The following is a 119,331-nucleotide window of genomic DNA, read 5'->3' as shown; positions in this document are numbered from 1 at the left end:
AGCATCTCCCAAGTCCGCAACGGCTTGGAACTAGTCGCAGTTAAACTTTTTTTTGTCAAGTTGCATAATACATTTCGACGTATATTCGAATTGCGCGCGCAACTACGACACCGTAGCCAGAAATATAGAAGCACCTACTTTAGGTACTTTCTGCTGCATAATACCGTTGCTTCCGTTGCAAATTGTTTTTTTTTTTTCCTACTTCAACTTCCATCAGTTGCGACAAGGTTCATACATAGTGTATCTACATGGAACAGACTAAAAAAGTAGTTACAGCAGGAAATACGGAAGAAGGCTGTGCGCTAGTCGACGGAGGAACATTGGGAGGCAAGGGTCGTTAGCGCAGAACAGAATTATAGATCCATCAGGTATGAGTCACACACTCTCAAGCGAACGTATTTTGTTCTTTCCTAACTGAACATGCGTTTCACCCGTTAAGCTTGCCCTAGAAGTCGCTTGCTATCAAAATTGTTAGTGGTTAGCAAGTGACCGTCAGACCTAACTAGCCGCACACGGGTACTCTTGGCTCCAGAAACATACCCACGCGTACGCCTAACAAGTTATAACGCTAATGCCCCCCCTGCGCCCCTCCCCGTTTTTTGCCAAAGTTGCGAAGTTGCGAAGTTGCTACTAAGGGATTGTTGCCTGAAAAATTACTAAAGTCTCACCTCTCCCACCGAAATTCAGGCACGAATCTTTTTTGTTTTGTCCCCTCTTCTTATTCTACATCCCCCTCCATACAATTACAGAACCATATCATAAGCAGACATCAAGGCATTCATCAACATGCGCTAAGCAAACCAGACCTCGTGTCTTTTCTCTTTCTCATGTGCTCCCCGTAGGCAACAGTCAAGATTCCGTCTCCAAAGAATAACAATTATCTCCCCACTCAACCCTTCTTCTCAGCTCTCCCTTTCCAGGAAGAACTGAACTCAAACGAAGCTATTCACAGCTCTCCGAGTTCGCTCGCCACCGCCAACATTCCCCAGCAAGACTCTTTAGTCTTCACCACGGCTTCTCAACAGCAAACATGGCCTCCCTCCAGTTCCCCGAGCCTGCCGGCACATTCCGCGCAATCCAACTTCCCACCACCGCAACAGGATTTCGTCTTGTTCGATCAACCCCCGCCTCAGAGACAGAACGTTAACCGCTCTGTATCCTTGCCTGCCTCAGTAGCAGTATCAGCCTTCGGATCTCGTAACGTCAACCCTGGCCGCTCTCCGCATATCACAAACGGTTCTTCACCTTCAGTACAGAATTCGATACAGAACCAGCGGGTGGCTCAGATTATCCGGGCAACAGGACATCAGACTTCTTCCTCTACGGCATTTACCAATCAGTTTAATTTTCCTGTGCAAAATCAGACCCTACAACAGTATTGCGCATCAATTTCTGCTTTACCCCCTACCGCTGCGGCGAACCAAAATCGTGCTGCTCGCCCGCCTGTACCTCTTTTCACGCAGGGCGGTGGTAATCAGCAGGCGGCCAGGATGGATCTTCAAGGTAATTACTCAACCTCTTTCTCTAATTGCATTCCTATCTTACACAACCCAGACGCTCTTAGCTTTGAAGACCTCGCGGTCTTCCAGGGGCCAACAGCTGCCTACTCTTCCCCTGGAATTCCCGGGTACGACGTGGGTGTGAGCTCGGCCTCTAGCACCATGGGGACCATTTCACCCCAAGACTTATTCCTCGACCCCACCACGTCCGCCCCGAACTCCACCGCGATCACGAACTTAACGTCACCTTCCATGTATGAGGGGTCTCCTGAGTTTCAAGATCATGATTTTGAACTGTCCCCGGATTTCGACCATAGCTTTGGTAGGCCATGGACTTCTTTGTTTCCCGAGGATAAGACAGTTGTCAATGCTGCCTCTACCGCTGACGAATCGTCACCGGCACAGCAGTCCGAAGAGCTGGAGGCGGCGGAACCCGTTTCTAAGCCTCGACGCAAATCTGGTAACTCCCCGTCGTCCGGGAATCATGCCAAGCACTCTTCAGTGTCTGGTGTGAACCCTCGTCGACGAGACAAACCACTTCCTCCTATCATAGTTGATGATCCGAGCGATTTGAATGCCATGAAGCGAGCGCGAAACACACTGGCAGCTCGTAAGTCTCGTGAGCGTAAAGCGATTCGATTTGAGGAACTTGAAGCGAAGATCGCTGATCTTGAGAAAGAGCGTGATTTTTGGAAGAGGAGATGCGAAGCACTAGAATCTCAAACTGGTTGATATTGGTAAAATTATGGGATGTGTGTTGCACGAATCGAACTGGAGGGTAGCCCAATAATGGCGACCCATGCACTTTCAGCGTTCCGCGAGGCAGCAGTATCAAGTTTATACTATCGGTGCAATCAGATAAGACGCCATCTGCCGTGGTTATATATTATAGTGAGTTCTTACGTGTCATTTCCAAGCATATTTTTGGGGTTCCCTCAGTTGAGGCACGAGTTAAAACAGGTGGCCGGTATTTCCTAGTGTCTGTTTTCAATAGTCAGATAGTCTCCGCCACTTCCCATTGGGTTTTTTTGAGCCAGATAATCAATACAGCCAGTTCAGCATATAAGGTATTCATTACGTCCTTTCAAGTGAAGTTAACCAGTACATCCCGTACCATAGTGATTCGTTCTACGTCGTATTGATCTATGTATCGATCGGTCTCAGATGATAGGTAACGTTTCCTTAACTTCGGTTGCTTATTTTATACTTGTATGCCCAGGCGCGTAGTGTTTGCTTACTAGGTACGTATGCCCTCCGAACAAGTTGTAGTATAGTCTTCTTGCGGAAACAGAAGCAAAATAAGTATATAAGGTGTATATTCATTCGCTTTGGTGAGCAGTGTGTGACTAGTAATCGTCCAAATAGGTTATTTGCTTTTTTTTGCTCTATTCTGTGGTCATGCTGCCGGTTTGTGGTTGGGTTTGCTAAGATGAGATGGACCGAAATATACTACAAGTAGGTACAGATACAGGGTGTTAAAAAGACGTGAAAGACATTATATCGATAGCTTTGGCCCACCTAAACAGATAATTGGCCATATACAAGTTTAAATAACAAGGTCACGAAAGATGATCATGGGTAAGTACTCTTTCTGAGGCCATCTCCTAGCCTACCTAGGTAGCCAGGTAGTAAGGTGGACAGAGGTTAAGTTATAGTATGACAGTTATACTATAGCTATAACGTTAGTTGAGATTGCAGTTTCCTTCAAGTCTCGCGCCAATGATGTTAACATCAGAGGAATTTCCTAGCTATGGTTCTATGATTCCAGATATGACCCAGGAGTGTCATATCCGCATTAACCACCCCCTAGAACGCTTGACTCTTATATAATATGATACCCACATTGGTCTTTATACAGTATGACTACCCCATGTCGATATTATCAGTGAGAAGGATGTCCAGAGTTTTTAAGAAGTCAAGTGCCTGGAGAAGATGGGCGTTGCGGCTACATTATTGTCTGGATCAGACTGACCCCTTCAGATGACGCAGAATCAGTTAAACAAGGAACTGGAGTTTCCCATCTAAAAACAGTAAACAAGAACCATCGTATTATTCATTATGTACGGTTTCAGAAAAGCCAGAAAGTAAGCCGTAAAATAGACAAGATATTGATTTCATTCTATTTATTTCTTTTCCGGAAGCGGACACACTGGGATTCGAACGCGACTGAAAAAAAAAGATAACTAAAAAAGAAAATTAAAAAAACAATAAAACAACAAAAAAGACAAAAAAAGCAGGCTCCAAGGAATCAAGCCCAGCGCATTTGCATTGCAAGAAGGCCTATCTTGCCGCCCTGCGCCATGCTCGAACCCCAGACGCCATCGAAAAACCCGGCGAGCGGATTTTATCTACAACCGTCATGCCATTTGTCCACTAAGCCACGGCCTTGTTGGATAGCGTATCTGAATGGTCGGGAAGTGATTGAGGGGTCTGTTAATTAGCTATTTAAGGTTGCTGCGGGTTTGTGTGTGTGTCGGTACGTACTGGTTGGTGCAGGTGGTTGGTTGGTTGGTTGGTTGCCTGGAGACGGCGAGGTTGGTGACGGGTGTTGCTCAGGTGTGTGCAGGTGATTGTTGACTGCTGCGCTAGAGCTTGGGATGTGGTTAGGCTTGCTATGCTGAGGTAGAGGTAGAAACGTGACAAGAGGAATATATTGTTGCTAATACCTACGACGCTCCTATCTCTCTATATGCCAAATACTTCTAAGCTTCACCCCTTCGTAGTCTAGATATTGTATACTCAAGTAAACGGATAACCCTATTTATTTCTGTACTTTAATATGTTTCTACTTACCTTATTTCGGTATCTTAGACTGGGTGATGCATACATAGGTACCCTCGCGTCTGAATCATAATACCTTTATGATTGGGAAGGGCGTTCCTAGCAGGTATATCACAAGCAATACTACGGGAAGGATGAAAAAGGAAACCGGTCTGTACTCCTCGTTTAATAATGATCTGGAATCTCCTATTATTGCTCTAAGAACTTATACAAGACTATCTCCTAAATGTCGTCGGAGGTGGGCTAGCTAACGGAGATCTTAATAGTACCTAAGGTATATATGTTTTTGTAAGTTGACTGCTTCTTCCTGGATATAAAGGTAGGTAAGCATACTTACCATCTCCTATACACCTAAGTTATAAAAGACCACATATACCTATAAATGGACAGACGACTACACCATCTTCATCCCGGAATCGCCAACACCATAAGAAATACCGATAGTCAAGCATACAATGATATTTCAACATCTTAATCATATCTCATTCACATATACCTAGGTACCTATCTACCTAACCTATACCCCTTACATACCCCCCCATCCTATTCAACAACCCCCTAATGCGCCTTAACCACACCAGCCGCATCCGCCTGCGCCGCAATCCTCTTCTTATACGCCTGGACATCTCCAGGGAACTTCCAAACCGTCCCGTTCTCACAAACCCACAAGCTCGTACACACCGTCTGCAACATGGTCACGTCGTGGGAAACCATCAGCACGCCTCCTTGGAACTCGCGCAGCGCCTCGGACAAGGCGTCCATGGCCTCGATATCAAGATGGTTAGACGGTTCGTCGAGAACGAGAATGTGCGGCTGCGTGAGGGCCAGACACGCGAACGCAACCCTCGACTTCTGACCTCCGGAGAGAACTGCCATCTTCTGCAGGCCGGTTGTGCCCGTAATGCCAAACGCGCCGAGCGTCCGGCGGTACTCCTCGTCCGTACGACCGGGGTACTCCTTAGCCATGAAGCTGACGGCGCTCATGGTCAGGTCGAGCGCGTCGACGTGGTGCTGCGCGAAGAAACCGATGCGCAGGCGCGAGTTCTGCTGGATGAGACCCTTGGTTGCCGATAACTTGCCAATGAGCAATTTTAAGATTGTAGTTTTACCCGCACCGTTGGGTCCCACGATACCGATTCGTGAATCTAGTTGTACGTCCAAATCGACGTTTCGTAGTAGGATCTTGTCTTCGCTGTATCCGAACGTAACCCCTGACATTTGCACGATTGGCGGCGAAAGCTTCTCCACCTCTGGGAACCGGAACTTGACACTGTATTCTGTCTCTGGCGGTTCGAGAATAGGCATGCGCTCCAGCTTCTTGATACGCGACTGTGCTTCGGCAGCCTTGCCAGCGTTATATCGGAACTTGTCGATGAAGGCCTGCAGATGGGCGCGCTGCGCCACGTTGTTTTCGTACTCTCGCTTTGCGGTCTTCTTACGCTCCTCTCGGGTGGCGTAGAAAGATTCGAAGTTGGCTCCCCTGTAGTAATCGAGCCTCATCGAGTGCTGGTGTATGATATCTGTCGCGACTTCGTTTAGGAAAGCCCTGTCGTGACTAACTACTAAGACGGTGCTCGGGTATGTGAGTAGGTAGTTGGAAAGGAAAGTAATCGAGGGGACGTCCAACATGTTGGACGGTTCGTCGAGAAGTAGTAGATCAGGCTCGCAGAAAAGGGCTCTAGCAAGGGCCAGACGCATACGCCAACCACCGGAGAACGTCTTGGTTGCGAACTGCTGCCGTTCAGGGGAGAAGCCCAGACCGGCTAGGATACTAGCAGCTCTGGATTCTGCCTTGTCTGACTCCATCTCGGCCAACTTGGACTGGATATCTCCCAACTTCTGGTCAAGCGCTTCTCTGTCATTGTCTAGCTTCGTAGCATCTGCGGCAGTATCTGCCATAGACGATCGTTGTGACTCGATTTCGGCAAGACGAGCTGTTATCTCCTAGAAACAAAAATATTAGTAACCGCTACTAGAGTCATGGAAGGGACAACGTACTGTTTGCTCTTTGAGCAACACCTTTCGCCAAACATCGGCATCTAAGACGGCCTGTAAGGCGGATGTGTCATCACCGGTGATCTAGCGTGTATTAGCATATAGGACGTGTTAGTCGGCTGAGATGAGTGACATACCTCTTGTTCGACGTGAAGAATAGAAATGTGCGTAGGCACTGGTAACTCTCGTCTTGAGAGCGCTCTGAGCAGCGTGGATTTACCAACACCGTTGTGACCAACCAAACCGTAACGGTGTCCATATGCCAATGTTAAGTCCGTATCCGCCAAGATACGGGTACCACCAATGCCGACATCAATATTTTCGATTTTGATATCCTTCGTTTTGCCAGCGCCGCTGCCAGAACCAAGCTGTAAGGGGTTGACAGCCATGTAAAACTCCTCATAGCTCTGAGCATCCTCGGCTTGGTTAATCAGTTTAGACGCTTCATACTCAACCGTCTTGAACTGCTTCTTGCTCTGCTTGGCGGCGATTTTGCGCTCTGCCTTCTCAAGCTTCTTCCGGTCAACCTTGGATTCCACCTTACGAGCGTTGGCGGATTCAAGGTCAACACTCCCGGTAGCGACAGCTAGAGTCGAGGACATGTTTCGCTGAGCACCGACCTGGATGGCCTGGTCTAGCCGCTTCACGGCGGACGGTCCCCGTCTCTCACCATTGCTGCTGTTGACTTCCTCATACTTGTCAACCCACTTAGAGACTATGGATCGAATCTTGTCCTGGTTGGACCCAGCCGAATCACCGGAAGCGGACAGAAGGAGCTCAGTGATAGCAGCAGCGGCCTCGGCTAGCGGAGACAGACCAGATGATTCCTCGTCGCCGACCCACGCGGTGGATGCATGTCTAAGATAGCCTACCGAATATTCGGAGACAACGGGATCGATATCCGGAATAGCGGCTCTGATATCGGCCTCCATTTTACAAGACGGGATGGAACGGGAAATTAGCGTGGAGGAATTATCGAGGAATTATCGATCCCAGCAAATGGTAGTCCTTGGTACTTGTCGAAACGGGACTCAATTTGCGAAGACCTCAGCCTCAGCCTGGTTCGTTGGCTCCCCCCTGGGATCTGGAATTAGAGGAAACACGGGCTTCTAACAACGTTGGATCCCTGGTTGGTAAGATTTAATTTCCAAGGTACGGAATGTCCGATCCAGTTCCTTTTGCTGCCCCGAGCGGCGGTCACGGATTGAAAGCTTGGACTATGACGATCTGTATGAATAGGTCGACACAATTATCACAAAATGAAGTCTGAATATGGATTAAGAAAAAATGGGACTGAATACAGCGACACAGTAAGCAAGTAGTCATCTAAATATTAATAACACTGTACTAAGTATATCGTTTACATACATAAATAATCCATGCATCTTATGTAATTTAAGTTAGGTAATTTTAACTAATCGGTTCATCCTCGGCCTATTGATGTTTGTATTAATATACAACATAGTACACAGGTACATCTCATGCCGACTTTCATGTAAGTGTCCGTGATGTGAAGTATGGATTCAATTTTACCCGATCGTTTGAATAATAAAAAGTCGATCAATGATAATATTCGGCCAAATCATGTTTGAATCAACCGGCGCTACAGCATTGACCTTTGAGATCACCACGCTTCAGCCATATGTATCCAGCTCGTTCAGGGGTATCCCTTACCATACATACAGTCGACGGCTAGGTCCGATTGATATATCTATGCTGGGATATCATGATATGATAGGCTACCGACGTGAAGGGATAGGACCCGGGCATATCTCAAAGAGTGCTTAACCACGAAATCCTAGCCAATAATAAATCAACATCGGCAGCAAGGAGATGGAGAAGCGCAAGGCTAGCCCTAAAGGCTTAGGAACAAAACAAACCAGAAAAGTCCTACATACACTACATACCTACACTATGAAGCCTCGGAGTTTACTATTGTGCCGTCAGCGCCACAGTGATCGGCGAGGTTAGTACTGCTGCGTCAGCGTCGCAACTGGAAAGGCTTGTCGGGATCGATCTCGTCCTAATACCTATACTATGTATTGTACGTACGCCAATAGGATATTCTGCCTGTCCTGTCCCGGTTGCCGTGCGGAAGGAAGCGAAGCGCGTAGGATGACGCGACGCACCAACCAACCGCGGACGCGCTTTGGGATCGGGGAAATCGCAAATCCTACCTAGGTACCTACCTATGTACCTACATACATACCTAGAAGCTTGAAACGCAGCGCCATTCCGTCGCGCCCAACATGCCGGTTTTGATTGGTCGTTCTACGCACCTAGCTATCGCAAGCCACTGTGGGATTTCTTTAGTCTTCAGCCAGCGTCGTGCCCTATCATTTCCGCTGTGGGCAGTTGTGATGTTTTGGTGGGCTTATTCGAGTTATGGTAATGCTGGGATGCGACTGTTATGCTGGTCCCTATTAGGTTGGATGTCCGGAGTAGGACGAAGCTGGAACTATTACATATAATAGTATCTTCAATGGATGCAACGTAAGTATGTATCTCATTACCTACACGCTTTTCGTAGGTTTACCTAGTTAGGTATACTACGATAACTTCATTTTCTTCCATTGAGTCGTAACGAAATATGCGGTGTCGGTAATAGTAATGGTAATGGGTCCCCGTTTCTCGCTGAGAGGAATATCGCAATCAACAGGAGTAAGATCGTTGTACGATTTTCTTACCACGCCATAGGTGGTTGTGCTTTTTAATCTGTCCCCGAACACGTCTACTCGTGTGGGGGTTACATTTCGCCTCTCGAGGGGGATTCAACGTCATATAATCAAGTAATAATCGATTTGAGACATAGCCGTAAGTCAAGCGTTAAGCACCCGGCCTGTCTTGTCTTGCTCAAGCATGTGAGGCTTGTTTAGGGTGTTTGCTGCAGCGGCCGAGTACGAGCTGTGGCGGCTCATAGCCGGTGTTGGCAAGTAGGCATTCCGGGTTAGCAAACTGCTATGTTAGGTCATGTTGCAGTCATCATAAATCCGTCGTAGCAGCATGATAAAGGGGGAACTCACCGTCTCCTTGCTTTTGTCCGACCTGACACCAGCTTGTTAGTAGCATGATCTCCGGTCCGCGCTTAGATGACGGGCTTCAACACGGCATGACGCCGCCGCACTTGGGAGGATCTATGTAGTTTTCACTTCTGTTCTGTTAGGTGGTTCGCAGGTGACGTGATGCCGCGGAGAACTTTTGATTAATCGGCGTCGGTATGCCGCCCGGTTGCATCGCTAGGAAGAATAAAAGTAGCTGGGCTCGGCCGTAGGTCGCCGAGTGAGCCATCTACTGGCATAAGCTGAGAACCCGTAGTAGTATACCTATCTTAACCCGATACCGTGCACACGTTAATTTAACTCGATATTTCTACAACGAGGAAATGTGAGGTCATAATCAGGCTTTGGCGTTTAGTTGACGAATTTTGATCCAAGGATCTCCCGTCTAGTTCTAGTAAGAGGCATCTCGATATGCTCGTAGATAATTTCCGAGAGAGAACCACTAGCCACTTAGCACTCTACTAACTACCGCAAGCCGTCTATTCTCCACAGCGATCTCGAGAAATCGGAGGATTTCTACCGAGTGTTAGACTGGGCAATTATATTGATGGACTGATGTATACAGTTCTTTTTCGACATAGTGTTGTAGTAGAGGGCGGACACTGGCGTTTATATAGACCAATTATAAGGAACACCCCCAGTTGTCTCTTAGACCTGGTGTACATAGATAACTTCCAAGATAGTCCATTGTTATTGTTATTGTTATTGTTGTTGTTGCTAGTGTTAGTGTTCTTGATTTTGGCCCCCCGCTTGTGGAGTATGTGGCTCGACTGACTGGCTCCTGTTGGTAGATCCAAGTTCGTGGTGTTTTTGTCAAATTGGCCCACATAATGCGGCACTTTGCGATTATGTACGAGTCGGCGGTCCCATCAGAGGCGTAAGTGATATATCATGCTACACTTGCTCTCCTCCTTTTACCAAGTTTTCGGTCTCGAATCACATTCTTGGAAAATGGGATCGAGCAAGTTTCACTTATAAGCCACACTACGTCAAAATCTCCTCAGCATACCAGGTACACGACGCCTTCAGAGCTCCATTGATCAATGGCATTGATAGGAATGAGGGGTGCTGAGGGGTAACACGAAGGAAAGGCTGGGTACTGTCTGACTGGTAGCTATTTTAAGGAGGAATAGATCTCCACATCTCCAGCTTTCATTGTACATAACACGGCTGATGTAAGTATCGGTGTATGTATGGTACCTTTTATTTACAAATCGAGCTGAGATATGGGATTGTTATGCTGGATAGTGCTATTCACTAAGTTAGTCTGTACCGAACAACCTCGATCCTCGCTCGTTGATAGGTCATTCTATGCGCTCACTATTTTACTAGCTACCTACCTAGGTACTAACATTTTCTTGGAAGAGGCAGAGAGGTCAAGTGCCCAAAGGAAAAGGCGAGCTACATTGTAAATAAATGTGATTCGGGTGTCAAATGTTTGCATCCGTTCCGTTGTGGTCTGAACAATTTAAAGGGATTCAAAAGCTTCCACCATCACTCTTGCACCGCCGAGTAGAAAGGCGAGCTCTGGAGTTTTTGTATGGTTAAATAGACCGAGGTAAAGGAATAAGCGACACTACATAGGCCACTACATGGTCATATCAAGACGGCTGTGATTCGTGATAGGAGCCGTCGGATCGTGACGGCACGGCAAGACGCCTTATCCATGACAATATCCATGACAATCAAGCAGGGCCTTGTCTCGTGTTTCAACCTCGATTGGCTCCAATGCTCATGGGCTATTATTTTACAATACACAACTGGGATGCGCCGCAATCTACTTAGGTAACACTCGTATGCGTGTCTCGCCACCCAGCAGCTTTTCGGTCGTTGCCATCTCCATATCTTTTGAAATAACTCATAATTCTAAATAGGATTAGGTATTGTGATACGCGGATAAAAGAAGCTTTCCACGTTTGTCTTCATTTGCAGACTCCAGTACCTACCTAAGCCTTTCCCGAGGCAGGAATACATACTAATAAACCGGAGAATTTAGGTACGAATAAGGCGAGCCACGAGCAGAGTTTTTCCTAGGCGGATGGATACACAAAAGGCGATGGCAATTAGATCAGTATGTAAGTGTAAATGTGATGTGTAATTATGGGATGACGGGATGTGCCAGACGCTGTTGATAATTGGTGGTACGACCTGCTCGTTCCCCATGGGTACAGCTTGCTCATGTCGTGATTCGTGGCAGCAGGCGACGGTAGACGACTAGCTACTGGTTGCAATGGTATATGGTTGGGCACGGGGTTTCCCAGAGGGGAGCACAAGCATTTGCACCGAAGCGGCAAGCTTCACTATGTTAGTACGGCATCGACGGCGAATATTGCGAATTGAAAAAAGTATGACGGCGAGGCCTAATTGCTGAGATTGTTTGCGTTTGGTGGTTATCAACTACCTACCTCATAAGCGTGTTAGAGTAAGAAATGCGGGATATCTCGCAAGCTCTTCTGCTCTTCTGCTTCCGGATTTAATGTATGTCGGACGTACGAAGCCGGGCGAGGTCGAGTATTTAAGGAGATATCCTTATTATATTATGACAAGTACGATAAGCTTGCCTTGTTCGTAAGACTTGGAATAAGCACTTGCGCAACAACAGTGCAGTTTTTGGGAATTAATATATATTATGGGGTTAGATCTTCCTCACTTACATATGCATTATACGTATAGATAGGTATCTGTATAGTTTTTTCTTTTTCTTTTAGAATCTAGTTAACTAACAGGTAACTAATACTTTTATAAGTTAGATGCTGGAACTATAGCAGAATATGTATGCCAGTGAGATAAGAACATATTGCGTGTGTAATGTAACTCAAACCATTAGAGGTAGCGGAGGTAGCTCGAAGCACACGATGTATCCGGCTATTGTAGCAACTGTAGCATAAATCAAGAAAGTGTCGTAAACTTGCAGGAGTCTGCACAACTAGCGGCGCCTAGGAGGACTTGTTATACAGACTTGTTGCTATACACGAACCGAACATCTGGAACTACCGTACCCAGACACAAGGATGATATAGGTAACTAATGCATCACCATTTAGGGCTGTAATTTCCAACCGCGGAGTGCTCACATACATAGTCTAGACATAGTCTAGACATAGTCTAGAGAGGGGAGGGATGGATATAAGAGGTTTGATTAAGAGGCTTTTCAAGAATCAACGCCGATCAACACCGACCAACACCGAAGCCTGCTTAGGATCCGACTAGGGCTGGCATGTAAGCTTAGCTTGAAAGCCGTTCAGTGCCGTAGTACGTTTCGTCGTTTAGGAATCGGTACTCTTATTAGCTAAAGCCAATGAGGGACGACTACAGGTCTCGGATAGTGAAATGGCGCTAGTAAGTTGCATCGGTCCCATCCAAGACTGCTAACAACAAGGGCGACAATAATAAATAATAATAACATCATCATCAGCAAGCAGCAAGCAGCATGCGGAGTGCGTGTCCGAAAAAAAAAGTGGACAAGACAAAAGTCCATACGACTGGGTAGATCGAATGCAAGATTATGCTCTTTGCTCTTTGGGTATGATTTTGATACAAGAGAACAAATATATTGTATGATATTGTGTATGATTTCGAATAAATATACGACATACAGCAATGCCGAGAAAAAGAAGCCGAGGAGAATTAAGTTAAGCATAAATCAATCTAAGTCAAGGTCATCTTACGTAACATGGGATATATACATAGATAGGTAGGTACCTAGATAGGTGCATTAGGTATGTACTCTTTTGATGCTTTTACATCAATAGTATTGTCAACATTGAATCTTCTTATGTAAGTCTTTCGATATGGGAGTAATTATCTTAGGTAAACTATTAAACATCTCAAACAAAACATGGCCTTGTTCTTATGCTTCTAGCTTCGAATATCCTAAAACCTAAAACAATTCGTTATGCACTGTTGACTGTTGGCCGGACCAGGTACTGTACATACTGTGCGTGTTAGGGAACCGGCATTTGCATATTGCAGGACAGACACTTACAGGGTCTTGCCCTTGGCACACGGTGTCGCCGTCTGTTTTGCTTGGTTTTGTTGGGCGTCTCAGACGATTATGAATACTGTTTCGCACTGTATGCACTGTACGAGCGTGTCGTGTAACCGGTACATGATTACATGATGCGCGCTCTTTCGAAAAATAGCACCCGCATTTATGGCCTGGAGAAGCCTGGCTTCCGTGGTTGTTACTCGCTCGAGTATCGAGTATACATAGGGATTACAGATAACCTAATTAGGTAATATACATGGGAGGATACTTGAAGATGGGCATCTGGGGATACCTTATGTAAGGTATATGACAGGGTTAGCGTATGTACCTACTTTTAGACTTTCTCATTTTACTGGGGAATCTGTGGCTTTAATCTTAGATCGTCGAGTGTACTTGCAGTAGGTAAGTAAGTGAATGTACAATACAATACAGTACTTGCAGCTGCCAGCCGGGGCCGCTTCTAGTATCCAGCTCCGTAGTGTAAACATCCCAGGGACTTTATTTTTTTCGGTAATCAAAAGAACCCAATCCTCGCTCACCAATGTCTTCTTTTTCTTCGTTCCAAGCAAGATTCAGGTTTAGTCCCGTAATAATTACAACAGTACCTTGCTATACAATACCTTGTATGTTTCCGTTGCTGCAGCTTACTCTCCTAACTACCGGGATTGAGAGGGTTTCTATGCTCTCTTTTTTCTTATTATTATTCTTGTTGTAGTTGGAGAGAGGTCTCTTCTTCCTTCTGTTTTGCATAGCATAGGGAGAGAGAGAGAGAGAAAGACAGAGACAGAGATATGCTATTAGGAGTTGTAGCAATAACGACGACTACGACTACGACTAATTCCGAAGCAGCAGCAGCAACAACAACAGTAGCAGCATCTTAACTGCCTTAATTTTATTCTATTCAACGCATTTACTTTCACTTCGAGGGGAGAGGCTGCAGTCCTTTACCTTATATCAGAACTATAGAATTTGGAGTCGACCGATTTGTCCAATCGCTCTTCACTGGGCCATCCGTAGGGGCACCCAAAGTAAATATTGGCCCATCCCATCCGCACAACGGCCAAATCGTCGCGCCAGGCCACCAGACCTTCGACCTTCGACCAGCTATTTTCAGTGCACACGCATTCGGTACAGAAGTTTTATATAAAAAAAAAACTAGATTTTTTTGTATCCCCGGATCTCCTGAACACGAAATATCCATGTCTCGATGAACAATGGTCACGAGAGCGTCACTAAGAGTCGACTTTTCTTCCTTTCGCCTCTCGATAGAAGGCAGCTCTCCTCTGTTCTCCTAACGCCTGTATTTCAAGATGCAGACCGTTCCGAGTGTAAGTTTAATCTGTTTGCCCGCCTGCACGTAATTTGCCCGCTACATTCCACCCGTTGTAAAGGACCAGTGTATTGCAGATAACTCCTTAGTCACTCGTTGCTATGCGAGAACGACTCTCGACTTGTCGTCCCTCGACTCTCCTTAGCGTTGCCCAGGCGCCCCTCTGGTTTGCTGGTTTCCTACCTCTTGTCAGGCTTATAATTGGGACCGTTACTGACGTGAATTAGCTCATTGGAGCCGGCACTGCGGTTGCCACCGCGGCAACGGGTCTGGCACTTGGTGAACTGACGGACGAGCAGTCTCAGCGCCCAAATACGAGCAAGAGAAGGTCGATGATAACCGACAGAGACTTTCTAAGCGTGTTTTCGTCTCGACCTGGAACAACGAGCTCCGCTATCCCTGCTACCTCTAATAATGACTTTATGCAAGACTCGACTCAACAATCCTCATTATTAAGTACGACGAACCGATCGCGAAATCCTCGACAATCTTCACACACCCAAATAATACATACCAAGTCTTCGTTCGCGAGACACTCGTCTACTAGACAGGGCGAGTTTGCGCCTGCGACACCTATCGTCGAAGATTCGCGAGATTCCTTGTCCTCGAACGGTTCTTGGATACGAAGATTATCTATACGACCGCTCTCCCACCACGGAAGCTCTAGGTCGAGCGTCGGCCCCGACTCGCCGTCCATAACCTTTTCCCACGGCTCTGCGGCCCCGATTCTGTCGCCTGTGGGACATCCACCTCCTCAACCACCTCGGAATAAACTGGTCAAGCGTGCATCGGCTGTCAACGGTGGGAATACGGGTCCTTTAGTGCGGCGAGGGTCAAAACCGCAGATGACGCTGCGCAGACCGGCTACGAGTCACCAGCGATCCGCTACATTACATCAACAGATCAACAGCGAACCGTCACAGCCGTTACCAGATATAACCCTTGACCAGTGTAATCGTCCTAGGGCCCAGACACTGACCAGCTCGGTTGAGCCTGATTTCGGTGCCAACAATAAGCCGTCGAGGTGGAGGTCATTTTGGCATTCTCGAATATTTCGAAGTCCGGCCAAATTATCGCCGCTTAGAGGCAACGACAGCGCTAGTGCGCCCGGTATAAAGCGAATCTGCGTAGAGCAGCAAAGTCGTCGACGAGCCTACTTAGTAACACCAGACTCTCTCGCCACAGGCTCATCCACTTTGGAGGTTCCAACCGGCGATCTTCCCGTATCAGAGAACCGGTCTAACACCGACAGCAGTCAGCAGTCCTCGACCGGGTCCTCGGAGTCCCCCGAAGGCACGCCCGCTAAACAACCTCGGCGCTCTATTTCGATGCACTTTAATCCAACTTCGAGCTGGATACCGAAAACTGGGAGTATACGACGACGTAAGCGCGGTGAGACTGTGGGTGAAACTAAACGGCACGTATCTGCCCCAGCCGCAACAGGTGCGGGCTCCTCAACTTTCTCCGATATGGCTGGTCATGGAGAGCTTTCGAAGGATATCGAAGAACTGGGTCACTCCGGGACAGAGTTATCTGTTGCACTTCAGCCAGCAACTCGCAAGCGAAATCTTTCGTCTCCTCTGCCGCCCATAACAAGACTGTCGAGCTTTCATATCGATTTGAATAAGTTCGGCTCATTGTCACCAGGCTTGCAGACCCAATTTAACGAATCAGCAACTAATACAGCGATAACGCCAAGAACTGTCTCTAATACATCACAGGCTCGGACGTTGGAACGGGCCTCTACAACCGGTAGCTCTGAATACTATCGCGGGTTTACATCCGGTGATGACGATACAGATTTCAAGACGGATACGCCGTTTGACTCGATACGGACGGCAGCATCAGGATGCCAAAGAGGCCTCGATAGCCCATTAGAGTCAATGTTTGACGAGTCGCCCCCAAGTACTAATGGCCATAACAGCAAGCCAAAACGATTGTCGATCCAGGATATTCTAGGTCCGTCTTTCGGTGGTGGGAATAAAATTATGGAGGAGGACGAGAGTATTTCCACGCCTGTTCGGGGGGTATATAGTGCAGCCGAATCGCGACTTCTTACCGCGGATATTGAAAACCAAGAGGGGTTTGGCTCAATGCCAACTTCTCCCAATTTCACTACGCGCGGAGAGATTTCTCGATTTTCACTAGACGACGACGACGATCTCGAGTGGGACAAGGAAGACGACGATGGAATATATAATCACCTATCTCCTCCTGGTTCTATGAATTCGCGAAAGGGTAGTCCGAATACCCGAACTGCATTGTCTAATATCAACGGCAATGCAAGGCCCAAGGCACGGATCGGCTCCACGAGCGAGCGACCTAGGAGCACCGTTTTTGACTGGACTGAATCTGTGGCCCATGAGAAGCACGATGGTAATCATATGAGACCGAAAACCGTTCATGGCAAGCAGGAAATCGATATTAGAGGCGGGCGTACTGCGAGTCGTAGGGGTCCCACTCCCGCTCATGTGAGAAGTCAAAGTGTTCCCCTCGTTCCAGAATTGTTCGAGACCGCGACCTCGACTCCTAAGTTTGGAACCTGGGGGCTAGGCCAGAAGAATGCGAGCGAGGATTGGGATGATGACTTTGAGTTCGAGGAAGAAGATATCGATGGGTTGCTTGTCGGGAAAAACGAAGAATCAAAGGTCTCAATGGTTGTGCCTGCGTCGATTCAGGCTACGCAGCCTACGATCAAGGCTCACTCTGGACAGATCAGGGAGCTTTCGCTTTTAGTTAACGATCTAAAGCGATTGTGTCGACTTGGTCGTGATATGGACATGCTTGGTGGATCGTCTGTCAAGCTCTGGCGAGAGGCTGAGGGCATCATTGCCCTGGCGTCGCCCGACGAAGATCCGACCGAGGTTACCGACTTTAAACCCGATTCTTCTGGCACGCCTACGCGATTCATCGACCAGGACTTCGAAGGAGCTGTGCATGATTCAAATGGACCTGCTAAGGTGACAGAGAGCCAACGAAATGCGGTTGTTCGTGATCGTCCTGCTGGTCGCCGTCGATCTGTCTTCTCACCAGAAGATGATATCTTCGGCACTTGGGATCATGCCGATGAGCCGGCCCCTGATCGACCGAAGACCCCAGAAAACCAAGTCGTCAATCCCGAATTCGGATCGACCAGTGTTGCTAGATCTGTTATGGAATCTATGCAGCCTCGGCATTCGAAGACGAACCCAGGTCGCGAGTCATCAGGAAAATTGAATTTTGATACGAACAGTCTGAAAGAGCTGGTCAAGCGTGCGAGCGATTTGAGAGATGGTTTATCTGACATGGTTCGCAAAGCAGACCACCTTACTCAGAGCCCTGCACGAACTCCAAAGCACACGAGGTCAGACGGTAGCCCTGCATTTACGCGAGTTTTTGACGACCCGACGTCTAGCCCTACAAGGCGAATACCCCATAGCCAAAGCAGCACCTCGATTCTTAGCAGCGGCTCAGTTGGAACATCTCCATCTAATGGAATAAACCAGCGTATGCAGATGATGACGGTTAGCTAAAGAGCCACACTAAGAGTTCGCGCGTCCGACAAACTCCCCGATCCTCCCCATTCTCGAGCCCTCGTGGTCTAATTACAATGGGAACTCTGTATATGTGAAGACGCATGTATGATTTGCATAGCGTATGGTCGGTTACGAGTTTTTCTTTTATTGCAAGATTACATACAAAGGAGACCTTGCATTTCCGCTTAATTACGTCGAGGAAACGCCAAACGAGATGTCCGTTGGCCTGATGTCGATTGTCGACCCGAGTACGAACTTGGGTTCTTCTATTTGATTCATGTTCCCTAGGTTTGAACCTAGATACACCTCGATGCGGATTCCTCGAAGGATTATTAATATTGGCCGATATTTTTCTACCACGACTCCGAATGCATTGGCGTTGGTATGTCTGCGAATGACGATATATTGCACCTATAGACTCACGGAGTATTATGAATACGAATTACGACTGCTGCATGCCCGAACCATGCTCGCACAATTCGACGGTTTAATCAGCCATAGTGCACGAGATGGATATTTCAAGGGCTCTTAATTCTATACATAGATGGGGACTGTGGGCAGACGCCTAATCCCAATAACGCAGCCAACAACTTGGACGGGATTTGACAAGTCGCCTCCCCCTCGCATTATGCATCGCCTTTCCCCGGGTAGATGAAAAAGGGGGTACCGAAACCGAAATAACCTCCAATGATATATGCGTTCTCGTTTGTCCAGGACATGCCATGAGTTTTTGGACGCCTCAACCTTGCGATGTTGATGGTGCCGGAGGACAGCTCTGTGTGACGAATCACTTTGTATTTGATTTCAGCATGGATGAAAGAAAAACGAATTGATTAGTTCTTTTTTGTTTCTTTTTTTTCCCGTAGTTTTTAAAAGGTACGGCATTGGCATGGCACTAGGGTCTGGCACAGGCATATGGCATCAGGAGTGCATTCATTGTACAGGTAGACAGGTCGGCTTGGGTTATGGCAGGCTGGCTGGACAAAAACAAGTAGAAAATAGGAAATACCGGGCGATCGATTTTGGTCGACCTTGTTAGGAATTCCGCTGCAGTCTTTCTGGGTCTTTTATGTTCGAGATATGTCCCGCTTATGTATCACTCCAGATTGTTTTTGATATGATATGATATGATAGGATCGTGTTGTCACTATGGGGTTTAACCCACTCATCGTAGGAACAGCCACGTCTTATATAGGTGTCTACACCGCCAAATATCGTGGCAAGGGTGTTGAAGTTGAAAATGGATTACCTACTAGACCTATCTCACGTACGAATTCATCAGGTGTTAATTAATAATCGAGGCGAATCTAGGCAACAGAATAGACAATCGGGTTATTATCGTATTATCGTTGCCTCCGCGATGCTTATGTCTATGGTAGGTATGTACTTGTTAAATAACAGGTAGCCTTGCGTACAAATATAAATCCGAGCTGATGTTATGTTACGTAAAAACCATAGGCAGCAGGATAACCAACTGGCTGTATCACGTATGCCCCCGTATTGATGCTATCGCGTTGGTTGAAGTGGTGTTATTGTTGTTGTTGTTGTTATTGTTAAAATGATGATAAGGAGATGCAGGCCTAGAAAGATGGTTGCCAAGCGCCCGCAGCTACGGTACTCAATACATGATAAGTTTGGTAAATTAGAAGCAATTAGACTAACTAGCGTGTATGTACCTTGTACTTTCTCCGCCTCTGTACCGAGATTATGGTCTGTGCGCTAGTGTATGTTCCCCTTAAAGCAAGTGCAGCAAGGAGCAGCAAGCGCAGTGGGAAAGCAGTTAGGTAGCAGGGGCAGCATTGAGAAAAAGAGGGGCAACCCCCTTGTCAGGCTGTCAGGTTATTGGAGCGATTGGAACGATTGGAGCGACCCTTTCCGTTTTGGAAATCTACAAGCAAAAAAAAGCTGCCCTCAACTTTCTTCCACCCAAAACCGCAAGGCACAACACAACTCTCTCTCTCTCAAACCACACACACCGCTCCTCAGTTTTCCTCCCTTAAACTTCTACGACTACTATTCTCAGGAACGCATCCTTTTCTTACTTCTTTCTTGCTTGCCAGCTTTCCTTCAGTCGTGTTCGATACCATCATAATCAACTACCGTCAAAATGCGTGAGATTGTAAGTCATGTCAAATTCTTGTTTACCCCTAACCGAAGCCCAGTATACCATCCATCACTAGAGAGAAACCCCTGAACGCGTTCGAAAAAAATAAAACTCCAAAACCCCCTTAGTTCTACCCCTCATATACACAACGCTACCACATTTACATTTCATATTGCAACTACATCAAATCGTATAGCAGCGTGTCGGAAAAATTAAAGCTAACCGTGTTTTGTCAATAGGTTCATCTTCAGACTGGCCAATGTGTAAGTAAAAGCGATCATCGAAAAACCATGGATATAAAATACAGCGGGGCTCATATGAAGATGATAGGGTAACCAAATTGGTGCCGCTTTCTGGCAAACCATCTCCAGCGAGCACGGTCTCGACAGCAATGGCGTGTATGTATTCGAGTTGCCCATTCTTGTCGCCAAGAATATCAACTAATCATCAATCAACAGTTACAACGGTACTTCCGAGCTCCAGCTCGAGCGCATGAGCGTCTACTTCAACGAGGTACGAATTTATAGGAGCCACTAGGGATAAATAAATGGAGAGAATTGCTAATTGCCTCTACGCCTGCAGGCTTCCGGCAACAAGTATGTTCCTCGTGCCGTCCTCGTCGATCTCGAGCCCGGTACCATGGACGCCGTCCGTGCTGGTCCCTTCGGTCAGCTCTTCCGACCCGACAACTTCGTCTTCGGTCAATCCGGTGCCGGAAACAACTGGGCCAAGGGTCATTACACTGAGGGTGCCGAGTTGGTTGACCAAGTTCTCGATGTCGTTCGTCGTGAGGCTGAAGGCTGTGACTGCCTTCAGGGTTTCCAGATCACTCACTCCCTCGGTGGTGGCACTGGTGCCGGTATGGGTACCCTATTGATCTCCAAGATCCGCGAGGAGTTCCCTGACCGCATGATGGCCACCTTCTCCGTCATGCCCTCCCCTAAGGTTTCTGACACCGTTGTCGAACCTTACAACGCCACCCTCTCCGTCCACCAGCTGGTCGAGAACTCCGATGAGACCTTCTGTATCGACAACGAGGCTCTGTACGACATCTGCATGCGCACGCTGAAGCTGTCCAACCCCTCGTACGGTGACCTGAACCACCTGGTCTCTGCTGTCATGTCCGGCGTTACTACTTGCTTGCGTTTCCCTGGCCAGCTGAACTCTGACCTGCGCAAGCTTGCCGTAAACATGGTTCCTTTCCCTCGTCTCCACTTCTTCATGGTCGGCTTCGCTCCCCTGACCAGCCGTGGTGCTCACTCTTTCCGTGCCGTCACCGTCCCTGAGTTGACTCAGCAGATGTTCGACCCCAAGAACATGATGGCTGCTTCCGATTTCCGTAACGGTCGCTACCTGACGTGCTCAGCCATCTTGTATGATATCCCCTTCAAATTTTTATGTATTGCTTGTTTGCTAACTTGCATCCTCTAGCCGTGGCAAGGTCTCGATGAAGGAAGTTGAAGACCAGATGCGCAATGTTCAGAACAAGAACTCGTCCTACTTCGTTGAGTGGATCCCCAACAACGTCCAGACTGCTCTCTGCTCGATTCCTCCTCGTGGCCTCAAGATGTCTTCTACCTTCGTCGGTAACTCGACCGCTATCCAGGAGCTGTTCAAGCGTGTCGGCGAGCAGTTCACTGCTATGTTCCGACGAAAGGCTTTCTTGCATTGGTACACTGGTGAGGGTATGGACGAGATGGAGTTCACCGAGGCCGAGTCCAATATGAACGACTTGGTTAGCGAGTACCAGCAGTACCAGGATGCCGGTGTCGACGAGGAGGAAGAGGAGTTCGAGGAGGAGGCTCCGTTGGAGGAGGAGTAAGCGTTCCGTCATATACCCCATATCCATAAGCGGCAACCTACGGAATGGTGGCACGGCACGGCACGGATGGGTGACTAAGGCATGTCACGGTTTTGTGGTTCCCGCTTCCCTATACTATTCTCACGCCCCCCTTCGTTACCCAGACGTTCAATGGATATAGTAGTACCTTAATAAGAAATTGATCAACCGTGGTCAATTGAACTGTCTGCAGGGCTTGTTAGATATACCTCTTTGGTGTGTGTCTGGAGAGAGAAAAAAGGAAAAAATTATTCATTAGTAACAAGAACAATAATTGATCGTCTTGTACTAATTACTTGCTATTTCTTGACCTAAGTCTTAGTAGGGCTTGTAATACAGTTCTATTCAGACTTGTGAAGAGTGATGCGTGTCGTCTACATTGCTGACTTGAAGGTTCAGTCTAATCTTGAGCACATAGGTAACTACTTCCTAGATAATTTTAATAATAAGCTGCCTATTAGACCAGTGATGGGTTCTTACGTTCTTCAACTTAATTCCTCTCATATGGCTACCTCATATAGAGAACAACCGTCCGGTTAGTTACAAGTGCGTAAATAATATAGCTTGAATTCTCCCGATTTATTATTAATCACAAGTCTACTACAAACACCGATATCAGTAAACACCGAAATTTCAATCCAATATCCTTAGTCATAAACTCTCGGAAGCATTCGTGTCCTACTTTCTTCTGTGTTAATCGACTATAAAATAAACTCCGTGTCGTGATGGCTCGTCGGAGTGCCTTATTCCCGATTACTGTGCTGAATAATAGAGACGTGGAAGACGAAGCGGGATGGGATATTGTGTTGACTTGAGGGAGGTGCTTGTGAGGGAGGGAGTCATGATTGCTGCTTTACTGTATGGGGGTATATATATAGATAGATATATAGATAGATATATAGATATTTAGCAAGTATATAATTGGGATAATGCCTACGTGGGTAAACAATATGGGATTTACACCAATTACTCAGATTTAGTTAAAGTACTATAAACCGAACTGCTAGGAAGAATATATATATAAAGCTTATACAGCCATGACTACCTCCACCACCAACGACAACTCCCAACCCAACCCGTCACACTTCCCCTTGGCCGGGGGTGCCAACGACGGCTGGTCGACCGAGGACGAAGCTACGGCGACGTGCTACTGCGGCGCCGTGCAGCTGTCTTTCGTAAGTCCCACCTTGGCCCATGTATTTCAACGTCGTCTTAACTATACCTAGACTATGGTGCATCTTATGTATCTCGTCTAACTAACACCGCTACTATACTAAAAGCCAACCCACGGCCCGGGGCTAGTCGACGTGTTCGTGTGCAACTGCTTCGACTGCCGGAAGATCACGGCGTCCATGTTCACGACGGGCTTCGTCGTCGAGGATGCGCAGTTGAAGTATCTGCGGGGGCGGGAAAATCTGAAGACGTACGGGCAGGATAGGACTATTGCTTCGGGACATATGTACGCACGTCTTTTTATACTTGTTTATTTATTTATTTTATTCTACACGCTATACCTTGCCGGATACTTGAGCTAACTGACAACTCGCCAACAGCACAACCAACTACTTCTGCAACACCTGCGGCTCCCTCATGTACCGCGTCAGCGCGGGGCTTCCGGGCCACAGCGCGCTGCGGCTCGGCACCGTGGACGACTTCGCGCTGCACGAGACGAAGCTGAAGCCGCGCGTGGAGCAGTACGTTAAGGATCGGGTTGGGTGGCTGCGCGGGGCGGAGGGGGTGAGACAGGTGCTGGGGAGCGCTTATTAGCGTATGAATAAGTATGAATATATGTGAGGGGGAGGAGGGGGATGTAAGGGATGGATGAGTATAATATAAGAAGGTAGGGAGTTGGGAGATGAAAAAAAAAAGAAAAAGAAATTGCAGATCTGTAAATATCGATATTTGGATGTAGGTACTTATTCATTTATAAGTCTTGATCTAATGCGAGAACCCGATAATTCAAGACATCTCCGAATCATTCACCTTCACAAAAAGCCTCACGATCAACTAACTAACTAATGGCGATATTGATAATAATATAGTGATGAGCAGCCTAAACACCGAACGTAGTCCGTAAATAGGCCGATACCTACCTACACCATATATAAGACGAAAAGACAGCAAAAATAAAATACCTTAGGGTACCCAGGTCCTAGGTATGTATAACGAACCAACGTCGCCGGAGATGCAGAACTCCTCGGGCGAAGCAAGTCAACGGTGGTGAATAATACTAACGAATTCAAGCGCCGCCATCTTTTCTCCGCGGCCATCGGGGCCCGTTTAATTGGTCAATTGCGTTACCTTATCGAAAGGTCTCCCCCCCTTTATTATTATTATTATTATTATTATCAAGTCGTCGATCCACCTTCTCCCCCTTGGCTCGGCTCTAGGGTTAATACATATTTATATGGCGTATGTAATGTACTAACATACCTAAGGTATATTATATATACGACGATTAGGTGTGTAGTAGCGTGCTGCCGGATTATGGTGATATCTTCGATGGGGGCACGGCGTGTCTACAATTACATATGTCATACATAGAGTAGCCGGACGAGAATAGCGGGCCGTATTCTTGAAATCCAGGATCCAGGATGATTCTACCCATGATGGTTAAGCTCCCGTACGATAGATATAATTGGAATATCCAATGGGATTCCAGGGGATCTTGGCTGTAGTCAGCTTTTTCTTACCTACATACAAGTGATAGGTTCGGAGATGCGCATATCTCGCTGAGCAGCGTGTATACTATGGATGTGATCACATCGTCTATTTTGTCGGTGGACGACCCGCCTGCTTTACTCTATTCTGCTCCGTAACTTTGTGGGTTCTCTCTACTGTCTTATATACTCTCCTTCGTCGTGTAATACCCCCCTCCCCCCCTTTATATTTTTAAGCATCGTTGATCGTATGAGCGACGCCCCTTTTACATATCGTAACACGGCATATGTAAGCAGAATTGGGGTCTGTGACGTAGTGGTCGACGAATCCATCTTCTCTACTTCTACTTCCACTTCCACTTCGACATGGCCGTCGATAAGAGGAAAACCCTGGTTGTTGTCGGCCTGGGAATGGTCGGCATCGCATTCATGTGAGCGACTGCTTGTCTTGAGAACTCAGGATTGTGCCAAGTTTCTAATCAGCATAACTACCTATAGAGAAAAACTCCTGAAGCTCGATGCTAGGACTCGCGAATATGATATTATTGTCATCGGCGAAGAACCCCACCTCGCCTATAATCGAGTTGGTCTCACGAGCTTCTTTAGCCACCGGAAAGTCGACAACTTATATCTTAACCCCAAGGAATGGGTGAGTCGTCTGCTTTGAGACGGATCCTATGCCTACCTAAGATATACGTTACTTATAAAAGTTCAGTATGCGCTGCAAGCTCCGGACAACAAATTAAGTTATCACCTGAACACCTTGGTCACCAGCATCGATTCTACGAATAAGACGGTATCTTGTGCCAACGGCGACGTGGTCTCATACGATATCCTGGTTCTAGCAACCGGTTCCGATGCCGTTCTTCCAAGGCATACTCCCGGCCATGACGCCAATGGAGTCTTCGTCTACCGGACCGTCGAAGACCTAGAAAAGCTCATCACCTTCGGAGAGTCTCATAAAGGGACAGTCGGAGCCGTCGTCGGCGGTGGCTTGCTCGGCCTCGAAGCGGCGAATGCCATGATGGACTTGCACTGCTACGACAAGGTGAAACTAATCGAGAGGAATCGATGGGTTCTGAGTCGGCAGCTGGACGCCGACGCTGGTAACTTGGTTGTCGAAAAGGTTACAGCCTTGGGACTTGATATATTGCTAAGTAAGAGAGTAGGAAAGATCAACACAGACGAGGAAAACAATGTCACGGGAGTTATATTCGAAGATGGCGAGCAAATGGAGTGTTCTACCATTTGCTTCGCCATCGGTGTACGACCGCGAGATAGCTTAGCGAGAAGCGCCGGTATCAAGTGTGCCGATCGGGGTGGTGGGATCCTCGTCAACGACGACTTAAGCACGAGCGTTCCAGATATCTACGCCATCGGCGAGTGCGCGAGCTGGAAGAACCAGACGTTCGGTCTAATCGCCCCTGGTGTCGAGATGGCCGACGTGCTATCTTTTAACCTCACGCAAGCCAAGCTTCACCAGCCGAGGACTTTTAAGCGACCCGACCTGAGCACAAAATTGAAGCTCCTTGGAGTCGACGTCGCCAGTTTCGGTGACTTTTTCGCCGACAGAGATGGCCCTAGTGCCTTACCAGCGAAGGCAGCTAGGAAAAAGACGGACGACCAGAGCGCCGTCAAGATAGTCGTCAGTGGGCCTCCTCCGCCGCCGGTCAAGGCTCTTATATACAAAGATCCGTTCGCCCAGGTATATAAGAAATACCTATTCACTACCGACGGAAAATACTTGCTCGGCGGGATGATGATTGGAGACACTAGTGATTATATAAAATTAGTACCTATGGTCAGGAACCAGAAAGAACTCACCATTCCCCCAGCCGAGCTCATTCTCGGCGCGAAGAAAGAGGGTGACGACGGCGCCGACGACCTTGATGACGATACTCAAGTTTGTTCTTGCCACAATGTCACGAAAGGGGACATAGTCCAGAGCGTCAAGGACGGCACGTGTAAAACGATAGGGGATGTTAAAGCTTGTACCAAAGCTGGTACGGGTTGCGGTGGTTGCATGCCTCTCGTCACCAGTATTTTCACCAAGACTATGACCGACATGGGCGCCGAGGTAACGAACTACCTATGTGCGCACTTCAACTACTCTCGTGCCGATTTATATAACATCATCATGGTTAAGAGACTAAAGACTCTTCCCGATGTGATGCGAGAAGCAGGAAACGACAAGAACTCGGACGGATGCGAAGCCTGCAAGCCCGCCGTAGCAAGCATCTTTGCGTCGTTATGGAACAAGCACGTCATGGACAAGACCACACACGGTCTGCAGGACACCAACGACAGATTCTTGGGTAACATCCAGCGGAACGGCACATTCTCGGTGGTCCCTCGTGTTTCTGCTGGCGAGATCACACCGGAGAAGCTGATCATCATCGGCGAGGTTGCGAAGAAGTATAACCTATATACCAAGATCACCGGTGGGCAGCGGATCGATATGTTCGGTGCTAAGAAGCAGGATCTGCTTGACATATGGACTAGACTGATAGAGGGCGGTATGGAAAGTGGACACGCCTATGCTAAATCGTTACGTACCGTTAAGAGCTGCGTTGGAACTACGTGGTGTAGGTTTGGCATGGGAGATAGTGTGGGCATGGCGGTACGTATAGAAGAGCGGTATAAAAGTATACGAAGTCCGCATAAGATAAAAGGGGGCGTCAGCGGTTGCGTGCGCGAGTGCGCCGAGGCTCAAAACAAGGAGTTAAGCATCTCACCTAATATCGCGGCTCAGACAGATTGCCATGCTAACGACTCGACAGCTTCGGACTTATAGCCACAGAAAAAGGCTTCAACATCTTCGTCGCGGGTAATGGCGGCGCGAAGCCCAAACACTCTGAACTCCTCGTCAAGGATGTCCCGCCGTCAGAAGTCATCCCGATTTTGGATAGATACTTGATGTTTTACATCCGCACAGCAGATAAGCTACAACGTACGGCGCGATGGCTCGAGAATCTACCAGGCGGCCTACGTTACCTAAAGGAAGTTGTGCTAGAGGACAAGCTTGGCATATGCGCCTCTCTTGAAGCCCAGATGCAAGAGCTGGTAGACTCTTTTTTCGACGAGTGGGCCGAGGCGGTGCGGAACCCGATAATCGCCTCCAAGTTCAAGCAGTTCGCAAATACAAACGATACAGTCGAAACCGTAGAGACGGAGAAGGATCGCGGGCAGACACGTCCTGTGTACTGGCCCAAGGATGCGGCAGCCGAGGACTTTGCCGGCCTGAAGGACCGCTGGTCATCTACCGCCTGGCAGCCCGTCATCAAGGCTAGCTACTTTGCTGGTGCCGATGCCACGCCCAACGGCATTAGTGCGAATATCAAGCGCGGCGACACCCAGCTTGCGCTTTGGCGTGTTAAGGGGAAGTATTACGCAACGCAGCAAATGTGTCCGCATAAGCGATCCTTTGCGTTGTCGGACGGGCTCATCGGGCAGGACATCTCCCCGCCATCGCCTCCGCCTTCACCGCCATCGTCTCCCTCATCCGATCCCACCACTACTAAAAAAGAGCCGTGCAACGACCCCAAAGCACCGTGGGTCTCATGTCCATTCCACAAGCGCAACTTCGACCTGGACTCCGGAGCATGCCGCAACGACTCTTCCATGTCTATCGCTACGTTCGCCGTGGAAGAGCGCTCCGACGGTATGGTGTACCTAAAGCTGCCCCCAGTTGAGGAGCTGGATGCGGCGTTGGGAACTACAAAGTGGATGGTGCGGAAAGAAGACGGAGGGTCGGGTCAGTTCGGGGAGCTCGATCGCCGGATTGGGTTCAAGGGACGCCGGGGGAAGAGGCCGGCAGCGACGGGCGACGCAGAATTGTCGATGAGGAAAGCAGTGGAAGTGCTGCCGAGCGGTGGGGGTTGTGGTACTGCGCCGGAATGGTAGTCGTGTCATCTATCTCATGTTTGTATATACATATTTTGTCTGTACATGTGTAGCATATGGAGCATCTTTGGATACATATACGGGCCAAGACGACATTGTCTGAAGTTTATGGCACGTTTTTCAGCTGCTTGAAAACGCAATCTCGCGTTATGATGTTAAGTTGGTTGTATGACTTGTATGACCAACATTCGACCGTAGGTGAGCTTCAGCCGTAAGATGGGGCTGAAACAGGGCTACACTAGCACACGAAGGATGGCAGTAATCTCTAGTTAGGTATTCTCTCGCTCGAGATTACTTTTTACAGTGTCGGGTGCGGCGTAGTAACGATGATAATGACCTGTCGGCTGTCTATTTTGGTCACGAGATTAAATTACCTGTATGTATGTAGGGTAGAAGCTTGGACCTGACTACCGTAAAGTTCATCGCGATGGGAATGGCGCTCCTTTGTTTCTAGAACACGAGACGGACTGCGTCCGCGCAGGATTTGGTTTCAGAAATCGCGTGCACGAAGCTATGGAGCGCTATGGAGCGGCGCACTGGTCTTCTTTCATCCTTCTAGAATGAATCCCCACGATCCTACTTGAACATTTTGGTTCGACTTTGCGTCATCCATGGGGGGACAGTTATGGAGGCTCTGAGACTGTGAGACCGAGTATCAGAATGATACTGAATCGGGAGAGTAGATGACGGCACGTGCTATATATAGCGTTGCCGACCTTTACTTTGGACTCCGTGGTACGGCGTGGCCGACAGAGTGGCAATCCGAAGGACTTACACGTGGCGGCTGATTTTTGACGTCTTGCCCGCCCTGCCGCCACGAGGCAACTAAAGCCGAAGAACCGTGCAATCCATGGCGCATGAGCACGAGCATGAGCACGAGCACGAGCACGGAGCACGACGTTCAACAGTTGCTTAATCCAGTGCCACGGTAATGCCAGAATGCCAGAATGCTCAAAGAGCATTCGAAGCATTCGAAGCATTCGAAACATTCGAAACATTCGAAACCGTCACTTATCACCTTGACAAGCCGGGTTATCGTTGACAACTTCCAAGCTTCTCAACTGCCCAGCTGCCCAGTTAAATTTGCCGTTGATCATTTACGGCCGATCGGAGCTAGCCCGTTTCTGCCTGTCTGCACGTTGGGTTCCAGTGACGTGCGTGGATACGGGGTTTGGAGATGACATTCTGGAATAGTTCCATGTCTTGGTACAGACTGGTCTTGGTAGCTTTGCGACTGTTTCAGATAGATTCCGCCTCGCGATACCTACTATGTAATCGTGGGTATGTATAGGTAGAGCGCGCAGTTGTTTGTATTCCGAGTGGTATACCTACGTTAAGTTCGCAGCGGTGGGATTTGAATGGTAGGTAGGTAAGAATTAAGAAATTCTGACAATGAGAGACGAAAATAATATATATTATTTTCTTGGAGTATGTAATCTTCTGAGGCTTACGGGATGAAGTTCAAATAAGTTAGTGAATGGTTAAACATACAGTATTATGTGATCTTGGCTTCTGATGGTGAGAATCGTAGATGCGAAAATAAGAGATGGGATAGGGGGGAACAGGGGAAAGATGGACTACTATGTACCTGTAGCCACGCAGGAAGCCACAAGGAGTAGATACTTCATATGGATACCTCCAATGTCGCGTGTGTACCCCACATGTATATAGATACTATGTATGTAGTTTGGGCAACTCCTTTACTCTCTTCTTTCCACAACGTCATTATCAGACCGTAACAAGGTGCTCATATTCAGATAAGGAAGTTAAGATCCACGATGACCAATTTCACTAGTACTCTAGCCAACGGACTTTCAGGCGCTCCCCATAGCGTCATGAAGCCGAATTCTACAGTCTGAGATCTTTGACCTGGATGCATGGCCGCGCGATGCCTAACCGGGAAGTGCAACAGCACTTTTTCAACTAGTTAGTTACAAAATCATAATCTTTGTAAAATATGGTATTGCCCATAATAATGGTTAAAATGAGAAATATCATAATCTACGCAAGGAACCATTCTAAGTCACCGTATATTGCCGCTATGGTAGGTACCTTAGGTATGCTGCGATACGACACAGTGCCGTACTAGTACTTGTGAGACGCTATCCCGTTTTGCCCGGTGCCGTAGTGTACCAATTGCCAATCGCCGACGGTACATACTTACATGGAGTACCTACATACATAGTACATGCAAGGAAGTTACATGCAAGGAAGTAAGGTCATTGGATTCGAACCAAACCAATTTGGTGCTTTCTTCTTTCTTTGCTCTTAGTTCAATCTTCTCCCTCCTCCCTCTCTCCCTATTATTACAATTATTACATACATAACATTGAAACCTTTATTGTTGTTCATTGTCAATTACTTTCACTCCCCCCCTCCATCTGGGTTCTAGCGCTGCTTATTATTGCTTCTTCTATTAGACTGGTTGTTTCTCTACTAGTTATATTACTTTACATACCTACCTCCCAAACACAGCTAATAATAACAATAACTTGCCCAGTTTAGCCAGGTTGAGGATACATTCAGACATTCATAACCTAGTAGGGATCTAAGAGTGGATCTTTCTGACCTCCTGACATCTCGTTCTCCCTATCATTATTTTTATCTCCTTGCGCTTAATAACTGGTTTATCTTTCTTGGTTTTTTCCAATCATCTATTGTTTAAATCTTTAAATCGTCATCTGTTCACCGTCTCCCCGCGGCTGAACAACGAGTAGAGTTGCGGAAACCGGGTGTTGATACCCCCAAGTTTCCCTATGGGCAACAGCCAAGGCAAGCCCGTTGATCTCAACGGCGAAGGTATGTTTTTTTCTTTCTTCTTGTTCTAATATTTAAAAGGGGTCCAGACTCTACCCGTTGTCTCAGAAGTACCGTTTGCCGTGTCGATGTCAATAGCTAACCGAGTACCATCTTTTATTGCTTATTAGTGAACCTAAACCATTTCCGATTATTACGAGTTGTCGGTCGCGGTGCCTTTGGTAAAGTGCGAATAGTCGAACGAAAAGATACCAACCTATCGTTTGCCCTAAAGTACATTCGTAAAGATGAGGGTGCGTCGACTTCTAAAAGGCCAATCCTTATATCTATCTAAACGATGAGAGAGAGTCAACGGATATTGATATTACTTTGCCTCCGTAGTCGTACGGTCTGAAAGCGTCCGAAATATTATACGAGAACGACGCATGCTCGAGCATGTGAACCATCCTTTTATCTGTAACTTGCGCTATAGTTTCCAAGATATCGAGTATATGTACGCATCAACCATTACATGATTGCCCTCAACATCCAAACGGCCTATCTAATTCGATTTATATTTATACAATAATAGGTACCTTGTGGTTGACTTAATGAGCGGAGGCGACCTACGTTTTCACATCTCGAGAAAGGCTTTCACCGAAGAGGCAGTGCGTTTCTGGATAGCTGAATTGGGATGTGCGCTCAGATACATACACGGGCAAGGCATAATACATCGAGATGTGAAGCCGGACAACGTGCTACTAGATGCTGACGGCCATGTTCACTTGACTGATTTCGTGAGTTGCCTTGCCCCTTGCCTTTACCCCGCCATTCGCAATAGCTAACGTGTCGTTATCTAGAACGTTGCCTCAGACGTTATACCCGGAAAGGTTCTCACGAGCAAATCAGGAACTCTTGCGTACCTCGCCCCCGAAGTATATGCAGGTAAAGGGTACGACGTGAGGGCCGATTGGTGGTCGCTGGGGGTACTGTTTTACGAATGTATCTACAACAAGGTACGAATAACTAACCCGTCTTTTCGAAACTTGACGATCCAGTCATGTGCTTACTACGATTATAGCGGCCATTTGAGGGTAATTCGGAATCTACCTTGACGAATGTCATCCTTGCAGCAAACCCGAAATTCCCCGTCACTCAACCTCCGGTCTCACTACCGTGCCTGTACGCCATCGGTTCTGCTTTGAATCCGAACCCCGACAAGAGGCTCGGTCATACCTGGCAAAGCTTCATAAACGAGTCCTTCTTTCAGTGTATTGACTTTGAGGCTTTAGAAAGAAAAGAACTGGAGCCTGTGTTTATCCCATCGTCAGAGAAGACCAACTTCGATGCTACCTACGACCTCGAAGAATTGTTATTAGAGGAAGCGCCGCTTGAGGCCAGGGCGCGGAGGCAAAAACCCAGAGAGAGGTTAAAGGATGATGCCACTGAGAAGGAGATCCGGGAAGAAGAGTTATACCGTACCATCGAGCGGGAATTTCAGCCGTTTGATTACACTGTGGCAGCTTATAAGAAGTGAGTGTCTTTTACTACCCAGTTGCCCTATTCGCTAACCATTGGATCAGAATTACGGCACAGCAGGCGGCGGATGGAACCGGAGATAATAGTCCTGCTCTGAGCCCAGCCAATGAAGAGCCTCGAGCCATTAGTACCGACGAGGCCAAACCAGCTCCAACCAACAATAGAGCTCCGCAACAATTATACCAACCGTCACCTGTACAAAATAAACCGCCATCGGATAAGAGTATTACGACAAGCGGTAGCCGCGCAGCCAAAAGCGCGCCTCGGCCCCCAGCGCCGCTTCCATCATATCACCGCACATACGGCAAGAGCGTTTCTCAGTCTTCAGGTCTACAAGTCAAATCCTCCAGCGGCGGCATATCGGTCACGTTGGAAGATACGGGCAGCTGGTCGGATCTAGCGCGTAGGGATGCGACGTTACCGGCCGATGCTAATGTCGCGGCTGAGGATAAGTCGTCTGGGGGTGGTGGCGTCTTTGGGCTTTTCGGCCGAAAGAAGAGGGGCCATAGTCCAAAGCCAAAAGAGAGGGGAGTCTTGGGTAAAGAAGGGGCACGACAGATAATTGGTTGATACCACATGCGCACTGGATATTATTGGGCGCATCGGCGTCTTCTGGGTATTGGAAATGGACCACCAGGACTGCCGTGGGCTTATTGCAACACAATTCCCTCCGCTTATCGTAGGGAGAAATCCTTCACGATGGTCGACCTGTCAGCTAAGCTGAGTGGCATTTTCGAGTCATTTCGATATCACTGGCGAACCACATCAGACTCGTCGATTTGACGGATTATAATATTTCTAGCGGCTCCAAGTTTTGCGAATACTATGTGCCGCAAACGAAAACGAGTAAACAGCCTCGTTGAAGCGAAAGCTGTGTCAAACTCTTTTGGAGCGAGTTGATACAGACTTAACCGACCCCTTTCAATACCCGCTCCACGAGCCCCTTTAAGTGAGCTCACCTTAGGCCATATTATAATACGGAACTATCGTCCGATGGCCATATTCTCCTTAGGAGTTGATTCGAATTTCAGGCGGTTCTATCCGCAAGATTAATCGAAGTCAACACGACACATGCATTATACCCTCGGTTGGAAGCCCTCAAAATAGAGGTTTTACAACATTCTTGAATGATATAGTTTACAGCACCCGCCGCTGAGAGTAACCTACGAGGGATACGAGGTGGCAACGTCCATATATGGGGGTAGCGGCGAGTGCAGTGCACAAACAACTACAATCGGTGTTCTATAATGGTGAAGAATGGGATATCCAACCCCTACGCTTGATATGTAGAGAACATGAAATATACATAATTGTAAATGATTTATTTTGATATATTACAAGCTGTCTTTGATTTTGTGTCATGATTGGTGTAACTGTCGACACATATATCTAAGCAAATGGCAGTTATGAGCTTACTTCGATCAGAGGAGTCAGGCATATCAGTAATCAATACACAGTATTCGTTAGAGAATGTGTTTGATGTGAGTCTTCGCAAGCGTTAGGATCATGGCCGAGCCAATGAAACCCCCGGCTTTCTATGCATGTCCGAGGCGTATAGTCCTAGGATGTGTCGACATTAAGTTATACTTATAAGCATCTGCTTATAAGTGAGTGAGTAAGTCAGGCTCATAGCTTCATGTAACAACTACCTATTCAGTTAACATAACTCTATTATACCACTGACTAGAATGAAGTATGAGTATACACCACTCGACCCAACGTCGCAAGACATTCGCTTAGTCACTATACTCCCTGGGAAATTCGACGACCCCATCCAGATCAACATCACTCACGCCCCGCTCATCCCGCCTACTCGGGATGATAAGCCAAAGCGGATGTCGCTGGCCTCCCTACGGGGAACCATTCCTCAGAGCTGGAACGCCCGCGAGACCTTAGAAGGCCGTATCGTTTTTCGAAATTACGACGGCATGTATTCTTCCTGGGACCATCCGGATCCTAATTTCCCGCGCGACAGGTATGAACTTCCCCAAGACGGGAAGTCGAGCGTCAAGTTCGAGGCGCTGTCTTATACTTGGGGATCACCGAAGGTCAGGGAGAAGGCGGCGGTGGTTCAGGGCGAGGGGGAGGAAGTTAGAGGGTTAAAAGCGTTGAGGACGCAGCGTCTGCCTATTCAGGGGAACCTCCAGGAAGCGATACGTCACCTTCGGTATGAGGATAAGGGCCGGGTTGTGTGGATCGATGCTCTTTGCATCAACCAAGATGACCTCGACGAGCGGAGCGAGCAGGTTAAGCGTATGGGCCTGATCTACACGCTCGCTCATAGGGTTATAGCATGGTTAGGTCCCGGCACCCCAAGTAGCGATCTTGCGTTTGCCAAGCTGGCGTATCTCGGCCGACAAATCGAGCACACCAAAGACGGTACCATGCTCTCCGCGCCCGGCTGCACGGAAGACAAATGGTTCTCGAGCAAGACCGCTCTGCCCTGGGACACGGCCACATGGGACGCCATCTCCGAGACGTGTTCGCGGGACTGGTTCGCGCGGCTCTGGATCGTGCAGGAAATCCATCTCGGCAACGCCAACTCGGTGCTGAAATGCGGGCACAGCGAGATCTCCTGGGCCTTGTTCCGCAGAGCCATCATCTGCATCCACGCCAAGGACGTCGGCGTCCCCGAGACCCTCTGGCACAAGACGCAGCAGATCAAGTTCCTGTGCGAGCACCTCGCCGACATGCCGTTTGCGGAAACGCTCAAGAACCACCACATGCGCCCGTGTCTCGACGCGCGCGATAAGATCTACGGCCTGCTGAGCCTGGCGCCGCCGGAAATCGCTAGGTATGTTACCCCGGACTATAACATGTCCCCGCTCGAGGTGTTCAGGAGCGTCTTTTTGGCGTTTGTAAAGCATGAGAGGCGCGTTTCGCTGCTGCCGTATGCGGGGAGGAGGTACGCGACTGCTACTACGATTCCGGCGGAGTGGCCGACTTGGTTGCCGGATTGGTCGCGTTACTTGCGCGTCACGGCGCCTCACCACGTCGGGTTCTGCGCCAGCGGGATCTCAGCCTCGCGCGCGAAATACGTCGACCCCGGACGTCTCGAGGTCTCGGGGGTATACTTCGCCAGCGTGTCGTGCGTCGGCGCTCAGATCGCCACGGATAATTTCGCCGACTTCCGCGGGACGTGTCGGCGTATGGGCCTCGATCGGTTAAAGGGGGCGGCGGCCCCGTACCCGTCCCGCGGGACGTACCGCGACGCGTGGCTGGAGACGCTGGCGCTGGGGAGAGTCGAGGATCGGTCTTATGGTATTGGGTACCCTAGCCTGGATAGTCTGGCGGCGATGATAGCTGCGCCGGAGGGAGGAAGAGAGGCTGAGAGGGAGGAGAAGGAGAAGGGGTTGTCGGATGGGTGGAAGATATGGACTACTGGGCGGATTAATGGGTGTTATCTGTTTAGTACGCAGAATGGGTATGTGGGTATGATAAATGGAGAGCCGCGGCAGGGTGAGTCTTGGAGAGCTGGCTGTTTTGCTGGTGTCGTCGTCGTCGTCGTTGTTGTTGAATGGAAAGCTGACTTGAAAGGAGGTGTTTAGGTGATGAGATCTTTGTGGTTCTTGGGTGTAATATGCCTATGCTTTTGAGACCGACAGCAAGTGGAGAGCACGAGGTCATTGGTGATTGTTACGGTGAGTACCTATATATTCCAAGACTTTGCTGGGAATAAGCTTAGGTTAAGGTCCTCGAGCTATATAATCCCCTTTCTCTTTCCCCGCCTTTATGGGAAATTCTCGCTAACTATGATGATTGCAGTACATGGTATTAGTGAGTAATCTTCGAGTTATCCCCTCCAGCCCCTATCCTTCAGGACGCGGACAGAAACTCCCCTCATCAAGCTAGCTGCTTATATGGCGTCTATATACCAAATCCCGGACACAGACACCCAAAAAATACTACTCGCAAGGATTACATAGGTACTGACCTCCCCCAGTGGACGGCGAAGCCCTCTTCGGCTCGATCCCCCCGCCCTGGACAGCGCAGATAGGCGCCGACGAAGACAACCGCGTGCGAGTGATGTACTACAACGAGGAAACCGGGGTCATGTACAGAGACCACCAGCGGCTGCAGGAGGTCCCGGTGCCGATGGGGTGGGAGGAGATCACCGCGTGGGACAAGTCCCGGGCCGACCCCTTGTATTGTAAGAAGTTCTACAATAAGGAGACGGGCGAGGTGATTAACTCGGACCCGAGACTCTTTCCGGAAGCGTTTAGGGAACGTGGGGTTCCTGTTGAGACTATTACGCTTGTTTGACGCTGTCTTTGGTGGCGGTGTTGTATACCCAATGTAAGTTAGATGTAAGTTAGACAAGGCATGGTCCGGTATGGTCCGGTATTAGTCAATGTCTCCTGGCTGGATGTTTTCAAAAGGTGTTCTACTCAACTTAGTAGTTAGTCTATGGTTTCGGATGCTACGGCTTTATAGAGCTATCGCATAAAGTATCGACTTCGAGAACAAGCCAAGTCCGCCATCGTAGACTAGGCATCTCATAGGAAAAGACGGACTAAAGCTAGTCGACATACGGTTTAAGCAAGGCAAGGGTACGGATATGTTGGTAGGATATATACTCCGCGGACGACTTATAGCTCTGCCGTGGAGTAAATAATTAATAATACTCCTTACCAATCTCGCCGCCGAGGCCACTATTTACCTTGGCTATCACCGAAAAGCAACTAGGTAGCTTAGTAATTATTATAATTCGCGGCTCTCTATTTTATGTACTGCTAGTGTTCTATATATAAAGACAGACAAGTAGACATTATCTCCATCTGAAAATATGTTCACGTCGGGTCTCTTGTCTCTACACTAGGAAGATCTACTTAGACCACTCTTAAATCGACGTAAGTGGTATTGACATGGACGAGAAAAACAAGTAAGCAGGCACGGCATACACAATACACATCATCCCCGAAGCGTCAAAGTCATCGATATCGTCATCGTCATTCCCTCCTTTTCTCGTGAGAATACCTTTTGCATTCCCTTTACTTATCTGCTACCTAGGTAATATTCCTAGTACTTGTACTTAGCCTTGACCACCGCCGTGGTATAGTCATAGGCAGCCATACTCGTTACCATACATAAATATGTCATGTCGTCCCCGCCACGTATTATCCTCCCGTATCAGCGGACAAGGGGCACGTACGGTCCAAGGAAATAGGAAAATAAGGAAAAAGAAAAAAGGATGAAAGGAGAACTCTGTATTTCAGTGATTTTCCCGCCTTTCTCTGTCGCAAATGCATGCAACAAACTCCGGTTCCCGATGTATAATGACATGGCGTGAGATTTAGATATGTGGTTTGTCCAGATATCTCGAGAGGTAGTGAATGACTTCGCACTCTCTTTCTCTGTCTTTCTCTTGCCCTAACCCAGGGGTATTTGGTTTACATTGCCCCGCTTTCGCCGTAATCCCCGTCGCGCCGCCTGATGATAAAACTCCTTTCCGCCGTTACCCAATGATCGGTCATGGTGGTGGCACAAGAGTAGGGAGATCTGTTTGTTTTTGTATGAGAGCCCCCTAGCCTCCCATGTTCGTAGACACGGGAGAATTCTAGCACTGGGACGCGGAACTACGCGGTACACTTCCCGGCGTCGGCACCGAGATATTTGGTCATGACTGCCTTGAAATCATGCTCATCGACCACAGCGCCAGAGCCACCACACTTGGCCTTCTTCTGCAGGTCAGAGCATAATCCATCGAGGTCGAGGTCACCCGATTGTACCCTAGGACAGGCTTGTAATTTCTCCCTATTATGCCATGTTAGTATATATATATATCTTTATTGATTTATTTATCTGGCGAGATGAAAAGCCGAGACAACTGGGCTAACGTACCAGATGTTATTACATGTAAGCAGCTTGCCATTGGATAGGATGGTGTCCTCCGACTCCTTCCTGGCATCGATCTCGGCAATCAGGTCTTTCTTGTGAGCGTTATTGTTGTTGTTATTAGACGCCGACGGTACGTTGTACGGCGTAGTAAAGTCAACATCGAAGGCATCGTTGAAGAAGCTGTCGTCAAAAGTAGCACTAGCCAAGATATTGTCCTGCGGCTCCCGGTAGTCGCCGAAGAGCTGCGGGTCGAACTGGCCTCCGTTCTGTTGCGATAGCCAATCTAGGCTTGAGAAATCCATATTGCTCAAGTTGTTGAAATCTACTGCTAAGGTTAGCTTATAAGCCCTGGAAATCTTGGTAGTATACATTCTAATATATTGGTAATACATACGAGACATGGAGTCACTTGTCAGCGATGGTTGCTCCTCGCCGATTGTTGTCAAAGTATCTACCGGCTTGAATCCTAGCGGTGATTGGGTCAGCGGCTCAGGAGAGGTTCCGCACGAGGAACTGGGTCCCATATTAGAGTTCGCCGTTGATGAGCAAGGCGAGCCGGTATTAGCCCCATTCACACTATAATGGCATGAATCCAGACTGGTTCTCGATGCGCTGGCACCGAATGTGCTATTATAGGGAGACCCGGAAGACTTGGACGATGTGTCTTTAGATGAAGCGTCCGAGTTCTCCCGGCTCTTCGTGGAGTTGGGGGTAGCCTGGTCCTTGGACTTGTCCGGCGAGTTGGCCTGGTTATTAGGGCTGTTGCTAGGCGCTGACGAATAATACAAAGAATTGGGGCCATTCTTTGGGGGGTTCTGAGGACCAGGAAGAACGCCAAACTTGGGAAACTCGAATTGGAAGTTGACATCATTGAGATTTTGTATGGCAGCTTGACCGAATACTGAGCTTCGTTTGGGGTTAGAGGCTGGATGAGAAGTGGTCAATAGCGTCAGCTTCTTTTTATACTCGTTAAGCTCCATTGTCAACTTCTCGATCTGGGAACGCAGTTGAGAGTTCTCGTTGTTTGTCGCCGCCTCCGCCTTTTCAAGTTCCTCCACCTTCGTCTCGAGATCTTTTAGGTGCTTCTCCTTGCGCTCCCGGAACGCGCGCTGGGCAGCGCGGTTTTGGGCCTTCCTCTTCTATTATATAAAACGTTAGACATTGCACAATCCTTGGGGCTGCCGGGTTAACGCTTGCGACTTACCGAGCTGGGCTCGTTCGTAAGTGGCTTGCGGCCGGGTTTCTTGGGTATTTTTCCTTCGCTCTCTCTTCGCTTGCCACCTCCCTCTTCCATGTCGTCTTCCTCGTCATCATCCGGATGACTTCTCTTATCGGGATTATCGTTGTCAGGAGAGCTGGCTTTGGAATTCTCCTTTGGCGAGGTACCTGGGAGATCTCCAATCATCTTTGCCTGACCATCGTGCGTAAAATCGAAGTCGAAACTAGTATCGGGTCCCAAGTCGTAGTCATAATCCAAGTAGGGGCTCTCTTGGATGCCATTGGAGATGCCGTTCTGGACATCGATATTTGGGGTACCTTTCTGATTCTGGACCGGTGACTTTGTTGAAGACTCGGGTGAGAGAGACAGCGCATTGTTTGGGCTGCTGCTACCTCCTGGCTGATTTGAAGTAAGAGCGCGGAAGAGTAGGTTCTGCTGCTGGGGGGTGAGGATGAAGTTTTGGAGAGCTTGGGAATGAGCTGAAGCCATTGCGACGGACTTTTGTATTTATAAGAATAAATTAAGAGAAATATAAAATATGATCACGATTATGAACGGCGACAAGGTATGAGACAAGGTAGATATGAATTGAATATGTTGACGTCTCTTCTTAACGGAGAAAAAGACGTTAATTAGCTCGAGTCGAGTCGACGCTCCTAACGACGCTGGGTTGGAAGCGAAGCTGGACGTAGGATGGCTTGAAGCGCAACGCAGCAATTGCTGCGCTTAATGATTGACGTAACTCTTCGAAAGATCAGATAAGATAAATTTCAGGAGATTGATAGTCCTGAAGGTCTCGGGTATCCACGACCAGTCTCACACAATGTTTGTAAGTGATGTTAGATGCCTGAAAGAAAAGGACAAATATTCGCCTCCTGGGGTCTTGAGGCTGAAGATGGAGGGATAGGATAGGAAAGGAACAAAACAGCCGTCTTTTTTTTTTTTCGTATATTGTTTCAGAGAGACTTGACGTAGTGACCACCACTTGCTTACGCACACCCCCCTTCTCCTTAGACAGGATGGGAACAGCGTGTCAAGGTGAGAGGCGTGTAATAGGTATGTGTATGCAAAGAACGGACGTGTGACGAGCGTATGTAGATTGAGTGTTGGTACGTTTTCACGATGGAAGGAATTCGAGAGAGGGGGGTAGAAGACAGGCAATTTTCCGATTTGTAAGCGCTGTATGGTCCAATACATATAAGAATATGTCAAAGACTGTCATCGTGGCGGGGAACATTTCCTCGCTTTTTGTTCGGACTTTAGCGGAGCTTACCTTGTGGCTGATCGCGCCCTTTGCGTACGCTTTATGTTACGTCCACACCGTAGTGTAGGTATCTTCGTCTGTTCTGTTCTTTACATAGACAGGCGGACAAGTTTCTCCTTGTTCCTTGTTCCCTGGCACTGTCTCCACCTGAGGACGTCTCGAGTCTCGAAGCGTTCCTTCGCCCAGGAACTAGCCTGCTAGCCTACAGTAGCTTGCATTGTATATACGATACTACCGATAGGAACAAGGTAGGCCTGGTGTCAAAGCCAGTGGAGAATACTCGAGAATACTTCGATATGCCATATGGGATGTTGAGAACAGCAGGCAAGCAAGCTTTTCGAGTTGGGTTGAGTGAAAGGTGGGAGTTGTATATTGTATGTACATGCAATGTATGTACGTACATTACCTACCTAAGGTTAGGATGTAGTCGTAAGGCCATCTTGGCGTGAGATTTCTCCAATGAGAAAATGGTACAGTCGTACCGTTTGGGGACATGGGGGCCATTGTGGAACAGAAACGGCTTAACTTAGCAGCCACGGGCTGTTTAATGGAACCGAGTCGGGCACGTTCCAAATCGCCTTCTTTACTTCTGCATATTCCGTACAGTACGGTACCTAGTAGGCGAATAGGTACTATATATGCCTGGTATGCATGAATTTAGCCTTTAAAGTACTTAGTGGAGAGGCCAAGTTGATTTAGTTTCGCCATTCTTCACTGTGTAACTGACACCCACCCGTCGGACATCGGATTCGGGAATCCAATGGATCTTGGTGTCTGGTGGCTGGATGATGACTCGTTTCCAACCTGGTGCCTGATGATCAGCATAATACCTTCCTAAGATGAGGCACGATATGTAGCAATATGTAGTGATATGTAACCACCGGCCAGCCCAGGCCCAAAGCAGTGGGCAGATCTGGATAGAGAAGTTCGTAGTCTATGTACACTAGAACAAAATAAATCGTAGTGTATATCGATCAATGCTGGGATGCGCTGGGATGCCATGCATACAGTACTGGCCAACGGACGTTAATACCGAGCTGACAGCCTCATAACGCGCGCAAGTACTGCATAGTACTGTCATAATATTGTATACATAGGTATGTAGCTGGTAACAACCCGGCCGATCTGGTGTATAGCAAGTTCTCTGCAAATAGTTTTCGTTGGGGTAAGAATAAGAATTCTAGAACGAATACCGCCATTTTGTATCGTAGCATAAGCATAAGCCCTAAACTGAGTTGCGTTTAGGAGTTCTTGGAGATGCATGAATTTCGATATTGGGTCTTGTAATGGTTTGTTCTGGAAGGGTTTCGGGGGGTGGACATGTAAGTTGTCCACTATGAATAGACAGAAGCAACAACTCCGATATCGAGCTGACCGCTGGAATACTATGTAGTACTGGAGGCTACTGCATCTAAATGACGAAATAGCAAATGCTGCTTTATAGAAATGAGAACCACCTAATGTAGGATATACATTAGTTAGGTAGTGACAGAGTTCAAACCCCGAAGCAATACGGATGTAAAGGATGTAGGTTAAACTTAAATCCACACATATTGTGCAGTGTTAGGTGTGTACCTATATAAACTTAAAGTGTGAACAGAGTAATAGTCTGTAGGTATAATACCCTAGGCAAGGGCCGGTTCGGGATTAAGCCCACGTGATACATGATATCCTTTCATTTGTAGTCTGACTGGCAGGAGGTTGCCCAGATGGCAGGAGAGACGGTACACTACAAAACTCCAAGCGCGGTAGCGATTTCCAATATCTTGATATTAAAGGTTCTCCGTACGACCATCCACACATACATACGTTAGGTGCATGCAATGTGCCTGCCATCCATTGGCAGCGTAGTACCTAGGTACATGTTTTCAGTTAGGTATTCTGAATAATCGCGGTGAAGAATGCCCGCCATTCCCCGCATTTGTTAAAGCTACCATGCCTACCTAATCCGACGAACACGAGCTAAACTATAAGGGGTAAGCATTCTCAAGGTAGGAAAGTATCTCGTGTGCCAAATGTGCGGGACAGGTACAGAACGATGATTCGCAAAGGGGGGAAAGACCGCGTAGCCTTTCGATACGTCAATCGTCAATCGTCAATCGTCAATCGGCAGATTGGAAACGGTCAGCCTTGTCACTTGTCACCCAATCCTAGAATATCCAGAAACACCGATACCGACCTTCATCATTCGATAGCAACGGCAGTACATTTCCTCAGCCATAACAGCCATAACCAGCATCCCTTGTGATTTACGTAGCACCCCTCCATCTCTATTGTGGAAGAGGGGTCTTACGGGATTACTTGTCCGTTAGTCATTCGGTTTTATAGAATATTATACCCCTAATACCACGCCACCATGGATTTCGCATACGACCACATAGTCGAAGAAGGCCTTCCGAAGGATAGCAAAGAGAATAACAACACTAGCAACCAGGCTGCGGAGTCTTCCCAACAGAAACCCGAGCATACTCTCAATGAAGACCTTCAGGAAGCGTACCGTGCATTCTCTAGCAGCTCTTGGGGCACATGGCTTGGTGGAACAGTCGGTAACGTTATCAAACAGGTATGTCGGCCGTTGGATTTAATAAGACCTATTAAATAACCTATTATTTATTCTAGGGCGGGTCTGTATACAGAGAGGCACAACAAGAGGTCACATCGCTTGGCGTAGATGCTACTCGAAGCTTGGCAAACCTCCGCGCGAGGGCTCTTTCGTTAACCACAACACCCCCCGTTACAGATAGGGCGCCGCCGTCTGGTGATAAAGAGAAAGATCCGGAGAGAACCCCGACAACAGACAAGGCATCTGGTTCTGATGAGACGGCTAAGGACTCTGAAACGGTCATATCACGACTAAAGGCCGAAGCCGCAAAACGCTTGAAGGATATCCAACGTGCCGAGGACGCTGCCGACGAGGCGCTCTTAAAGTTTGGCGGAAACATCCGAGACTTCTTCCGTGAAGCTATCATTGTAAAGCCTGCTTCGGAATCAGACGACTCCAAGGGAACTGCCCGCCGGTTCGAGAGTAAGGATGAGTCCGGAAAGCGAGTAATTCACACTTCGAGATACGATGCACAACTTCATGTCCTACATACGACCGAGAAGAGTTTTACAGAAGATCCCACTGGTGCCGAATATGCCGCGTGGTCCAAGAACTTCGATGTAGAAAGCAAGACGGAAGTTATCAGTGCTGCCCTAGCCAAGTATCCGGAACTACGAGCGAACATGGAAAAGCTTGTTCCCGACAAGGTTCCCTACGCCGACTTCTGGAGGCGATACTGTTTCCTCCGACATAGTATCGAGACAGCCGAAGCACGTCGCCGAGATCTATTAAAGGGTTCGTCCTGGTTCATATTTTATCTACGTTTATTTGGATCTAACTAACATACTGGCATTTAGCCGCCTCCGCCGAAGAAGAGATTGGATGGGGTGAGGAATCCGACGAGGAGGAATCAGAAGAAGAGGAGTCTGAGGAAGAGTCCGACGACGATACGGCGCCAGCTAAGCCGGCACAAAAGCCAACCGCAAAGCCCGCGCGGCCAGCTTCTATCGAGTCCTCTACGACAATTCATCCGCCGGCGGTTACCACTTCGGATAAGAACCGTTTGAAGCCGTCCGAACCTCGTAAGTCTAATGATGAGAAATCTCAACCTGACAGCGATACGAGCTACGATGTTGTAGGCGCGGCGTCCGGAAATCCGAGCCAGGCCCCGAACAGTCCCAAGGAGGCCCGGAAAGCAGATAATAGCGACGACAGCGATGATGATGAATGGGAGTAATGCTACTGCTTAATCCTTGGCATATTGCCGCTCTCCCTTTGGTATGGGCTGTTCGGATTTGGTGCTCTCATAGGCGTTGCTGGTTTTTTTATTGGATTGGCCCCGAACGCATGATATATTTGTCCGCCTTGCCTGCTCTGTTTATATCATTTCAAGCATACTTCGTCTCGAACTTGCAGTGCCATTACTTGCAAACCTACTCCCCTAGAGTCTGCAGTTCAAAACTTGATATGGTATGATCGTGCTCAGCGCTTCTTTCGCGTAACTTTTGTAAACCCGTCCTCGTCTACCTCCGGAGGCGGCTTCTCCTTGGGCGCTGCAACTAGAGCAGGCGCTTCATCCATTTCAACATCGTCATCTTCATCGTCCTCGTCGTCCTCGCTCTCCCAGTCGGTCTCCTGATCTCCTGCATCCACCTCCTGAACCTTAACTGTTTTGCCCTTTGTAGCTAGCCATCTGCGCCTTAGTTCCTCGATGAATTCGAAATCTCCGGCGGCGCATTGAGTGCGGACCTTGACGATGCGCTCTGCCACCTCAACCTCGGAGTCATCGTCGACATTCGTTTCAAACTCGTCCCACATTACCTGCAGCAGGGTGGCTTCAACATCCTCCGCGTCGGGTTCGGTGGGGGGTTTCTGACTGGGCTTGCGCGGCTTAGCGAGGTCGACGAAGCTAGGGAACATTTCGACGACCGCACCGGCGAACCAGTCGCGCTTGTCCTCGGAGTCGGAACCGCCTAGTCCATTTTGCACCGCGACTGTCAAGGAGAGCCATAGGTGTAGCGAGATAGCTACGCCCTGCTCAAACTGGAGCTGTCGGGTTTCTACAAAATTTGGACCGGTTAGTAATTAGCAAAATAATAAGGAAAAGGCGACAAATTAAACACATTGGGGAATATAAAACATACCAGGCGACGGTCCTGCTTCTGTCGACTCCATCTTATGAGAACTTTTATTGTGATGATATTAGTTCTCTCCGAACCCTGAGCGTCGCATTTACATACGATGGAGGGGCATTCGCAACTTTAGCCCCGTTGTTGATAACAATTTTCTTCAATTTTTCTTTTTTAATCGGTTCAACCGAGCTTGACCCGCATTTGTGTTACGCAAAGCAGAGATTCGATATCAGATCCACGCTAACCTTTTTCATCAAGCCTGCAAGTGCGTTCCCGTTTCAGGGCAGATTCTCCTTTTAGAGAAGCAGCTAACCTTGCTAAGCTGCTAAGGAACGGAAAGGTCAAATAGTGCAGTACACTATCCCGTCTGAAACAAGTAGCACAATGACATCACCAAAAAATGACCGGCCTGTGAAATTAAGATGCGTATTCGGGCAACTGCCAAGTAAACGAGTGTGGTTAAGCCAGGAGGTGGTAGCTATCCACTTATTACATACAGGAATTACGGAATACAGGAAACAGAGGTCGAGATACATGAACAAATAGAACTTAATCTCTTTGTTACCCGCGCATAACCCACCCTTAATCTCACCATTGCTTTAGTCGTCCAATGCCTTGCTTCAACCACACGAGTCATCATAGCTTGTAGAAAGCTGCTTTTCTGCTTTTCTGCTTCTTTGCTTCTTTACAAGCTACACCTGTAATCCAAGCTAAGCTCGGACCCTCGGTAGACACGCGACCATGAATACGGCTACCGTATCTATGGCGGTTACGCCAACGGTCCTGTCGACCTTTATGTCTCACGTAGGTGCCCAATGGAATACCTTCCTGTCCTATTTTCCCCTGTTCGGAGTTGCCTATTGTCCTCATGAGAAGGAAGAGTTTGTGCTAAGACGGTGATAATGCTGTAGTACCTCAATCGCAAACCGTTGCGCGAACGGCCAACTGCCCACCTTTCGTACGACGAGGGATTACACCTTATACGATCTTTCCTTGCGTACGCGTCACATCATCCTGTCGAAGACATCCAAGCCTTCACCTCGCAATGGGTACCGCACCCGCAATGGGTTAAAGTCGATCAAGTAGACATCCCCGAGGCCAAGCTTGTAGAAGCTGCGGGCGCTTTGCAAGAGCAGTTAGGACCGGATGGTATTAGGAAGGTCGGCGGCCGGAATTGGTGGCAATGGCGAAAGCCTGGCAGCCCCCTCAAGGCGGAATGGATCGAGATGAAGGCTGACTATCATGAGCGTAAGAAGAACGGCGACCCAGGAAAGAGAGTCATGCTCTATGTCCACGGCGGTGCTTATTACTTTGGGAGTGTTGACGAGCATCGGTACCAGATGCAGCGACATGCGCGGAAACTGAAAGCTAGGGTCTTCGCGCCCAAATATCGATTATCTCCCCAGTTTCCCTTTCCATGTGGCCTACAGGATTGCCTAGCAGCGTATTTACACCTGCTTACGACTCAGGACCCAACTACAATTATCCTTGCCGGAGACTCAGCTGGCGGCGGGATGGTCTTAAGCATGCTAATTACTATGAGGGACAGAGGCATCCCTTTGCCTGCTGGTGCTATTCTTATTAGTCCTTGGGTGGACTTGACACACTCCTTCCCTAGTGTTTCTCAGGATTGCCCTCTAGATTATATTCCTCAATGTGGTTTTCATCATAAACCATCCAAGGCATGGCCTCCTCTAAATGCAGATGAGTACAAGGAATTGGTTGAGCAGGTAAATAAGAATAATAAGACGGGCCAAAGCAAACTGAAACCAGCCTCGGTGGAAATGAAGCCTCTCCCTCAAGATCTCGCGCAGCTTAATGCGACAGAGGCAACAGATAGGGACTCTCCAGCCGCTACTCTTGCTGAAACCTCATATATATCGATTAATCTCGATGGTAAAGAAGTTAAGCTCAAAGATCAGCTTCAGGTATGTGATACAAAGCAAGGACTAGCAAATATATACTCACATTCTCTTAGCTGTATACGACCAATGAGCTCTTATCGCATCCTTTGGTTAGTCCTGTCATGCAGCCTACCCTTGGTGGGCTACCACCTCTACTTATCATGACGGGTGGTGGGGAAATTCTTCGAGATGAACAGATATATCTAGCACATAAGTGTGCCAATCCATCACAGTACCTACCTCCAGAGTCTGCGATGCACGAGTCAGCATACGAACAACTGAAGCGTTTCAAACCAACCGATGTTCAGCTTCAAGTTTGGGATGATCTGTGCCATGTCGCCCCAACTTTAAGTTTCACTAGACCGGCCAAGTTTATGTACCGCTCAATAGCCCAGTTTGGTGCGTGGGCTTTGGCGAGAGCCCAGAAGACAGGAATTGAGATACTGGACGATGATGATATCTCTGTCATATCGAACTCCAGTTCGAGTTCAGATAATGGAGCCACTGCCACAGTGACTAAGGAGGAAAGCAAAACAGAAAGTGAAGTTAAAGTTGAGGAGGTAGGGAAGGCTGGCGACCCCTTGCCACCATTCAAAAATCATATGATCCGCCAGCGTGTCAGCCGTCATGGAGTTGTTAGACACCTAGAGCCTGCTTCCGAGTTGGTTGGTTGCACTATGGATCGGAACAGCATAGGCGTTGTCAAGGAGACCCCAGTACGAAGGTGGCTTGAAACGCGAGCTCAGTGGAATAAACGCTATGGTAGCATCCGTACAAAGATACACAAGAAGCGCGTCAAGGAGATGGCCGCAGGTTACGTAGGGTTTGACGGAGAGACACCGCCTCCAGCTGCTCTTGCTAGCAGGCGTAGGGGAGCCGAGGAGGTCGCAGAAAAGAAGAAGGCGAAGAGTATAGGTCTTGCTCTCTGGTCGCTCTGGGGCTCTAAACACGACGAAGCTACGGTGACCAGAGAAGACGAAGCAGATAGAGCCCCAGAAGTCAAAGTTGCTACTACCGAGGAAGGAGAGGGAGCCCGCTCACCAGATGATCTTCAAAGGCAAGGGAAGGAAGTAGCCAAGCGAGAACTTGGGCATAACCGAAGCCGATCAAGGACGAAGATAGTCAGGGACGAACAGCAGACCGTCGACGACGAAGTTAACGAATATACGTCTATCGATATGCTTATGGCTCAGCGCGAAGAGAAATCGAGACAAGCCGAGTCATTGCCGTCTCCTAGAGGCAGTATTCTCACGCCAGATTACTTTTCGCATGACACAGGTGTCGCGGGCAAGCGACCTACTGTGGGTGGCATCGCTGTACCTTTCAGCCTCAATAAGGAGGCCGAGACGGCCAGCATGATCACCTTGACTTCAGCCTTGGGCCAACCAGATCGGGTTGCGAGTCCTAGGCCATTGAGTTCAGAGGTTGATGCTATGGCGACGACCAGTGCCGCAGTTGTCGCTACCGTCACCGAAAAGGCGAGGGATGAAGTAGTTGACCCCAATTTGCTAAAACAGCAAGGAACTGGTTCTTGTGAAATTGTCAACCCTAACACCGCCGACATAGCGGATGGCCCTAGGACCCCTATGGCTGCTTACCCTACGCCAGGTAGCGAGACCATCAGCACGCCAGTAACGCCGCTGATCAATGTGGATGGGGTCAGTACAGGGCTACAAAGGCCACCACTGGAGACATTCGTTACCGCGCAGGAGGATCTACCTACCAGGAAATGACCCTTTTAAACGGAGGTGTTGGTGAGAAGGAAAACAACTATATACCCGGTATACTATCTCATTCGTCCGGTCTTGGATAATGTATCATGCCATTTCATTTCGTATTTTTATATACCCTCGTTAGTAGTAATATAGTTTGTAATAGAATTCGAAATTGGACTTGACCTTGAACTTTCAACTTGAAGTAATGGCGATGTATGTTTTATAGATATGTACCTAAGGTGTATGCGATTTATATGGTACATATTTTACACGTAACTTCGGCCTAATATCATCACGGTTTTTGTACGGTATAAGTCGAAGAGCACGAGGACCTGTCCAACCACCACCATATCTATATCCATAATTGGCGATTTGGGGTTCGCTCAGTCTTAGCCGTATGTCGTAAGCACGTCTCTACCGTCCAGACCCTTAATAATCAGCCTGTAGTAGTAACCGTTGTATTTTATTTTATTTTAGATTTTTGTTCCTTTCAAGCGATAGACCCCTCAGTCCAATCCGTTCTCCGCCTTCCACCGCTCCAGATACAGCTCCGGGCTCTTAGGGCCCATCTTGTAGCCTTCGTATCGACCTCTCGTCGGGCGTATCCTGTTCGTGACGAACGGGGTTAACTGTTATAGTACGTTAGCCTGGTATCCCTTGGCCACCATTTTGTTCATCCTCTCTGGTTATCACTGCCGACTGATATATAGGTATGTAGGTAGGTAGGTAGGTAGGTAGATAGGTAGGTTATATATATGAGCATACCTTGAAAGCCTCAAGCCCCGTGGGCACGACGTACGTGCGCACTTTGTTCCAGTCGATAACGTAGCCTCCGAACTTGGTGTGCTGACCCATGCTGCCTGTTCGCGTGCCCTTGTAGAAGCCCTTCTTGATATCTTTGGTCGTTAGAGGGAGCTTGCGGAAGCGCTTTAGGAGCGCTTGGGTGGGCTGCATCGTGGCTGGTGGTCTCTTTGACGGGATATATAGAGGAAATAAGGGCCGGATAAGTTTTATATATGTATTCGTGGCGATGCGCCCAATTGATGGGGGTGGGGGTGGGTATAAGCGTCGCACGGGTTGGAAGCCGTTTTGTGAAGTTCGCGATCTTGAAAATCGTCGAAATGAGTGGGTTGCATAGGTACTTAGGTACTTACTAGACTTGAGTTTGTTGGTTGCAGTTTAAACTGGACCCTGCAAGTCAGAGCTCCCCCACCATCGCGGCAGAAAAAAGTCTAGACACCGCTTTTATTTTGTAAGAATTCGCATTATCGATTAGAACCAATATCCTTGAAAGTTCAGGTATTCTAGGAACTGAGCATAGCTTTGTCTACCTACCTTACACTCAATTTTCGTGAGGGAATTCTAGTATAGCGCGCGATCTACTAAAACTTAGAAACACCTTTAAAATCTATGAAATCTTAGGCAAATTCGCACTTTTCAACATGCCAGGCCGGCAAGCCCACGGACGACCCGTCGGCGGCGGTGCGACTACCAACGGCAAAAGTAAGAAGAGGTCAAAGTCGAAAGCTACTAAGAAGGCCCTGAACGCTTTCGCCATCGCATCCGAGGAATATGCCGATCGCCAAAAGCGCACGCCCCGTAACCGCGAACTTGATGTACCGTTAAGTGGGAGCAAGCATGCCAGAGACGACGATGACGAGGAGGATGAAGATGAAGATGAGGACGAGGGACCGCCTAGGAAGATGCGCCGTGGTGCTGAACGTGACGAAGATGTAGAGTACGGAAGCGACAGCAGCGGGAACGAGTGGCGAGTTGGTGTCGATGAAGATGACGACTCGGAGATAGAAAGTGACGATGCTTTTGGGGAAAGCGACCAGGAGCGCTTTGATGACTACGCTTTCCGTGGGAGCAAAAAGCCGAATAAAAAGGTAATAAAAAATAGCTTAGGTCTCTCGATAGTTAGAACTAACACGACCTGTAGGACGATGATGAGGACGACGACGACAGCGACAGCGACGAGGACATTGGCGATGCTGACGGCGCTTCTCTCGGGTCCGATGCCATCGATCTTGCTGCAGTTCTAGATATGTCCATGTCGGAGGATGACGGGGAGCCTGGGGCTGACGACGAGTCTGGTTCTGATGAAGAGGAATCCGATGAAGACGATGCAGCATCTGGCAACGAGTCTTCCGACATTGAAGACGACGAGAATGATGACGTATCAGACTCTGGAATCAATGCATGGGTTTCCAAGTTCTCCGGGGTGAAAGATACAGACGATCAAGACGTCGTACCAACTAAGAAACCTAAGATCGGATTAAAGGACTTAGGTTTATTAGGAATCAAAGATCCCCAGCTAAAGAAGTCTCTCAAACTTATGACTAAAGAGGAGAAATCGAGCAAGCCTCAAAAATTAGAGGTGCCCCTCGCAAGACGCCAGCAGGCAAAGCTGGATCGCACCGTCGCATACGAGAAAACGAACGAATCTTTGGACCGCTGGACCGAAACCGTGAAGCACAACAGAAGAGCGGACCATCTGGTCTTTCCGCTCCCCCAAACGGAGACCGGTCTCGCCAGGCATAATAACACCGAAATCCAACCCCTGAATCGTAAAGCGCCGGGAACAGAGCTAGAAAAGACTATCCTCGCAATTATGGAAGAGAGTGGACTTGGACCAAGTACCAAGAAAGAGGCCAAGAATATGGAAGATCTAGAATCCGCAGACGCCGAAGGCTTGTCGGGAAACAACCTCAAGGCCCTATGGCAGGAGAAGCGGCGCGAGAGGGAACTCAAGTCCCGAGAGGATGCAAGATCAAAGCGTATTAAGAAGATTAAGAGTAAGGCCTACCATCGTGTGCACCGAAAACAAAGGGAGAGAGACGAAATGAAGGAGCACGAAGCTATGGTTGCCGCCGGGGAGGTCGATTCGGAAGATGACCGTGAGACTCAGGACCGTCAGCGAGCTATGGAGAGGATGGGCGCCCGACACCGAGAAAGCAAGTGGGCTAAAACGTCCAACAAGAATAGGCGTGCCGCATGGGATGATGATGTTCGAGTGGGTATAGCTGATATGGCCCGGCGAGACGAGGAGTTGCGCCGCCGTATCGAGGGGAAACCAGCAAAGACAAACGGCGACTCGGATGAGGACTCGGATTACTCGGGCGGTTCGGACGATGTTGATGAGCGCAAGAGACTACTCCAGCAGCTTGACAACGTTTCTGACGATGACGATGCGCCAAAGTCGAAACTAATGAACATGGAATTCATGAAGAAAGCAGAAGCAGCTAAGAGAAAAGCCAACGACGAACTAATAGCCGAAATACGGCGGGACCTAGCCTCAGATGACGAGGCTGCTGCAGAATCGGACGACGAAGGTGCGGATATCGGTCGGCGAAAGTTTGGCCAGCCATCGGGAAGCAAGTTAGAGAAGTCTAGCGAGAAGCTTGTTAAAGCTAGCAAGAAGGACAAGGCGGAGGCTACAGACCTTCAAGCAGCCAGGGACAACATCGCAACCACAAAATCCAGTCGGTCGAAGGGCCTCTCAGCCCCAGTGCCACAAGATGTAAACCCAAGTTCCATAGCGGGTGCTTGGAGTCAGCCTACAGTAGCTGGTCCGGCAAGGAAACAAAAAGGCAAGAAGACGGGGTCTGGCGTAGAAGTGCTAGAGCTTGGTATCGACTCGGTGGCTGTTGCAGCCTCTGCGGCACCGGCCAAGAAATCCAAGCCAGGCAAGAAACAAGCGATCGCCAACGGCGAAGACTCCTCAGACGACGAGACGAGTCACCTGCCCATCCAATTCCGCGAGCAAGATCTCATCGAGAAAGCCTTCGGCGGCTTAGACGTAGTGGCCGAATTCGAGCAAGAAAAAGCAGCAATCGAAGAGGAAGATGACGACAAGATTATTGACAACACCCTTCCCGGCTGGGGCAGCTGGGTCGGCGACGGCGTTAGCAATCGCGAAAAGAAGCGGCATCAAGGGCGGTTCTTAACCAAGCAGGAGGGCGTCAAGAAGAAGGATCGCAAGGATGCAGGGATGCAGAATGTTATTGTCAACGAGAAGAGGATCAAGAAGGTATGATATATCTATCTATCACTTATCCTATGCGAAATGAAAGCTAACCGTCGATAACTACAGAACGACAAGTTCATGGCCTCGCAGCTGCCGCATCCGTACGAGTCTAGGCTCCAGTATGAGCGCGCGCTGAGACTTCCCGTGGGCCCCGAGTGGATGACCAAGGAGACGTTCCAGGAGGCGACGAAGCCGAGGATTTTGATGAAGCAGGGTATTATCGCGCCTATTATGAAGCCTACGCATTAAGTATGTAAGACGGTTGTGGTGTGTAGTAAGTAAGTTAGGTAGCGTTTGTACGGCCCGGGTTAGGATGTTGTGTGTCTGTCTATACATACATATCCATTGGCAATTGCCAGGAATGGAATATCATGACGGTGGCTTCAAAAATAGAATCGTAGAGCTTGTTAGTCTCTACCTATGCAAATATAGTATCAATTTATTCGTAAATCTGTAACGAGAGAGCCCTAACTATAGAATCCATAAACTAAAGCCGCAACGATGGCGTGAAAAGCGAGCGAATATAACTCGGAAAGCCATTTTTATCATCTATATAGTCTTCCCTTAAGGTACGTATTGTAGTGTTGTAATATGATAAACATTATCGGGCACTCCTAGAGCTTTGCGGTGAATATTCTTCACCTTCGTATCGTATAGAATCGTTCTCCGCGGGGTATAACAGGTAATTACCTTATAACTAGGTACCAACTATTTCCATCATACATATCTCTCATACCTAGGATTCGTCCTTTAGGCAGGCAGTCTAGTCTAGTCTAATCCTCCTCGTCGCTACTATCCCCAAATATAGCCCTTAGCACATCGTCCTGCGCCCGCTTGCCCTCTACCGCGTCGTTAACTTCGGCGTTTACCACCGCTTCTTCTATCTTCGGCGGCGGCGGCGGCGGCTCTATTACTTTTGGTGCTGGTGCTGGTGATTCGGCATTGCTACTACTAGCCTGCGTCTGCGCCGACTGCAATAGCTCATCTAACGTCATCGCACCCGTTGTAAACCCAGGAATACCCGCACTAGCGCTATACGAGCTCTTCGACGCTGCTGCTGTTGCTCCTGCTCCCCTATCCGACTCCGACTGCTGGTCCGGCTGCACGTGCGCAGGGGGCTTCACATTAAACCTCTTGCACAGCAACCTCGTCGGGTAGAAGTCGCACACGGACCTCGTCATAGAGCCGTACATGCCCAGACGTGCAGCTTGCTCCGCGGGGTCGACCGGTTTCTGCGGCGGCACGGACAATAAATCGCGATCCGAGGAGGGGGCAGTGCTGGAGGAGCCGGTAGCTGATTTTGAGGTAGACGAAGAAGAAGAAGAAGTAGTGAACCGCGAGGCCATGGCGCCTGTCATGGGCTTGAAAATCAGCGCGCAGCTGCGGAATTCGTGCAGCTCGCGCAGCCAATCTTCCACGCTGACGCTGGGGAGTCGGGAGGGCGGGTTCGTGCTAAACCCTGCGGCCCATTCGAGATACGCCCTGTACCGCGCGCGCTTCGCCTCGTCGTCTGCGTACGGTGCCGCACCACCGCTCGCGCCGCGAGCTATTGCGGCCGCGGCAGTCATCTTATCGAGCTCGGGGATCTGGCGCAAGAGCTCCTGCCGCTTTTCTTCCTCGCTTAGAGCGTATCCCTCGGGGATCTCGCCCAGGCCGGGAGGAAGATTAGTCTTTCCGGTTGCGGTGGCGAGGCGGTCGCGCGCGGAGGAAGATAGGAAGTCGAAGACGGATTTACCCGGGAGTTGGGCCTCGCCTAGGAGGGCGGCGCGGGATCTAGGGTCTAGTTTGGATGCCTTGGCTGCGTCGGCGGCGGATACGTAGCCTGCTGCTGGCGTGTCGGATTCGCGCTGCTTGCTGGATTTCCAGCCTGGTGGTATTTCGGGGGGCGGGTACTTGTTGACTTGGGTGTTGATGGTAGATGATAGGTCGTCCGTCTCGACGCCAAAGACGAAGCCGTCAAGGGGCAAGCGGCCGTCGTGGCATTTTCGCAGGTTCTTGCCTGCTTGTGCGAGGGCGTTCTTCCGGGATATGAAAACGGGTGCGGAGCGCAACGCCGGGTTGGCTGATGTTGTTATATTCGTTGCTTTCTTCTTCTTTTTGTCTCCTCCTATAACTCTATTATATGATATTCGTGGTCCGATCTCGTATGGATCTTCGTCGTCGGATCCCGTGTCGTTTAATACGCCAATACCGATTCCACCTTTCCCAAATTTACTCGGTTTCTTTTTCTTAAGCGCGCCCGGACGTATTAAGGGTCCGTTGTGCGAGTCTTCGTCGGAGCTTGAGCCAGCTTCTATTCTTGTGTCCGCCTTCATCGGTGTTAACCTAGCCTCTCCCTCGTAGCCTAATCCTTTGCGGTCTAGCTTCCTCGTGAAAGAAATCAAAGCCACATCATCTGGCGCAAAGAGATACGTCTCTCCTCCTTCCTGAGTAGAGCTGCCAGTTTTGCTGCTAACGTCGAGTCGAGCTTTTCGGCGGACTTTAGGGCCGATTCCTTGGCCGTCCTTCCAACCCATCCTTCGTAGAAGCTTGACGCCCATCGTGTCCCCTTGAACTCGGAATAGATCGGCAAGCCCACCGCCTCGTCGCATCAAGCCATCCTCATCCGTAGCTCCTAGGCCGGCAAACCCTTGTGCCGTCTGTAGTTTTTGCGCCTCTTCCGCATCAGCTAGATCCTCCTCGTCCATGAAGTCCTCGGGCCGCTGCTGCTTAGGGGCCGCGTCATCCTTGCGGCGATTCGTGCGCGAGGAGACAAAGGTCGAGGGTGTCCATCCTTCCTTTGACCCAACGGTGTTGAAGTACCCAGCGCTCCAGCCGCCTGTGAAGGCGCCGTGGAGACGCTTTCGACCGCGCTCATCCCGCACTTCCTGCTTCCATACCGGGACGTAGGAACCGTCGTCGCGGACTTCGGGATCGAGAGGTGGCAGGGGGGTGCCGAAAAGGACGTAGGGCGATTGCTGAGCTTGGAGGTCGGCTTCGAAGGTGGCACGGGATCGCTTGAATGACATGAGGCTAATAATTAGCTGAAGGGGAGAGTAGAATGCATTCGCGCAATTTGTGGACTTGTTGCTAATTCAGTAACGTGGGCAATCAAGAAGTATAAAGGTAGGGAACAAGGTTATCAAATCGATGTCCAAGTGTAAGAAGAGGTACATTTCTACAAGGTACGTACACGAACATGTTAGTTGAAGTACATGCGCGTTTGTAGATCTATGTCTCTTATCGATAAAGGATAGCCGATAAGATTATGAGGTAGTTAACCTAGATATATTCTAAGTTATCAGACTATTTAACTTCAACTTGCATATTAACCTCTTTAAAATATCACAATGCTATAATCTCAAGTGTTCATCCATATATAATAACTCGTTCCTCGTCGATTGGAATCCATCTTCTCCCTACTTACTCAAAGAGTTTAAATATGATAAACTTGGAAAAGGGGGAATGGGATTATGGGTTCTTTAAAAGGGTGAACTCGGTGGATGCTCTTATGAAGTGTTATTAAATTATAACAAACTATTAACCCGCAAGTCAAGCTAAAGAACGGGTATCTAGACAATACCGGGCGAAAGACCGATAGCTTCGGCAGTAATTTAAACGAGGATTGTAGCCGCTCCACATAGCAACAGATAGTAAGTAAAGCCATCTCTCATGTCAAATTATCAATAAGCTCGTACCTCTACTACATGTATCGATCTGGAATCACAGTGCAGGATAATCTTAGGCCTACGAGATATTTCTCAGGAAACGGCTACTAGAATATGCAAACGTGCAAACGTGATGAGAAACGCATGTCAGATCTCATATCGGGCCATCCCTGTACGCGCCGCTGCAGCTTACTCTGTAGTACAAGATCAAAGCAGTATGTAGCTATCCTGGTCAGCTTCCATATTCGATCTTGCGTACCGCTCTAAGGTCCAAGGTTATCCTAGCTCATCTCCTAGCTCATCATCGAATGAGGAGATAATGTAAGGAGCCATACTGAGAATATATTAATAGAAGACACTATCCCTTTCCTCCCGACTTTAGATGAGAATCATGTATTCCAACCGCTAATCGTCGATGAAAACATTATCCGTATAATGATAGCTATCTATCATGACCGGAAACTCCCGTACCTAATATAAACTCGGGCGGAGAGGTTCAAGAAATAGAAAGGAGTTATGTCTAATTTGGCTGAGCCCAGCTTAATAGTATCGTAGATTAGCAACTCGAAGTTGCTCACATTGAGTACATGTAAGTGGCTGTTGGTCTTAGTCTTATTCTTGATATACAGTTTGAGACGTATTGAGTTGAAGTGATCACTTATACAACGTTCAGCAATAACTTCCTAAGCTTGTATGTACAATATAGAAATAGTGGTATGTTCATCATAAGACTACCTAATTAATAAATATATCTTTGAACAGTTACCGAGAAAATGATGATACGTAGGACGTCCTGTTGCAGTTCGACAGAGTGGTGCTTTTTTTACGATTACTTCCTTCGGATCCAACTCGCTACACTGTCCAATCAAGCTCTCGCTATTCAATAAGTCAACAGAAACAGCATGGTCGCTAATACTTAACCTATCATCGTCCTTGACCGACCGAACGAAGATAAGATTATTTTCCTGATCTGTTTTCTAATACAACCTTGTCGACCAGTGGGCGGAAGCACTTAGGTGTTGTCGTCATACCCTCCAATCATCACATTGATATGTGCAAATCAACTCGATCAACTCTCGCTATGATAAACAGGGGTAAAAAGTGGTTTTAGGATAGAGGTTCCCGAACGATAGGGGTCGCTTAATGATTATGCCGTTTTTGAAGTTGTTGAAACTGTTCAACTTGCGAATAAGAATGTTTATATAAAAAAAACACGGCATAGTCAATCTTTTAGTTCCAGGGGTCAAGTTTTATTTCGTCATACCTCCATTCTGCTTAAGGCTAAGCCACACCATCCACCATCCACTAACAAGCTCCTTAAGGTCCGCACTAAAGACATGTACGTGGTAGCGAGATGCGGCTAGGGAAAGCTCGATGCACTATGTGGAAAGAATGCATTAGTGAAGCTTCGGTCAAACCGTCAAGCCCAGCTTTTGTTCACCCAAGTCTTTCCAAACGAATTATTGAGTTAGCTATCTGTATATTTTAACGGAGACGACGGGGTCAAATTTATGGGTGTGGCACTCATCCTATCTTAATAAGGTGTTTCTTAGTTTCTTTTTTTCTTCGTTCTCCATTATATAATATCCCACGTAGTGTACCGACGTATCTCGAATATACACACACTATCACCTACATCTCAGTTTCGCCTTACGGACTTTCCGTACCAGTTGCGGGGTGGGAATCAATTGTGATCTTCTCTTTCCTTGCCACTGTATCATCAGACGTTGATTGGTCTCGTGCTGGATGCAGGGCACGTAAATCCAGGTACTACATACCTCACACGTATTTGTACTTGGTTTCTGATAGGTAGTGTACCTCTTGAACGGTCGCCGGTACTAAATTCGCCGGTACTAAATTCGCCGGTGGAGGTTGTCCCTTATTTGGCGTTTCTTATTACTACACGTAGGCAGGGTAAGTACACCTGATACAAGCCAACCTGCCAGCGAGCCCACCCGCTTTAGGAGCTACATGTAATTGTAAGGTACATACAATACATGCGACACCGATTACCTAAATCTACCGTAGTACACCTACAGTGTCAAGTAATTTCGGTCAATACCTGTGTAAGCTGGTAGACCTAAGGCCTGTAAGGTGGTGTATTAGTGTATGAGACGCTAAACGCATTACGCATCCACGTAGCCAATTAGCAACTCTTTAAAGGGTTAAAGGGGGGAAGGAAGGTAGGGTAGATACCTAGCACCTACAGAAGCAGGGAAGGTGGGAAGGTGGGAAGGTAGGAAAAAAAGAAGAGAGCAATCGAGGAGAGGAACTACGAATTGATGCGAGGCTCCCACCCGTCAAACCGTCAACCGTACCACGTCGCTCCAGCGGTTCAGCAGTTCAGCAGTTTACCTAAACAACCTTGCAATAATTGCGGCGTACCCCAAGCAAGAACCAGAACCAGAACCAGAACCAAAACCAAAACCAAAACCAGGAAACTAGGGGTTCTCGCCCGCTTTTGCCTGCCCCAGGCTTATTTGCCATTTGCCATTTGCCCTTTGCAGGCCATTTGCAGGCCCGGTTCCTCCCACTGTCCACTGTCCGCCGTCCGCTGCCCAAATCTCTGGAAATAGCCCAGCAAAGAACCAATTCTACCCAGGTAGTTATACCTTTTTATGGAGAAGAAGCATCGGCCCTTGAATAAGGCGCTGTCACATCAGCTTGGTCCCCCTTGTACTAGTTATTCAACAATTATACTGTACAATATTGTTGTAGCCGTAGCAATAATAGTACCAAGCGATGTCCACTTCGGCAACTGAACAACAACACCAACACCAACACCAATACCAATACCAACACCAGCATCGTCATCACCACCACCGTCATTCCTCCTCCTCCTCATCATCCCCGAGGTCACACCAGACCCAGCCACAGCCACCTGTGCGCGCCCACTCGGTTCGTTCACGCCCGACAAGCTCTACTGCTGCTTCGACCTCCCAGCACAATTCCGGTCAACCTTTAACTCGTTCTGCCTCGGCCTCCCATCATCACCGCCATCATAGCCGTGAGACCTCGTCTTCCGGTCGTCCTCTCCAAGACATCCTACCGCAGAAAGACTATGAGACTTCTGACGTAGCTGCTACCCATAATCATCAGTCAAAACGAAATTCTAGCAAAGATCGCCCCCCTCTAGTCTCGCGTGGTCACGATTCTAAAGGAGTTCGCCGTCGAAGCAGCAGCACTCGGTCAACCCACGCTCAGAGCGATATGGCAGGCCCAACTGCTGTCGCAAATAATGCCGGCCCTTCTGCTATCCCGCCCGTTATGCAAGCGGCAGTAGATGCCCGGGCTACGAAGCAAAGAACTTCGAGAACATCTATCCCTACCCAGTCTGGAAAATGGATTCTAGGCAAGACCATCGGTGCTGGTAGTATGGGTAAGGTCAAGCTAGCTCGTAAAGAAGATGGGACAGAACAGGTTGGCATCCCTATTTTTCTTTTAATCTTTTAAGCTTTCCAAATCCATTCATCTAACTATGATTACGTAGGTCGCTTGTAAAATTATTCCTCGAGGCTCTACCGAAGATAACCACCACAGTCGAGCTGATAAGGAGAGGGCTGATCAATCGAAAGAAATACGAACCGCGCGTGAAGCAGCCATTGTGACTCTTCTACAGCACCCTCACATCTGCGGTATGCGTGATGTGGTTCGAACCAACTACCATTGGTATATGCTCTTCGAATACGTGAATGGCGGACAGATGCTAGATTATATCATCTCTCACGGAAAGTTAAAGGAGAAGCAAGCAAGGAAGTTCAGCAGGCAAATCGCCAGTGCGCTCGACTACTGCCATCGAAATAGCATAGTACACCGCGACTTGAAGATTGAGAATATCCTTATTAGTAAGACTGGCGACATCAAAATCATTGACTTTGGTCTCAGCAACCTCTTTGCCCCCCGTGGTCACCTTAAAACCTTCTGTGGCAGTCTATACTTCGCCGCTCCCGAACTCCTTCAGGCACGGGCTTACACTGGACCCGAGGTTGACGTCTGGAGCTTTGGTATTGTTTTATACGTGTTGGTGTGTGGTAAAGTCCCCTTCGACGATCAGAGCATGCCAGCTCTCCACGCGAAGATTAAGAAGGGGCTTGTGGATTATCCTAGCTGGCTATCTAATGGCAAGTGATTTAATTTCGGTTAGTTTGTCTTACCTTCTAACATAGATCCAGAATGCCGGCATCTCCTTTCTCGTATGCTTGTCACCGACCCGAGACAACGAGCCACTATGTACGAAGTCATGAACCATCCTTGGATGATCAAAGGTTATGGCGGTCCTCCCGAAAACTACCTCCCCGCTCGGGAGCCCCTGACACTCCCTCTCGAACCAGAAGTCATCAACGCTATGACCGGCTTTAACTTTGGCCCCCCGGACCTGATTAAAGCTCAGCTCACTAAAGTTATTGAATCCGAAGATTATAAACGTGCCGTGACGCTTCTACAGAAGGAAAAGGAAGTGTTACCTGCGCCCAAGGACGTAGAGAAGAAGCGGGGATTCGGATTCGACTTCTACAAGCGACACAACTCCGGGAGCAGCCGCGACAATTTGACGACTCCAAGCTCGGATGCGCTTCAGATCGGCGCCGATCCGCTTAATGCATTCAGCCCTCTAATATCTATATACTACCTAGTAAAAGAGAAACAAGACCGAGACAAAGTAGATGCCGTACCGAAGTCTCATGCGCCAAAGAATGTGGCAGACTCGCCAATGCCAGAAATCATCCCACCTCCTGAGGCTCACACAAATACGGCGACGTATGAAATGGCTGGAGAGAAGACTACTGGGGGAAGATCGAGACCTCGTGCCAGAACTCACGGAGAAGATGATGCTCCGGAAGAACTTAAGAAGGCACCACAGGGCACACTTGCACCTCCAGAGATTCCCACAGATCCGCCGCCGAAGAAGGAGAGCACTGCTGCTGGCATCCTTAGACGGTTCAGCACTAGGCGTCGTAAAGAACCAGAGAGGCTCGATAAAGATCGCTCGCATCCGCCTGTGGTCCAGGTTCATTCGCCAGCCGATGCGCTGGAATCACCACGGAAGAGTTTTAGCATACGTAGGTCCAGACGCGATCGGGACGAGAATAAGCCGACAAGGTTACGGTCTGGGAGCAGCCAGCCACAGCATCGAGATCTGCTCAGCCCGCCTCTTTCTGCTGGCGCTGACTTGTCCGGGAGCAACAAGGGTTTGGGAAGATCGACGAGCGTGAGCTCGGCAGAGTTTAGAAGACGACCATTCGGATCTGCGAACAAAATTAATAAAGAGCCGCCACCAACTAGCGGGTCCGATCAGTCGGCAGCTACCGATAAAGTTCCACCGGAGCCGAAGAGTGCCTTGAACTCCCGAGCTACATCTATGAGGGCAAAGCCGTTAAGCCATGCTCGTCGCGAGAGCATACAAGCGAGGAGATTGCGTAGGGAAGGTGCTCGTGCCGCTGATGTGCCCGAAGAGACGGACCAGGAGCTTGGTGAAGCAAGCGGAAATTCAGCGGAGCGTCTGGACGATTCGGAGCTAGCAAAGCCGGTTTTCCTAAAGGGTCTCTTCAGCGTTTCCACAACATCGACTAAATCAGTGCCCGCTATCCGTACAGACGTTAAGAGGGTGTTAAAACAACTTGGAGTCGACTATACGGAGATTCGTGGTGGCTTTTCTTGTCGCCACGCACCTAGTATCGATCTCAAGAAGGCATCAGACGCACCGGGTAGCCCGGCCCCGACGCCTAATCACCGCCGTAGGTTTAGCTTTGGTATCAGGACGGATAAAGAGCGCGATGAGCTCCGAGAAATGGATCGTGTTCCTCCTACGCCACGGACGCCAGGGAAGGGACCGGCCGATCGAAGCGACTCTACTTCGGAACTCTCCGACCCCGAAAGTATCAACCGGGATGCAACCACCTCGTCAAGGAGAGTACCGGGCGAAACGACGACCCACGTGCACAGCGACCTAGGTGGAAATATGGTTTTAGAATTTGAAATCTTCATTGTGAAGGTTCCCTTGCTTTCGTTGCATGGGATCCAGTTCAAGCGCATGGCAGGAAATACGTGGCAGTTCAAGAACATGGCAGACCATATTCTAAAGGAGTTGCGCCTATGATTCGAAGACGTACCGCAAGTACCTTGCTGAATCGATAATTCTTTGGATTCGCTGGGGGTGGCCGCTGGTGGAAGGTGACGGAAAGAGTCGGATCCCATGAATTCCTCTTATTATAATGCGAGTGTCTTCTATACGCGTCGGTCCCCTGTGAAGCAAGGGCCGTATATTAGTGTTGGAATACATGTTGATTCTCGATTCGTTCCTCGTAAAGAGTGGGTTGGGTTGCTATCGATAGGGGTTCTTCGAGAAGATGTGCTTTGCCTAGAGCTCGTTGTAAGGATATGATGGAATTGGCAGGCTTTGGCGAACGGACTTCACGATGATTGATGTTTTCCTAATAACAAATACAAGTAGTAATGTAGACAGTACATCTTCGGCGACGGGTAGATAAATGGATAGCAGCGGCAGCCGTTTGGGCTGACGTGCGGTGTTTCATCACGTTATTATTATTCGCGATGGACGTAATGTAGTAATATTTCCCTAATCAGTAATTCTCTATGGTATTAAAATCAGGGATAGTCATCTTGTTTTCCCCTCCAACTTGTCCGTTCGTCTTGTACAATGAATTTGTGTATTGTTTGCTTATACTAATAGGTACTTGAGCAAGCCTGACTCCATGGTGTTTTTGTTTCTCTATTAGATTAGGTAGATATCTTACACATATCTTTCAAAGTGCGAAGAGATACTCTCTATCTAAATCTAATTAGCTGTGTTGAGTTTACACTATGTTAGGAGACGTTGTTTGCATGTTGACATCTGAATACCTTCCAGGTATGTAGACATAGTGTAGAATCTTTAGGTGGGGAGTACCGAAAACAACGTTAATAGGTGGGATGATTTGAGGGGAATAGGGGGGAACCTTGACGTCTACACAGTACGTACAGGTGCATTAATCCTTGTGAATCACATATTATGCATCAATACGGTATAGATAGGTATAGATATGATTGAATGCATCAATATCTGCAGTCCGTGTACAAACCCCGCTGCGGCGCAACCCATTGAAGCCAGGGCTGAGAAGGTACGTACCTATGTATATGGTCAATGCTTCTTTATAGATCCCCATTCCGTTCGGCAAATTAAGACGCGGTGCTTCGTCGCTGGGAACAGCGAAGCCCTGCAACTACATACTTCAACTTTCTTCAACTTTGATCGATCCGATAGTTATCCAGATCTGAACCTGCCACTTTTCCCTTACCATACCACCATATCGTCTCTTCGTAGTGCGACACACGCACCCCCCTCACGTCCGGCACTAACCTGCTTGATCTTTTTTTTTTCCCGTGCGGGTACCTAAACCTTGGTCTACTTATCCAAGAAGAGGCTACCTATCAACGCTTGCCCAAGCGTTAGGTACCTAAAAGTCGGGGTTTCCGCAAACTGTAATTCTAAATCTATGTAAGTTCTATACTTGACTTAACAACAACCCAATCAGTTAACCTCATTACGTATACAGCAGTTAAGACGAACTAGGATCTCTACCTCTTAAACACGGGACAAGCGCGATCAACCAATACCAACCCTGGATCCGGCCAAGAGTGCAGATAGCCTGACGAAGCAAGAGTTAAGCAAGGAAGTAATACTCGAGAATTAGCTACGCTATACCCAAAACAATTCGAGCGATCGCAATCATCAATCGCCATCATGATGCCAAACCCGAACCTCTACAGTCACCACCAATACAACCCACACGCCGACCAGTCATGGATGCACCAACAGCAGAACCACCAGCACCAGGCCCAACAGGCTGCAGCCGCCGCCGCCGCAGCTCAGCAGCAGCATTATAATCGATTAGCAGGTGCTCATAATAATGTGTCCACGAATATCGGCGCATCAGTTGGCGGTCATGTCCAGGATAACGGCTTAGAAAACGTATCCGAGGACAATCGCCGTACGTTGAACTTCGTCGCCGACCTGCTTAACGAAAATACGCGCGAGGCAGCTCTCCTCGAACTAAGCAAGAAGCGAGAACAAGTGCCTGAGCTCGCCCTCATATTGTGGCATTCGTTTGGTTCGTAGCTCCCTGTATTAAAACCCGTTCAAGGGCTACCTAATTCTAATACGAATTTACAGGTGTCATGACTTCTCTTATGCAAGAGATTATCTCGGTCTACAACTTACTTAACCCATCGCAACTGACCGCTGCTGCTTCCAACCGGGTATGTAATGCGCTTGCGCTCCTGCAATGTGTAGCATCGCATAATGATACCAGGACCTTGTTCTTGAATGGTACGTTGATCTTCAGGCAAGATAATTATAACACGCTAACAAGATGGAATATAGCCCATATCCCTCTTTTCCTATACCCTTTCCTGAACACTACATCCAAGTCCCGTCCTTTTGAGTATCTCCGTCTAACGTCACTGGGTGTGATTGGAGCCTTAGTTAAGAATGACTCCAGTGAGGTGATTAACTTTCTCCTCACGACCGAGATCATCCCTCTTTGCCTTAGAATCATGGAGACTGGATCTGAACTTAGTAAGACAGTTGCCATTTTCATCGTACAAAAGATCCTACTAGATGATAATGGTCTGAACTATATCTGTGCCACGTATGAGCGTTTCTACGCCGTCGGAACGGTGTTGAGCAACATGGTTGCTCAGCTCGTCGAACAGCAGACCGCTCGCCTCCTTAAGCACGTTGTGCGCTGCTTCCTCCGCCTGAGCGACAACGCCCGCGCTCGCGAGGCTCTCCGTCAGTGCCTCCCGGAACCGCTTCGCGATGCCACCTTCAGCTCAGTCCTCCGTGACGATGCGGCGACCAAACGTTGCCTCGCCCAGCTATTGATTAACCTCTCCGATAATGTCGTGGAGACCAATAGCAGCCATGCGCTATGAAGCGCATTTAGCCTTACCGCAGAGTTGCATTGTTTAACAGATACCCCCTCGCGACAGCCACTTCCAAGTCTTTGAAAGCTTGGGTCTCCTATTATCTATTCATGATTAACGAGAGTATGAGAATCACGTGGAATTATGTTCTTCCTGACGACACGGTACCCGTCCGGAATCTTTCAGAACGATCACGAAATTCTAGTTGGGGTTTATCACTGCTATTCAATATCGGCATCTCGACTTAGGACTATCATTGGAGTTTGCGTGGAGTCAGCCGTCCCACATAGCAGATCAATCCTCTGGAAGCCTACTATACGATATTATCCCGATCTCAAACCATCCACATAGTCTCGAGGGGGTATTACAACCCTTTTCTGACTCTACTATAGCAGTAATATATCCGGCTGTTATTTTGGGACAATTTTGATTTCCATGAACCTGGTCCAGTCTGATTTGAAAGATTTATCTCAGCACACGACTCGGAACCTTTCATTCTCATTACTCATCGGCAGATGTCTAATAATCTGTCGCCAACCATGCGCAGACCGCCGAAAATTGTATTATGCGCCTCCCAGCCCACAATACTATCCCTGGGTAGGCATTCTCTTTCTAGTAACAGATATCCTCTCGCAATGAAGGCTATCGTTTCCACTTCTACTTCTACTTTGGCAATGTACTCATTAAGGGTCAGGGGGTATTCAGAGTTCCATATCGGCTTTCGGCAAGAGTTCTACGTATACACAACACGGAAATCCACGCTATCCCGTCAGGACCCTTTCCGGAAAGCAGCACAACTCACACCGATGACTCGGTTTCTATGTATATGTTTACGCAAGACCGAACAAGCAAAACAACTCTCGGTTCAGTGCGATACGAGTCTTCTTTCGGGTATGACTTGCAAAAAGGCGGGCGCGGCGGTGTTATACGGCGAATAGGGCAATGAAAAGGACTTGGGGGCTTCTTATTGATAGATTCTGTAGAGCTCACGTCTTAGTAGCTAATGAAGTTTGTTAAAAAGTATTGCTTCTTGTACTTTGTACTTGCACTTGTAATTTTAAGCTCCTGGGCTATCTTTCCATTTTCTGAATCTTTGTATCGGAATATTGTTAGTGTCTAATTAGGAGTTCGTCGTCTCTTAGGGGATTGTACATACGTTGTGATATGAAGTTAAGTTTGTGTTGGGAGTTTAAGACTATATTCCTGGTGGAAATATATTAGATTTTCCTGTTGAATCATACTGTTGAAACGGTAAAATATCGACAACGTGTATATAGTGATGATGTTTTAGCTAGTGACACAAGAAGAGAAGTCTTGCCGTAAGTACAGTCTAGAATAAGCGTTAAGTACTTTCTTCTTAGTGATTTTAGACAATAACTACTAGGAGATCGAATAACTTACTTCTTAGAGTTAATTTCTAAATGTAAAAATCATATGTCTACCTCTTATCGTTTAATCTCTTTGTCTTATTAGTAGATATTGATGCTAGGTATCTATCGACTTTCGCACCTAAAAGTTACTACGCTTTAATTAAGGAAACGGGTAAAACTGAGAATAGCGTACCAGATTTTAAAGACCTATAAAAGGTTATAAAAGTTCAAAAATATCTAGAAATAATAAGGGAGAAGCCCTCATGCTTGGAAACACCTTGGATTATTTCTTAATTAAAGCGCGGCACCCTCTGCTCGCGAGGAGGCGAAAGCCAGCATTGATGCTATCTTGGTATTATAAGCTATGATACCTCTCTGGGATCTAACCGCTTTCTAGAATATCTCTGTGCTGTGATAGAGTGGTGCTACAAAAGGGGGGTGATTCAAACATGTACCTCCCAAAGTACCTAGGATATGTAGGTGGCCGGCCGTCATGTTGTTGTTGTACTAGTTGCGGATGGCTAATCAATGCCATTCTGCCAGATTTTTAATACTTTGATATGTTGTAGTGGCGTTTGCGTCTTTTTTTTTTTTTTTGTCAAGAACAATCCATCCCATCGTCACCATATACGTAGAATTCTCCATCATCATCATCATCATCGTCGTTGTTGTCGTCGTCGTCAGTATCAGCAGTACGATGTTCGAAACACCTACTAGGATAATTTTGACGGACCTACCAGAAGCTTTTCGATATCTTTTGGGATTAGACACAGGTGTAAGTATATCACGACCGCTTAAGCTTACCTACCTTCTATCCTAATCGGATATATAGCAAGCTAGCCGAGACAGCCTACACCCGACCGATCTAGAAGTATTTCTACGAGATCATTATCTAACTTCTTTCCCGACATCCCCACCGCCATGTTATAAGTGCGGCAAACTGGCTACTAGGTCTATTACGCGCTGGCATAGGAATGGAAATGCTGGCCGTCCATACTTCGAATGTCTGGGTTGTAAAAAGTTCCTCGTCTTTGCTGATATCTACGGCAACTCCCCTACGAACCTGATCTGCGGTTGCGGGTGGACTACCAAGCAGACGGCAGCAGGGGTTGACTCGAGAATTCCTGGCAGGGTATTCTACAGGTGTAGATACGGTACGTGTGATTATTTCAAATGGTGTATGGATGAGACAGGCAGATACGTTGTAATCGACAAGAGTCTTAAAAGCGTGCTGAGAGACTTGGCCATAATCTGACGATTGCCTGGCGAGCTTACGATTGGCTTCGGATTCAAGGGGACGCTCAGATGAGATGGGTAGAGGGATGGTGCTTGATATGTTCAGCAAATTCTTCTCTTATATGAAGGAAGAACTGGCACGGATTGTTTTTAGTTATGGGAACTTCACACGCTAGCAACACCTCCCTCAGCAGGTACCGAGGCGCCAGCTTGTTATCTTGGTTATAGAAACGCTCATTAGAGATATATCGATATTGTCGGTGGGTAAAGGGAGAGCAAGGAAGAGGGCTAAATTGTCCCAGACTACCTACCTAAGGTAGCTTGAAAATCGAATATTGTCATTGGAATAGTATGTCTTACTGAGTTATATTCTTACCATGTTGTACTATTTATTACCTTTCTTATACCAAGTCAACAAAGGTCATACTATTAAAAAGAGAACATTTTAATATACGACTTAAGTAAAACGTAAAGTTAGGTGTCTAATAGAAATTCTAACAGAATAAGAGATACGTCTTAAATTTTAAGCAGTTGTGTAAATAAACTGCCCCCTTTTTTGCCCCTTGCCGTCTTCTAAAGGGGAGGGGACGAAAAAAATGAAGTATAATACGTACGAACTTGGAAATAACTAACTGCTGGAAATTTAACATATATTACTTTACTAAGTACCTAGGTTATTACTGGCTTATGATTGTATTAAAAGTCTCTTAGCGAACTTGAGCTTTCTTCTCGAAGTCTTTATTATAAGTAGCTGTCAGGATTAACGCCCGTTGAGGTTAATCATATCTCGTCGTTACCTCTCTCGTCATAACCTCATTTTATACTAATAATAACTAGAGGTTACCCCCCGGGCAACACAAAAGCCTAAGGTTTACACCGCACCGTGTTTCTATACTATTTTTATTGCATATTTTCATTTTATATTAGCGACCTACCCCCTATTAAACTGGAGGGCACCCCTACAATAACCCGAATTTATTGCTTTTATACGGCTGGACAATACTCTCAATAGATACCCTCGAGACCTGAGTAATATAGAAGCTTTACATATATGCATATGCAAACCTACTCCTTTTATCTTTTATTGCTTTCTATGAGGCAGGAAAATTATCTGTAAGGTAGCAAGGCATGTATCCCAAATAGGAAATCTTTACTCGCATTCAACACAACATCCTAAGGTAAACCTTAGGCATAATAAAGTATACTTCCTTATAGCCTCATCGCCAACCTCGCTGCTGTCGTTGCTACTGCTACCTCGTCGTAGCCTCTTATCCCATTTTATAGCGTTAATAATAATAAGGTACGTTTACAGCTATCTTGTCGTATTGCGGCCTTGATCTTCCCTACGGCAACCACACAGCTCTCTGGAACGACTGGGGAAGTCCTGCGACTTCCTAAACGTACGTAATCAAGATAACTAATGAGGTCTTATAAGGCCTCGTGAGTCGTAATCGAGATAACTAATAAGGTCCTAGAACGTAACTAAAACGACTAATAAGGCCCTAAAGCCTCGTCGTTACAGCCGCTACCTTACTCGTACGGGCCTGCCTCGCCCTAAACCTTACTCGCTAAATTCGTATCTCTAACGAGGGCGCTTCGCGCCTCTTATAGACTTTTCTAGTCGTAGACAGACCCCTGTAGCCACCCTGACCCACCACACCCTGACAGTAGCCTTTGTTTCTAACCTTGCCACGTTTTATCTCAGGACCTTTTTTTCCTAGAACCAAATCGAATTCTAGGACATTGCCGTAAAGTGTAAAGGGGCTTCGAAGTACCCAAGGGATACGGATGGCAGGCCAATCAGATTGCTTTGTTAGCCGCGGACAGCCACCTGGGGGTAACCAATTAATTTATTATATTAATCTATGCTATGGCCTTAGTTTGTAACTGCTTGATCAAGATAAATCTATCCCAATATTACCAAATTCACGTAGTATCGTTCAGACATATCGGCAAATATGCGTTTAAAGACGCCGGAAGACGTTATGAGATTCCTTTGTAAAGAAGATCCATATGTGAGTGTATATCTTAACCATATAATAGCTTATGATGGCCCCGGTTTGCCCACTTCATGTTCTAATCGGGTGTTGTCCCATCTAGGGCATCATCTTAGACGCCTGTAAGGACGAGTCGATAGACTGGTCTGACCTGCAATGGGTCCAACAAAACTGCAGACCTTCGGCTTCCTACCCGAAGTCGCCAATGCCATGTCGTCACTGCGGCGTAACTGCTTCGACGGCCACGACATCGTATTCAAATACAAACGGCAACGCAGGACGCCCGTATTTCAAATGTCCAACCATGGGCAAGTTCTTAGTGTTCGCCGACGCCCGCGGCAACGACCCGACAAACCCACTCTGCAGATGCGGAGTGTCAAGCAAGCGGACAATGTCAGGATTCTATAATGCCAGAACTCCAGGAAAGCTGTTCTACGTCTGTAGAATCGGCATGTGCGAATTCAATAAGGAATGTCGGGATGCACGAGGAGGACAGGTCGTAGTCGACCCGGAGATTGTAGACTACCTCATATTGCTTGAGATAATCTGATGGCTCTACTTTGGACTGATGATGGCGTTCGGATTTGAGAAGAAGCTGAAACCGGAGGGAAAGGCACATAGAGGGACGGCGTTGGGTATGTTCAGCAAAAAGGTTCTTGCTTTCAGGGGTAGATTGGTATTTCTCTCACGAGTAACGAATTACGAAATGGCGTAGACTGTTTATCATGAAGCAGGAATTTTGCATTGATATCCTTTTCTTTTGGTTATTGATGTTCATAGACTATTATCCTATTGGAGGTTAACCCTTGATATGAGAATCCCATATCGATCATTCAACTATATTATTACTGATAACTACCTACCTAATTAATTCAGCTTTATCGTATATTTGACTCGCCGACAAGCTTTAGTGGCTACCCCTTTCAGCTCTTTGCTATTTTTAGGGAGACAAAGAAAGATAGTATAGTGGAATTGGAAGGCATGGTTCTCCTCAGAGTTGACCTTTATCATAGAGTAGTTCTTGATTTACGAGATGTAAACGGGTGATTGAATAACAGGAAGAAAAAGGGGGTGTGAGGAGATAACTGACTGGTCGGGTGGCTATATTAGCTGTAGATGGCTAACCAACGGGATTAGTTTATCAATACTGTTGTAAGACTCTCGATATTCAAATACGCCATAACGGCGTCGTGTGACACCCACCTGACCAAAAGAATTTTCGTGACTTCCATCGTAAATTACAGAGTCCCCGGGATAACGAAGCTGGTTTCATGCTCCTTGCTCTACCTCATGAGAGTCTTGTCTCGTTCTTGCCATACGCCGATAACCCCATATCGAGAACGTCATCCAGTATGGACACCAAGTATATACGTGTAACTACTGTGGATCAAGCTCGTGAATTATTTCCGGGTATAGATAGACAGGTGAGTGAGTATGGGATAACGGCCTGGCCTACTCTGCCCTAATCAGGTATATACAGGGAACCACGGATTTCCCGGTATCTGCGCCGCTATGCCCTCACTGTGACGAGCTAACTACTCGGGGGGTTACCAAAATCGACAATCGTAATGGAAATGCTGGACGCCCATACTACAAATGTCGAAATTGGAGCGAGTACTTCGTATTCGCTGATGCTCGTGGAAATGACCCTACAAACCGAAGCTGCGATTGTGGAACTCCGAGCAAGCGGTTATTAGTAGGACATGGGAATAAACATTCTAAATATTCACGGGTTGGGCAGGTATTCTACCGCTGCAGATATGGGAAATGTGATTTCTATGAAGATCATCAGACTGAGGAGGGGGAACTCGTCGTAATTGACGATGAGAAACTTATAGTCGAGCTAGCAAGGCTGAATATAGTTTAACAGTTCTCTGATGAGGCGAGAGATGGAGTTCAAAGAAAAGCTGAGCTTAGAGGGAATGGACGGATGAAGGAGTGGTGTTGAATATGTCTATCGAAGGCTTTTACTTCCAAGGATCGTGTGGGTTTCTCTTATGAGGAACTAAGCGGTACAGATTGTCTATTGAGATGTTGGAACTACCCACCAAAGTTATTCGCTTTAGCAGTTGGCAAGTTACTACTTTGTTATATTGTACAGGAAACTGCTTGTTAGGTACACGATGATGGTCTTAATAAAGAGGATATAAGGGAGCCAGTGAAACTGTCCCTCATTAGGCATCGAAAGATCATGCTGTATACTTATCAATCTACATCAAAGCCCCTCCCCACGACAAAACCTTCCTCACATCGTCCTTGGCAGCATCGCGGTATGTACTTCAGAACCCGTTTCCACCCGTACGATGTCTACCACCGGAACCATGAAACCCATCCCACAGCCATACATACATACATACAGACGAGCGTAGTATATATAAAGTAATAGCCCATTTTAGGCAATGCGGCACATGCTCACATCCCCAATACCACCATGCGTTGGTACATACATAGTCGCCGTAAGGCTCTGGGCATTGTATCACGATACGCGGCTCCACGAACCTCTCGTTTCAGAAAAGTCCGGGGTTCACTTCACTGCAGAGCCAACAGCAGATCCGGATCCGCTTCCGGGCTGGACTACGTGCGTGCTGCCGTACTCCATTACGTTAGGTAGTAATGCTAGATTTCGGAGATATGACTCTTTACCAGGTAGGTAAGTTAGGTTGGTGGTTGATTTCTTTTGGCCTTTAGAGAATAATATTGGGAAGAATTGGAGGAAGAGAGAAGAGAGAAGAGAAAATAGAGGTTGGGTTTGACTTGTTTTTGGTATTCTTCGTATGCTATGGTATCGTAGCTATGTAGATGGCGCACTATAATTACAGAGTAGCCTCCATATTCGCTCTAGTAATACATTTTTCGCTCCAATGAGAATCGTTAACCTGTCCCGCGCGCTCCTCATAACTTGATAATTAATCCTCCGACTCGGTCTCGTCTTCGCCGTCGTCTCTGGATTTCTTTTTGGCAGCATTTTCCCGTCTCCTCGGTTCCATGTCCCGTGGACGACGGGTCGTTCTGCCTAGGTAAATTTGAAAACAGCCTTCTTACCGCGCTTTATTTCGCTCTCCTATGCTCAGTCCAACCAAAACGCTGCGTATGTAGATGATGCTAATACTGGTGCATGCGGTAAGGACTGTGTTTAAGGACTGCGTTGTAAAATTACTCTCCATGTACGGAAACACCTCGTGAGAATTTGACAAGGGAGAGGCCCTTCATACAACAACTTCCGACGTCCTAGTTTCCTGCCGTACCCCATCACCCTATTATTATTTCCTACCCTCTCGATGACTCACTTTATGCCATTCCGTTCAAGTAGCGCAGCTTAAGTAGTATAATAATACTACTATTACTACCATGGTATCGTGGCTTCATGTTTTCGTTTCCCCGGGTCTTCTCGCGGCCCTCGTGGTTGCTCTCTAAGCGAAGGCACCGACAATAGACATGCCGATAGCTATTTCAAGTTAGCTAAGAATAACCGGAGCGGGCTGTATGACAACTTACCTCCTAAGATGACGAACATGAAAGCAATCTTCTTGTCCTTCATCGTCAACACCTTGCTGGATTCCTCGGAGAGGAAGTCTTCAGCGAGCAGGTCAACCAGAGCAGCGTAGATCAAAAGACCAGAAGAGCTGCAGTATGTTAGCGTTAAAATCTTGGTAGACTGGAATAAAAGGCTAGATACGTACATAGAGTTGAAGACACCGACGATAATTAAGCCGAAGGCGCTGTTAGGGTCGTAGGTGTTACGCGCGGCCAAACCTATGGCCTGTCCGATGGGGGCGGTCGTTCCGAAAGCGAACACTAATAGCCAGGGTCGGATACTACCCTTTGGGTACGGAACGGCGGCGATACGCGAACCGAGACCAAGACCTTCGAACATTTGGTGGAAAAGGATAGCAATCAGGAGAACGACGAAGCCCTCGATGGTGATAGAAACAGTCATTCCGACGAAGACGGAGTGGAAAAGGATACCGCCCTCGAGTAGTGTAATGTTCATGGACATCCTCTTGTAGACCATGGGATCAATCGGCTGGCCCTCCTCGTCAAACATGCTCTTCTCGCTGACTACTACTTCCTGCTTGGGCTCCGACTGTACAGGCATGTTTCCACCAGATGCCTTGATCATGTTGACGAGCTCGAGACGCTGGCGGACATATTGCTCGTAGAAAACGACGAACCACGGAGGCATCTCGGATCGGGGAAGGTCCAGGTCGTTCTCAGGGTATGAGTATTGGTTTTGGTCGTACATCTCCTTGGCCATCCTCTTCTCGTATTCCATGTCTTCGGACTCAAAGCCCACCATAGTCGCATCCGATGGCTGCGCACGGTGTTGAGGCTGAGGAACAACAACTGGGGCGGGTGCGTGGTGCTCGAAGCCCGCGGCGCCGCCGTGGGAATGTCCGCCCATCTTGTTGTTCATCCACATCTCAATAACAAACAGAATAAAGAGAGAAGCCATCATGATAACACCAGGAAGCGGGGGGTACTGATCGGTAAAGAGATCCGGAAGGCATGGGTCTGAAAGACTGAACCAGGCTGTAGGGAGAAGCTGAGATACAGGTTAGATGGAAATACAAAGGAGATATCCCCCCGGGCACGACATACATGGACAAAAGCAGTTGCTATTAGGACACCCGTTCCGAAATGTTTGCAGGCGAAGAACACCTTTTCCGGTACCTTCAACCAGCTGATCTTCTTCGCGGCTACGGGAAAGCCAGCCCCTAAAAATTACTCGTCAATATTGCGCCATGGGTTATGAACATTTGAAGTATTGCATACCGAAGACTGATGCAGCCAGGACAAGAACTAAGAAACTGTTAGCTTGATTATGATTTGGATTACTTCGGTTTCAGCACTTACAGAGTCCAACCGTGTGTAGAGCAAGATCGTACTCTCCGGACTCCTTACCACCGCCACAAGCGGGCTTTGCGTTTCCCATATCTTGCGACATGATGTTCAAATACCCAAATTACCTACTTAACCAAAAAGAGTACACAAAAAGCGAAAGGCTGAAGTCGAAAATCCGGCGACTGGAAACCCCCGTTCAAGAGAAAGTACAAAAAAAGGATGATATGAAGCCGTCCGGCGACTCCTGGGTTGTAGAATAGAAACAACAGACGAGAGGCTTCAATCCTCACGCCAAGAGAAGAGAATGTAAATAGAAGAAAAAAAGAGAATGTGAAAGAGAACGAAGACCCCTAACACTCGACCAGGACACAGACACAGAAGAATATGAATATGAATATGGACTAAAAGTCTTGGAAGATCCGGCTGGGGCCTTTTCCTTTAATATGCATTACTATGACAAGACTTCGCCTGGCGATCTCGGCTAAGGGCGAGACGAAGATCCATGGTCCTCGATGCTGAAATTGCATGTATCTGCACAGTCATGGATTCAGGATAGAAACTCTCGACTATTCTTGTCGTTTGTCTTCCCGCTCGTACACACGTACATAGTACGACAACAGTCAACTCCTTGAATCCCTTCCTCGAGAGCAGCAAACCTTGTCTTAGTCCAGTTCATTATCTGCATCGGATAAGAGATCGGCTTGGTCAATGCTGCCAGGGCTGTTTCACAGCAGTTTTTTGCATCGTGCAGAAGCCCCCATAATAGTGCAATCTTTACCGTAGCGGGTATCTAGACGTTGAAGATCATGCCTGTGCTCGTGAGAGCTTGGCATGAGCCTCACCCCGGAGCTCCACCTATAACTTCAGTGAAGTTCCATCTCATTACTTGATAAATTACATACTGCTACGCTCTTATGGCGACTATATACGTCGCTCTATTACTGTTAGCCTCATCTGGATACACAAAAAAAAAAAAAACAATCAAGCTTTACGATTAAGGCCAAGATGACGCCGAAAATAATGTGAACAATGGAGGTTGTGGGATTGAAACGAGGCCCACTACTTACCCTAGGAGATTTACTTTGATATATCAGTAGGTTACGTTCATAGTAAGCTTCCTGGCCACATACATACATACATACGAGAGCCAGCCTTCCCGATCAACTCCACAGTATGCGGAAGAGGCGCGGCTGTTATGACTTCGACGAGTCGGGGGGTTTTGTTTGATAGTCGACGTTACCATGTTAGGAATACATAAGGCTCTTGGAGTCGTAGATGTATGGGGGAAACAATTAAGGCTCTTGGCAGTATCAATAATTGTGGGTTTACTTTAATGCGGCCTGCGTAGTTATCGTGTTATCATGTTAAGCTGGAAGGTTGAATGCTGCCTAAAACAGTATTGTATGCGGCTTGGCAGACGAGAGTCCGGGGTAAGATGGCTGATCTCCCGGCTATGTTGTTTGGTGGACGAGGAGCTTTTGCCATCTAAGCTGTGACAGATAGGACGTGATAGTCACGGCAATGATTAAGTCCGCCTGAATCGAAACAAAATTGGGCCAATGGGGCATTCCGCATTTGATAGGGATCGGCTCTCTACCGATGCGAGCAAACCCTTGCCAAGAGCGTTGTTGTTTGAGACGGAGACAAATTGCGGTCTAAGCGGAGCGGTTGACAACCCGGAGCCGGCATATCGAATCCCTGTTTAGCCTTTTTCTTTCGCTTTCTGCGTGGGGGATTTCTGAGGAGAGACCAGCAAAGCTTTCTTGGCGGACGCATTGACCGGGGAGTGCGTTGTGATGCGTTGTATTCCGTCAAGGTGTCGGTGGAGTGCAATGCAACCTATGACGACGGCCGGCTCCCTCACATTTGCATGCGAGCCAGGTTGGATATAATTATGAGCCGTCTTGCAGCGATCGCCCACTCCCACTATCATTCGGAAACATCTCCTGTATTGTAACCCGAAGCCTTTTCAGAGCACGAATCTCAAGATGGCGAATCAGGAACCAGGAAACACCGCTCAGCCATCAGGTCAGTCGTTTCCTACTGCTATTCTCGTCTGATTTTTGTTATGAGGCTCCATGGAACATTCCACATCCGAACGCGCAAGCGTTTTGAATCCTTTTATCCCCAATCAGGAATGCGGTGTAAACACTTGAGACAAGCACACCAACTGACTTCGAGGTCAAGACAACACTGCTCCAGCAAGCGCCGGTCCCGTTGTTTTTACGCCTGCAGCTGCTGCGCCCAAGGAGGCAAGTGAATCCAAGAAGGACGACGGCTTGCCTTTAACATCAGTCGAGGGGTCGTCAGCCACGCAGGCGGGCGGGGCGGCAACGTCTTCCGCAGCCGAAGCCAACCCAACGGATCCCTTGAATTTTGGTCGCCATCGACGTGAAAATGTCAGCAAGCGCCAGATGAAAATCGACCATCCTAATGGGAACAAGAAAGAGCTCAAGAAGTTCTACACCCGACAGAATGAGCTTATTGATCAATTCTTGGGTGCCGACGATGAGGAACGGTTGCAAGTGGAGGAGGATGCCCGGGTGGCTCCAAAGATCAAGTTCGCCGTCAATGCCTCCTTTACGGTGAACTTTTGCCTTTTCGTAATTCAGCTATACGCTGCCGTCTCGACTGGGTCGCTATCGGTAAATGACCCTGGGTGCGAATTGTCCTTTCGTGTGAACTTGGTTGACAATCTGAATAGCTCTTCGCCACTGCTGCTGATGCTTTTGTTCGTAATCCTCTTAAATTGCTGATGAAGTGCTGCCAGTTGACCATAGAGATAGATGGACCTCGTCTCGTCTTTTGTAATGCTGATAACTTCCCGTATGGCCGCTAGAGCTAGCATATATAAATATCCAGTAGTGAGTACCCATCGACAGCATGGCCCATCAAGGTTCTAAGCTCATAGCCACGTAGGGCCGCACAAGGATTGAGACCATTGGAATTATCCTCTTTTGTGCCCTAATGACTACCGTTGCGATCCAACTGCTCGTGAGTTTGCTACCCCATGGCGTTTCAGCCCGTCGGCCCGGGATCAGTGCTTCTAATTCTTGGCCTATAGGTCGAGTCGGCACGTACCCTCGGCGGAGGGCCATCCGAATCTAATGACCTCCAAATCATCCCCATCGTATTCGTGGGTATTGCCAGTAAGGGAATCCATCCCGATGCTTGTATCTTGTGGTTAACGAGGATTTAGTCTTTGCAAAGGGCAGTCTGATGCTTTACTGCCTCGCGTACCGCAGATATCCATCAGTACATGTCTTCTTCGTATGTAGCCCCTTAATGATTATTAAGGCCATGTTACTGATTAGGTGTAGATCGATCATCGCAACGATATCGTTGTCAACATATTCGGTCTGGTCATGTCAATAGTCGGAGACCGGTTTATCTGGTATCTAGATCCTATTGGTGCTATATGCATCGCACTCCTAATCCTTTTCTCCTGGATTTCCAATGCCTTCGAGCAAGTATGGCTACTCGTGGGCAAGTCGGCTCCAAAGGAGTTTGTTTCTAAGCTCATCTACATAAGCATGACCCACGATCCCCTGGTTCAGAAGGTGGACACGGTAAGGCAATGCCAGCCTGAACCCAGTGGGGATAATACTAATAAGAGTTTTAGTGCCGGGCATACCATGCTGGACAAAAATATTATGTCGAAGTTGATATTGTTATGGATCAGGATATCCCGCTGAAGATCTCACACGATGTGAGCCAATCTTTGCAGAGGAAGCTTGAAGGTATGTATTCGGAGCCGGGCAAATATATGCAGTATACTAAGAGTTTCCTAGGCTTAGGTGATGTCGAACGGGCATTTGTCCATGTTGACTACAACGACGACCACGACATCCACGAAGAGCACAAACCCCTTTATGAAGAGAAGAAGCAGGGTCGAACCTTGAAAGATATACTGCTCTTCCGAAAGAAAGAAGGTGAAGAGGAACTTAGAAGACAGGAGGTATCGGGATAAAGGACCCCTGCCAACCTTTAACACTTTGAATCTCGGGAAAGGGGTAACCGAGGGGGTATGAGAGACGAACAAGAATATAGAAGAGAGCCGCGGTTTACACCACTAAGCAAAGGCGTGGTGAGGCTATTCAAACAGTGCGAACACCAGTACACGATTATAATAAGTGCGATGATTTTAGTTTCTTTTTTAATAGAGCGACGAGCGACGAGCGATTCATATACACATATACACCATAAAATAATAAAGCATTCGAATTGCGCAAGATGTCGACCATGCACTCAAAATGAAAAAAAAAAAGGGATTGAAAAAGCTGAGATGTAGAAATCACCTAGTTAACTAACCTAAAGTTTAGTTGATATGTACGGAATACTCGCCATCTCTTAGCGGGAAGCTAACCCTCTGATTACATAACACAGCACCTTTGTATCTCAGTACATACCTAAGGTATGTATCTTATCGTATGATTAGAAACGAAAACCTTCCCATTTGCGTCCTCAACATTGCTCTCTCCAAGGGGAACAATCCTCACAACACCCCCCAAAATGTCGCTTCTTCTCCCGGGGATACGCAGGGCGACGGCCAAGCTGACGCCTAGTCAGTTCGTCTGCCGCCAATGCCTCCGCCAGCAGCCTCGCGCAGCTGCTGCTGCTTCGTCGCGGATCTTCCGGGCCCTGCAGATGCGACAGGCTAGTAGTGCCGGTGCTGGCAGCGAGTCGAAAGCTCGGTTTGCTCGATATTTCACGTCGGCGGCTGTCTCGACCGATGCGCCGCAGGTAGCGAAGGGGGTGTTTCCCGAGACGAGTTCCAAGGGTGTGGCGTATTGGCTGATTGGGAGTGCTGCGAGTGTCTTTGGTATCGTGGTTTTTGGCGGACTTACACGGTTAACTGAGTCTGGGTAATATATTAGCCTGTCCCTCTTCTCTTCGTACTAGGACTAAAAAGTTCTAATTGCGCAAAAACGAAAATAGGCTTAGCATAACGGAATGGAAGCCCGTAACTGGATCCCGGCCGCCTCTCACCCAGGCCGACTGGGAGGCCGAGTTCGAGAAGTATCGGGCGTCGCCCGAGTTCCGCATGCTGAACTCGCAAATGGACCTCGACGAGTTCAAGAAGATCTACTTCATGGAGTGGACGCACCGGCTATGGGGGCGTGTTATAGGGTTGACCTTCGCAGTGCCTACCGTGTACCTGATTGCCCGCCGTCGTGTATCTGCCCGCGTCGCCGCACACCTCGTTGGTATCTCTGCGCTTATCGGTTTCCAGGGGTTTATTGGGTGGTGGATGGTGAAGTCTGGTCTTAAAGACGATTTATTTGCGCCGGGATCGCATCCTCGCGTATCGCAATACCGTCTTGCTACACATTTAGCTACGGCTTTCGTCTGCTACTCTTGGATGTTACTCACAGGCTTAAGCATCCTACGTACCCGCCGTCTCCTTGCCGACCCCGCCTCCGCCAGCAAAGTCATCTCCGCCCTGAAGAACCCCGCCATCGCCCCCTTCCGACGCTACGTATCAGCTCTCACCGTACTAGTCTTCACGACCGTGCTTTCTGGTGCCCTGGTTGCTGGCCTCGACGCTGGACTTATCTACAACGAGTTCCCCATGATGGGCCTGGGCCTAACCCCGCCAAAGTCTGAGCTTTGGGACAAGTTCTACTCGCGAAAAGAGGATAACTCCGATTTATGGTGGCGCAATATGTTAGAGAACCCGAGTTTGGTACAGCTAGATCACCGGATCCTCGCGACGACTACCTTCTGCGCCGTTCTCGCACTATTTGCGTACTCGCGGTCTGGCCGACTTGCCACCGTACTACCTAAGAATGTGAAGAAGGGCACGACGGGTATCGTGCATCTCGTATGTCTACAGGTCGCTCTCGGTATCAGCACGCTTATCTACATGGTTCCTATTTCGCTTGCCGCCGCGCATCAAGCGGGAAGTCTAGCGTTATTAACCGGAGTCCTCGTCCTTGGCCATCGCCTACGGGTACCAAAAGCGACGATCGCGCAGGTTCAGAAGAGGCTGGCGTCGGTATCCCAGCCGCGGTAATCCAGCCATCTTCCGTGTTAGGCTAACGAATGTATGATGCTTAAGACACCGTTTGTTCACTAGAGAGATACCATGTATTATACGTAGAGTCTCAGCTTTTTTTTCTTCTAATTCATTTCCACTCTATGGTGTGCCGATCATAGCATCGACGTTGCCTGAAATATCTAGCTAAGTACTGTACAAACACCGTAGACAGTACTTTCCAAATCAACACCCGTATAAACGGGATTTTTCCTTCAACGATATCGAAGGTCTCTTTTTATTTGTGGGCTGGAGGTTGTGGTTAATACGATACACAAATAAGAGAACTAGGACGGGCAACACTTACGAATTCCTTCGACCTTAACATGGGGCTCCTCTGCGCCTGCCTCTTCGACATCGGCAGGGAGCTTCTCCCTCTTTTGTTCGGGGTTCATGAAGGGGAACAGCAACACCTCCTTGATAGTGTAGTTGTTGGTGAGGAACATGGTAAGTCGGTCAATACCCATACCCCAGCCGGCGGTCGGAGGTAGACCGTATTCAAGAGCGTTCAGGAAGGTCTCGTCGATCATTTGGGCCTCGTCGTCTCCTTGGGCCTTCTGGTTGGCCTGTTCTTCAAAGCGCAGTCTCTGCTCGAACGGCTGGTTTAACTCGGTGTAGGCATTGGCGATTTCCTTCTTGCAGACGAAGGCCTCGAATCGCTCTGTTAGACCAGGCTTGGTGCGGTGGTCCTTAGCTAATGGCGACATGATCTTGGGGTGCTCTGTGATGAAGGTCGGGTTGACTGCGGTCTCCTCGATGAACTCGCCAGTCAATCTATCAAGCATCCTAGCGGTTGTCTGGGGTTCGGGGCAAACGACATTAACCTTCTTCAAAACTCCCTTGAGCCACTCTCTTGTCTCGTCTGTGTGCAATTGATCACCGGGAGGGAACTTCTCTCCGGTTGCTTCCTCGAGGGCGGGGATCATCTCCACTCTTCGCCACGGGGCCTCCCAGTTAACTGTGTACGTCTCGCCATGTTGTGTGGTAAATGAGGTTATGTAGCTTCCGGTAAGATGCTTCACCATACCAGAGACAAGCTCTTCAGTTCTATGCATGAGATCGTTGAAGTCAGCATAAGCTTCGTAAAACTCGCAAGTCGTAAACTCCGGGTTGTGAGTCAAATCGGCACCCTCATTTCTGAATAAACGGCCAATCTCGTAAACCTTGTCGTACTCTCCAACGATCAACATCTTGAGGGGAAGCTCGGGCGCTATTCTTAGGAAGATATCCATGTTGTAGTCGTTAAGGTGAGACTGGAAGGGCTTGGCTGTGGCACCACCGGCGATCTGGTTTAGGATGGGGGTTTCTACCTCTTCGAAGCCGGCATTGTCGAGATAATTCCGGATGTACTTGATAATCTTGGTACGAGTGCGGTAGGTTTGGGCGGTCTTGGGGTTCATGATGAGATCGAGGTAACGCTTGCGGTAACGCTGCTCTTGGTCCTTGAAGCCGTAGTACTCGTCGGGCAGCTGGTGCAGACAAGGGGATAAAAGTATCACCTCGGTAGCAAAGACGGAGAGCTCGCCCTCTTCGCCCTTCTCGAGCTTGGTCTTAGGAGCAGTTCTACCAGGGTAACCAACGACACCAATGATATCACCACGTCGTATGTGGTCGTGCTGCTTCTCAAAGGCAGGCGCTCCTTCGCGGATTTCTTGAGCCTGGCACATGATCTGCACCTTGACGCCATTGTTGCCGCGGATATCGTAGAAGAGCAGCTTGCTACCGGAAGCGCGCTTGTTGTATATTCTTCCAGCGACGCGCAGGGTCTTAGACTTGTCATGCTCTCCAGACTTGAGGTGTCCGTACTCCTTGACTAAATCGTTTAGGTCATAGTCGCGATGGAACTTGTGAGGGTAGGGGTAGGGTTCCTTGGATTCGATGAGCTTGGAGATGGCGCGGGATCGAATCTCGAAGTATTGCTAATTCCAATTAGTTGGTACCAATATTATGACGGTGGTGTCAATGTCAATGACTAACGTTAGGAGTTAATTCCTTCTCATCAGCTTCAGCATTCGTCTTCTTCGCAGAGGCAGGCTTAGGAGGGGCTGCAGCGGCCTTCTCTTGCTTCTTGGCGTCTCGCTCCCGTTGCTTTTGTCTCTTCTTCAACTCTGACTTAGACACCTTCTCTCCGGTTACTTCATCCAGATGCAGGTTAGCAACCTCTGCGGTAGGTGCTTGGTCTGCCATGGTGACTGAATGTGGTTGCGATATTGTGTACCTAAAGTCTAAACTAAAGTTGGTAGAATTATTTATTGTAAGTCGGCCGGGCCCCACGTAGATTTTTTGTGAGTTGATCGCGGGGTAATTTTTTGCGAATTGAAATTGAGTCACCGCACCGATTTCGCCAATTGCATATTCGCGTCTAAACGCGGGGCATCTTTTTTTTTTATCATCACGTGCTAGTCATGTGATATCTATTTTAACCTTTCGCTAGGATATAATCTTATCCCTGTTAACCCTTAAACGGATGATCATTTATTTTAACCCTAACCCGTCTTAACCTAACCCTGCCCCATCTTCTCCCAAATCCACCTACAAGATCGTATACACTACTAACAAGGGTGCAATTCTAAACTGCAAGCTGCGGTCAGAAACTAGCGTCCGTATTGAATACGTCTGAATGGAACTTACCTAGTCCGAACTGGTTACTGATTCTTAACAAAAAGTCCTACCAATCCAACCTACTTACAGTGGGGAGAATTTAAAAACGTTAAAGATAGTTTTAACATTTTATTATATTAACTTTAATATACCATAACTCAGTTAAATTAACGTTTAAAAATAAAGTAAAAATTTTAAAATTTATTTTATTCATTTTTAAATAACTCAACCATTTTTCCAGATTTTTAACTGTTGAAATAAGGTTAATATTTAATAATATAATAAAAAGGTTTAAAATTACCCTTTTATGTTTTATACTTTTTTTCTCAACGGATTTATATGTAATTAAATTATTAAAAATCGTCTTTATATAAAAAATTGCATAAAAATTATAAATATATAAGTTTTATAATTATAGAAATTAAATCGGGTAAGTTATAAATATATTTGTAAAAGTAAACCTTTTAAAAGTCGAAAACATTACGTTTTTTTATATAAAAGTGAGAATCCTTGTATTATTACAACTTTTACACCAGTTTTTTACACGTATAAAAATTTTAAAAAAGATTTAAATCGGTACAATTATTCATTTTATAATAATTTAATAACTTATAAAATTTAAAGCCTTAATTATATATAATTATATTAAGTTATAGCTATTTAAAGTTGGTGAGTTTTGGTATAAAAATGGCAATTGGACGTTTTTTTTTTCACCCCACTGTAATCTCTCTTTGGCGTGCTGCGCCCAGGGTGTAATCCTTCAGCCCCCCCAGGCTTCCAGGCTTCATCATTACCTTGTACGGTCCCACCCAGCTGAATATCCTAGCAGCCAGTCAACGGCTAGGAAAATAGCTTGGGGTAATAGGATATTCGGGACTAGACGAGCGGGAATTTGATAAACTCAAGCTGCCAAGACCCAAGCGTTTGGTTCCGGTGCAAGGCTTATCGTCGTCACCAATGGAGCACAGTGCAATATTCGCGCGATATTCGCAGCTGCATTATCCGGCCATGGCTAGGAATTTATTAGTGGTTTGGTTGAATCATCTTTATTTTTCTGCGTTACGAGTTTAACATCATTAAAATTTTCGTAACTAATAGCAACTCTAGTGCATCGAGTTTACATACCAATCTCAAGATGTACTCTATATCTGTCAGTAAGATAGCTACCTACTCATACCTTATCCTCATCTTCGTGGCCGATGCTAGATGAGAATGCCCTATCATTTATTGGTCAGCCTAGACTGGCTGATTGGTCGACAGGTGTTGGCGTTTTCTGTAGGAATATGTATATTCCTTGAAGTCGAGCGCCACAGCGGTAAGCTAGCCACCACCAAATGCAAGAGCTTCAGGTGTGATAGCTTTGTGTGTGTCTGGTGTTGTCTATTCCTGCCCTGTTCTGCCCTCATGGATTGCCAAGTAGTTCCGAGTTGAGGCTAGCTTTACTCGCGAAGCGAGAGAAGCTGATAACTTTGAATGATCTAAGGTATTATCGCGTACCGGCCAGTGTGATAAATATTGACGGATGTGCATAACCTATGTTTTGAGAAATTTGCGTAAAATGCGTATTATCATATCACTTACTTCTCAGACCAGTCTTAACATTAGACAGCTTTTAGGCTGTCAGACCCAATATGAGTTTTGGCGTAGGCTTCGGTGATTTGGTGCTCGCTTCCAAACTAGCCTGGAATGTATACAAAGCATGTAAAGATTCGGGCGAGAATTTCAAGCGCTTGTCAAGCGAAGTGGCCTCCCTACACGTCGTACTCAAAGAGACCGAGGACTACATCGACGAGTTCCCAGAGCTGGACACTTCTCGGAAGAATCGTTTGAATATTCTAACCGACGGTTGCAACGCGACGCTGGAGGATCTGCAGAAGCTGCTTAAGTCATATGAGCGACTCGGAACGCAATCCCAAAGGACTTGGGACCGGATGCGCTTCGGACTGGAAGACCTTGCTGATATCAGATCTCGCTTGGTGAGCAATGCAACACTCTTGACAGCCTTCAACAGCACTCTAGTCAAGTCCGTAATGCCAAATTGCGCACGTTTATATAGCACTGACATCAGTCAAAAGCTCATCGACGACGAGGATCGAAAAGAAGCTAAATAAATTCATCTGCGAAGTACGTGCCGGATATCGGGAAGGATCCGTTGTTACTACCCCGGACGTCGTCGAGACGATCGAATCTCCCGATGTGTGGGCCCAACTGCGGCGTGAACTCGAGGACATTGGCATCTCGCCGGCCATCATGGAAGAACATCACGAATATATATCAAACTGGATGAAGTCAGTTCTAGCACGGGGGCTCATTAATGAGGATCCCGCCGAAGAACTAAACAAGACAGTCTCTCCCGATTCTGGCTATGGCGGTAGTATCGTCTCTTCGTCTGCTGATATGAATATAGCGAACGAACAGTTCGAGTTAGAGATGCGAAAGAAACAGGCCGAAAGACCTCTAGATGAGGTTTTCAAACCACTTACCGTCGAAGCCACCGCTCCGTCGGTCAGGAAGAAGTCAATCACAGACCCTACTAGACTTATTCGAAAGCTCTTTGTAAAGGATGATGCACTTGTACAAGCAGCTAGTGATGGGGACATTGACAAAGTTGCCAAGTTGCTCAGCATCGGGTGCAACGTAAATGCAAAAGATCGATGGGGGTTAGTGAACCCCGAAGGTGCTGTTTTGAGACACACTGACGCGTATTGTGTAGTTGGTCGGCACTCAGTATGTGTGCATATGGGGGACATCTCGCCATAGCCCGACTCCTCCTTGAGCACGGAGCTGACCTGTACAACATCGATGTCGACGGTGACACACCGATGCAGATAGCTACAACCCGCGGTCACTCGGAAGTAGTTATTTTGTTCGACGAAGCACAGGCCGAGAGAGATCGCCTGGCGCGGGAACTAGATGCTGAGCCAACAGCAAAATGAACCAAACTAACAGGGGTTTGGTAGGCTTTGCGAACCCGCAGTCTTTCTACCCGCGCCAGCTACGCCTCAATAGCGCGGTGAAGAATTCATTCGTGATGTAACTCGGATGATTCGCATACCCGCCCAAACCAGAACATACCTGAGACGTTATGACTTGAGCTTGTTTGCTCGAAGAACAATTCTCTGTATTATTATTGCTTTATTTATGCATTCTTTTGTCTTTCTTACATTCTTCCTTCGATTGCGACTTTTCAGTCTGGATGGGGGGCTACCAGGGCGGTATGATTTGTCAAGAGTCCGAGAACTGGCATTGTGTTATTTATGGAACTACCGTATTGTCTCGATCACTCCATTAGGTCTTATTCTTCGAGAAAAATAGCCGAAGTCTAGTACGCACACTGTCTGATATGCTAAGCCTGACGTAGCACTTCCATAATGGAAGTTCCATTAATAGGACCCATGAGCTCAGCACCGCCAAGCTACCGTATTGTAGAGTTGCATCGCCGCACAAGAGCCGCTAGAGATGTTAGGGAGAAGCAAAGAAGCAGGGAGTCGGTAAGGCTGACAGTTATAGGCTTGTAATTTTACACTGTTGTAAGGGTCTTGGGCGTTGGAAAAGAGTCCTTCGCTGTCGATCCTCTCAACTTCATCGCCATGCGCAGCCACCATAGGTCATTTCCCGATCAGGATGACTTTCCGCGGGTCAATCAAAGGACCCGTATCACCCGTATCCTATACGGGATCAGCATACCGGCCCCTTATGTAGAATGTCGTGGCCACCTATTCCACCTCCTACGGCCTTTAGGATTCGTTGCCAAAATGTCAGATTGTCTGCCAAGGAGTTGTCTTGGGCAAACCGCGCTCGTCGAGTAACATTGTCCAAGTTTTTGTTTCTATACTGTTACTCAAGCACTGTTACTCAAGTATACCATTTGTTATACCCGACTTAGACTAAACGGTGTTCAACCCGTCGTGTACTACCGACTGGCGATGAATAGGTGTATCACATAAAGTTGATTCGATATAGATATTACACCGACTATTTCTTAGAGGCGGATCCCGCTAAGGTGGACGCAACGCCAAATTGTCACAATGTCGATTCTCGCCATCCCGCAAGACCCCTTCTTACCTCGAGAAGCAGCCAGAGGACCGCTTTTCCTCGATACGCAAGCGTGTCTCTGCGCTCTACGGGAGACGACGAATTCAGACAGCAATATAGCATGGCAGTGTATAGGAAACCAGACGCAGGGTGTCTATAATGTGACGACTGGGAAGTGGTTTAATAGTATAGGGCCTTCTAAGATACCCGAGGAGCTCCTCATATCGGACGCAACGAATCATCCCGACACTAGCAAGGCTTTCATGGTAGATAACTCTACTCATGCCTTAATCGATCTCAATCCTAGCAAACTTAGCGTCTGGGATCGAGCATGCACGGGCGAGAACCGCACATCTTTCTCTACTTCTTACTATAGGGCTGCGGCAGAACTCCAAAGAAATGACACGCCTGTCGATGCCGCCCCTTGTTGGCGACCCGGAGCCCTTCCGATTACGATTCAGAATGCGTCGAGCTGGGAGACGAACGGGTGTAATGAGGGTTTTCTATGTAAGTTGGATCTCCAAATAGGGTTGAGACAGATGGAGATAGAAGGCGTGCTGATGATTGAACTAGGTACTAATAACACCGTAAACTCGCTACCACAATTCTGCGCTCCTATAACAGAGTGTCAGATAGCGAGACTGGCGGGCTACACTTGCACTTACAACGGTAAAAACTTCGGAATGGGTCCTTTCGAGCCCGTTGTCTGCCAACAGGGGTATTACTGTCCGCCCGGACGCAACGAAATGATTACCTGTCCGGCCGGCTCGTATTGTCAACCCGGTGCCCCCTCGCCTACACCGTGTAGCGTTGGAAGTAGATGCCCCGAAGGGTCGTCGTACGAAACATTCTTAATCCCGATCCTCGTCTTAGTCCTCGTCGACATCATCATAGCTATACTGCTCGTTTCATATTACGTTCGCAAGCGCTTCTGGAGGGCCCGCGAGCAGTCCATCGGCAACAAGCTGAAAAGGAGGACTACCTTCGTGGGAAATGTCACGGGCTACAAGGAGATCTCCGGCGAGGCAGATAACGACCATGAGATGATGCCGATGCAGGCGACATACATGCCAGGTCAGGATGCGTGGACCGGTTTCGAAGCTGCGCTGGAATTCCCAACGCCGCGAAGTTCTACATTAAACATTACCGAAAGCGGATTCTCGCCGCAGCTCCGAGCGTTTGTCGAGTCTATGCGGAGAGCAACCGACGGCGCTCGCTTCGGTCTATCGTTCGCGTATTCCGACCTCAGCTTCCATCCCAAAGGCAATCCGAAGCCGATCCTGCAAAACGTTACGGGGTCTATCGAGCGTGGCTCTCTAACGGCGGTCATGGGTGGTTCTGGTGCCGGAAAGAGTACATTCGTAAACGTTCTTATGGGGAAAACCACTAACACGGGCGGTTCGGTCATGATTAACAACGTGCCTGGGAAGATCAAGAGATATAAGAAGCTTATTGGTTATGTGCCGCAAGACGATATCGTATTACCTGAACTAACCGTCTACGAAAATATCCTCCACTCGGCGAGGATACGTTTACCTCAAACCTGGAAGGATATTGACATAAGAGCTCACGTCAACTCGGTTATCGACTGTTTGGAACTGTCTCATGTTCGCGACTCGTTAGTCGGCAGCGTTGGAAAGCCCGTTATTAGCGGTGGTCAAAGGAAACGAGTTAGTATCGGAATGGAACTCGCCGCAGCTCCTATGGCCATCTTCCTCGACGAGCCTACCAGCGGTCTCGACGCCACGGCTGCGTCCTCTATCATGCGAACACTTAAAGCGATCGCACGACTAGGCATCTCCGTTATTGTCATCATCCACCAACCGCGTATGGAGATTTTCGAAATGCTCGACGACCTCATCTTACTAGCAAACGGACAGATCATCTACGAGGGACCGGAGGCTGGCGTGCAGGAGTTCTTCGAAACCGTCGGATTCAGCTTCCCCCCGCACAGCAATTTTGGCGACGTTGTTACGGATATTATTACTGGAAATGGCAGGATATATAAGCGGACCGGAGACATTTCGAAGGAGGCGCTGATTGCAAATTGGGCACAGTCGAGTAGAAACGCGTCGATTAAGGAAAAGCATGCTTCGGTCAGGTATTCAAGGACATCTATCGCGGAAAATAATTCAAAGGGCAGAGAACTACTAAGGAAGCGAGGTGCGCCGCGTTGGAAACAGCTTTGGTTATGTCTATCGCGCGCCATGCTCCAGCAATGGCGGACAAAGTCGGCATTCTGCTTCGAGATGGGCCTGGCTACGGTGGCAGGGCTACTCCTTGGATTGGCCGAGAACTCGAAAAAGGGCGTACTATTCACCGGAATCTACAATGCGCCGTATGATGTCCTATCTCTAGCAACGGATATCAAGTCTGTTCCCGAACTGGCGCTTCTAATGGCCATCGCCATTGGTCTCGTGGCCTCTGCACCCGGCGTCAAGGTCTTTTCCGAAGAGATGCTGCTATACCGCCGAGAATCCGAAGCAGGCCACTCGCGCATCGCATATTACCTCGCGAAGAACATCTCCGTCATACCTCGCATGGTGTTCGCCTGCATGCACTTCTCGACGGTAATCCTTCTGCTCTCCGTATCTATTATCCCGTGGGCCACGGCCTTCCTCGCGAACCTCGTGTACTTCTACTGCATCTACGGCCTCGCTAGCTGCATCAGCATGGTAGTCCGACGAGAAGACGCGCCTCTGATAGCGACCATGATCAGCCTGATCGTCGGCATATTATCGGGCGCTGCGCCGCCTTTGTCCAGCGTCAAGGATTGGCACGTGGAGTGGTTATGGCGAGCGTCGCCGGGTACGTGGCTTGCCGAGCTGTATTTCGGACAGCTCGTCAGCCCGTTCCGGTATCTCTACAATGTGGAGTTGGCTGCGCAGCAGGTGGGCTTCCATCTGGACTGGCATTGGCGTAATATGGGATATTTACTTGCTATCGGCTCTATATACCGCGTTCTTGCGTATCTTGGCTTGCTTGTGGGAAGCCGGTTGCGCGTATAGAAAGGTGGAAAGGGATGAGTTAATTACCTACCTATATATTGGGTATTTATATATAGACAGCACGTGGTATCAAAGGGAGCATGTTACTGGGAAAGGTCACAAGCTTGTGATAATTATATATATATTATGTACGCCTCCCTAGTTCATGGGTTATCTTGCATGATACTTAGCATACCGTAGTTCAGCGTTTAATAAAAAGCGTTTCATCGTTTATATCTACCTACGCATCTCTCCGTTATTGCAGTGGTCGAGTGGGTTGTAGCGTCTGGTCTAGAATGCGGTAGCTGAATTCTAGCCGAGGATTGGTGGCGTTCACGACCTACCGCAGAGTTCAAATAAGCGCCAGCGTCTTAGTCCTGTAGGCCGATTCACGCGTAGACTCGGCATAATCTGCCTTGCAAACAGGTACCTTTCATCGATAATGGGTTCGTCTAGGACTATTGCGGGATAATTACTTTCGTCATGAATTTGTTCATCGAATACTCCTCCTTTCTATCCATGATTGAGAATACCGTACATAGGTAGAGAATAGTAACCCTCAAAGTTTATTGTTCAGTTCAGGTCGACAGGTAGTAGGTAGGTTAGCAAATCGCGCCCAGCCATGGGAAGCCGAAACGGCGACAACCCGCATATAGGTATCGTGGGTGCGGGTGTATCCGGACTTCGATGCGCGGATATCCTCTTATCTCACGGCTTCAAGGTAACGATTCTCGAGGCCAGGAATAGGATCGGTGGAAGAGTGAGTGAATCCCTTACAGCCACTGGAGTAAAAGCTAAACGAATCTATTTAGATATGCCAATCAGATGAGTTGGGCTACACCGTTGACATGTGATTAAATTACGCATCCCGGTGTCCTTAAAAAAGATATTTACTGAAATGATTTTCAAGTATAGCGGCCCAAATTGGATTCACACTTGGGACAGCGGCGACGTGCATCCGATCCTAAAACTTGCAGTCGAGACTCAAACGCCTCTTCATCATTGGAACGGGAAGCAACTCATCTATAACTCGTCGGGCAATAAAGTGCCAGAGGAAAAGTCTGAGAGGCTCTCAACTCTCTTATGGGAGATAATCGAAAAGGCTTTCAAGACTAGCGAGGCTGCCCGGGAGAAGGATAAGGGGAAGAGCATCCCACGAGAAGAGTCTTTATACGATTTCATCAGCAAGAGAGCAACAGAGGAGCTGGAAGATGAGGAAGACCGACAAGTCCTCATCCAAATGAGTGAGATGTGGGGTGCTTACGTCGGCGAGCCTGTCTGGAAACAGAGTCTGAGATTCGCTTGGATGGAGGAATGCTGTGGCGGCGGTAAGGTTGCGTGAAAGGCACACATATCCCCCAAATCTAACAAGATAATAGAAGAAGTCTTCGTCGAGTCAAGCTATTCTGCGATCCTAGATAGGATCGCAAAGGCGGCAACCGAACAAGCCGAGGTCATACTCAATGCTAAAGTCACATCAATTAACACTGCGCATCACGATAAGTCTCAGAAGAAGGCTATTCTGAGAATAGAGAACGGGAATGAGTACAAGTTCGACCAAGTTGTGATGGCGACACCTCTAGGATGGCTCCAAAAGAATATGGATAGCTTCGAACCCGCTTTGCCGTCGAGGTTGAGTTCTGCCTTCCACAATCTGAAGCTTTCGCAACTCGAGAAAGTATTCATTACGTTTCCTTCCGCGTTTTGGATCTCGGATACAACGGCCGACTCATTCCCTGCCTACACAAACTGGCTTACACCATCGTATGCCCACGATACCAACCCACACGGCTGGCCCCAGGAGATCTGGAACCTTGCCGCTCTCGCCGCACCCAACAAACACCCTACTATCCTCTTCTACCTATACGGTGACTGCTCGCGCCACATTGTCAACGCGATACACGGCCGGCCAAAAGCCGAGAACTTTACCTTCCTACGAGACTTCTTCCAGCCCTACTATTCACGGCTACCAGGTTACGACGTCGCCAGCGAAGCTTGTATTCCAAAAGCGATCCTAGCTACGGAGTGGCTCAAGGACGACCTGTGTGGCAACGCGAGCTACTGCAATTTTCAGGTCGGCGTCGAGGAGGCGGATCAGGATATCCTTACGATCCGACAAGGATGCGTTGACCGCGGACTGTGGTTTTGCGGCGAACACGCAGCCCCGTTCGAGGAATCTGGTACTGTTGCTGGCGCGTATCTCTCCGGGGAATCGGTTGGCAGGAGGATTGTGGAATTGTATAAAGATGAATCCAATACAGCAGAGTAACTGTTATTGTCTTGGGTGGATTATATTCTTAGTAAGTCAGGATATCATGTATCTACCTAGGTAGGCACCTTACGTATACGAACTTAAAGATAGAGACAACAATAAACTGCCTATCCATCGTGAGGCCTTTACCTACTCACCTAGGGAGGCAGTCTACCCATTATGCCTACATCTAACCCTATAAGTATACGTAACTGCGTATTTTATTATCATGCATCCCCGAGGATGTCATCGGCCGCTTTCTCAGCCAACATATAAACCCCTATTACGGGATACAGCCCCCTATATCATCCAAAGTCAGCACCGTGCACACATATACGGAAAGGACTGTAGTCTAAACACTTACGGGATCTTGGGGTACACCGACGCAACAACGACTCTCAACCCATCCACCCTACAAACACAAAATTAACCATCCAAAGCAGCCAAGGGGTCATCATCCGACCGTATCTTTACAGGCGGCCACCTGCGCTCAAATGGCTCGCCAACCCCAAGCGACTCCAGGATGTCGAAAACTTGGATGGCTGGACGCATGCCGTCCTACAACAACAGAAGTTAGCAGTTGCTTCTTTCGGCAGGTAGGTAGGTAAGATACTAGCCTAGGAGGTTGGATATGCATGCATGTCTCGGTAGCAGCTCCTCAGTTATATTGACTAACTGATTGACCGAAGCACTAGTTACCGAGACAGGCTGAATGATGTGACAAGGGAAAGGGAAGGGGAAGAGAAAACGCAGTGTTACATACCACCACAGCCTGCAAGTCCTTATCTGCGTCCGCCGCGCGAGAGGGGGTCACCCTCGCCGAAGCTGCGGAACGTGATACGCGGCGTGTCGCGGGGGTCGGCACTAGTTTAGGTTAGGTAGTTTTACGGTGCCGGTGGTGTTGCGCGAGTGCGCTTCGAGTACCAGCCATGTTCCGTAGCATAGGTCGTCGTCTGTTGTGATGAACGTGTAGTTCCTAAAGAGCGTGGGGTTACTCGACGATGAGACTGTTAGATTGGTTTCATATCGGTCCTGTAGGTTACCGGCAACTCCGGGAAGGTCCTTGATAACCGGAATACCGAATCTTTCCAGCTCCGCGGCGGGGTCAATGCCAGAGAGTTTCAAGGCCTGTGGCGTGTTCAACGCTCCCCCTGGACGATAACCCCACGAGTCGCCGAGACGGATCCGGGGGTACCGGATTTTTCAGTGGGGCCAGATCGGGGATCGGTCCGGTACAGACCCTCGCCATATAGGTAGGTAGTCGATGCCGATAGCCTTGGGTTTGTCACCTATACTATATAGTATCGAAGTTCGCCTTCGTCACGAGGGTATGCAGCGCAATTTCTAGAGAATATTTCTTCGAACCATCAGCGTTCCTAGCTGTGGCTATGTCATAAATCCAATCTCGTGGCGTCGAACGCTTCCACTCAGGGTAACTAATAGATAAAGAGACGCGGCTAAGCACCGAGGTGTTATCGCGGTCTGGAGAATTACATGTATTGTTGGTGTTGTACTCCAGGAGCTATCATCTACCTGTCAATACTGGAGCTTGCGTAAGACGGATGTAGTGCGTGTGCGTGTGGGTATGTGTACGCGTACGCTGTGAGAGTGTGGATTGAGGGGGTGAGTTGGGGGTGCAGGTAAATAAGAGACACCCACCCACCTTATCAAGACGATCTGCGATTTTCTGCACGATCCTCGATAGAAATACCTGCATTGAGGATGTTAGTTTGCTAAACCCTCTTGCGCATGTCATGTACTCACCTTCCCAGCGACGCCATTGCTCCCTGATGGAGTTTCGAATGCAGCTAAGGGTACTATCTGTCCGAATGCCTATAGCGGAGGCGGCCGAGAGGAGAATGGAGACGAAATTCAAATTGCAAGTGTATAGGGCTAAAGGTCCGATGATTATCGGGAACTAACCGTCAAATACAAGGGCCTTGGTCGTATCACTGCTAGGAGACAGGTATTGGTTCTTTTCTAGCTTCCTAAAACAATATCCTGTATTCTCCGCGCCCCGATTCTGATTACCGGTTAAGTTCTTGATATATTCACAGTCGTTTATCGCCGGCGCAAGAGGCATAAGAGCTAGATGTTGAGTATAGACCCCTAACCAGCTAACGCGAGTAGTTCCCGAGCACTTCAAAGCCTTCCGGAGGATTAACGCCGTCGTAATAATCTCCATCTAGTGTAAGGTATGTCAACTTTCTATCCATCTTAGGAAGGTAAGGAACGGTTATATCTACGTCGGCATCGTCGACATTAGGTTATATCCTAGGCGGTTCACCTATTGGCAGACGGACAGACCTCGCTTCCACAACTAACATCGCCGCACCGAATAACCCGAGAGTTGCTATCAACTTCATATTGCCTCGAAGTTAGGTATGATCAATAGAAATATACGCATTACTTTCTAAAGCGTAGGCTTCTGGGAATTTAATAACGAGAGTCCGAAGAGTAACATGCTGGAGTTTATTCAAGCGTGGTCTGCCTTAAAGGGGGTTGATCGTGGACTACAAATAGTAATACTAAGTATAAAAGACGAACCTACGAGAGCTAAACTAGAAGGAAGAGATACGATTCTTACAGTAGCATCATTTACACGTATCCCGCTTCCAGTGTTTATTACCACGTCGTCTTATAATTATACGGGCGTCAATATACTTATGAACTATTCTGAAACAGTGCGATCCGAGTAGTTAGGTAAAAACGGCGAGAATTAGCTTATCTTCTATGTGTATTTTCAAAATTGCAAGTTTAACACTGATTCAAGTTGTCATTGAATTGAAATCAAGCATGTCGAATTGGCAGTCACCATCATGTGTCATCCGAAACAATGGCTGAGATGACGGGCGCCGGAGCTGGACACCCTCATCAAAGGAGTCTTATAATCCGCTCTCATGGCAGATGGTTGCTGTCATGGGACTTGAAGTGAGTGAATGAGTTGGAAAGGGGTTAACCTAGTAGTTTATGATTGACGCATGGCGTCGACCTCTTCGGATGGCCCCTCTACAATATACCTACTTCTTATCAGAGAGGTAGTTACACTGATCTGCACAGCTGACAGACATGCCACCTAGATTGAGACATACACTAATTTGGGAGGGGCTTTGCGCAACACGAGAGACCATTGAATGTAATTGTTAAGATGGGGATTTATGCATGAAACCACCAAGCCCGAGCTAGGTATGTTCATGACTCGGGTAACACGAGTTTATACTCTTGGCCATTGCTAGTTTTTCATTATATCATTAGTTAGGGCGAAGGAGCGTAGGTACTCGTACAACGTCTGACTGAGTTTTATGCTATCAACATTTATCACCCCTTTATCCTTTTTGTTAGTCACCAAAGCTTCCTCGTATATATCTTAGGTAATGCTTTATTCGTGATTCCAGACAGCCGACTGTTGAATGGGGCAGACTCTCGATACTTATCGGAGACTAATTATATCTCGTTTACACTAGAAGTAAAATACGGGCTGGTTAGAGCCTCATGAGCCATTACTACCAACGATACGAGTGGCGCCACGTGTAAAGGCGGTCATAACTGAAAAGCTATCTAACTTACACTATCGAAGAGAGTATCCTAAGAATATTCGAGAAGGATTTGAGGATACCGTATAACGCATCGACGTAGCATCGACCGCAGTATTTCGTGAGGAAATCAAACTAAAGAGATCCGTAATCGAGGCGGAGTTGCATAGTGTATTTGGGCTTCAACAACGAAGTTGCGTAAAAACTACCTATACACTAGTTGCAACTAGAGATAAGTCTAGTTACGCAACGACTAGCATTCTATAAGACAGAGTATCTGGTATGACGTGTTAATGGACTTATTACGAAGGTTGGAATTCTAATGTCTTTGTTGTTCGGCGGAGAGTCCGCGGAAGTTGCGTGGCCGTGAAGGAACGAATGTGTGTAAGCGTAAAGAAGGGTGGAGGCTGGTAGGAAAGAAGGATGACGAGAAAGTTAAATTTAGAGTTGATACATGGCTCTACCCGCTTTCCCGTCCCGACTGCTTAGAGTGGTTATATTTTGAAGTTACGGTCTACCTACATATTGACCTTAGGTAGGTACGCTTGCTGCTACGCTAGTAGTATGCAAATGACTAATGAACCAAGCATTTTTTTTTTTCCTTTTTTTCTTCTTCTCCGCTTAGCTTCTTCCCCCCTCCGTCTAAGCCCCTCGTGATCGCGGGACCCGCGGAACCCCCGAGACCGTGTTCAGCCAGATTCGGTCATATGAACACGGAATACGAAGCTTGCCCCGGCGGCATCAAATAGTTGCTTACCATCTTGCGACGTGGGCGGCTTCTTGGCTGTTCGTTATTCGGCGACCGCCTATGCGAGTCAGCGCATCTATGCACGTTAGTAATAGGCTACTTGACAAGTGCGAAAAGTGTTTATTTTTGTAACAAATCGAAAATCTGAAGATGGGAACTGCGTTGTGTAGTGTATAATAGTGAATAATAAGGGGCTGTGCGCTACCGACTCCAGGTCAGGTTTCGGAATTGTCGCGCGGTCCTGACGGAAGTACGGAGAGGGAATCGGTGGATTGATTGACACAATCGGGGCTGTTTCAACCATAGTGTCGGATCGATATCATAGGTAGCACGGCGCATTAGCATAAGTCGCACAGGTCGCAGGGCTGCATGTGCCATCTTTAACGCACGACCGATCGGTTCTCGGTTTGTTTGTGGTTTTGCTTGGCGGTCTGGAGGGGCAGAGGGGTTCTCGTTAAAAAGATGCCAAGATGCCAAAAACAACAATTGGTCGATATTATTTCGGGGTATCACACATACTACCTAACAATTTCACGTGGGAATTGCGAATTACATACAAAAATATGTACGAAGTACATGTATCTGGATATTTCCAAAATCCAACGAACCCAAACTGAAGTTGTATTACTTATTGATATTCGGGTTTTTAAATGCGAATGCGAAACAAACATGTCAAAATTGCAAAAAAGATAGTCCGAGTCAAGATCTACGCAAAAAGAAATGGTTGATTTCGTCCAGGCTCGAACTGGAGACCTTCAGTGTGTTAGACTGACGTGATAACCAACTACACCACGAAACCAGTGACTTGATGAGTCGTGATAGATGTGGCATTCCTTAGTGTATAAGTAGTAGTTACAATTACCTCACAATTCGTCCCGTCAAAACTGCAAAGCTATTAAGCTAAACCGTCTGCTGCTAGCTAATTATGCGATAGGCTATTCCTTTATCATCCCTGCATTGAGCGCATTTCATTTGTACCTGACATAAACTACACCATTTTAGTGCATGGTCGCTAGAAGGGGGACCCCTTATGCAGGCTGAGCTTTAGCGTGAATTAGAAGCTGCAGCTGAACCTAGGCTCGTCCCAATACATCACTAGCTGCCGTATAACCGCAAAACGGTTGGTTCCAGAAAGCGCCGCGCCGCCGCCAAGAACCGTAAACATACCCAAGATGAGATGAAGACGGCCGTTGAAGTCGATTTTAGGAAGAAGGATGTATTGTGACTTATTGAACAAGAAGGCTGAATATGGGGAATACGTACTACATGGATGTAGTGTATGGGGTTTAGTACCCTGTATCCTGGGAGGTAATCCGTACATACATTAGCGATTGTTACCTCGGGTTTAGGAATTTGGGAATTTAGGAAGATGGATTCGGGCGTTGCTGGCAACTGCTTTTTTGGGTCTGGATCAATTAATCCAAGATGATGATGGCTCTTTTCATAGAAACCTTCCATTCAACTCCTGACGAGAATTCAATAGATTCTAACTTACCCAAGAAACTCGCGAAACCCCAGAACTTGCGGCATAGTCTATTGCCTGTTCCGTATATAGTGCTGGCGTTTCATAGCCTTTTGACTTAATACTGCGTGTAAGTGTTAATAGGCTAATAAGTCTATGTAGTGTACTTCCTATGTAAATGCAATTTTCCCAGCGGATTTTTGTTAAAAGCCGAATGTCAAGGCTTGTCCAGTGTCAAGTCAGCACTGGGCTTCGCCGAAGCGACAACAACATCCGATCTAGGTATGTATAACCACTTCATCTCCGGTTCAACGGTTCAACGGACACACTAACATGCGCGACACGCAATGATGATTTAACGAGATGGCGAGATATGTCATCTATCGTATTACTCTTTGACGTGTTTTTCCTTGCTCATCTTTATCACATCTATCACTATCTAAAATAAAATCCACTTATGCTTATTTAGTCATCTGAGCAATGTGCGCACAAAGGTCACGATCATTGTTTAACCGCGATGCTATAGAAGCTGCAACGTCACTTTCTTAGGATGGCGAGGATACACTGGGGTGATACGATCTGCCCGTTTATCATTATTATTATTATTATTTTTTTCTATGTACTGTGACCCATGATAACCCCTAGGATACGAACAGGGGGTTATTACGATGCGAGATGATGGGGCGCAGCCAGGGGTCCCTTGTCATTTTCTAGGACCATCAATATTTTACAAAGTTGATTGGTTATAATGGTTCAGCAGAGCCACAAATCTGGTGCGCTCCCTGCTGAGCAGTCTCGGTTCTAACTCCCTGTGGACTAGTAGACTTGCCGAGTCTGGACTTCCTAGACCCATCTCAGACAGGGGACAGAAGAGGCCTTACCTACCCAAACAAGCAGGCTCGGCGTCCTAGAATGGTCCAGGACAGGCAGTAACTCGGGTACAGAGTAAGAACGAGAAAGGATATTCAATGGAAAGAGCTGGTTACTCGGTCGTTGGCTCGTAAATAAAATCATAGCCGTTCCCACTTCCCTGCAAATCGTCCCCTTTTCTTCTAGGTAATTATTCCCACACCTTCGTTTACCATACAACACATTCCTCACTAAAGCTGTCTGTCTTACTGTGCAGCGTGGCCCGTCCGCTCCGTTTTATTAAAAACCAATTTCTGTCTCTCGTTAAAACAGACCCCTCCAGCTAATACACAACCTCTTAATAAATCTACTCCTGTCTCCCCGAACCCTGTGCCCTTCTGCTCATCTTTTCACGATCACATAGGCTGGAGCAATCGTAGTTACCCACTCGTTTCAGCACCGGCCAAAATGTTCTCCAAGCTTTTGTCTACCGCTGCGGTGGTCCTGGCAGCCACCCAGCTCGTTTCAGCTCAGACCTATACTGACTGCGATCCCACCAAGAAGAGTGAGTTCAGCTTCAAAATCATGCCTGGGAGTATTTTTGATTGCTAACACCCAATATCAGCGTGCCCCGATGACCCTGCTCTAGGTACTACTGTCACCGTTGACTTCACCAAGGGAGCGAACAGCCTGTTCAAGGTTGCCGATGGTACTACGCTCACCTACGGCAGTAAAGGTGCTGTCTTCACCATCAACAAGGAGACTGAGGCCCCCACCATCACCAGCAACAAGTACATCTTCTTCGGCAAGATCGATGTTGAGGTCCAGGCTGCCCCCGGCACCGGTGTAGTTACTAGCTTCGTGCTACAGTCCGACGACCTTGACGAGATCGACTGGGAGTGGCTTGGTGGTGACACGACTCAGGTCCAGACCAACTACTTCGGTAAGGGTGATACTACCACCTACGACCGTGGTGCCTACCACGATGTTGCCAACCCCCAGGAGAACACCTACAAGTACTCTATCGACTGGACTAAGGATTACGTCCGCTGGTATATCAACGACGCCCAGGTTCGCGAGTTGAAGTATGCCGATGCTCAGAGCGGCACCCGATTCCCCCAGACTCCTATGCAGATCAAGCTTGGTACCTGGGTTGCTGGTCGTTCCGATGCTCCTGAGGGTACCGTCCAGTGGGCTGGTGGCAAGACCGACTTCAGCCAGGCGCCCTTCATTGCTTACTACAAGTCCCTCACTATCCAGGACTACAGCAACGGTGTTGCGAACGCTGTGAAGTACTCTTGGGCTAACGGCTCCGACGGTTCTTACCAGAGCATCAACGTCATCACTGGTGACGCTAGCAGCGATGATGAGACTAGCTCTAGCAGCTCTGCTTCTAGCACTGCCAAGTCTACTAAGACTTCTTCTGAGATCACTTCCATCAAGACTTCTGCTAAGAACACCCTAACCACCGTCACCGCCAGCGCCAGCGCCAGCGCCTCTGCTACCGCCTCCGCTTCTGCCTCTGCCTCTGCCTCTGCCTCTGAGTCCGCGTCTTCCAGTGGTAGCGAGACCTCGGCTGTTGCTGATAGCAGCAGCAGCGCCTCTGCCACTGCTCCTCCCGCCAGTATACCCACTACCGGCGGTGCTATGAAGGCTGGTTTCAGCACCGCTGCTATCGGTGCCTGCCTCATGGCCGCTTTCATGTTGTAAATGCATCTCATGTCGAATTTTGCGAATAGCGCTATTTTTTAGGCATTTGTGAATTGGTGATCTGTGGTTTCCACTGCTACGAACCGGCCGTCTTTACTTCTTCTGAACGATCCTTTTGCACATAGCTAGAGCTCGATTGTCCTCCTGAACGCCTTGTAGAAGGCCGCGGGAAAGACGATCCGCCTCTTTACATCCAATTTATTGCTTATAATTACGGTTCACGTGGATTGCCTGGGCTTGACGTCCAGCAGACTACCGGCCGCTGTGGTGCTCCGGCGAACGGGATGGGTCAGTCATCGGAACGATTAATTGCATGTATATGGAGTTGAAGAGACGATACCTAAGCCGAGGTTATTTGGGGACGAGTTATATATATAGGATTGGGCGGAATCTTGCAAGCTTGATGGCTGTGCTGCCATCCAACACATGATACCAAGACGTACAGAAAATATAAATGTTCATTTTGCAGCCATCGTTTTTTCTCGGTATTTGTGAAGTCATTTAAACTTGATTCCATTAGTCGTTAGATAAGTTACAATTTGAATTTCAACGTTGAATTTGTCACGGGATGGACTTTTCTGAACTTTGATTTACGGCCGTATTGGAAATTCAGACTTAATAATATCTTGGCTAGGCTAGGATATTAGTGAATCCTTCCTCAGCTAGCTCAACCAAGTACGTCTGCGCTTGGACTTCATCAAGCTCATTACCTGCCTGCTTGGTTACCCGAGGTTAGTTAGCTCCGGCGTCTCGGCGCGAGAATCGCCTCGCTATGACTCGACTACTTTAGGTGCCTGGGCATGTAATTGATCTAGGGCGACGACGATCCTTGGCTAATAGTTAGGTGGATTATAATAATACGAATAGATACTTAAGGCAAACGGGTACGGTCTAGATATTTTATTCGGGTTTACTTGGTTCCGCCAAGTTCTTGCATTCGCTTGGAATACGATGTTCGGTAGGCTAGTACGAGTGGAATGAGTTGGAAGGGATTGGTGGAGAGGTAAGCGGTATTACGTTCTCGGGTCGTTTAACTACTTGGGATTGGGACTTTTGGGGGCGGTGTGGAAGGTTGGTCACTAAGATATATATATAGAAAATATATTAGTTCTAGCGAAGGGATGATTTGAACCTATACTATGTCATGTTGAAACCGTACATATTCAAGTCTACAGCCCTAATGATGAGCTCTTGTGATTCCTCCTTGTTCTTCCCTGTTAAAGTAGAGCCGCTAGATAAAGAAGTGCATGTCTCATTCTAACGTAAGCACGCTTCTCGTTGAAGAAGTGATACCAAAGGGTTAGATATGTGCTAACCAAGAGGAAGAAGGTTGGTATCGAGTATTAAGATCCAATGATATATTTTCTCTGTCTAAGATGAGATGAGATGTGTCGAATAGAAGATGATATGACATCCCACACACTGCTTAGAGGTGCATCTAACCATCAAAGAACGCGAAGCGTTTTTTACATTAACTTAACTACGAGTGAGTCCTCTAATATTTCGGCTGATCCACCCAAAAAAGGGGTCGGTTGCTGAGTGCTAGAAATATATTCTAATACACCCCCTGGAGATGTTCTAGGAGAGGTTCGATTGATACTTTAGGTGTATACTTTCTTTGGCTTAGCTTCCTAGTTTATATTGCCTTCTGGCCTCCTTGCTCGACGTATATGCTCGAGTCTAGAAAATCCACGGAACTTCTATAACTCTAGATTGGTGTACGTAAGCGATTATTAAAGTAAAGACGTATCTCATCTATGAAGAGCTTACGATTAGGACAAGCTAGTATACATGACGAGATGAATTTTACGGATATGAACTATCCCCCTGTTTTATTTTCACAGTTGTTCTTTGCTTAGGTTTACCCCTGATTATTAATCACGTTCTCCCGATTGATAAAATTGTAGCTCAAGCAATCGCGTCCTGGAATCCTTTGGTACCTGTTGTATTTAAGAAGTTACTACTGAGTGGCTCCTGAGGTACTGATGAGTAAAACGTTAGATGAATAGACGTGAATCACATCTCGCCAGAAAGTAGACATGGCCTTAAGTTTTGTGAAGCTACCCTGTCTTTATGTTAAGTCATATCTACCTAACTTGGTAAACCCGCCTTCAATGGCTCTTTAGGTAGATAAGTATTGTAGTTATAGGTCAATGTTAATGGATTTCATATAATTAAGCAATAACTTTTAGGTCTAAGGCGCGCATATATACAGGCTCTAGAAAACTTGACCGCTGAAGTCAAACTGACTTGAACCAACCTCCGAAATCGAACGTCTTGAAACGCTTTCCACCACACCCTGTCTTAAGGCATGTCCTCTTTTAGACTTGCTGCCCAGATTGCACCAAAAGATGCCGTTAGCAACATCGAGCATGTTGAAAACACTTTACCGAAATGCTGGCTGTCACCAGCAATGGACAGTGCCACGACGACGAATATATTCAAGGGGATTCGTAGGATACTGTAAACCTTGGCACGAACATCGTCGTCTACTAGACGTCCTTTCAAGTAGCCGGTACAGGGCCAGTACATACCAACGCAAGCTTCAAAAAGGCACAAGAGCCAGAAAGTAGCATCCTCGGTTTTGGGGCCAGCTAATTTAACAAAACAGAAATTGGCCGCTAGGAGGATTCCGATAAGAAGGCGGGAATACTTAAAAGGCCGTTTCTGCATGACAATGTTGAATATTAATGCTGCTGCCATTGATGACGCCATGAAGCTGGAGAAGATGTAGCCGTAAGGAAGCTGTCCTGTAGATTTCTGTACGGACTTGATGGTAGGCGTCCAGAAGAATACGAAGAGATACATGGATCCCTCGAACATGGTCGAAGCAAAGCCGAGAGCTAAGATTGATGGTTGTTTCAATGTAGACCAGAGCTTGGACGTCTTAGGCTTGTCTGAAGATTCTGAAGCTTTTGAACCAAAATTTTCGACCTGCTTGCATATTAGTCTTGAGGCTCAAGTTAATAGAGAGACATATTACGTACCCAATGGCCCCAGATGTGCTGGAGGGCCATCCAAAGTAAAACAGAACTGAGTAGAAATGGTGCCTTTTTGGTACCAGTCACCCTCACAAGCCATTCACTGACAACTCCGCTCACAATTGCCGAAAGGCTGTTAACGATACTGGTGGTAGCGTAAGTCCTAGACAGGTCGCATCCATGTTCGACCAGTTTACGTTCCCGGAAGTTGGTTACCATCCAGCTATCGAAGACACTAAAGAGGATGCTTGTGCTGATGCCACCGAGGATACGTCCTAGAAAAAGGAATCCTATGGATGGAATGACGGTGAAAAAGCACGACATGGCGTAAAGGAGGCAAAATATCATACAGGTTGCCTTACGGCCATGTCTGTCTGCTAAGGCCCCGATGAAGCATGCACTGATGGCGCTGGATAAGAAACCTGTGGCGAAGAGAGTAGATACTAATCGTTCAGACACGCCATGCTCATCGCGGTACAGGGAATACAGGTACGGTCCCTATGAAGGTACCAAATTAGCTAATGCGGAGTAGCATTACGAGCATCTTATTCCTTTAAAACATACTTGAAGCCAGTCGGCGCCCATAACGAGAGCGTAGGCCTTGTACCAGTTTGTTTCGGGATGCACATCATATCGCGATACCTGCTTTCGTAATTCGGGACGCTTCTTCAACTCATTCCGCCGGGTGGGTTGAGAAGCAAGCAGACCTGCACATAGGGAAAGCAACCCGTAGAAGCTGGTCTCGTAATAGCCCATGTTGACGGTATTATGTTTAGATATACAATATACAATTTGCCAAGATTCCGTCAGTAGATTGATCGTAACTTGACGCTAATTTAACATATTAAGATGTGAGATACAATGTCGAAAAATGACACCATGGTCACTCTTTTATTTCGAGATATGGCACAGATAAACAGCTACGAAATTGACACTTGTCATTTGAAATTACCCGGAGGTGAGGGTCGAGCGTGACGGTGCTGCGACGAGACACGTTCGAGAAACTTGAAAATCTGTTCCATATATTGACGGACATGCTGGCTAGTATACCCGTGATCTTATTAAATGAAACATCTAGGGAAAGATAAGATGTAGATCGCATAGGAAATGAGGCTCTATTCAGCCGGTTATGTGTGTGTAGCTAGTTTGTAGTGAATTGTGAATTGTTAGAGGAAAGGAAACATTGACGAGGAAACACGAAATCGATTTCTGGAAAGCCGAAAGAGGAAATACGGGGAAGCTCTCGGGGCGAACCCCACGGGTGTTAGTACATGTGGTACAACATTTAGTGTACACTAGCTTATGTATGTACCCCTGTATGTACCTTAGTATCTAAAGTACATATGTACCTAAGGTCCCCAACATTTACAAAATGTGCGCAACGTCCCGTCCTCATGTTTGTACCTCTTCATAAACCGAAAGAAAACCCCGCATCGCGTTGTTAGCATGTACATAGGTACCTACTCGGAGCGAGCCGGTCTCCCACTTACTACACGTGGTAATTTATCTCCGTCTACCGAGGAAAGGGGATTCGCCGCCACTCGTCGAAAATAGCGATGTTCCTGGTGATACATTTGATTGCGCCCATTTTAGCTAAATGAGTTGAGATACCGATGTTCGTTTGCTTTTCGAGACGATACTGCATAAGTTTAACGCCCTGTACTACTGACGTACGAGGCGTAGTGGAATTACTTACATATACATGAGGTAACCTGCATGATGTAAGTAGAGTTGCGGGATACAATTGGATATTGTGAGATACATACATACATCCATACCTTGGCTCAACGCCAATTCCGGATCCGATGATCGGTCCGGATAGGTATGGACCTACCTAGACTCAAAGCGAATTCTATTGTAAGTGGATATCTTCTAGTTTAGGAACCGCTCGAACCTTAACTGGGTCTAAGTTCTAATCTAACTTAAACTCATTGATGTGAACAGTGCGTCGTAATTATTTCCGGTAGACATCAATCTTAGATAATTCATTTTTCTTTTTCCCGATCATCAATTCATACCTTCTTAATACTCGTCTTCATCTCTCCCTTTCTACATACGCAGTAATTATTTGGCAGCTATTGTGGTAGCGGTCATAGCTTGCCATCTTAATAGAGCTTGCATTGCATACGCTGCACGTTACTTGATCTTCCATCCCACATATTAATACTACCATTTCGTAATAGCTACCTATCCTCATCCAGTCATCCAGCCGAGTTGGGATTATCGAACAGCCTAGTCACCAGTCAAAAAGAATATCTAAGACTTGTCTGTTTAAGCCACATCGTCCATTCCCCCGCCGACACATCTCTGGTCAAACCAGGTTTATGGTACAATCAGTACGACCATACATAAACGATATAACGACGTAAGGACGGTACCAAACGACAGTGTACTTTAGTACATTATACAACTATACAACCTGCGCGTCTTGCGTTGTATTCTACCTGTGTACGACAATACCCCCCCAAGCCATACCTAACTAATATCCAGTCCTTCTACTACTCTTACCCATCTTTTCTCCAAAAATTCAGACCTCCAAGACTTTATCCCCGGACACCCCTCCCCCGGCCGTCTGGCTGTACACCGACGGACACACCCACGCCCACTTGGGCAGCTGAATAGTTCTGGCTGACAGACGGAATCTTGTCATAGGCGCGAATTACCAAATTGCATGTACTATGGCTAAGGATAATGACAATTCCGCCGCAAATCCCCCCCAATCAAAAAGACCGCCCGTCAACCGCCATGACAGCGATTCTCAAGTCAGCGACCACGCATCCCACCAACAACATCACCGATCCAAACCCCAAAAACACGTTGTAGGAGCCACTGGACGCTTTCACCCTCGCGTACCATCGTCTAAAACCTTACATAAATCCACTACTAAACTGACACGACGGCCCCCTTCTCCCTCTCCTGAGCGCGCGCCTGTAGCCGCCCAATCACACCGTAACTCCAATTCAGATGTTAAACTGCAGCACGACCCGTCATCCTCCAATCTGAACAACAAGAATCCCTCGCAGTCGAGTTTGAAGCGCAACCGTTCGCACGTCGAAATAGGAAAGCGACCCAAATCCACAACAAGCATTAAGCGATCTTCGTCCCACAAAGACGTTAATAAGCTAAAAGGCGCAAAAAACCAGGTCCATTTCGATCTCGGTAGCGAACAAGAAGACGAGTGGGTTGATGCAAGCGCATCCGCATCACCATATTTGTCAAGACGCGGCTCGGCTGTTAGTACCGAAGGAAAAGCGCCGCACAGCCGCGATAATTCACCACCTCAAACTCCCCACGAAGATATATCAATTCCCAAGAAGGAGTCCTCGCCACGTCGCGAAACGGCCCAGCACAACCAATATTTGACTTCGCGACTATTACAACGTACACCCTCTTCTGGTGCTCCGCCCCAGATGTCCACCGAGACCGTATCCGTGCGCCATCAATCGGGCTCGCCCGAGTCCCAACTCAGTCGCGGCCAAACGAGTCTGTACGGGACGCCCAAGAATACTGCTGTGGTAGGCAGTGGACAGGAAGAGCTGATTTCTCGCTTTGTTAACGGTTCCGGTCCCGGCTCTGGTCCCGGTTCTGGTCCAAATGTCGAGAATGGGGGTTTCTATCCGCCAACACGAAACCCGAGCCACCGTCCTGAGGGCGTACGGCGGCCTCAGTCGCTCGGTAACCTGAACCAAAATTATCGAATCTCGATAAGTGACGATGAGACCGATAGTGCTTTAGCTCCTCGGACAAAAAAGACGGCGTATAAACCCGCGCCAGCGGAAAAGTCGCGGACGCAGCAAAAACTGAACCTCCAACGAGCGAGCTCATCTATCGAACCACCGCAACCAGTTGGCGGTGTTGGGGTTGGGGGCGTGGGTGTAGGCCCCTTAGCTAGCGGATATAGCTACGATAACCGGGATCCGCGCATGGGCAAGCTACTTGAGCGTACAGGTATGGAGTACCTCGTGGTTAGGCGGTATCAGAACCCGATCGCGCGTTCAATAGAGAGGTTATCGCATCTACCTAGTGCAAGAAAGAATCAACATATACCTGATCAGAACGGAAGCAACGGAACAGCAAACGGGAAAAGAACATCAGGCCTGGGCGGTGCAAGCCGCCTTGGCTTAAGCCAGAGCCTTACGGATCGGGCTAAATCAAGACCTGCGACACCGTCACAAGGAACATCGATACGACTGAACGGGTCAAGTTCTGGTTTTGATGGCGATGAGGAAAGACTCCACGAGCGATTAAGTGGGTCTAGTTACGCGGACGGGGAAGACGATGGCATCGCAGGCATCTTGCGGAATCTTTGGGACAAGAGCATGGATCTCAGCGCGAGCCAGGACTGATTTGGTTCTATTAGGGAGGCGTTTGATTTCGGGTATAACCTCGAGCCGGCTGGAAACGCGATGAGACTATCTACCTTAAATTACGAGACGATTCATCAAAAGTGGATTATAATTGGTAATGTTATTTTTCCCGGCGTCTGTTGCCCGCATTAGATGGGATGGGTCATTCATTATGTTCTTCATTGACCATTTTGAGTCGCTCACTTTTCACGTCATGTACAAGGCGTGCGGGCGTCTACATCCGTGGCATAGTTCAAAACGGGTTCGGCTCAAGGTTTACTATTTGGTTTACCCGTATATCATTGAATATGGAAATTACACATTGCGACTTATTCGTGAATTATTCCAAGTCCGGTTATAGTAAAGATACTAAATAGCAGTGCGGTCTAACTAGCTAGGGGCTATTTCTACTGATCGCTCTTAAGAGACTAGCCACATCTTGGGACATAGCTCTTTCATCAGATATCCGCTATTCAATATCAACCATACACAGAATAACCTCAGTAGTATCTCAGTCGTCTGTCTATACCCGGCACTTCATATACCGAGATAAGGGGCTGCAAATCCAGCGAAATGATAACCGTAGGCAAACCCGCGCTCAAACACATAACCAACCCAATACCACACAAACGCCCATGCAAGTGTCCTCACGAATTTTCTCGCACTCAAACCCGGATCAGCACCGAACCAGTAGGCGGTTGCAAGCAAGTATATCCATAACGAGGTCACTACCAGGAAGCCCGCCCACGTCAGTCGCTGCACTGTTTCTTCAACATCGTCGTTGTCAGCGAAACGTAGCGTGTAGCCGCGGGTCCCTATGATAGGTAGTAGAAATAGGTACGACAATAACGCGACGACTTTACTGATATCCATGTTCAAAGTGTGGTCTGCCGCGGCGGGGACGAAATATAATGATAATTAGGAATATAAATATGATGGTACGGCAAAATATTCGGAAGATTGATACAATGTCTTCGCTGGATATGGGGTAGCAGTCTCCCATTTTGGTATTTTGTATGTTGGAGACGCGGGCGTGAGTGGGCGGGTTGGTACCGGGAGGACTATGGTTTTATTTTTTGTTTTTTTGGTAAGTTCTTCGTGGAAGATTTGGTGGGATAATACCGGATATATGTGATTGTTTTGTTATTGATGTCTGTATTTGAGATACATGTTGATCGAATGGGTGTAAGAGTTGTTTTGATAGCGTCTACTGTTGGATATTAGGAAGGACTTTGGTCGATAGGTTAGTAGGGATTGGTGATGGGATTTGTATGCTTACTGAAGTAGTTAGGTAGGTATTTGGGCAAGTGCGAGTTTCGAGAATAATGGCTTACTCTCGGATATAGGAGGCGTTCCCTTGTAAAGTTTCGACTAACTATTGGTATCATGTCTATGGGAGGAAACTCCAATGCTGGATATGTGTATTTGCTGTTGTACTGTACCTGGCTAGGTAAAGTTTCTTGCTACATTGAGTACCCTCAGGCTTCCTTGTTCATTACCTAAGTAAGAGGCTATAAATCCAGAATTCCAGAGCTTGAAGTAGTCTAGATTACGCAAAACCACAAGGCTAGGTAGGTATTGTTGCTTGTTAGACTGCTAGGAAATTGGGATGCCTCTCAAAGACTATAGGATAGTAGTAATATTGGCAATAAGAGGAGTTGATAGCTGAATTCCGTGCTCGATGTGAGTATTCGAGCAAAAAGTGAGAATACCTATCACTACCTATGTTAACTAGAGGTTACCCGGAGGGTAACACAAAAGCCTAAGGTTTACACTGCACCATGTTTCTATGCTATTTTTATTATTTTTAGAATTATTATTATTATATTAGCAACCTACCCCCTATTAAACTGGATGGCACTCTTTGTTGGGATAATAATCTATCCTGCACGAGTATATAGATACGTCTCTCCCGTTAAGCCGCATCTATCTCGATCTTGCGATTATGCATCATTAATATAGGAGTTTACCCTCATTACTGCGTCGTGTCTTATTTCCTTGCCCTCCCTAAACCATACGTACGTATAATATAGACTAAACATTGTCTACCGACAACTGCTATTATATAGCTGGACAATACTTTAAATAGCCTCGAGACCTAAGTAATAAAGAAGCCTTAAACAAATGCATAAACTTATTCTTTTCATACTTACTACTTTATAAGGCAAGAAAATTATCTGTAAGGTAGCAAGGCATATATCCCAAATAGGAAATTTTACTCGCATTCAATACAATAAACATCCTAAGGTAAACCTTAGGCAAATACGAGGAATTATGAACCTAAATATGACTGGACTACTATTATAGTTAGGTGTACTTTGTCCTACGGGATTTCCTAAAGACCTGGCATCATACCACTATACTAGCATCAACAATATGCTGTAGGTAATACTCAGTGTAGCTAGGTGATCCTTTTATGAAAAAATGGAAAGCTTTTTATAATAGCTAATTCTTTTAAGATGTAGGTACATCGAATTTCGTTCACAATATCATTTGATGAAGAAATAGGGGTTGAAGTTTCTGTTTGAGACATCACCTACTGGGCGTTTATAAAGGCTTCTACGTAAAGGGAAATCAGAACCATGTTAAGCGGCTGGGTTCGGAATAACTTGGTTCACTATTGTAATGCTACAATTGTAGGGAAAGGGGGTTTAACTAGCAAGTATAATATGCTATTTTTCAAATATTTTCTTAAGCAGAACTATACGGTCTTGTAGCTTGTAAATATGCTAAATTTTATCATTGTAGTAGTTCTACGATATGGTTTATAAAGGCAATATGTTACTATTAACTCACAACTTAGAAATGACCTCGGGTGAAATTTGACTCGGCTATTGAAAGTTATCCTTGTGGTAGAAATCATTATGATATATATGGTAGTTATCATAAGATGTCATATTCTCAAAGACCTATGTTTATACATATTAATTCGGATTCTTGAAATTAATTGAGGGGGTATTATGTGTTGAGGAAAGCCGCTGTGAAGTTTCTGGTTTACTGTAGCAAACTGAGATTCAACAACGGTTTGAGATAACATCTCTAAGGAATAACGTAAGCGATTTTAGCCAATCAGGCTCAAAGGTTCTTCATTTTACGCTTTAGATCTCAATAGGACTCATCTATTCGCATAGTTGTTGAGTAGTTGATGCGAAACCTGGTAGAGATTACAACCAATGATGACAATCGAGATATGCCATTAGGTCATTCCCTCGTTCATCGTTTAAAAATTCTTCGCTTCTATAACTGGCTGGAAAGCGTTCCGTATGGTTCGTCTCTCGTTTGATTTTCGTAAGCGTGCATGGGGCTAGAAGTCGACACATCTCATATCAGTATCGGATTGCCGAGGAGGCCAAGAAACCCAAGAGATGGCCCGGCCGTCTCTGCGTATAGATTTCGGCAGCGGTGGCGCGGTCGCGCTGTCGAGGAGATTGGAGTGGTAGAGTGATGGCGTCTGATGATTTGGAGAGGGGAGCTTATTAGATCCTTATAGGCTGACGGTAACCAACGTTGCCAACGTTAATATGCACCCCACGAACATACCTAAACCATAAGATGATCAGTCATTCTAAGGACTTTACCGATGTAGAAGGTCACCGTTGCCAATGCGGAAATGACGGACCGGCAGATATTCCCATGGGTTGCTGTTATTGGAAACATTGGAAACTATCTTATCTTGCATTGGACTGGCATTGGCTCATGACTTGTATGTAATAATTGTGGTAGTTGGTGGCATTGTTGCACATGTGAGCCTCTTTTATGTATTAATTCGTCTTAATTCGACGTACCATCATGTCATCATACCAGCATACCAGCATACCAGCATACCAAATCAAAATTATTAAGCTTGAGGCTTTTCCGGTTCCCCACCGGCGTCAGTACCTGAGCGCCAAGAGGCTCTGCGGGCATGGGTCGAGGATAAAGTCTCTTTACATATTCACCACGACGTACGTCGTACATATGTAGTAACAGCGCATCACGAGACAGCGGGATCGCATGCTGGTCAGACCGGGTTGGAACTGGGTTAGAACTATGTACATATGTACATACAATAGGTTGACACGCGGGGAGAAAGATCATAGGCGGAAGATAAATAAAGATGGTGGTTGATAGTGGATCGTGGGGGATAAGTCCAGGGTTATGAAGGGGTAGATCAGTTTGTTTAAGGACGCTAGGGATAATCATTCTACTTTTTTTCTACTTCTTCTCCCTCACTTTTTTTTTTAGTCTTTTACCGACCATGCGGTGACGTCCGTCCCAAGAAAACGCCATGCCCTATTAGGCCCGAGACGGTGACATAATTCATTCATGCCTGTAGGACGCTAGCACTAGGTTTATTGGCTCTTTCCGATAATGCAGCCGAATCCTACGGAAACAAATGCTTGCTTGCTGACTTGCAGCCGATAGAAGCTCGTGATGAGTGGAAAAAGAAAAAACAGACAAGATACGCATGTAAGTCTTGGCTGCGTGTAGGCGTTAAGAATTTTTCTTATTATTCGACGCTGTGGCACGGCTTTACCGCTGCAGATGTTTGCGGTATATAATTTACTAAAACTATAACGTCAAGAGAAACATCAAAGTTATTTGCCTGTCTTGTTTGTAGAAAATAATGTAACAAGTTAATTCCTTGTTTCTTGATGATAATTCTCAACGATAACAGACTTTTTTTACCCCGCCATTGGATCTCTTATACGACTAGGTACGCTTAATATACCTAAGGTGTAAGAGATAAGAGATATACTTTTTTATACAACTCTATAATGCCGGCGACTATGATTTGTAATAAAAGATAAATACACTATGCGGACGCAGTCTCCGATCGGGACGGAGTTTTTGAGCTGTGGCACGTACATTGCGTACACGGGCACTCTGGTTATGTCCATATGGCCGAAATTTAAGAAAAAGTTACCCATTGCCAGTTGCCAATTCCCAAATTCCCATATTGTCCCACTTGTCTTGTTGTCCCTCTCGCCCAAGGAACCCTGTAATTGCTCGGAATAAGTCGAACGATTACGTTAAATATATTCGGGCAGCTAGCCCATATTCCACCAAAGACATCTTTTCTATTTGGTAATGGTAGTGAACTCAAACAGGCTTTGGCCAGTCCCTGAAATTCCCTTAATTTACTTTTTTTTTTTTTTTCGTTTTTGAACCTAGAGGCATAGATTAGATCAGTGTGCATAAGTACCCTGTACAGAGAAGGTACGTAGGGCTCCGATCCCCATGTGTCCCATGTGGGCTTTGTCATACCGCAGCTCCTTACTTGCTTAGTGTCGCTATAGTCGCGCTATCACCTAGGTAAGCCACCGCCTCGCCTCAGTTGAGGCTGTCCCTCTTGCATTTAAGTGCCATCTAAGTACCGTATACCTTGCACAAGCTAGCACGGGTAGGCTGCATGGCTTCTGATCTAACTTCAAGGAAGCGTTTCCCAAAACTCTCGTTATTACCATTTATTTTCTGTCATTCGATCAAAGATAAGATTATCTCTGGGTTATCAATTACTCCATTATAATTCGCCCATTTGTTTTTGTTCCCAAGCTTAATGACAAGTCATTTGCTTTTCCCTGAACCTGAACCATAATCCAAACCATATGTCCATAAGCCCACAAGTTTAAATGGAATAACATCATCTTTCGGACTACGGATAATTCTGTACAACTTCCATTGGGTGTTGGGTGTACTATTTCTAAACGATTGGGCGTACCAAGTTTGGCGATAAACGTCAAAAAAAGGCACGCGACTTCGATCGGTCTTCTCTCATCCTTCTTCGGAATAAGGACTAAAGAACAAGACTGAAGAAGTATCCAATTCCCAATGACAAGGCTAGTTTCAACTTGCAAGGTCATCTTCTTCAACTAACGTTGTCCGACCCGCCTTCAACAAGTCCACCTACCTAGTCTGAACTTCGCTGCATCTTACCCGGCCGGCATTTACATGGTCCACGGTCCACGGTCCATGGTCCATGGTTGTCTGTCTATTACTTCATACGACCTCTTGTAGATAACCTTCCCCCCTCCTATCAGCTCACCTTAAAGGGCTCTTCAATGACGAAAGTAAGCCAAGCTTATTTGATACTTGCGTCCATCATTACCTAGTATCACACAGCGTCGGTACCCGGAGCAATTATATCGTCATATCATTAATCTAGCCTATCGCACGGCGGCTGTCCCAGATTCTAAGCCCCCCGTCCCTTAACCGGAAAAATCACGAGTTGCATGCGCCATTTGGGTCTGCATGCGACCTGTATCTGACGGTTATTTACTAGAAACCGATAGGTCCCAGCTTTAAGGTATCTCTAATTTCCCCGGCCTCTCATTTCGATAAACCAGATCCCACCAGACTGGACTGGACTGCTGAAGCACGCGGGAACTCGCGTGGGTTTAACCTGCGTCGCCTCGACGCCTCCCGTGTCACTAACAGCCTTATCTCCCCAACCCTCTCTTATCCCTTATCACACATATACCTCAAGAGGCTTTCCCGGAGGCAGTGGAGAGCCGTCTGCAGAGATCAGCGTTACTTGGTACGATTCGAGGTCGTACTGTGGCAGCAGACCCTGTCTCTTTAGAAGCTTACCACGGATTGTCTAGGTACTCGGCTACCCTAGCATCCCCTCCCCTCTCTTACCTCTCTTACTCACCGTCATTGGGTATCTAGGCGGACCCCGATAGTGATACGGCGAAGCCGACCTCGAAGGAGCAGATAGCGGCGTTGTGTGTAACCCGTCTAATATTTTCAGTCATGTCCAACCTTGGCACTGTTCCCAGGACGGCTCCCATTGCCATTGCGCCTAAACCCTCTCAGCTCTTTTCTATTCGCCACCATATCAACGACGCATCTCTGAATAGTATGAACAGTAATGATTCAACCGATTCGGATTCAGCTGTAAGTGGAAACTCAACGCCTTGTGAATCTTGTCTAAGAAGGCGATTCAAGTGCGTTGTTGGAGATGACGACGACAGCTGCGTATCTTGCCAAGTCCGGGGGATCCCATGTTCTTTAAATCAGAGCCCTCAGCCTCGTAAAAGAAAGCTAGCGCGTGACTCAACCGAGGAGAGTAACAGGAAGAGAGGGTGAGTACTCACCGATACTTTCATTCGCTGAACCCCCAACCTTACGTTATCACCTTGCAGCATGGTCAAGCGACGCAAAGAAGAGAAGAAAAAATATCGCTGACATACGATTGGCCAATGTAGCTCGCCTGGCAGGTCTGATAACAGAAGACTGCGGCAACGTCAAGCTAGCTTGTCAAGTACAACTGCAAGCACTTCTTTAATCGAGGAGATGGCTAATTTTGGCGGCCCAACTTTACTCAAGCGCACGCTCGGTCTCCAGGAAGACCGGTACAGCCAGTACATAGGTCCGACCACTGACTTTGAGCCGTCCTTGATCAACCTCTCTCCATTCGACCCTCAAGATGAGAGCCTTCTTGCTCGAGGTACTCTTAGGAAAGTTAGCGACAATGATACCTTTTTGATGTTGCCTGATAGTACGACCCCTGGTCACGAGCGTCAATACGACGATGTCGACGAAATCCAGCGACTTGTGACTCCCTACGGCCGCAAGTTGATTGATCTCTATTTCGAAGTTGTACATCCCGCATTTCCCATCCTTCAGAAGAACGTCTTCTACGAGAAATACGATCGGAACTACCGGGAGTTCTCGCCGCCGCTGCTCGCTGCTGTTTACATCCTTGCTATTAACTGGTGGGACTATTCGGAGGAGCTATCAAAGTCCCAGCGACCAAACGTGCGAGAATTGGAAAGGTTAATACGATCTTCTTTGGCTGATGCTATGTGGCGCCCGAAGCTCTCTACCGTGCAAGCCGGACTTTTACTTTCGCAACGACCCGAGGGTGACCAATGGGCCCCAACCGCTCAGATCGTGGCGATCGCGCAAGAACTTGGCCTCCACCTAGATTGTACGCACTGGAAGATACCGCCTTGGGAGAAGGGTCTTAGGAAAAGACTTGCTTGGGCTTTGTATATGCAAGATAAATGGGGAGCTCTTGTTCATGGACGGCCGTCACATATCTTCAGTTCTAACTGGGTTGTGCAGCCTCTAGCATCAAGTGATTTTTCGGAGGCAGAATTAGACGAACAGAATCCAGAGGAAAAGATGGATATAGAGCGAGGTCGAACGTTGTTTGTTCAAATGATCTATCTTACGCAGGTGCTAGCCGAGATCCTCGAGACTTTCTACACGCTCGAGGCTATGCAGAACGTGACCGATGCCGGACCGCAAGGCACTCACCTTGTGCTGGGCCTGGCGAAACCCATACAGCTTAAGCTCAAAGAGTGGTATGCTGCGCTCCCGAGCGTGATCCGTATGGATTCTTCTTTCCAGTCTGGTACCGTCGCCCCCGCCGTCGCATCCACACGGCTATCGAGCATTGGATATCTGCACTTGGCTTACTTCGCAACGGAAATCACCCTCCATCGCCGGATTATCCGGTCTTTAGAGACAGATTCACAGGCTGTCGACCCTTACGTCCAGCACATTTGCCGTAGCGCTGCGAAAGCCCGCCTGATATCCGCTATGGACTTTGTTAATCGGCTGACGCCTCAACATCTCCGATCATTTTGGTACTTTGCTTCAAAGACCAATTTTGCCTTAATTGGCACCTTTGGGTCACTTCTCTGGGCTACCTCTCCAGGTCGCGAAGAGGCGGACTGGTACCGACGCAGGCTTGGAGAGTATCGCTGGACGTTAAGCGTTAGCAGTAAGCCCGGTGAATCCAAAGGTCTTACCGAATTTGCGATGGGCATGCTTGATATATCGACCGGACTGCTGAAACAACTTCCCGAGAAACCGGAACTGAGTCGCAGCGGAAGCGCTATCGAATTCGAAGCCGGCAGGCGTCAAAGTATTTTCTCTATGGGTATGGGTATGGGTATGGGCATCACTCTAGGAGAGCAATATAGCAGTATGGCCAGCGCCGACATTAGCAGTATCCAGAGTCCCGAAAGTCAAATCGATAGTAGCGATGAGGATTATGATACGTTTGCCCCAATGGCTGGGCTGGCTGGCATGGGTGACTGAGGAAGTCACGCGAGCATTTCTTATCGTCTTTTCCTATTTTCTAACTTTTTAGGTGTCATGATAGAACGGGGTTTGCGAATGAAGTAGGAATAAAAAAGACAGGGATGAGGCAAGGTCACGCCATAGGCACGAAATCTGACGACTAACAGGGTCCGTGGATACTCCAATATATATATCCCCTGGGTACGGACAATATCTTGGAGAGGGTTTTTGGCATACTATCTCCTTATTTCCTTTGATTCTGTTTCATATCTTGTCGTCTCTGATACCCTATCTAGAGATCATCTGCTTTGCATTTGTTGGGGGGCCGTTCGATATTGTCGTTACTGGATACCTTGCATCGCGAATCGTGTTCGCCGGCTGGGTCGGGGTGCTGTCCTCGACGGAAAAGCAAAATGTATTTGCGAGGTTGGATGGATGGATAGATGAATGAATGAATGGATGACGGATGAATGGTTTTGGGAAGACTGTTATGTAGCAGTGAGCAATCAATTGAGCTTGTTGATTTCATATCCGTACTGGCTGCGATATTGTGTGCTCCCTGTGGTAAGCTTACTCGATTTTCATTATTCTTGGGCTTTGCTGACGACATATTAGATACCTATACAGATTGTCAACCGCATAGAGAGATCTTCGGGTAAGGATGTGTTCGTGTGGCGTAGGTCTCCTGGTGACAGACGAATTATCCACCGTTAAAATGTTGAAGCTTTTTCGTAGTTTTCTGTCTTACTACTACAACCCCTCTCGGGATTGTTTATGTTGACATTTCAGTCCAGTCACTAACAGCACATATCGAATGTAAGTCTGTTTATAACATCGAAATACGTACTTTGCGCGGTTCCATTCAAAACATCTACTGCTAAACTATGCCTAAGGTTTACCTTAGGATGTTGTGTTGAATGCGAGTAAAAATTTCCTATTTGGGACACATGCCTTGCTACCTTATAGATAATATTCCTGCCTTATAAAGCAGTAAATATGAAAGGAATAAGTTTATGTATTTGTTTAAGGCTTCTTTATTACTTAGGTCTCGAGGGTATGGATTAGGGGTAGGAGAGGGGGGGGGGGGGGGGGGGGAGAGGCAAAGGAAAAAACACGACGCACCAATGAGGGAGAATTTTTTATTAATTATGAATTAAAGTAATATCG

General features: G+C 47.5%; 30 protein-coding genes and 1 non-coding gene across 31 annotated transcripts; 21 read left to right on the top strand and 10 right to left on the bottom strand.

The window, feature by feature from the left end:
• Window positions 1–248: 248 nt before the first annotated feature.
• On the top strand, window positions 249–2,231 carry F5Y00DRAFT_251788 (uncharacterized protein; the record flags this gene model as incomplete). Its single annotated transcript, XM_048009859.1, has 2 exons — window positions 249–266; window positions 843–2,231. The coding sequence occupies 2 exons, from the start codon at window positions 249–251 to the stop codon at window positions 2,229–2,231; spliced, it is 1,407 nt and encodes a 468-aa protein (XP_047867052.1).
• Window positions 2,232–4,761: 2,530 nt separating this feature from the next.
• F5Y00DRAFT_230406 (P-loop containing nucleoside triphosphate hydrolase protein) lies at window positions 4,762–7,552 on the bottom strand. Its single transcript, XM_048006897.1, has 3 exons — window positions 6,413–7,552; window positions 6,279–6,359; window positions 4,762–6,224 (listed from the first exon to the last, which is right to left on the bottom strand). Exons 1-3 carry the CDS (start codon window positions 7,205–7,207, stop codon window positions 4,839–4,841), a joined length of 2,262 nt encoding a protein of 753 aa, XP_047867051.1. The 5' UTR covers window positions 7,208–7,552; the 3' UTR covers window positions 4,762–4,838.
• Window positions 7,553–14,267: 6,715 nt separating this feature from the next.
• F5Y00DRAFT_15455 (uncharacterized protein) lies at window positions 14,268–18,303 on the top strand. The gene is made up of 2 exons (XM_048004588.1): window positions 14,268–14,649; window positions 14,879–18,303. Exons 1-2 carry the CDS (start codon window positions 14,632–14,634, stop codon window positions 18,161–18,163), a joined length of 3,303 nt encoding a protein of 1,100 aa, XP_047867050.1. The 5' UTR covers window positions 14,268–14,631; the 3' UTR covers window positions 18,164–18,303.
• A 1,709-nt stretch (window positions 18,304–20,012) lies between these two features.
• Window positions 20,013–22,565, top strand: F5Y00DRAFT_230393 (tubulin beta-2 chain). Its single transcript, XM_048006896.1, has 6 exons — window positions 20,013–20,285; window positions 20,510–20,533; window positions 20,601–20,668; window positions 20,729–20,783; window positions 20,853–21,643; window positions 21,702–22,565. The coding sequence occupies exons 1-6, from the start codon at window positions 20,274–20,276 to the stop codon at window positions 22,090–22,092; spliced, it is 1,341 nt and encodes a 446-aa protein (XP_047867049.1). The 5' UTR covers window positions 20,013–20,273; the 3' UTR covers window positions 22,093–22,565.
• A 293-nt stretch (window positions 22,566–22,858) lies between these two features.
• Window positions 22,859–24,023, top strand: F5Y00DRAFT_230390 (Mss4-like protein). Its single transcript, XM_048006895.1, has 3 exons — window positions 22,859–23,285; window positions 23,391–23,569; window positions 23,664–24,023. The coding sequence occupies exons 1-3, from the start codon at window positions 23,148–23,150 to the stop codon at window positions 23,875–23,877; spliced, it is 531 nt and encodes a 176-aa protein (XP_047867048.1). The 5' UTR covers window positions 22,859–23,147; the 3' UTR covers window positions 23,878–24,023.
• Window positions 24,024–25,136: 1,113 nt separating this feature from the next.
• On the top strand, window positions 25,137–29,092 carry F5Y00DRAFT_267823 (nitrite reductase; the record flags this gene model as incomplete). Its single annotated transcript, XM_048012133.1, has 4 exons — window positions 25,137–25,201; window positions 25,269–25,419; window positions 25,486–27,491; window positions 27,551–29,092. 4 exons carry the CDS (start codon window positions 25,137–25,139, stop codon window positions 28,671–28,673), a joined length of 3,345 nt encoding a protein of 1,114 aa, XP_047867047.1. The 3' UTR covers window positions 28,674–29,092.
• A 2,337-nt stretch (window positions 29,093–31,429) lies between these two features.
• F5Y00DRAFT_259658 (kinase-like protein) lies at window positions 31,430–33,518 on the top strand (the record flags this gene model as incomplete). The annotated part of the gene is made up of 7 exons (XM_048010913.1): window positions 31,430–31,472; window positions 31,601–31,723; window positions 31,812–31,923; window positions 32,002–32,206; window positions 32,270–32,425; window positions 32,491–32,942; window positions 32,993–33,518. 7 exons carry the CDS (start codon window positions 31,430–31,432, stop codon window positions 33,516–33,518), a joined length of 1,617 nt encoding a protein of 538 aa, XP_047867046.1.
• A 666-nt stretch (window positions 33,519–34,184) lies between these two features.
• Window positions 34,185–37,583, top strand: F5Y00DRAFT_14848 (HET-domain-containing protein). Its single transcript, XM_048004480.1, has 5 exons — window positions 34,185–36,407; window positions 36,497–36,589; window positions 36,714–36,725; window positions 36,892–37,284; window positions 37,346–37,583. Exons 1-4 carry the CDS (start codon window positions 34,637–34,639, stop codon window positions 37,209–37,211), a joined length of 2,196 nt encoding a protein of 731 aa, XP_047867045.1. The 5' UTR covers window positions 34,185–34,636; the 3' UTR covers window positions 37,212–37,284; window positions 37,346–37,583.
• A 941-nt stretch (window positions 37,584–38,524) lies between these two features.
• On the bottom strand, window positions 38,525–40,494 carry F5Y00DRAFT_251781 (PAP1-domain-containing protein; the record flags this gene model as incomplete). Its single annotated transcript, XM_048009858.1, has 4 exons — window positions 38,525–38,702; window positions 38,790–39,108; window positions 39,181–39,925; window positions 39,991–40,494. 4 exons carry the CDS (start codon window positions 40,492–40,494, stop codon window positions 38,525–38,527), a joined length of 1,746 nt encoding a protein of 581 aa, XP_047867044.1.
• Window positions 40,495–43,365: 2,871 nt separating this feature from the next.
• F5Y00DRAFT_15239 (BSD-domain-containing protein) lies at window positions 43,366–45,171 on the top strand. Its single transcript, XM_048004550.1, has 3 exons — window positions 43,366–43,832; window positions 43,889–44,606; window positions 44,669–45,171. The coding sequence occupies exons 1-3, from the start codon at window positions 43,626–43,628 to the stop codon at window positions 45,046–45,048; spliced, it is 1,305 nt and encodes a 434-aa protein (XP_047867043.1). The 5' UTR covers window positions 43,366–43,625; the 3' UTR covers window positions 45,049–45,171.
• F5Y00DRAFT_15038 (Pre-rRNA-processing protein TSR2-domain-containing protein) lies at window positions 44,974–46,156 on the bottom strand. Its single transcript, XM_048004523.1, has 2 exons — window positions 45,956–46,156; window positions 44,974–45,871 (listed from the first exon to the last, which is right to left on the bottom strand). The coding sequence occupies exons 1-2, from the start codon at window positions 45,984–45,986 to the stop codon at window positions 45,294–45,296; spliced, it is 609 nt and encodes a 202-aa protein (XP_047867042.1). The 5' UTR covers window positions 45,987–46,156; the 3' UTR covers window positions 44,974–45,293.
• A 431-nt stretch (window positions 46,157–46,587) lies between these two features.
• Window positions 46,588–49,744, top strand: F5Y00DRAFT_14818 (alpha/beta-hydrolase). Its single transcript, XM_048004478.1, has 3 exons — window positions 46,588–46,747; window positions 46,855–47,871; window positions 47,922–49,744. Exons 1-3 carry the CDS (start codon window positions 46,685–46,687, stop codon window positions 49,578–49,580), a joined length of 2,739 nt encoding a protein of 912 aa, XP_047867041.1. The 5' UTR covers window positions 46,588–46,684; the 3' UTR covers window positions 49,581–49,744.
• A 21-nt stretch (window positions 49,745–49,765) lies between these two features.
• Window positions 49,766–50,687, bottom strand: F5Y00DRAFT_14765 (mitochondrial ribosomal protein L27-domain-containing protein; the record flags this gene model as incomplete). Its single annotated transcript, XM_048004465.1, has 2 exons — window positions 49,766–50,191; window positions 50,328–50,687. Coding segments are annotated over 2 exons (483 nt in total), but the record flags the coding sequence as incomplete, so codon positions are not given.
• A 150-nt stretch (window positions 50,688–50,837) lies between these two features.
• Window positions 50,838–54,032, top strand: F5Y00DRAFT_14762 (small-subunit processome). Its single transcript, XM_048004464.1, has 3 exons — window positions 50,838–51,451; window positions 51,505–53,595; window positions 53,659–54,032. Exons 1-3 carry the CDS (start codon window positions 51,005–51,007, stop codon window positions 53,839–53,841), a joined length of 2,721 nt encoding a protein of 906 aa, XP_047867039.1. The 5' UTR covers window positions 50,838–51,004; the 3' UTR covers window positions 53,842–54,032.
• A 5-nt stretch (window positions 54,033–54,037) lies between these two features.
• Window positions 54,038–56,739, bottom strand: F5Y00DRAFT_230351 (DUF1604-domain-containing protein). The gene has a single exon (XM_048006894.1). The coding sequence runs from the start codon at window positions 56,598–56,600 to the stop codon at window positions 54,366–54,368; it is 2,235 nt and encodes a 744-aa protein (XP_047867038.1). The 5' UTR covers window positions 56,601–56,739; the 3' UTR covers window positions 54,038–54,365.
• A 3,710-nt stretch (window positions 56,740–60,449) lies between these two features.
• On the top strand, window positions 60,450–63,333 carry F5Y00DRAFT_251776 (Pkinase-domain-containing protein; the record flags this gene model as incomplete). The annotated part of the gene is made up of 3 exons (XM_048009857.1): window positions 60,450–60,659; window positions 60,730–61,360; window positions 61,412–63,333. 3 exons carry the CDS (start codon window positions 60,450–60,452, stop codon window positions 63,331–63,333), a joined length of 2,763 nt encoding a protein of 920 aa, XP_047867037.1.
• Window positions 63,334–64,833: 1,500 nt separating this feature from the next.
• On the top strand, window positions 64,834–66,383 carry F5Y00DRAFT_14721 (cell differentiation protein rcd1). The gene is made up of 3 exons (XM_048004456.1): window positions 64,834–65,344; window positions 65,407–65,562; window positions 65,617–66,383. The coding sequence occupies exons 1-3, from the start codon at window positions 64,978–64,980 to the stop codon at window positions 66,168–66,170; spliced, it is 1,077 nt and encodes a 358-aa protein (XP_047867036.1). The 5' UTR covers window positions 64,834–64,977; the 3' UTR covers window positions 66,171–66,383.
• Window positions 66,384–70,725: 4,342 nt separating this feature from the next.
• F5Y00DRAFT_259646 (uncharacterized protein) lies at window positions 70,726–71,314 on the top strand (the record flags this gene model as incomplete). Its single annotated transcript, XM_048010912.1, has 2 exons — window positions 70,726–70,782; window positions 70,868–71,314. 2 exons carry the CDS (start codon window positions 70,726–70,728, stop codon window positions 71,312–71,314), a joined length of 504 nt encoding a protein of 167 aa, XP_047867035.1.
• A 2,637-nt stretch (window positions 71,315–73,951) lies between these two features.
• F5Y00DRAFT_14669 (Zinc/iron permease) lies at window positions 73,952–76,442 on the bottom strand. Its single transcript, XM_048004449.1, has 6 exons — window positions 75,619–76,442; window positions 75,538–75,564; window positions 75,364–75,479; window positions 74,445–75,307; window positions 74,260–74,387; window positions 73,952–74,209 (listed from the first exon to the last, which is right to left on the bottom strand). Exons 1-6 carry the CDS (start codon window positions 75,707–75,709, stop codon window positions 74,175–74,177), a joined length of 1,260 nt encoding a protein of 419 aa, XP_047867034.1. The 5' UTR covers window positions 75,710–76,442; the 3' UTR covers window positions 73,952–74,174.
• Window positions 76,443–77,594: 1,152 nt separating this feature from the next.
• On the top strand, window positions 77,595–79,576 carry F5Y00DRAFT_259644 (uncharacterized protein; the record flags this gene model as incomplete). The annotated part of the gene is made up of 10 exons (XM_048010911.1): window positions 77,595–77,634; window positions 77,794–78,251; window positions 78,311–78,337; window positions 78,393–78,470; window positions 78,526–78,600; window positions 78,671–78,755; window positions 78,806–78,876; window positions 78,927–79,175; window positions 79,229–79,346; window positions 79,398–79,576. The coding sequence occupies 10 exons, from the start codon at window positions 77,595–77,597 to the stop codon at window positions 79,574–79,576; spliced, it is 1,380 nt and encodes a 459-aa protein (XP_047867033.1).
• A 477-nt stretch (window positions 79,577–80,053) lies between these two features.
• Window positions 80,054–81,776, top strand: F5Y00DRAFT_14643 (COX15-CtaA-domain-containing protein). Its single transcript, XM_048004441.1, has 2 exons — window positions 80,054–80,471; window positions 80,545–81,776. The coding sequence occupies exons 1-2, from the start codon at window positions 80,119–80,121 to the stop codon at window positions 81,620–81,622; spliced, it is 1,431 nt and encodes a 476-aa protein (XP_047867032.1). The 5' UTR covers window positions 80,054–80,118; the 3' UTR covers window positions 81,623–81,776.
• On the bottom strand, window positions 81,752–84,017 carry F5Y00DRAFT_14651 (lysyl-tRNA synthetase). The gene is made up of 3 exons (XM_048004447.1): window positions 83,621–84,017; window positions 81,951–83,562; window positions 81,752–81,892 (listed from the first exon to the last, which is right to left on the bottom strand). Exons 1-3 carry the CDS (start codon window positions 83,828–83,830, stop codon window positions 81,882–81,884), a joined length of 1,833 nt encoding a protein of 610 aa, XP_047867031.1. The 5' UTR covers window positions 83,831–84,017; the 3' UTR covers window positions 81,752–81,881.
• A 1,858-nt stretch (window positions 84,018–85,875) lies between these two features.
• Window positions 85,876–87,697, top strand: F5Y00DRAFT_267807 (uncharacterized protein; the record flags this gene model as incomplete). Its single annotated transcript, XM_048012132.1, has 3 exons — window positions 85,876–86,267; window positions 86,320–86,904; window positions 86,958–87,697. The coding sequence occupies 3 exons, from the start codon at window positions 85,876–85,878 to the stop codon at window positions 87,178–87,180; spliced, it is 1,200 nt and encodes a 399-aa protein (XP_047867030.1). The 3' UTR covers window positions 87,181–87,697.
• Window positions 87,698–88,163: 466 nt separating this feature from the next.
• F5Y00DRAFT_14631 (uncharacterized protein) lies at window positions 88,164–91,464 on the top strand. Its single transcript, XM_048004439.1, has 2 exons — window positions 88,164–88,786; window positions 88,853–91,464. The coding sequence occupies exons 1-2, from the start codon at window positions 88,273–88,275 to the stop codon at window positions 91,285–91,287; spliced, it is 2,949 nt and encodes a 982-aa protein (XP_047867029.1). The 5' UTR covers window positions 88,164–88,272; the 3' UTR covers window positions 91,288–91,464.
• A 165-nt stretch (window positions 91,465–91,629) lies between these two features.
• Window positions 91,630–93,817, top strand: F5Y00DRAFT_14594 (FAD/NAD(P)-binding domain-containing protein). Its single transcript, XM_048004433.1, has 4 exons — window positions 91,630–92,026; window positions 92,079–92,116; window positions 92,182–92,594; window positions 92,646–93,817. The coding sequence occupies exons 1-4, from the start codon at window positions 91,889–91,891 to the stop codon at window positions 93,533–93,535; spliced, it is 1,479 nt and encodes a 492-aa protein (XP_047867028.1). The 5' UTR covers window positions 91,630–91,888; the 3' UTR covers window positions 93,536–93,817.
• A 126-nt stretch (window positions 93,818–93,943) lies between these two features.
• F5Y00DRAFT_259638 (uncharacterized protein) lies at window positions 93,944–95,600 on the bottom strand (the record flags this gene model as incomplete). The annotated part of the gene is made up of 5 exons (XM_048010910.1): window positions 93,944–94,075; window positions 94,406–94,645; window positions 95,181–95,228; window positions 95,282–95,325; window positions 95,441–95,600. 5 exons carry the CDS (start codon window positions 95,598–95,600, stop codon window positions 93,944–93,946), a joined length of 624 nt encoding a protein of 207 aa, XP_047867027.1.
• Window positions 95,601–98,523: 2,923 nt separating this feature from the next.
• On the bottom strand, window positions 98,524–98,597 carry F5Y00DRAFT_t39. Its single transcript has one exon. It is a non-coding gene; the product is annotated as a tRNA-Val (tRNA).
• Window positions 98,598–100,252: 1,655 nt separating this feature from the next.
• F5Y00DRAFT_230306 (glycoside hydrolase family 16 protein) lies at window positions 100,253–102,291 on the top strand. Its single transcript, XM_048006893.1, has 2 exons — window positions 100,253–100,674; window positions 100,735–102,291. Exons 1-2 carry the CDS (start codon window positions 100,578–100,580, stop codon window positions 101,817–101,819), a joined length of 1,182 nt encoding a protein of 393 aa, XP_047867026.1. The 5' UTR covers window positions 100,253–100,577; the 3' UTR covers window positions 101,820–102,291.
• Window positions 102,292–103,994: 1,703 nt separating this feature from the next.
• F5Y00DRAFT_230305 (DUF791-domain-containing protein) lies at window positions 103,995–105,942 on the bottom strand. The gene is made up of 3 exons (XM_048006892.1): window positions 105,365–105,942; window positions 104,807–105,298; window positions 103,995–104,753 (listed from the first exon to the last, which is right to left on the bottom strand). Exons 1-3 carry the CDS (start codon window positions 105,554–105,556, stop codon window positions 104,124–104,126), a joined length of 1,314 nt encoding a protein of 437 aa, XP_047867025.1. The 5' UTR covers window positions 105,557–105,942; the 3' UTR covers window positions 103,995–104,123.
• A 1,296-nt stretch (window positions 105,943–107,238) lies between these two features.
• On the top strand, window positions 107,239–109,415 carry F5Y00DRAFT_14492 (uncharacterized protein). The gene has a single exon (XM_048004410.1). It carries the CDS (start codon window positions 107,479–107,481, stop codon window positions 109,144–109,146), a length of 1,668 nt encoding a protein of 555 aa, XP_047867024.1. The 5' UTR covers window positions 107,239–107,478; the 3' UTR covers window positions 109,147–109,415.
• Window positions 109,416–115,402: 5,987 nt separating this feature from the next.
• F5Y00DRAFT_14401 (fungal-specific transcription factor domain-containing protein) lies at window positions 115,403–118,319 on the top strand. Its single transcript, XM_048004396.1, has 3 exons — window positions 115,403–115,730; window positions 115,798–116,213; window positions 116,337–118,319. Exons 2-3 carry the CDS (start codon window positions 115,882–115,884, stop codon window positions 118,180–118,182), a joined length of 2,178 nt encoding a protein of 725 aa, XP_047867023.1. The 5' UTR covers window positions 115,403–115,730; window positions 115,798–115,881; the 3' UTR covers window positions 118,183–118,319.
• Window positions 118,320–119,331: the final 1,012 nt, after the last annotated feature.

The sequence above is a fragment of the Daldinia vernicosa genome (genome assembly GCF_022497035.1).
Source record: "Daldinia vernicosa strain CBS 139.73 unplaced genomic scaffold F5Y00scaffold_11, whole genome shotgun sequence".
Lineage (NCBI taxonomy): Eukaryota > Fungi > Ascomycota > Sordariomycetes > Xylariales > Hypoxylaceae > Daldinia > Daldinia vernicosa.
This window is presented reverse-complemented; position numbering and strand designations above follow the sequence as displayed.

Coding starts and splice junctions, on each gene's coding strand:
- F5Y00DRAFT_230406 (XM_048006897.1), bottom strand. CDS start 7,207: ATGGAGGCCGATATCAGAGCCGCTATTCCGGATATCGATCCCGTTGTC. Junction 6,360..6,412: donor TTCTTCACGTCGAACAAGAG/GTATGTCACTCA, acceptor AATACACGCTAG/ATCACCGGTGATGACACATC. Junction 6,225..6,278: donor TGTTGCTCAAAGAGCAAACA/GTACGTTGTCCC, acceptor TTTTGTTTCTAG/GAGATAACAGCTCGTCTTGC.
- F5Y00DRAFT_230393 (XM_048006896.1), top strand. Junction 20,534..20,600: donor ATCTTCAGACTGGCCAATGT/GTAAGTAAAAGC, acceptor TGAAGATGATAG/GGTAACCAAATTGGTGCCGC. Junction 20,669..20,728: donor GGTCTCGACAGCAATGGCGT/GTATGTATTCGA, acceptor ATCAATCAACAG/TTACAACGGTACTTCCGAGC.
- F5Y00DRAFT_230390 (XM_048006895.1), top strand. CDS start 23,148: ATGACTACCTCCACCACCAACGACAACTCCCAACCCAACCCGTCACAC. Junction 23,286..23,390: donor GCGCCGTGCAGCTGTCTTTC/GTAAGTCCCACC, acceptor CTATACTAAAAG/CCAACCCACGGCCCGGGGCT. Junction 23,570..23,663: donor ACTATTGCTTCGGGACATAT/GTACGCACGTCT, acceptor ACTCGCCAACAG/CACAACCAACTACTTCTGCA.
- F5Y00DRAFT_14848 (XM_048004480.1), top strand. CDS start 34,637: ATGAAGTATGAGTATACACCACTCGACCCAACGTCGCAAGACATTCGC. Junction 36,408..36,496: donor AAATGGAGAGCCGCGGCAGG/GTGAGTCTTGGA, acceptor GGAGGTGTTTAG/GTGATGAGATCTTTGTGGTT.
- F5Y00DRAFT_15239 (XM_048004550.1), top strand. CDS start 43,626: ATGGATTTCGCATACGACCACATAGTCGAAGAAGGCCTTCCGAAGGAT. Junction 43,833..43,888: donor TCGGTAACGTTATCAAACAG/GTATGTCGGCCG, acceptor TATTTATTCTAG/GGCGGGTCTGTATACAGAGA. Junction 44,607..44,668: donor TCGCCGAGATCTATTAAAGG/GTTCGTCCTGGT, acceptor ACTGGCATTTAG/CCGCCTCCGCCGAAGAAGAG.
- F5Y00DRAFT_15038 (XM_048004523.1), bottom strand. CDS start 45,986: ATGGAGTCGACAGAAGCAGGACCGTCGCCTG. Junction 45,872..45,955: donor AGAAGCAGGACCGTCGCCTG/GTATGTTTTATA, acceptor CAAATTTTGTAG/AAACCCGACAGCTCCAGTTT.
- F5Y00DRAFT_14818 (XM_048004478.1), top strand. CDS start 46,685: ATGAATACGGCTACCGTATCTATGGCGGTTACGCCAACGGTCCTGTCG. Junction 46,748..46,854: donor TGTCGACCTTTATGTCTCAC/GTAGGTGCCCAA, acceptor ATAATGCTGTAG/TACCTCAATCGCAAACCGTT. Junction 47,872..47,921: donor AGCTCAAAGATCAGCTTCAG/GTATGTGATACA, acceptor ACATTCTCTTAG/CTGTATACGACCAATGAGCT.
- F5Y00DRAFT_14762 (XM_048004464.1), top strand. CDS start 51,005: ATGCCAGGCCGGCAAGCCCACGGACGACCCGTCGGCGGCGGTGCGACT. Junction 51,452..51,504: donor GCAAAAAGCCGAATAAAAAG/GTAATAAAAAAT, acceptor CACGACCTGTAG/GACGATGATGAGGACGACGA. Junction 53,596..53,658: donor ACGAGAAGAGGATCAAGAAG/GTATGATATATC, acceptor CGATAACTACAG/AACGACAAGTTCATGGCCTC.
- F5Y00DRAFT_230351 (XM_048006894.1), bottom strand. CDS start 56,600: ATGTCATTCAAGCGATCCCGTGCCACCTTCGAAGCCGACCTCCAAGCT.
- F5Y00DRAFT_14721 (XM_048004456.1), top strand. CDS start 64,978: ATGATGCCAAACCCGAACCTCTACAGTCACCACCAATACAACCCACAC. Junction 65,345..65,406: donor CATATTGTGGCATTCGTTTG/GTTCGTAGCTCC, acceptor ACGAATTTACAG/GTGTCATGACTTCTCTTATG. Junction 65,563..65,616: donor CAGGACCTTGTTCTTGAATG/GTACGTTGATCT, acceptor GATGGAATATAG/CCCATATCCCTCTTTTCCTA.
- F5Y00DRAFT_14669 (XM_048004449.1), bottom strand. CDS start 75,709: ATGTCGCAAGATATGGGAAACGCAAAGCCCGCTTGTGGCGGTGGTAAG. Junction 75,480..75,537: donor CCTGGCTGCATCAGTCTTCG/GTATGCAATACT, acceptor AGTAATTTTTAG/GGGCTGGCTTTCCCGTAGCC. Junction 74,210..74,259: donor CATGTTCGTCATCTTAGGAG/GTAAGTTGTCAT, acceptor AACTTGAAATAG/CTATCGGCATGTCTATTGTC.
- F5Y00DRAFT_14643 (XM_048004441.1), top strand. CDS start 80,119: ATGTCGCTTCTTCTCCCGGGGATACGCAGGGCGACGGCCAAGCTGACG. Junction 80,472..80,544: donor ACACGGTTAACTGAGTCTGG/GTAATATATTAG, acceptor AAACGAAAATAG/GCTTAGCATAACGGAATGGA.
- F5Y00DRAFT_14651 (XM_048004447.1), bottom strand. CDS start 83,830: ATGGCAGACCAAGCACCTACCGCAGAGGTTGCTAACCTGCATCTGGAT. Junction 83,563..83,620: donor AGAAGGAATTAACTCCTAAC/GTTAGTCATTGA, acceptor AATTGGAATTAG/CAATACTTCGAGATTCGATC.
- F5Y00DRAFT_14631 (XM_048004439.1), top strand. CDS start 88,273: ATGTCGATTCTCGCCATCCCGCAAGACCCCTTCTTACCTCGAGAAGCA. Junction 88,787..88,852: donor GTGTAATGAGGGTTTTCTAT/GTAAGTTGGATC, acceptor TGATTGAACTAG/GTACTAATAACACCGTAAAC.
- F5Y00DRAFT_14594 (XM_048004433.1), top strand. CDS start 91,889: ATGGGAAGCCGAAACGGCGACAACCCGCATATAGGTATCGTGGGTGCG. Junction 92,117..92,181: donor TTGGGCTACACCGTTGACAT/GTGATTAAATTA, acceptor TTTCAAGTATAG/CGGCCCAAATTGGATTCACA. Junction 92,595..92,645: donor GGAGGAATGCTGTGGCGGCG/GTAAGGTTGCGT, acceptor ACAAGATAATAG/AAGAAGTCTTCGTCGAGTCA.
- F5Y00DRAFT_230306 (XM_048006893.1), top strand. CDS start 100,578: ATGTTCTCCAAGCTTTTGTCTACCGCTGCGGTGGTCCTGGCAGCCACC. Junction 100,675..100,734: donor CTGCGATCCCACCAAGAAGA/GTGAGTTCAGCT, acceptor ACCCAATATCAG/CGTGCCCCGATGACCCTGCT.
- F5Y00DRAFT_230305 (XM_048006892.1), bottom strand. CDS start 105,556: ATGGGCTATTACGAGACCAGCTTCTACGGGTTGCTTTCCCTATGTGCA. Junction 105,299..105,364: donor TGGGCGCCGACTGGCTTCAA/GTATGTTTTAAA, acceptor GTACCTTCATAG/GGACCGTACCTGTATTCCCT. Junction 104,754..104,806: donor AGCACATCTGGGGCCATTGG/GTACGTAATATG, acceptor ATATGCAAGCAG/GTCGAAAATTTTGGTTCAAA.
- F5Y00DRAFT_14492 (XM_048004410.1), top strand. CDS start 107,479: ATGGCTAAGGATAATGACAATTCCGCCGCAAATCCCCCCCAATCAAAA.
- F5Y00DRAFT_14401 (XM_048004396.1), top strand. CDS start 115,882: ATGTCCAACCTTGGCACTGTTCCCAGGACGGCTCCCATTGCCATTGCG. Junction 116,214..116,336: donor GAGAGTAACAGGAAGAGAGG/GTGAGTACTCAC, acceptor TGGCCAATGTAG/CTCGCCTGGCAGGTCTGATA.